Source organism: Tinamus guttatus, unplaced genomic scaffold (genome assembly GCF_059628265.1).
Source record: "Tinamus guttatus ecotype Peru unplaced genomic scaffold, ASM5962826v1 Tinamus_guttatus_pri_ptg000372l, whole genome shotgun sequence".
Taxonomy (NCBI): domain Eukaryota; kingdom Metazoa; phylum Chordata; class Aves; order Tinamiformes; family Tinamidae; genus Tinamus; species Tinamus guttatus.
Genome location: NW_028288906.1, coordinates 173,927 through 317,077, shown reverse-complemented (window position 1 = coordinate 317,077; position 143,151 = coordinate 173,927). Strand labels below are relative to the sequence as shown.

General features: G+C 45.0%; 2 protein-coding genes across 3 annotated transcripts in view; one reads left to right on the top strand and one right to left on the bottom strand.

The window, feature by feature from the left end:
• Nucleotides 1-68,757: 68,757 nt before the first annotated feature.
• ABCA1 (ATP binding cassette subfamily A member 1) lies at nt 68,758-136,601 on the top strand. 2 transcript variants are annotated; one of them, XM_088530414.1, is made up of 49 exons: nt 68,758-68,904; nt 73,427-73,520; nt 76,883-77,024; nt 77,976-78,094; nt 92,162-92,283; nt 94,984-95,175; nt 101,693-101,779; nt 105,886-106,123; nt 106,673-106,812; nt 107,508-107,624; nt 110,806-110,994; nt 112,083-112,288; nt 112,380-112,556; nt 113,137-113,359; nt 113,683-113,904; nt 114,649-114,853; nt 114,970-115,083; nt 115,425-115,596; nt 116,170-116,301; nt 116,811-116,950; nt 117,294-117,431; nt 117,960-118,180; nt 118,632-118,704; nt 119,227-119,429; nt 119,891-119,939; nt 120,825-120,938; nt 121,287-121,435; nt 121,945-122,069; nt 122,474-122,572; nt 123,096-123,285; nt 123,404-123,498; nt 123,737-123,769; nt 124,442-124,547; nt 125,177-125,251; nt 125,728-125,897; nt 127,150-127,327; nt 128,310-128,425; nt 128,511-128,655; nt 129,787-129,910; nt 130,508-130,637; nt 130,751-130,871; nt 131,043-131,105; nt 131,563-131,669; nt 132,064-132,205; nt 132,921-133,055; nt 133,730-133,833; nt 133,936-134,028; nt 134,212-134,455; nt 135,073-136,601. In XM_088530414.1, exons 1-49 carry the CDS (start codon nt 68,839-68,841, stop codon nt 135,211-135,213), a joined length of 6,780 nt encoding a protein of 2,259 aa, XP_088386540.1. In that variant the 5' UTR covers nt 68,758-68,838; the 3' UTR covers nt 135,214-136,601. The 2 variants fall into 2 exon arrangements, with proteins under 2 accessions (XP_088386540.1, XP_088386539.1); XM_088530413.1 differs by having other exon boundaries at nt 121,284-121,435.
• Nucleotides 136,602-140,275: 3,674 nt separating this feature from the next.
• LOC104572779 (protein NipSnap homolog 3A) overlaps nt 140,276-143,151 on the bottom strand; it is a 4,859-nt gene continuing 1,983 nt past the window's right edge. The window contains exons 3-6 of the mRNA XM_088530404.1: nt 142,717-142,878; nt 141,170-141,319; nt 140,672-140,758; nt 140,276-140,589 (exon numbers count right to left, since the gene is read on the bottom strand). Coding sequence (XP_088386530.1) covers nt 140,513-140,589; nt 140,672-140,758; nt 141,170-141,319; nt 142,717-142,878 — 476 coding nt within the window. The 3' untranslated portion in view covers nt 140,276-140,512. The remainder of the gene's footprint in view (nt 140,590-140,671; nt 140,759-141,169; nt 141,320-142,716; nt 142,879-143,151) is intronic.

Sequence of the window (143,151 nt, the reverse complement as noted above, 5' to 3'; positions counted from 1 at the left end):
TGGGCTGTGTAACACTTGAGTAACTCTTTCATAAGCTCCCTCTGTGACTTAGTGCACTCTTGTTGCTCATCTTGTGATGAGCAGGATGTGGAACTTGCTTGTGGAACTAGAGCTTTTCCACTGTAGTGAGAAGTACCCCATCCTCTATAAAACAGCTACTGTGCCTTTCAGATTGCATGCTTATCACTTACCGTTTTTTAGATGTGTTTTAAAAGAGCTCAGTATTTCTAAGGAAATGAAGACAAACAGCAGCTATTTGCTGAATTTGCTGGGTGGGATATTTGCTTCTGAAAGGGAGGCAGCTGCTGGTAAATGCAGATAGCTGCTAGTTAATCCTGGAGGATGTGATGGCTGCTCTGAGGAATCGAGTGTGGAATTTCCTCCGAGCACGGCCTGCAGCACACGGCTGCTCTCCACGCTGCGGCCCTGTGGAAGGCCCGTATCCTCACCCGGTCAGTGGCTTGTGCTGGGAAACCCTGGCACTTTATGCCAGCTAAACAGCCACTGAGTTGATTCACCCCCTTGTTATCAGCAGGACTTCTGGCCCATTAAAGTGGGTGTCCCAAAAAACAGGTTTGGTTCTGTGCAGGTGGGTCTCAATGCACAGAACTGCACTATGAAGTCACTCCCTGGCATGCCCTTTGTCTCCATTTATATATCTTCAAAAACAAGAAAGAAAACACACTGGAAACTTAGAAAAAGATGTCTTGCGAATGGGCAAGTTTGCTGTTCAGCTTTGGGGACCTGCTTTCTGGCCCTGATAATGGTCCTTCTTGGGGTAGTCACAAGCAAAGTAACAGAAACTACTTTAAACGAGCCAAGGCACAAAACTATTACCAGCTATTCCTACCTATTCACAGAGCTAGCAATGGGGCAATTTCTGCAGAATTAGAGGAGATCTCCGTTATGCTGAGGTGGGCTCTGCAGAGACTAATAGTGGCTAATGAGGAGGATGGTGCTGGTCTCTTTTCAGTGGTGGCCACCGACAGAACTAGAGGTAATGGCCACAAACTGAAGCATCAAAAGTTCCACAGGAACTTAAGGAAAAATTTTTTAACAGTGAGGGTGACAGAGCACTGGAACAGGCTGCCCAGAGAGGTTGTGGAGTGTCCTTCTCTGGAGATCTTCAAAACCCGCTTGGACGCAGTCCTGTGCCATGTGCTCTAGGTGACCCCGCATGTGCAGGGGGGTTGGACTAGATGATCTCTAGAGGTCCCTTCCAACCTTAAGCATTCTGTGATTCTCTGATTCTATGAACCTCACAAAGATCCTGCAGGAGACCAGATGAGGTAAGAAACGAGAATAGAGATATTCATGGACTGTCAGGGTCACAGAGGGGTCTGAGTGTGGGGCTGAAGCCTTTCAGCCTTTAGGAACTCTCAAACACCTACCCTGAGGCTGAAAGGGCAGTGCTCCTAACTACTTGGGCTCTCTTGGGATTCTGGTACCACAAGCAGAGCAGCTGGTACAGCATACATCACTCCTCATCCCGTGTCGTGACCTTGCATTGTTACTGATCTCTCAGAGCCATGGACAATAAAGTTTATCACCTCCAAAAGAACTCAAAAGCAAGGAATGGGAAAAAAAAATTAAAGAGGCTGCTTGATTTGTGTTGGTATTCACTGCAGTCACCACAGAAATAGATATTGCAAGATAAGTTGGAAATATGTAGGTCAGTCAAAATGTTTTCTACCCTGATACGGTTCTCTTTTTCTCTGCAGCATGGAGATACAGTAAAGACTGACACTGGGAGCGAGGGGAAGTGACAGGTGATGAAATACAAGGAGAATGGAAGTGACTATTGTAACAAAGCCTTTGAATTAACAGCAGATGAAAAGAAAATCGAGCTAATTCAAGACTAAAATATCCAGGTGATGTTTATCTTATGGTAAGGCAAAAGATGCAGCGCTATACAATTAAAGCTAAACATCAATTCTGCAAGCAACATTTTCATTCTAGAAAACAGCAGGATAATGAAAGACATGCAGAGAGTATTGCCAACCAGCCCCTGTATAAGCAGAGTGACTTTTCTGGTATTGCAAGCTTGAGCCCTGACAAAGTGAATTCCCTTCTCTTCACCAGTCCAGGCTGCAGCACAGTCGGTACTTCTTGGAGAACAGGCCCAAAAGTGCCCTCAGCTACCTACCAAGCCTGACAAGTATTAATGTAAGCTTAAAAGTGAGCCAAAATTTATTAGAATAATTTTTATGGCAATTTCATCCCAGAAAACTGCAGCTCGTTTACTCCTTGCTGCAGTCTGGCTTCCTGCTGTGGGGTCTCTGTTCCCAGCTCACCTTTTTGGCCCTCACTGTGCCCCGAAGGAAAAAAGACAAAAAGGTACAACAGACACATATACTCACATATGATTCAACAGGTCATTAACCTTTGTAGGCTGAGTTACAAAAAAACACATGTAAATGAGAATCTGGTTTGTTTTGCCCCTTCCTGCAAAAGAAAAACTCAAGTCAGATTTCCAGAGGGCATAAAACTTGATTGAGGCAGCCTAAGCTACCGCAATCATCACTGGTAAAGTGGAAAGAGAGCTAATGAGATCTGAAGAACTGCATCAACTTAGCATTTTGTGAGTAATACCTTTGCTGAGTAGGACACCGTGTGGTTTTCTACACTGGGGGAGGAGGGAAGAGAAGTGGTAAAGCTGTAATTTTTAATATAATTTATTCCTCACTTGTTTAGGTATTGCACAGTATTTTATGAGCTGTTGGTTATTACCATAATTTGTTGCCCTAGGACTTTAGGGACCATATGTAGGCTGTTTGGAAACAGACCATCCTTTCAGCATGGGGAAGCAACCCCAGGTTTGAGTTAGGTCTGTGGACTTTCTGACATTGGCTTAATGATGAAGAATTTAAAAAGTCGCTTGCAGGCTTAGGTCTGTAGATCTTACCACCAGCCACAAATTTTGAGTGCCACTCAAAACTCTGCAAAGGAACTAAAATATTTTAGGAGTGCTAAAATATTTTCAGAAAAAAAAAAGGAAATATTTTAACATTTTAACATTTAACATTTTAAGAATTAGAAACCCTTCAGGCAATGCATGCCCGGAGAAGGTTTTAATGATATTATTTGTATATTAGCAGAAAAAAGATTATTTTTTGCTGATCCGTAGATCTCATGTGGGCCACCTCACTGGAGAATCCTGTACTTGCAGTTTAACTTAGCTGGTTTAGCAAGTTACTTCAGCCAAAGTATTTTAGAGAGGCCTTTGATGATGGTATAAATGATAGTCGGGGGGGAGGACTGGACTTTGCCTGCGTGAGCACTTCACCTACTTGCCCCACCGGCACAGGGGTGGTCCTGATGTGGGTCAGATGGGGAACAGCCTGAATGAAAACAAAATTAATGACACAGGATGAAATGTGGTTTAATAAAGAATGACCGCATTGCTCCATCCTACTCTATCAGTAATACCTTAATCTATAAATCATTCACTTCTCTGGACACCGCATGCCAGGAAAACAAAATGAACAACCTGAATTATTGGTTTAGCCTGAAAATCCAGCTGGCAGCAGTGGGAGCAAAATCTCTGAACTTGTTTCAGATAACAAATTGTTACACCAGGTGTGGGGTATTTCTTCTGTTGTTGTAGAGAAGGGGCTTGCCGTTTTCGTATTATGTGTTTATCTGCGTGTGTTTCCACTTTATAAAAAATGACCACTTCTTTGCACAATTTAGCTTTTTATTCAGTGTTCAATCTGGGATGGATCCTGTGTCCTGAGACCCCTGTAGTCTCGGGGAAGGACGGGGAAGGGAGACAGACCACACTTAGCAGCAGTGGGGTGATGAGGAAATATAAAACAGTGCTTTATACATCTTACAGTCACTGCTGTTTATTTTTATTGCTCTAGGGACAAGAACTGAGTATTGAAAATGTAATATCTGTGTACCTGTCATGAGCTGATGAATCTTTAGCATGCTCCTTTTTTTTTTTAACTTCAGATAAACTGACTGCATTCATTTGTATTTCTCAACAGATAATAGTTTCAGATAGATCTGAAGCCTCCATAATTGTTCTGTTTTTTTTTTTTTTTTTTCTTAGTGCTGGAGAGACAGTGTAATAGGTGAAAGTACCCATTTGTCACACATAATAGCATCATAATGTTTTTCACTAAGAGATTTCACCAAACACTTCTTTTTCAGTGCAATATTGTCTTCATAAGAGAAACAGTTCTAAGCACAAATCTAAGCACAATGAAACTGAAGTACTTGAGATAAAGCCAATACTCTAATCATGAGATTAATTTGTAATTTACTGATTGAACAGCAATTATATATTCTTCTGATTAACTGTAAAATAATGAGAAAACAATTTATACCCCTTTATCAAATGCTTTTTAATGTTCCTGAAGTTCTTTAAGATTTATAGTGGTGAGCATTATAAATAATTATAGCTGAAGCCTGATGTGAGTTAAAATTCAGGCTAATTGTTTCTGATTTAAAGATACTTTTTTTTTTTAGATGACTACTTCATTTTTTTCAGAGTTCAACTTTTCTGAACCTGGACTTTGCTTCAAAGAGTTATTTTAGGAAGTTTGAGTTGAAACACTTCGGTTGAGTGGATGGATATTTCTTTCTAGCTTTTTTATTTGTGAAGAGAAAAAACAGTGTTTGCTTATTTGTTTATTTGTTTATCATGAATGTTTATCATGAATCTACGCAAGTGTCCGAACAGGTGATCATGCAAACTTATCCCATTGGTAACCATTATGCTCAATAACCTGGAAAAAAACAGTTTGGATCAGCTAGATAACAATGTTAAAATGCCTGCCTCCATGCTAGCTTGACTGTGCACACATGTATATTTTAATTGGGATATCTTTGGGAAATCTCTGTCTCACCTGGTGTCGAGAGGATGAATGAAGAACCTAAACTAATGAATGAAGAACTAAATTGATGAATGGAGAGGAGCTGAACCAGCAGCATTAAGGTAAAAATTAAAGACCGGTCATCAACTTCATCTGCTGGGCACAAATTGTTATTGAAGATTGCATTGCAATTTCAATGCATCAGCAGGAGAGGGCACAGCTAAGGCTTAAAGCACAGCCCTGGGCCGCAAATCCGTGAGCAAATCTTGGCTGCTGCATGTTGGCTCTGTTCAGTGGGTTTGTGATACTGATGAACAGCAGAGATGGGTCTAACAGCCTCACTAAGAGTAATCCCTTGAGACCTGTGTCGTGTTGTGCTTCAGTCCACCCTCCAACCTCACCTGCCCAGCACTTGCTGCTGAGCATGGTTTGAGGGGCTGATCTGACTTGCTTTTGGCCTGTAGCTTGGTTTGACTTAGAACTGGATCAAACTCAGCCACGATGAAGCAAAACACTTAGGTATGTGTGTCTTAACTTGGAAGCAAGTCAGTGATTCTCTTTAAGTGATAATTTAGCATATACTTTGGTACCTGCATGGACAGGGGACATAATTAAAGATGAAGAGCACCGACATGGAGTGTCATCAGTGACCGATACCAGAATTGCATCAGATCACAAATCTCCAGATTGCAAATTCAGCTTCAGGTAGGACATAAATACGCACCTTGTCCCTGAGATAAGTTTTATTTTAAACCTGAGGAAGATCCTTCTACGTTTTTCCTTCTATCCTGCAGAGGAGAAGGGAGAGATGTTTATTGTAGCTTTCCTTTAATTCGACTAAACAGATGGCCCTTGCTCCAGCTAGTATCCTACAGACTTTATGCCAGGACCCTTTGTCCTTGTAAAGACTATTCCACCTTTGACTTCGGAAGAAAGAAGAGTGAATAATAATGATTTGTCCAAACCAGGGCAGGAGTGTGGCAAAAGCTGCTTGAGCAGTGCCACGAGGACTGTGGATATGCCACTAGATCTAAAAGAATGCTGACTATAAACAATAAAAATTAATATTCGAAGTTCACCCTCTTTCAGAGCAGCAGAGGTACATCATTAAAAAAATTTCCAGCATGTCAGTGAGAAATGCATTATCATGCAGAGCAGCACAGAAAAGACATTACAGGTAACTATCTGCTGGTGTGTAATGTGCCAGCACTCGGAAGGTGATACTTAGAATGAGAAGAGGAATGGCTCCTTAGGGAACAAGGTGTTTCGGTCTAATCCTGAAGCAATGTAAATAGACACATATCTCCACTGAATGTGCTGCAGCTCAAGTGATTTACAGCAGGAATTGCTCCAGCTCTTTCTCATTAGTTACCTGAGGTGATATTCTCTTCCTGATAACTTTTTCTTTTCTCTTCAACTTAGAAAAATTAGTGTGGTTGCTGCATTAAGGTTTGTCCATGGGCATCCATCTGCTGTGTAGGATCATCTTTCTGCTTAGACTGGTGCCCTCACTTTCTGCCGTCATGGGTAACTTGGCAAGTCATCTTCCATGGCTGGGAACATATCCCGCTGGTGGCCCTCCAACTTGTAAGGGGACCAAAGATATCCGGGGCAGTGTGAACATGACCCAGAGTGAGGACCGGACAGAGATGCTCACCTCCGTTGACCTCATCACACCCAGCCATACATCGGCACCAGGGTGGGATCAACACAGGAGAGATATCCACAGCCCAGAGTAGGTCCAAGGAGGACTTGAGGTATCAGGGCTGGAGCCCTTGGGGCTGCACCCGCTCATCCTGGAGCAGGGACAGTTTCGAGGATGGCTGCTGCCTATGGAGAAGGAATCAAGGGGTCGGCATGTGTCATGGGAGGGTGACAGGCAGCAGGAATAAATTGAAAAGAGAGCTCCAGGCTACACATATGGAGAACCTTTTGCCCTGTGAGGACAGTCAGGCAGAGGAACAGGTTGCCCATAGTCTCCATCCTCGAGGTTTTCGAGACACAAATGGATGAACATTTGACCAACTGTGACTGACCTTTCTTGAAGGAGGCAGCTCCCAGAGACCTTCCAACATCTTGAATTGTTCTGTGATCCTGTGGCCTTCATGCGCAGTTTGGCAGCCAAAACTCTTCCTGGGCCTATTCAGAACTGCCAATCATGCGTGCTGATGGCCTTAATGGATCTTTTTTGCTTCTGTGGATATTTGATCAGGATCCATGAACGAAACTATGCCAGTAGATCAGAATATCAGGTAGACATTTTATGGCTTGTGATTCTGTAGTCATAATCTGCTTTTCTGGGCCATGAATGATGCTAGTGACAAAGGAATAAGCTTTAAGCTTTATTATTTTGGTGATACATATCTGCTTGGACTCACAGTAAAATATGCATATATATATAATACAAATACATTTTAATTATCAGGGTCACACTAGCACAAGCTAGCCTCTCAGCTGTTGAGTATTTCAGCTACTGCAGCCTCAGCAGCAGATCTAGCTGAATCTTTTCCTCTCTAAGCATGTTGATGGTATATTGTCTGACAGCTAGAGGCACTGCAGTTCCATCTGAGGTACTTTGGTGCTGCCTCGTACTGTGCCTAGTCTGCGTGCTTGACCGAGAAGGCTATAGATGGCGTTTCTTGTAGATTGTACTTGAAAAATTACAATTGAAAAGCATGAAGTGAAAACAGTGATTTAACATGTACCAACACCCCCTGCAAGATACAGTAATTAGCTGCCAGCAAGCACTAATTAAGTTAGTAGATACAATTTTCAACAGATGTTCTTTCTTTGACAGGGCTCCTTCATTGCTTGTGCTTGCATGTAGAGTTATTGCTTAGCTGATGCGTTTACTGCCAATGCGTGTTTGCAAAATCATAATTAAATGCAAACCATATGTTATTATTATGTATACGGCCTCTCTTGGAGGGCATCTTTCAATGGGTGTTTTTGTCTCAGTCCTGGGGTTACTTGCGTGCAATGGAGGACACTCAGATCAACAACTGTTTGCAAAATTGTGACTCTGAGAGGTGCCAGCCCACGAGGGAATTTCCAAACCTGCCTATAGGCTGCACAGCCAGCGAGTAGCGGCAGACACAAGGGTTACTAGAGTTCACTGAGGAGCTGCACAAAGCACGGATTACTCAATTCTCGCAGAGCTTTTGCTGCCAAAAGAGCAGGAGAACATTGCAGGATAAATGGCTGTTATCTGCCTTCAGAGGACGCCTTCCGAGTGAGATGGAAGGTGTTTTGCCGTGCTGGATTATCTGGCTTGGCATCCCTTCACATGAAACAGCCATCCCCTGGTTGTTCTCAACATGGGCTGCCAAACAAGGGGCCATAGCACAGTTCCATAGGGTCACAGGCATCAGCTACATGGCTCTGTAGCAGCAGGCAGAGGTCTCACCCCAAAGCTTTCTTTTAATCTATGTTTACTTATATAACAGCTGTTTAGAAAGAAACTGAATGCTTCTGCTTTCCAATTCAAACTAAACCAAGTTTGCACAGGATTTCTCTTCCTTTCTATTCCAAAACATTGTTTTTTATTTTGTGATAAAAATGGTGCTAATGCTATTGGTATGCTGTTTCAGCACAGAGACTGAAAGTCTGATGTGGTTTCTCTTCTTTTTCTGGGTCTACTCTAATACAAACACTGAATGAGGGATGCTTAGGGGAATAAACAATATTAAATCCAAGATGAGAGGAAGTAACGGCATCTAAGAAAGTTGATGTCAAATATTTGACCTTTGGCTCAGATTCTGAATTAGAGTAAACTTGGACAGATCCTTAAGGATCTGGTCCTTCACGGTTTCACTACTAATTTTCTGGGCGGAGCATGACAGATGTATCAGAGAAGATAATGATAACTCTGACATCCAAAAAATAGTCATCCTGACTCACTCATCTGTCTTTATCCTGTACTTATCCTATCAATTTGTTGCTTTAGATCAGACATCCTTTTGTCCTTTCATTCTCCTAGTCGCCCTGTCCCACTCCTACCTTCCTTATTTTTCCTAAGCCTGGAAATAGCTCGGGAGAAAAATAAAATGTAGAGCTTGCCTTGAATTTAGCTTATTCTGGGTTGGATGACATAAGATGTATCCCACAGGTATTTTTGAGCTGGAATAACTCATTATGGCAAAACTTTCTTCAGTTAACTGTTCTTACTGACTCAGCCTGAAATACCAATGGCACATAACATCTTTGCCCTTTTCCTCCCTCTCCAGAAATCAAAGCTCAGCAGTTTTCACTGCTTCCCGTTTTTTCCAGCCACATGTTCTTTCATCCACCACATCACGCAGCCCAGCAGACCTCCACAAGGGAAGGAGAATACTTCCTTATCCTTCCACTTCCCTTTCCTAATACCTTGCAAATATAACCTCCCACCGCAAAACTAGCATAACTCTTCTTTGCTGTTCCCTACAGAGAAAAGCCCTCTGCTTAATTATCCCTGATTACAGCACCATAATATCAGTGTTGCTCTATTGACTTCAAAGGGCAAATTTCTAATCAGCGTGTGTTGCTCATTCCTTATCTCAGGGAAGCAGTAATGAATTAGCATCTAACAGGTACATCTTTCCCTGTGAATCTTGTTGCTACCTCTGTGCTCTGGGAGTTGGTGTACTCCCAGAGTATATATCTGGGATGGATACCCGTGACCTGTCAGTAACACTGCAACCTTGGGCTTTTAGGAACTATCATTCTTCTTTGTTTTGTTTTGTTTTGTTTTGTTCCTAAAACAACAGGAGTCATAAAGCTGTGGTCTTTACTGTTAAACACTTAATATATATTAAATTATAACAATAATGATAAATTGTAATTATCAATTTTTCCTGGATCCATTTTTTTCATGTTCTTTTGCTGACCTTTTCAAACAACAGATGTCTCAATTTGCTGCGTTATTGCGCATCTTCAAAAAGGCCAAGAGGGTGATCCAGGGATTTACAGTCCAGTCATCCTCACTTTATTCCCTTCAACAACTGTGGAGCAAGTCATCTTGAAACATATTTCTAGGTATATGGTGGAGAAGATGATGATTAGGAACAGTCACCATGAATTTTCTAGGGACACTTGTTGTCTGACCAACCTGACTGTTTTTTTTTTTTTCATAATAAAGTGACTTAACACTTCAGTGAGGTATTTGGTGCTGCCTCACACAATACTCATGTATCCAAATTACGTTGTTATAGTCTAGATGGATGGCAGCTAGATGGTAAAAAATCACTGGACAGCAGAGGCCCAGAGGGCTTGGCTAACCAGCTGTACTCTCTCCAGAATAAGTGGTAAGAAGTGGAATAGCTGGTGCTCTATCCCAGGAGCTCTCCTGTTTAAAGTCTTTATCAGTGATCAGACACAGGCTATGAGGTACACTCTCATCGGATTGGCAGGTGACACCACACTGGGACCACACTCATGCTTATGAGAAGAGCCACTCACCGAAGGGTGGTAGATGCACAAGTGGAAGGGATAGACAGGATCCACACAACACCCAGCATGGATGAATGCCAACTATGCCCCAAGACAGCACATGCCTGGAATCTGCAGGAAAGCAGCATCTTTGTAGGGTCGAGCAGGAGCACGGTCCAGAGCAAGGACAGGATGGGGAAGGTCCTCTCTGCTGGACATTGCCTCTGTTGGGGATCCCATGCACAAGTAGATTTTCCCAACCCAAAGCAAAGAGGCCAGCGGTGCCTTGTAAGAGGAAGCGAGGTGGTGGATGTTGGTAAGGAAACACCTTTCCCCTTCTGAGGACAGGCGTTGGGAACATGTTGTGCTATCACTATCCCTGGAGGTTTTCAAGACCTGACTGCGTCTTAACTAAACCCAATCACCTGACCCCATAGTGAACCCTGCTTTCACTAGAGACCGCTGAGTCTCTGTCAACCTAAAATTATTCTGTGATTCTGCGGTTAAATGGTGCTGACTGAAAGATCTCATCACACTTCCACTAAAAATCCTCTTCTGGGTTCATCTTGCTCTTGAGCAGTGGAATGTAGTCACTAGGAAAAGTACAGGAAGAGGGAGATGGCAAGCATGGAATTCACTTTGCACTGTACTCCGCAATGGGGCTGTGTCTTTTTTAATGTGGAATATTCTATATTTTGAATATTATTATGCTTACTATGGAAAAACATTTCTTGTGGAAGCATTTAGCACTTCCTGACAGTTCCAATTCTGGTAGCACTCGAGATTAGCAGGTTGACAGATTCTCACCACCTTTGAAGTTCTGCATTTGCCTTGGGAGAATATGTCTTTTTTTCTGCACTCTTTGCTGGTGGTGTAATCACAGGTAGATGAAGTGTATTTTATCTCATGGCACCACTGGCTGTTATTTTTAGGTACTAACTCCTTTTTTTGCACTCCTTTTCCCCTCTTGATTACAGACATTCATGACACAACTACATTTTTACTTAAAGTGAGCGTAGGATCTAATGATTTATTAAGGGGGACTGGCCAGGCTTTTAAAAGCAGTGATTGATGTCTTGTACGAGTGCCTGGAGATCCAGGACTCATTGCTTACTGAGGGAAAAAAAAGAAATGCAGGATCAATTTTATGCAAATGCTTAACTACAAAATCAAAAAAAAACCACATTTCCCCAAAGCTATACTGCTTTTAATGATACTGAGTTGAGAACAAAATAATCCAGCCACCAAATCAATCTCATGTCAGCAAGCTAACACCAGCACTGATTTGGAATAAAAATTTTCTCCCACATAACACTGTTCTATGAGCACAACTAATCAGTCTATATAAATCCCTAGAACGATTTCAAAGAGTCCAATATCTCTAAAATCTTGACTACAGGATTTTACCAAATGTAGTTAGTTCAGAGAGTGAAATAAAGGAACCAAAACATATATATATATATATATAAGCTTCTGAACTGCAGCATTAGAGTAGGTGCAAAGCCTTCTTGTAAGCTGTCTGTCTCGTACAGTGGTTAAGATTTCCTTGCTAGTTATCTCTGTGGTTCAGGCCATCACTGACACTAATGCAAGAGACACTTCAACAGCTCTTGGCTGGCATTTAAAAAAAAAAAAAAGTCAATGCTTTCTTAGGCTGCTCAAACTGAGAATAGAGACCATTTTTTAATGAGCGCCTGCATGAGGCTCTTCAGAGCTGTTTAAGCTTGTAGAACTTCTTTTCTTCATGTATTTTTTTTTACTACTACTCATACATACAAATCACGAGTCATAGTTTTATATCCCCAGCCTGGGAAATGGAAAACCCGGGTTGGGTTTCCTCCACAACCTCTCTAGCTCTTGCTCAAGATGCTCCATGGCTGCAGCCTGGCACCGTTAACACGAGCTGTTTTCATTTAGCAGTCAGCACCAGTGTGCAGAATAAGCCCATGCACTCCTCTCCCTGCTCACTGGAATATAAGAAGCACGAAACAAAGGCCTGCTTTCTGAGAAAGTGCTCTCTCTCTCCTCCAGCTTCCCCGTGACTGACTGCATCCTGCCCGGCATGGGACAGGCTTGTGGGAACTCACCCACAAGCTGGCAAAAGACAGATAGAAAGAGAGGCAGAACAGATTGAAAACATCCTGCTGCTTGGCAGTGAGCTTTCGAAATGCAAAAGCAGTATAAACATCTTATGGGCAGAGAGCACAACTTTCTTACACAGGAAGAGCCGGCTCTGCGCTCAGGGGAACCAGTCAGGGCTGTTGCTCAGTCAGTACCTACAGTTTGCAAGCTCCCTTTGGGCTTTCTTTGGGTGTAGCAAGAGGCAAACTCTCGTGCTGGTGTTAAGGTTTCTGAGCTGGCCAGTCTGGAAGTGCCTCGGGCCATGCCCCAGACCTGCCCTGCAGCAGCAGGGTGGCCCCATCACCAGCTGGTTCCAGCTTGGCGGAGCCGGCACCTGCACACAGGATAAATCCACACCCTGCTCACAGCGGGTATCTAAGCGTCTTCCCTTCTGGTAAAGCACTGTGAGCATCTCATGGTCAGGTGGCACTGTTCTCTCTGCCAGCTAGGCCATTCTGCAGGCTTTTTTTTTCTCAAGGATGCAGAGCAAAAATCAATCGGCTCATATTAAAAGATTCATCTCTGCAGAAATGAACTACTTTAAAAGCTTTTTTTTTTTTTAATTATATTTGGAAATAATTAGTTGCTCTGTGACATGCACTGAGTGAATACAGCGAGTAAAACTTTAGGTGCTCGGTCGCCTGGCCCTCCCCTCCTCCTCGCCACACAAACCCAGCACATTGCCCTGAGTTGTGTGCGTGGTGATGGGCTGGCCAGTGCCGGTGACCAGGGCTCATCAGCCACAAGAGATGTAAGGGCTGGGTTCAGCATGCCGTTTCTGCTGGGAAATGCAGAGGTCTGTCCTTCTGCCCAGTCTCTGCTTTTTACATTATCCCTATAAGTCATTTTCAGGTGTAGTTGAAAGCAAAAAGTTATTAGATGGAGACTGACAGAAAATAAGATTGCATAAACAGTGCTACAGGATGGCTACATTTTCACAGGAAACCAGGCTTAAGTAGGGAAGTTTATCTAAGGCCTACATTTTCATCTATATTTTTTTCTCTTTTTTTAAGCTGAAGATCTGTAGGATGGCTAAAGCACTACAGAAAGAGCTGGATTGCAGTGCTCAGCATGTGTTGACTCCCATTTCCCAAACTAACTACCTTTTCTCCTGAATCGTCTCATGAAAATGAGAAAACTGGGCTGTACCATTTCTCCCCATCACTTTTGGCAGTGATGTGGGTAGTGCTACAGCCAGGTCCCCTGTCACTGGGTCACCTCTGTGGACTATGGTAAAGAAGGGTTCTTATTGACCGGCTATCTCATCGTCTTCATGGAGACAGGGAATGCAGAGCTGTGGAAAGGCAACTCCATCACAGTCTATTCTATGCCATGTAGAGAAACAATTTTCTTGAACAGTTCTGCCATGGGTCCTTTTGGGTGCATGGAGCATTTGAAACATTTGCTAAATATGTTTGAGGTTACATATACAATTTCAGTATTGCTTTGGAAAGAGAAAATGCTAATAAATCTCATTAAAAATCGGCTTTTGAGGCTGAGAATTCAAAGATGCTCCTTCTGTGTTTCTCTCCCGTTTGGGATTCAAATAAGAAGCAGGAGATCAAAAACAGACCTGGCACCTCCTGAGTATCCTTGCCAAGTGTAGAATGAAATCCAAGTAAGAAGACAAGGAGTTAGTGTGGCTTTTTGCATTTGTTAGGTATTAAAATGCTAATAAATTAGCGAATCCACAGCAAAAGTTGTATGCTGACTACCTGGATGCAGAAACCATACTTTAGATCAGGACATTTTCTAAAGTTTTTGGAAATAATTGGAATCCAGCACAGTTCTGGCAGAACCTATAGGTCACTGTACACTGAGAACTTCTGTTAGACGTGAACATGAACAGACTGTAATGGCAAGGCTGGATGTTACTGTCTTGTTTACTGTCCTCTCAAATGTATCTGAAAGGCCTTAGAGGTCACATCTGCTGTCTGGATAAAATTTTACCCTAGACCTTGCATTTCCAAGGTCCACAAACGGGGCACAACACAACTCATGTTATGTCCATATATATGTAAAACACCTGAAAAAATGTCAGGTAGCAAATGTCAGGTGAATTCAGGCAGTAAAACACTGAAAAGTGCTGAAATCCAGGGACATTTTGATGTGTTATGATGTGTTAGATACATAAGTCATAGGTCTTTTTAAAGACTTAATTCTTGTGAATAGAAAGGTGAGCAAGGATAGGTTAACTGCTTGTGCAAGCATATGTTAAATGGAGGTTGTTTTCTGAATGAATAAACTGATATTAAATAAGTGAGCATGTGACGCAGCCTCCTTTAGATGGTATTTCTTGAATCAAAAGAAGAGTTCCGGAAACTGCAGAAGTAATGAATCCTAATTCACTTTGGATATGTGTCTTATGGTTGCCTGATTTAACTGACACATCAAAGCTGTTTCTTGAACTCATCCTTTATTAGACAACGTTAAATTGACTATAGAGCGATTTCCTCTGTTCAGTGACGTGTGGGCCTGAGTGGAGCTTTCCAGCAGTTGGGAAATGGATGATATTTCTGTCCCACGTAGGTTCTTTGCTGTTAATCAGTGTTTACTGCATGCTGAAGCCTTTCCTTCAGTGTTCATGCTAATATGATCTCTCTGCCATACACTTATTTTCATAAAACTTGAAGGAATTCAGTATCAGGTAGCTCAAGTGGAAAGAGTGGTGCAGCTGTAGTGGGAAGATATAGGGGGAATCCTGAACAGACATATGCAAGGGGATTTGGCATATTCACACCACTGTCTCACTCCTCTACCCACTTCACTCACCCTTCCTGAATCCTCATCAACAGGTATCTCACTAGTATTCCTATGCCTAGCAATTATAACATTGAAAATGTAAATGGTTAATGTTGTTTGCAATCCATCTGGAAACAGGAAATGCCAGAAATTACATAAGCTTCCTAGGTATGAACAAGCTCCATATAAGCCTCTGCGCCTCTTCTTGGTTAATTGTGCCACTGTGTTGCATAATGAAGTCTGATTCTTAGTGGTGCTGGCAATTAAAAATAACATTAAGTCATAATCTGAGCTCTTGGAATTTGTTGTTTGTCCATAGCCAGGACTGCTGTTCCACCCCTCCTAATACTGTGCCTATAGTATGGAAATAGGGACAGGGACTTTTTCTGTGGATGTTACATTTGTTCTTTCCTTATTGTGTTACTTTATCTCTAAGGTAAAATGAATCTAATCCAGAAAAGGTGTGTGCGTTTTTTGTACAGGAAGAACATCAAAAGGTGGGAGAAAAATGAACGCTGTGCTTCAATCCTCACAATAAAGGAAAAGGCATGGTGATGCTAATGTACTGATGGAAAACTGTCACTTAAAAAAAAAGGTATGAAAACTGGAGAAATTAGTGAGTGTTTGCTGGGACTGGATGACATGTGCCTGGGAGTTCTTTAGAAACCAGGGCATAAAATAGCTAGGCTGGTGACAAAAATTATGCTCTTTATTTTTCAAAACTGCTGCTTGGCAGGAGTGTGGACTATTGTATTCTTCTTCTGAGAAAAAGTGTTAGAAGGAAATACTCTGAAGAAAATCATTAGAGATGGAATTATATAGCATTATGATGTGAATAATATAATAGGGGATGAAACAGCTCTGCCTTTATAAAGTGTGCTCCTGAAGTAAATTTCTTGGAAGAAGAGCAGAGCAGATTTTTGGCTGCTAGACTCTCAAAATGCACAAAGCAGCAGAGCACCCTTACTGCAGAGGTATAAGGCTGCAGGTGGATGAAATAAGCCATTCATGATACAGAACTGGAGTTTGCTAAACACCGTTTGTTGAAGTGCCTCGTTAGAGGCTACTAAGAGAGAGCAGAATCTATAGGCTCGAAAGGCCTGGACAGGTTTGGAAATTGGTTTTTAGTTAAAAAAAAAAGTCTCTTTCTCATGAAAGCTACAAAACCTGATGAGAACACAAAATTATTTGAGATAACCAAGCAGGAGAGCTCTAGGAGGATTAGGTAACAACACAGTATGATATGACTGCCCCTTCCCATCTCTCCTTTTCCTGCCTGCTGACTGTGCACTCCTGCGCTTCCCCTTGTGCCAGCACACACATCTCAGCCTACCACAAACTGATCTCACTTATTAGAAAAGCAGAAAAACAGAGGCGGAGTGGCTAGAGGCCAAGTGATCACAGCAAGCAGCAGAGGCAACTTTTGTGCTCCCTCTGGCTGCAAGCAGAAACGGAAGAGGTCTCAGAGCCACCTTCCGTAAGGATCTCTGCACTGGTGCAAGGTGAGAGCAAGGTGATGTGGAGACTTATTATTTGGAGTCATGTCTGCAAATTCAGATCACTCCCAAAGTTACCTGGCTGATATCTGCCAACCTGGAATATCAAGTTAAGCTTTGGAAGAACATTTGCAGTGAGATCCTGTCTTCACTGCCACCTGGAGCAAAGCACCTCTTCCCTTCTTTGCTTCAGAAGAGATGTGATTTGCCCCTTGGTTAGCATATGCTCATTCAAACTGCTTCAGAACTGCATTTTAATAAGTGCTCATGACTTGTAATATCAGCATTACTGAGAATACAGCCACAGAGACCAACCTTAGCCAGGATGGAAGCTCTGTTTCACCATTTGTGGGAAGAAACTATGGGAGATACATACCTCTGGCTGCAAACTCATGTGTAGGTGGAAAACGTCACAGCTTTTATTTCAAAAAAGCTCATATAAAAATATTTATCTCCTTCAAGTGCACATGGGGCCCTTTACACTGATTTCTGAGTGCAAACATTCGGAGGCAAACAGCTTATGTTCCAAGTCATGCTGACCCAAGTCATACAAAAATACCACTAGTGGTGTTTTCACAAGGAATTTTACAAGGGCTGAAGCAGTGATGGAGGCAGTGATAAATAATTCTCCAAAGAAAACCCTGGTGAAAACAGCAAGTGGCTCCAGAGGAAAGCTCAAGGCTTTCTGAGGTGCTGTAGGATTCGCCCCGCAGCCGGCCGGGAAGCAGAGCATCATTCTCTGTGCTCTGCCAGGCTGTGTTGTGACTCCAGCCCTGAGTCACCCCGTTGAGCACAAAGTAATTGACACGGAGCAGAGGTGCTTGGTCTGGAGCACAGTTCCACCCTTGCGGGCTGCCGAGCCCTTTCATTATATCCAACACATTGTTTAAAATACTCCTCTCTCTTACTTTAATTAAGCACTTCCTGACAATAGGAGGCAAACTGGTTAGGATATATTTCATTGTACACAGAATTGTTTGTATTTTCGTGGCTAATTAAGAGTCGACAAAGTTATTAAAGACAAATAAAAGAAAATGGCTTTTGTGATTCACTGAAACTTATTCACACAGCTCAGAAACGGCTTGACTTTTTCTGTGTTTTTTAACCCTTTCTTAGTTTCCTTCCTATGTTCGTCACACCCATGTTAGAGTGGGCAAAACTCCAGTGCCCACCGCCTGGAGCTGAGAAATCAGCAAAGGGACTTCCAAGCGCCCAAGGACTGTAGTGACTGCTATACATGCTCAGCAACTCCAGAAACCAGACCTATATTCACAGTTTTTAAAACGGACTCTATACTTGCACTATACTCAAACACACAGATCAGATACGTTCATGCAACCTTCGGCATCTTCGAATACAGTATTTTGGTCTATGGCATCCAAACTTAATGGTATATCTGGCTGAAATCCTTTCTCCTCCCTTCCAATTAAACCTTACCCCAAAATGCTGAGTTAGCGAATCAGAATTTCATCTAAAAATGCCTCTTTTTTGACATTTTTACATCTAAAATATAATAAAAAAATCAGGGTATGAAAATAATAAAAAAATCTATCTGTAACTTCATGCAATAGTTTATATATGAAAAGATGAGAAAGGGATGGCAGCTTGTGTTTGCTTGACCTTTGTTTCCTGAATTATATAAATTTGGATTGAATTATATCAGCCATGATCTGGATTAAGCAAGAGTCTTGTGTACACGAGGTTGGACTAAGCTTTTTTTCCAGCATTTGCATAGCACAGAGACAGGAGTGTCCCTGCATGTGGAGATAGTGTTTTCCATTGCAAGGCAGATTGTTGAAGGTATGAAAAGGAATTACTCATTTGAACAGCATTTTCTTTAATTCTTCTTTGTATTGATTGTCATTTTTTTCTTTTTCTTTCTTTTTTTTTTTTTTTGTAAACAGTTTCTTCATGCATGCAGGAATTCTCCTGAAGAGAATTCCTCAGTGTAAAATTCAACACCAGAAGTGACTTAGCCAGCACCCACATCAAAGTGCAGTGATAGATTAGGCCTCATCTTAGTTGAGGAAATCACAGACATCCTCTGTTGAGATAGGGCATTGGGAAAGGAAGTATTTGCAGCAAAAAGCTGTAGGTGTACGTCCATAGCATGCAACACCCTTTATGACAATATTCCTTCAAAACTCTATGCATTACTCAAAACATAGGTCACAAAGGTAGGTTGCTATGTTGGCGTGTGTTTTGAAAACAAAATGGCTGGCCGAAGGCCAGCTTTGGAACATTTTCAGCAAAATGCATGCTGCTTTTATATGCAAAGGAGTGTCTAGCACCAGGTTCAGACACGGGCTGCTGGAATGGTTAGTCCTTCTCCGTGTCGGTGCTGGCCAGCACAGCGTGTGCCCTTGCTTCATACATTATGGTCTTTCCTGAGAATTGGTGGTAACTTGATAAAATTTCATTACCTAAATTAAAAGAAGTCCATCATGCCCTATTAAATACAAAGGTATGGGTACAGTTTCTGCCTCAGGAAATTCTGGCAGAGAATATTGGAGAAGATATTTCTATACAAATGTCCTATTCTTGTGTCTTTAGGTTGAACACTTGTCTTTGGTCACTTTCAGACAGAATGCTAGATGATGAACCTTTGCTCTGAAATCTTCCGCCTGCGCCCAGAGGTTATTATAACAGAGTGCAACTACGGCTGGTGTCTGACATGGTGCAATTTTCATTTTGTTTTCTTCAGACAACATGTTTGACTGCTCTGTTCTCTGCTGTCAGCTGTCTCATCTTCATCCTATCAGGCTTTTCTCCTAATTCCTATCTCCATGTTGCTACACTTGTACTGTACAGGGGATACCTGTGGGCCAGGCTCTGAACTGGAGCTCCCACTTATTCATGGTAAAAATCATTAAAGTCGTCAAGTTAAAGATGGAAAATGTAGACTGAGTTTGGGGAAAATTTTGGCTAGAGAAGCAACTGGAAGCATTGTAATTTGTACTTCAATTTCAACACCGATTTTGACGACTTACCCTCATGGGTTTTTTTTGGTCTCCATTGAACCAGATAGCTTTTGGGCTGATCATCAAATAAAAAGTCACTTTTTCTTCCTGCCTTAAGAGACTTCCTAACTTTGTGTTTCCTAACTTGGGAACAGACTCAGTACCTGTCATTGCTTTTGACTATGACCTTAAACACTTCTATATCCAGGCTGCTTTTTGAAAAATGAAGATAATGCTTATGGACACTTTTATAAAATGTTTTTAGATTATCTGTATGAAAAACACCACAAGAAATCTAGATTATATGTTGCCATCAACAGGACAGCAGGATTTCTGTGACTGACAGTCCCAGTTTTCGCTCTTATCTTTTTGAGAGCATTTTCAGCTCTTTTGATGGAGAAGCTATGAGCCAAATATATTTCAAAATCTCAGAAACCAGAGTGCTCCCAAAATGCACCACCAGCAGCTAAAGTGCTGCCAGGTGCATCCATGCTGGGATTGTTATCACTCTTTTCTTAGAAAAGCAAAAAGAACCGCAGAAAGCTTGATGACAATTACAAATTTTCCTCGCGCTTTGATAGACATTGGTGCAAATTGGTTTGATCTAGAGAAAATAATGTGTTCTTCTCTCCTCAGGGAGCCCCATTGTGCCACTGACTTTTCTATGGACTTGAAAGAAATGAGGAGTGTCAAAAAAAAATGAAGTTGGAAGAAACCTCTGGAGGTTTTGTGTCCCAGTGCCTGCCCAAAGCAGGTCCACAAGACTAGGTTGCTCATGGCCTTGCTCTGTTGAGTTTTGAAGGACGGAGAGGGGCCACGTAGGGATCTCTGGGTCCCTCTTCCAGTGCCTCACCACTCTCCTGGTGCCATTTTTTCCCTAATATCACACTGGAATTTCTCATGTTGCGACTCATGCCTGCTGCCTCTTGCCCTGGCACCCTGCTCTTCAGAGAAGTGTGGGACTCTCTAACCTGTTGCTTTCATTCCAGCTTACTTCACACCCCGTGCTGTTGACCAAGCCATGAACCAGGGCCCTGGAGGGCACTCATACATAAGCCACCACCCTACTTTAAAAAGAGTCAGCAGAGAGATGAAGAAAAGACATGACACAGTCCAGGTCTTTAACTCAAAGCAGACCCAACATATTTTATTATCTTCATGTAAATATACACTCTCCAATGGCTAAACTCCACTCTGATGCTGTCCTTAATGCTACAGCTGTAGTCCACAAATTCCTGTAAAAAAAAAAAAAAAACACTCAGCTCCCCTTCTAGGAGATGAATATATTAATAGGAATTAATACCTATTACTGCAGAGTATGTCCTGGGTGGTTCAGGTTGGGCAGGGATGAAACTCTGCCACGAACCCAGGGAAGTTCTTCCACTTTCCAATCGTTAATCTCATTTTTTTTTTTTCCCTAAACTTAAAGAGACCTGGACATCTTTGAGTCATAAGTCACTAGAGTCTGAGGGAAGTACCACTATATGCTTGCCCTCTTTGTATTTCCTAGGTATCTGCCAGTGCCCTCTGGGCACTGTGGGAGGTGGAGGCCTGACCCGTACAGCCACCCTGTGAACACACAGGTTGGACACCTTCACAGTTCTCATCTGAATTTACAGCAGTATGTCAGTGTGAAACTTGCAGCTTACACCAAAGTGATGTAAATAGTTCAACTCCTCTCAAGACAGATACATGCCACCCTGTGCCCCGTGCTCTGGGTGTCCCTGCTGGAGCAGGGGGTTGGACTAGATGATCCCTAGAGGTCCCTGCCAACCTCAACCACTCTGTGATCCTGTGATCTCTGGGTCGAGTTTGAGACAGGCTCTCAAGCCTCTCTGCCAGGCAGTAAACACGGGCTGAAAATATTATGACTTTTGAGGGCAGTTTTGAGATATTTTAAATTTAGTAACAGTCATTTTGTGGATCATTTGTCTGTCATGAGCATACACAAACTGACTATTGAGATCATCTTATTGTTATTGATCTCAGTAAAATGGACAAATCAAGTGATTAAATCTAATTGCATGTTTCCGTAACTGCGTGATTGTCTCTTAATACTGTTGATGAAATAATGCAGTGGAAAACTCTGTGGTTTCAAGCAAAAAATCCTGTCAGAACAGGTCAACTCCTGCACTGTATTCATTATTAAAAACTTTCAGTTATTTGTGGATAAATTCTTTATTCTCTCTGCTAATATTCTTTATTACTTTTATAAGGCTGTGAATATATTACTTCCTATGACCGTATTCATGACCGGTCTTTAATATGGAGATACTAAAGCCAGTTGAATGCACAGCACTTTTAAAACTGAACAAGTGAGATAGTGTGATAAGCAGAATTAAATGTTAAGAAAGGATCAGGCAATGTTTTTATTGATCAGTGTTGAATAAAAGCCACCTATTAGTCTCCGGCAGCTGTTCAGACTATATATTTGATTTTTAAAAACAGAGGAACATCTACTTAGTACACTACAGAATTAAATTCATTATGGGAATGTTTATGAGTAATAGCTAAAAAAACAAAACTTAAAGAGAAAAAAATGTTCCTCACTAAACTCTGTCTCCATTTCTAAAATGTTTCCTTTATATGCCTCCATTTTCTAAATCAATTATCACTAAACCACCTCTGAGTTTTGTCATGCTCACCATTTTTCCCTAAGGAAGCTACAAAAATTGCATGAATGGCTTCTTGCTTTTGACATTCTTCAGATGAATATGCCAAAGTATCCACATATCAGATATTTACAAATCTTAAGTTTGGCACTGACTATATATCAATCCCTTTTCAGCTATGTACACTTAATCCTTGCTCGGAATTGATGTTGTCCTCCTTTAGCATTTATGGTGTCACCCTGGATCTCCAGCCACTTGCTTTAAAAGTATTCAGGCACTGTGTAGGGTCACTCCAGAGTCTCCCATTTTTGGGCAACCAATAGGAAATCTTTTAAAAGTCCCTGTTTTTTAGAGCCTGGAGCAGGTTTCACATCCCTCCGCAGAATTCTGCAACTGTCCCTTTCGCTTTGGGGACACATCTGAAACGCCTCTTGTAGGAAGGTCTCCAGACTCTCTCCCTTTTGAGGACTGCTCCCTCCTTGAAATACAACAAGAGTTTTCCAGGTCTCAGACTTGCTTTGTCTGAACTTCTTTTGACCTAACTGGAGTTTTGCGCTTAGCAAATCTAACTATAACAGCAACGTTTCTAATGACCAGGTGGCTATGCCTAATTTGTTTTGCTTTTGCTTATCTTTGTGTGGTACAGCCATATCTTTTTTATGGATATCAGTAACAAGTAACTACTCTGTAAACAGTAAGATATTTATGAATCTCACATAACAACAAGCTTAGTATGGTAACAAAGGCTTTGAGATGGGGGAACCCAGGATGGAGGTGTACAGGAACAGGATAACTCTTTTTAAAAGTAATAAAGAGGGGAAAATAAAAGAGCAAGAGCCTAACAGAGACAGGTTAAACATGAACACACTGTTATACAGTATATTCAGATGTAATGAGGAGTTGCAGACCAGTAAAGAAAAACCAAGGTACAAAAGAGTATTAGAAAATAGATGTATTAAAAAAAGAACAAGAACAGAAGCAGGGAAGGGAGTAGGAAGATGGAACCATCATCATCAACTTCATGTTCTTCCTGGAAAAGACAGTGGAATGCTGGTGATTTGCTACATGTCTTGCTGCCAACCACATGGAAGTCATCAACATTAGGATGTGGAGGAACAGGGAAAGGGTAAGAATAACGTGAGGAAAGGCGGTAAGACAGAAATTCTATGTATAGAGGCCTTTAACTGTACTATAATTGAAACTTTTTTCTCTATAGTAATATTATTCTCTTTTTTTTCTTCTTCTGTAATAATTAGATATAGACTAATAATATTTATTTGATTAAAATTTCACCTATAAAGTTAATAACACTTTATTTTTTACATACAGTGCATATTTCATTTTATCCTATAACAAGATTTAGGCATAGCTGCTCAGTAGAACTTACCACTTCCTTGGAGTTACCTGTTACTGACTTCAGCTTTACAGCAAGGAAAAGTGTTGTAGGATAGGGTAGCCTTCTATTTATATACAGACTTACCGGTAACATATAGAAGCTTTTAATACTTGTGGTCCATCTCTTTGGCATTTGCTTTCGTGGAGCATCTAAAAACATTGGTCTCCATGTTATTTCTAGTGTGATGCTGATGAAAAACAGTAATAAAGCCATTTCTGCAATCCCTTCGAAATAGCAGACTGGCACCCAAAGGCCAATTACATCAAGTCCTCACTGTGCTAGCTGCTACACAGAATAGTAAGATAGTCATGCTCCTGCTAACAGTAGATTAGTTGAATAAGAGAGATATACTGGGAAAGATAAAGTACTGAAGTGATATTGTCAGAGTTTTCTGGTTCCCTTGACCTATAGTTCTGCACTCTACGCATTGACTTACCTCAGAAAGCCCCTCACATTCATAATTTCTTTCTCCTGAAAAATTAAATAAAAAGCAAAGGAAAGGAGAAATCAGGGAGTGTACCTTTCAAAGGAAAATTAACTTCCAGCACATTCAGATCCTTTTCCATCACTCCCCAGAAATGTTCTCACAGTTGAATTTTCAGAGTGTGAATACTTGCAAAATAAATGATTTATTTATTTCCTACCAAGAGAAATTAAAAGCTTATCATACAGTTCAGACAGTTCTTACAGTAAATTAGCAGGCCTGCTCATTCCTCATAGGCATGAAAAAATCTCATTTTGATGCTCTCTATGCCTGACATAATGCTGTAGACTACAAATCTATGTTTGCTAAAATCATATTTTAGACTCAAATGTGAAAGTTAGGAATATGTTCTTGCTGCTTGGTAACAAAAAGTTCTCTAATAGAGAACAAAAATAATATACAACGCTTGTCACCACAAAAATATAAAATAAGAATATCTCACATGAATCCTTCACAGTTCTTGCCACTTGACCTCCAATATTCAGGAGACTCGTGGATAGAACTTTGAGGTACAAAGAGCACAAGGGGAGGGCCCCAGGGAGAAAATGTGCAGAAAATTAATTCACAGGCCTACCATCTGTTGCAAACAGGCCACTATTTGACTGCAAATAACCATCATGAGCTGTTCTCTGGTGCTCCGACTGGCTGATGCGTGGAACTGTGGCTCAAAGGGAAACACATTTCTTCCATAAAAGAGAGAGAATAACTGAAGGAAAAAAAAAAAGACAGTAAAATATAAGCCTTTGGTGCTACACTTCCTGAGAAATAAATCTTCTTAGATGACCCCAATGGAGGACGATGTTCAAACCCATTAGAGCAGCAACTGTGCCAAGACTATATTTGACCGCACCCACATGTCCTTAATGTATGATTAGTGAGTCATAATAAACGTACATCAGGTCAGTGAACCTGACTGCCAGATGGAGATTTTCTTTAACAGAACTCCCTGAATAATGGTATGTTTGTGGCAAGTGCAGCAAAAAGGACTGCATCTATCTAAATGCAACTGGACATGAAAAGTGACAGGAATTTGCTCCAGGGAATTGACTCGATATTTATTTAGGAGAAGGAAATGATGACACTCTTTTTTTTTCTTTTAGCATCTACAGTCTTTCCAAGGTTTACCTGTGTTTATGAGAAACCCATTTACATGCTATGGCACTTGCAAAATAAGCCAAGCATGATGGGGCAGAAGGAAAACACAAATTAATGGGAACTTTATCTCGTTACTCTTGAGAACTCTGCATTTTATGGTGCTACTGACTCTTTCCCACCCACCTTTTTATGCCTCCAGAGGCTCTGGCCGTGTCTTGGCATGTTTTTGTGCTGACAGCTGTGAAGGATTATGCTACAGAGGAGAAGGTTAGGGAGTGCACAGGTAACCCCGAAATGCCTATGCATGAAATAGGAAGGATGAAGAGACTTCAGCAAGGACCAACTCTGTCCCATTATCTTTTTTAGCAGCTTTGTGAGTTTTCCTTCTCACAAAAATAAGTAAATAATAAAAAAGACAGAGGCTGATTACTTAGCATTAGGGCAGCAGTAGTTGTGCCCACGCCATTCTCCCCGTTCCAAACTCCTGCTTCCTTACACTCATTCATTTTCTCTTTGAATTTTAAACACAAGCAGCAATGACATGATGATCAGTACAGCAGCACCCACAAGCTGAAGGACACAGGGGAATGTTTCCTCAACAGGTCGCGGCAATACCCCATCACCACATTCTCATCTTGGAGGTCTTGCCTTCACATGGACAGAATTAGGACTCTGTCACCTGCAAGCCACCTTTGTGAAGGCACTGGAGGAAGCAAGGCTGTAAGGACAATAACTACAATAACTGAAGGTGTTCTTTGTCTTCTTGAGGGAAAAAGCTGGAGGCCAGACAGAAATAATGCATGTGCTGGGCAGGTTTGATGATGCAGTTTTGATCATAAGTGATGGAGGTTTGGGTTCATGAAGAAGAGTCTGTTAGACTGAGCTGAAGGCAAGAATATAGGTGAAATCACTGTGGGATGCCATGCATTAATAAAACAGGTATAACCAATCTCATCCTTTCTTGGAGGCAGTGTGCCTCAGTGGTCTGGATTCATCTTGTCTTGAGTTCAGAATCTCTGAACTACAACTTAGTCCCAGCCTCAAAAATGTTTACAGGACAAAAGAGGCAAAATCAGGGCCAAAAGGTTGCCTTGCACCTGAACTTAGCAACAACAGTGCTATGAAAGTCCTTCAGCTTCTTTATGGCCTGGGACATTGCTACAAGCTGAGTGATAATGTTGCTCTGAAGGACATATTAATAGTTCTGTGCAACTCCTTTAGTTTTCATTCTTTACCAAGGAAAGCCTCTATGTTACTGATAACTTTCAGAGGCTGATGGCTGGAGCAGGACATGCTATCAATTGTATCAGCAAAGTCCTGCTGGTTCACCCACTCAGTGGTCCCACCACCCTGGGTTGAGAGCACTCACTCTGTTGGCATCAGAAGATGATACAGGTAACACCCTCAGGAGAACTACAGGAATACAATCTCCAGAATATCTCCATGCCCAGGCTAGACAGCCGCAGGTTTGTCCCAGGGCAAAAGCACAGAGGGTGCTTCAGGGACTGAAGAAGTCAGTAAGATCTTGATGAGATTTTCAGAAACACCAAAATAACTTTCAAATTTGTCCCTTCCTTCCTCGAAACATTTCTTATATTTGCATTTGATAATTATGTCCTAGCTCAGAAACAGGAACCCAACTGACTCTTGCCTGCTCTAGGATATATTACCTTGCAGACAAGCTACATTTTTTGATGTCTAAAGAGGAAAGAAGACCTTTGCATTTCCGTGTTGCTGTAACTCAAGATATGAAGATCTGGTTCTGCTATATGGTTTCATCCATCATTTGTAAAATGTCAGAGTTCTCCACCTGGGTCATTTCAAGTAAGAGTCCTTCCCCAGTATGCTGTGTGCTGCTTCATACCTGAGCAAAATTGTACAGTCAACGAAATGGAGGAAATCTCTTAACAGCAGAGTAAAGACTATACCAGAGAATAGAAAATTTCTAAGTGAAAAAAGAGAAATATTCTAGTGTGATGGTGGCTTACATCTTGTACAGCAATTTGCCAGCACTGGTGATGATCAGAACCATTAGTTCCTCAGTGGCAACTTCTTTGAAAGCACTGGGGGGCTTTGTCAAAGAAAGACCAGGAAGGACTAAGACAGTTCCATGAGTCAGAAAAGGCAAAGCAATGCAAGGAGCAGTTCTGGGAAAGCAGATATCCATGACTGAGACTCTGTATAACGACATATTTGAAGACAACAAAGATATGAACGGAAGTCAGGAGCTTTGCAGAAGTCTGGGGACTGATGAGCTCCCAGTTATGTGGTGATCCTTAATATTATATATTTTGTGACCATCTTAGATGGCTTAAAAGATGAAGACAATCTAACAAGGCAATGATAATTATGTACAAATACTCTAGGGAAGAAATAAAGACTTCCTTTATCTAGGACTCCTAACCTGAAGTGAACAATTATCTAAGAGGAGCAAAATTAGGTCAACAGAGACACTGTTCTTTCCATCCTCACTGCCATTAATGTAGTTTAGCCACTGGCACTGCCCACTATTGACAAGTATGAGAGATATCCACGCAATTGTCAGACTGGGAACACCGTATACTGAAAAAAAGCAGGTACCTCTGAGAGGTCTGTAACTCGCGGGCATCAGAAGCCGCTTCTGCACTGATCCTTCCTGAAACTGACTGTCTCAGCAAGTACTGCAGCATAGGCTTGGGGCAGACTATAGAAATTAAGTGCAAGGGCCCTCCGCACTCTAGTTATTCATAACACAACAAGACAGCAGTTTTGCAGCTCTACACAACAGTGCTGTCTTCTTCTTTCATTAGCAGTTCAGCAGGGATGTTGTTGAATCTGAAAAACAGTGATGGTGAGACCACCCTGCTGTACTGGATGGAGGTGGTTTGGGAATTTGGTTCACTTAAAAAACACTCTAAAAATTCCTGTAAGTTCAGGAATATAAAGAACTTAAAGAAAAGTACTGTCTTTCTCTGTAAGCTTTGTAAGCTCTGTCATGACTTTGGAGACATAGCTACTTAGACAAAAGGGATACCAAGGAGAAAGGAGCAATAGTGGGAGGGAAAGGTATAGTTTCTCAAGGTAAGAGTGATTAATCAGTTTCATCTTGTAGGCTAAGGAGGAGAAATTATTAAAAGAAGATGCCACTTTAGCAGCATTCTTGTCTGCATGTATGCCGTGAGATTAGTGCCCCTTCCTCATGGCTACTACATGTAAGAGATACTGATCTGTAAGAATTTATCCTAAGCCCATGTGGCAGATGCATGACTCACTGACTTTTTGCTACAGAATTAGTTCTGTGCCTGTCTTGTGTCAGCCTGTTCTGTAAAACCACTTCCTTAATTTACTTTGTCTAGATGTCATGGCTTAATCACTTGGTGTTGAAACCAATCCGGGGTTACATTAAGTCATTCACCTTATGTTTGAAAACAGGCTGTGTGAGCAGTGTAAATTACAGGCAAATTTCGAGCTTCGCATTCATATGACTTCATCAAGAATAATGTGCTGTGTTGGGGAATATATTTACATTATGTAGGACAGATTTGTTTAACAGCTCAGCACTATAAAGCTCCAGAGAAATGAAGATTTTCCCATGCAGCTCAATTCCCACTGAGCAGTAGGCAAGTGGAAGGCTGGAGGGATAAGAAAGAGCAACTCCTTCCCCTTGGCTTCCCTGCTCTTCTCACGGTGCCATGAGCAGACCTCAACAGGTTATGAAGACAGAGGCCTTCTTTCCTAAGCCTTGCACTTCTAAGCTGCTTGGAAAGAATTAAGACCTATTAAGACCTAATTTCACCTACAAGAGCTGCTCCCTCACACACTCACTTTTTCCCACTCTTCCAAAAGTGGTCTCATGACTACCTAGCCCACTTGTCATCATGAAGGATGCCTGTATGGGTGTAAGTCACCCTGACATTCCAAGGGCCTTCCAAGCACCAAAACATGGAAAGGTCCTCTGCGCAAGCAAGAACTTGTAGTGTAACAACCAAAGGGCAAGCCTGCAGGGGAAGGAAAGCACTAAGGGCTACTTGGGCAGTATTCTCCTAATCAGCAAAAGGCAGCTGGCAAATGGCAGGAAAGAGAGAGACTGTTGGGAGCAAAGAGGCAAGCAGGACTGTTTCCTGAGCAACGGTGACAGGTTTCTTGGATGTTGAAGCTCAGATGGACAGCTCTGGTTTGAATGCCAATGAAGAGGTAGGAGACAGGACAGAATCACAGAATGGTTAAGGTTGGAAGGGACCTCTAGAGATCATCTAGTCCAACCCCCTGCTCCAGCACGTAGAGCACGTGGCACAGGGTGGCATCCAGGCCACAGGGTTTGGAAGATCTCCAGAGAAGGAGACTCACAGCCTCTCTGGGCAGCCTGTTCCAGGGCTCTGTCACCCTCACAGGAAATAAGTTCTTCCTCATACAGAGATTAAACTTCCTGTGTTTCAATTTACACCCACTACCCCTTGTCCTGTCACTGGCCGCCACGGAAAAGAGCTTGGCCCCATCCTCTCTACAATCACCCCTCAGGTACTTGAACATGTTGATCAAATCTCTTCTCAGCCTTCTCTTCTCCACACTAAACAGGCCCAGCTCGCTTAGTCTTTCCTCATATGATAGATGCTCCCATCCCTTAATCATCTTCGTGGCTCTACGGTGGACCCTATCTAGCAGCTCCATGTCCCTCTTGTCCTGGGGAGCCCAGAACTACATCCAATACTCCAGATGTGGCTTCATCAGAGCTGAGCAGAGGGGCAGGATCACCTCCCTCGACCTGCTGGCAACACTCCTCCTCATGCAGGCCAGGGTCCCATTGGCCCTCTTGGCCATGAAGGCGTATTGCTGCCTCATGATTAGCTTGTTGCCCACCAGGACTTCCAAATCCCTCTCCGCAGAGCTACTTTCCAGCAGGTCATCCCCTAATCTGTACTGGTGCCTGGGGTTATTCCTTCCGAAGTGTCCTTGTTGAACCTCATGAGGTTCCTCTATGCCCAACTCTCCATCCCGTCTAGGTCCCTCTGAACAGCAGCACAGCCCTCGGGAGTGTTGGCCACTCCTCCCAGTTTGGTGTCATCTGTAAACTTGCTGAGGGTGCCCTCTGTGCCCTCGTCCAAGTTGTTGATGAACAAGTTGAACAGCACCAGGCCCAGTACAGACCCTTGTGGGACACCACTGGCCACAGGCCTCCAACGAGACTTGGCCCCATTTATCACCATCCTCTGCGCTCTGCCATTCAGCCAGTCTTCAATCTACCTCACTGTCCACTCATGCAGTCCACACTTCCTGAGCTTCCGTATGAGGATGTTATGGGAGACAGTGTCAAAAGCCTTGCTGAAGTCAAGGTAGACAAAATCCATGGCTCTCCCGTCATCCATCCAGCCGGTCACCTCATCGTAGAAGGCTATCAGGTTCATCAAACACGACTTTCCCTTGGCGAATCCATGCTGACTACTCCTGATCACCTTCTTTTCCTGGGCATACCTAGCGATGGTCTCTAGGATGAGCTGCTCCATCACCTTTCCAGGGATGGAGGTGAGGCTGACTGGCCTGTAGTTTCCCGGCTCCTCCCTCCTGCCTTTTTTGAAGGCTGGAAAATAGGAGCTAGCAGAGGATGGTTTTGATTCATTGACCTCTGGGCTATGGGCCCAGCACGCTTCTGCTGCGCCACTCTGCTACTAAACATGTTGCAGCATGACCCAGATGGGACATGGACCCACAATCCCCAGCTCAGGAGGTTGATGCCTTATCCATTAGGCCACTGGTTCAACTAGAACCTAGTAAGGAAAACTAATCTGCAGGACTGAAGTGTCAAAAAGCAATTATCTTTTGCCTGTGTGGCTAGAAAGCAGTAGAAGAGAGTGGCCTACAAGGCACATTGCCTTGAGGTAACTGTGGGCAGCTCAAGACAGCCCTAGGGAAAGTGCTTAAAATAATGCTCACTAAATTCAGTGTTTGTAGAGCTACCAAACAGAGCAATCTTGGACTCTAATTTATATAGCAAGATTTCTCATGAGAAGGAGGGAGCTGCTGAAGCTCAAGAAGTTTGCAAACTATCTTGTATCTGTCTCTCACTTGGAGTCCTCATCAAAAAGGCCCAATTGATGGGTCTAAAAACAACAGCCTTGTTCTTAAGGGTGCATTTGGGACTCGACAGGTCAGCCAGGGGTGTGTGCAAAAGACTGAAAACATGACATACCAGCTCTAGTCCTCAGGAAGCACTTGCCTTCCCTGAACACATGAAGCTTCTCTAAGCCTTGGAGACTTATGCCAGTTGACTTATGATAGCAGGACTATCCCACACTGGTTTTTTTATTATTATTATTATTCCCTCTGTTTGCTCAGAAATGTGCTAAAAGGAGGAGAGTTGAGGATAAGAGTGAACTTGAAAAGCAGTTTAATTCCTGTTCCATTTCTCCCTCATCTGGCCGATGTGAAATGAAGACAAACACACTTCAGCCACTTAGTTGTCAGTGGTGCTTTTTGGCCAGCAGCATACCAGAGTATACCTGGCCCATGCCCACCATAAACACCACTCAAAAGGAAAGGTATTTTTTAAAGGACTGAGTTGGTAGAGTGCAGATACTGTTCTGTTGCCTTGTTTCAACCAGAAAGAAGGTCAAGGCGTAACACCTAAAACTGAGGTCCTTTCTCCATGTGTGTTGCTTTTATCAGCCCAGCAGACACAGATGAGCTATAAACCCTTTAAGACATGGCACTGGGGAAGGGATGTCACTGCATCTTATCCCTTTCTCAACATTTGCAAAGCAAGTAGCCTGCAACACTGCGAGATGTCACAGCAGGAGGAAGTTTTTCTGAAGACAAGACCTTACATAAGTTCACCGCTTACATAAGTTTGGTAGTGGGACATGATCCATTGTCAGATCCTGGAAACATAGCTCCATTTGAAATAAACTGATTTTGGTGTGATGTCCCCTCAATGGGATAGGCCAGGCCAGGCCTTTGCTATGTAGCAGGCTAAACAACAAAAGTTGGGGTGCAAAAGTTAACTGTCCAGCTGACAAATAAAATAAAATAAGATCATAAAACCCAGGCTGAGTTCTAATAGTTGAGATTTTCAGTAGTAGCCAGGGGCAGATCAGCCTCTCCCATTGCTTTTGGCAACGGTTTAGCTGTTGGGACTTGGCCCTCTCTGTTCCCTGCACAGGCACCAGCAGCCCAAGCCCAGGATGGGCTCCTTGCCTGCCATCCACCATGAACCAAGCCTCAACCTCTGCACTGTTAGCAAACCAGGCTGTGAAACTTCTGAGCTGGAACTTATTTTGAAATCGTTCTGCAAGGCGCTCAACATTTCTGAAGGTGCTGTAAAACATTAAAAAAAAAAAAAAAAAGAAAGTATGTTTTCGGGAATGCTATTGTCTCACTGCCTGGAAAACATGAAGGATCTTGAAATAAGACATTCTTCCCTGCACACGCTGTATTAAGCACTTGGAAGGCTCATACCAAACTTATCTGTGAAAACAAGTGGCAACCTCAGTGCTGTGCTCTGGGGGGCAGTCATCTGTTCCAGCATGTCCAAACTGTGGGAGAGCGGCGTGTTCTCAAGTTAAATATATCCATCTTGCTTCGTGGTGAGACACTTTGGTCCATTTGTCTCCAGAGCAATCGTTCTGGGGGAAATGTGCCTGCATGGAGACTAGCAGTTGCAGGCACAGGAAAACGCACGTTTCCACTGAAGAAGAAACGTGGGGTGTCTGTTTAGACTGTAAGAGAAATGGGAAGTAGTTCGTGTGACAAACCTACTAAATAGTCACAGAACCACAGAGTGGTTGAGGATGGAAGGGACCTCTAGAGATCATCTAGTCCAACCCGCTGGCTCCAGCAGGGACACCTAGAATGCATCACGTTTTCCAAAAATAACAAGGGCTTCATATTGTCACTGCCATCCCATTGACCACAGTTCATAACAGATTAGTTACACCAAGCACTGGCCTGAGTCCAGTGAAATACTTTATTTTTTGAGGTGACATCTGCCTGGTGGTAGCTGGTGCTTGCATAAGGCAGAAGGGGTGGCACAGGTTAATCTCTACAAGTTTTCCCTAGCGCAGCTTTATGTACAACTACAAAGGTCTTGGCACTAGAACTGTGTTTGGTTATAATACTCACCCTACTTTATCCCTGGCTACACTCAGCGCTCAGGGAAATATTATTAAGCATGAGTGTTCTTTTGTGCTCTGTAAACTGTAGTACATTTCGAAGCTTGCGAGGGCTGCAATAAATTATTCACAGTTTATAGGAATGGGATTCCAGAGGAGAACACACACTTGGGGATGCTACAGACCTTCCTCTCTGAAGCAACTTTGCATGACGTGAAATCTGCACTTCCTGTTTCACAAAACAGGGCCCCCCACAAAGCTGCGCAAGAGGAAAAGCTGCAGATTTTTTGGCTGGATCTCCCAGGTTCCTTTAAAAAAGCTGCTTATGGCACAAGCAGCGACGCAACCAGACGTCTCCAAATGCCAAATCAGCCACCGCTGCCCATCTGCATGGCTCTCTTAAGAGCGCTCCTGAGTCCCTGGCCACTCTCCACTAGGAATTCTGTGCAGGAATTAAGACCACAAATGCCCGTCACCCAAGGTGCTCATTAAACAAGGCTTCTTCCTACGCTGGGGACTGTAATGTGAAGGTCAGAGCCTCTGAGACTTATTTACCAGGGAGAATGGCCCGGTCTCCTTAAATGAGATCATAAAAAATAAAAGGCAATTCAGTATAAGATAACCATTTCCCCTCTTGTCTCTGTCTCCTTTGAGACAACCTATCAGTTAACCACCGATGTATTTAAAGTCACTCCATGCGATTATGGTGCCCGTAGCAAAAATGCATGAAACAGAAGGGAAAAAAAAAAGTCATAAATAAACGTAGGAAAAAGCTTGTGCCAGCTCCAGTACTTGCTGACCTGGCATTTTTCTCTCTCTTTTTTTTTTTTTTTTTCCTGTGGGGAGTAACAAATGCAATTTAAGCATGATTTATGGCTGCAAAGTATGTGGCAATGCTTCTGCGGTGCGCACCAGCAGGAGAGCACCCAGGAGGTTCCTTTTATAAAAAATATATATATATATATATAAAATAAAATATGGGGTATTTTTTTTTAGCATTGTAGAAAGAAAACGTGTTCCTTGCCCCTCCCCCCCGGCTCCGCGGCCGCGGGCGGGGGAGGGGAGCGGAGGGGGGCGCGCCCGGCCGCGCATGCGCAGCGCGCCGCCGCGCTTCCTGAGGGCAACGACACCGAGTTACCCTTCACCCACTTCTCCGCGGCGCGGCGCGGCGGGGTTACTGGCGGTCAGGCGCGGGCGCGCACTGCGCCTGCGCGCCGCGCTCCCTCCTCCCCCTCCCGCGCGGGGTGAGGGGGGGAGCCCCAAGGAGCGCCTTTTTCCCCCCAAAACGGGCGCCCCCCTCGCGCCCCACAGCGCGTGGGCACGAGCGGGCCCTGGGGAAGCGGCTGCAGCCCCCCGTGGCCGCGGCCCGCGCCGCTGCGGCTATATTTGTCCCTTGGGGCGGCCTGTGCCGCGGCGCAAAGGTTATGTGCCCTGGCGCCCGCTCTTTAAGTGCTGGCATGGAAGGAGCGCGCTTGGTTGCCCTTTTTTTTTTTTCTCCTTTTTTTTTCCTATAATTTTTGCGTTTTCCTCCCCCCCTTTTTTTTTTGTATTTTTTTTTCTGTATTTTTGTGTGGGTTTTTTTTTTTTGCATTTTTTTCCCTGTGTTTTTTTTCGGCGGCGGCGCGGGGTTACCCGCGGTCGCGGCGGCAGGGCGTGCGCGCGGAGCCTCTCGCTTTCCGCCGCTGCGCGGGGGAAAAGGGGGGTTTCTGCTCCGCTCCGCGCTGCGCCGCCCTGACCTGCAGTTACCCCGCGGCGCCGCTGCTTTTCTCGCTCTTTTTTTTTTTTTTCCTTTTTTTATGTTATTTCCACACCCCGCCCCGCACTGGAGACCTGCTGCTGCTGCTTCACCCCGAGGTGACGGGATTTACCTCTAGTGAGGATTTCGGTCTGGGATCAAGCCAGGGGGCTTATGAAACCCACCTCGGCCAACGCCGAAACTTTTTTTTTTTTTCCCCCCCCAAGCTGGCAGACCCCAATAGAAAAAAGAGAAAAAAAAAAAAGAAAAAAGAGAGAGGAAAAAAAAAAGACAATGAAAACGAGCTCTCTGTTTGCAGCCTTTCCAACCAACGTTTTGTGCAGTTGCTTTGGAAGATCTGGGTCTCCGTGGCACTTAAAACGCAGTGGTGCTGCGGGTGTCCCGAGGAGCATATTCCGAATTCGGAGCTAACTGTGGCAGATGCAGCTGGGTGGAAATTTGGAGGGGTCCAAGGCGGTTGCTGTTTGTCCCATGGATTCACCCCGGGGCAGATCCCATGTCCAAGCAGTCCCTGTGTCCCCATCCCTCGCTCCATGGGATGCTACGGATGACCCGGCCTCTCCTTGCCTTTTCCAGCCTCATTTTGGGAATGTCTGCAGGTCCCCCAGACACCTTTTTATATTCTTCACTTAAGAGAAGGTGGGTCCTTAGAGCACAGCTCAGCTGCCCTCCTCTGCTCTCGGAGAGGCCGGATCTGAAGAGGACCTTGAACCTAACCCTGCACATATTTCTGATGTGACATGTGCTTCCCTTTTCTTTATGCCACACCATGAGAGCTACTTAAGTAGGGATCAGACCTGGTCTAGCTATCATTAAGTAGCTACACAAGAGCTGAAAGTAACTTTTTCTTCCTTTCAACAAGTCCACATGGTTTGGGTTCAGCTTTTTAAGCTGCACATACACTTAGGCCATGCTGCAAAGTAAAATCAAGCGTTCAGAAGTGAGTTTCTTTGCTCACTTCTGGGCTGCCTTCCTCCTCCCGCAATACATAGAGATTGGCTATAGAATTAAATGCATTCGCTGTTGTGTTTTCACCGGAATCCCACCCATTTCCCTATTGCAGACTTCCTTCTGATTCTGAAAAAGTGGTTGATTTCTTTCTTTTTTTCCAGGGGTACACTTGTTTACTAGCCATCACTATGCTGTATGAAGGCACAAATAAACCGAGGGGAAATGTTTAGATTTGCTATGGGAAGTGAGAGGATTAGGAAACAAACTGTTTGTCATCATTGCAACCTTTGAAGTTATTTTTCTGCGACAATCCCCGCACCTGTTGGTGTCGATTTTCCGCCTGGATTTGTTATCTTTCTCTTCAGGGATATTTAAGGGAAACCAAACAATTGCTGTTTACTAAGTACTGAACTACCTCGGGGCCCAGTGCACATAACTGAGTTTTCTGACTTTCTCATGAACGCTTACGAGCATGGGGAGGCCTGATATGAAGTATACTGAAAAATAACTGTGTTAAAGACCAAACATCAGAAAGTTTTACAAATGCATTTTATTATTTCCACTAGAAACGCTTGATGGAAGCCAAGTGCTTGTTGGATCGGGATGTGTTTACTGGCATAAACCAGGAGGAATCTATGGAAAATTAAATTCATGGCTAGAGTTAGGTTTTGTAAACTCGTTCTAAGTCCTGTCATTCACATCTAAACTCTATCTGTCTTAAAAGAAAACTTTACCAAAGCCACCATTTTCTGTTTCTCCTGAGAACATCTTATTTACACTGTGACTGCCTCTTGAATTCGGTAGTAGCTGTGGACTTCTGTACCTACCATTGAAGAGACACTTGTTAGGCTTGTGAGATCAAAGCAATGTCGGCATACCTGGGAGGACAGAATTATGAGCTAAAATAGACCTAAATAAGCTGCAAAAACCAGAGCTAACATCACAGTCGTCTTCCCAAAGCTTTGGCCTCCCAAGCAAGCTGCTGTGGCCCCTCCGGCGCTCATCGTGCTTCCTTTTCCCTCTTCCTTGTTGTCCATCCTTGCTCTGCTGGCCGTGATCGCTCCGTGTGAGACCTTCGTGGTGACCACGAGATCGAGCGGCTGCAGAAGCCTCAGGCTTCGGGCTGGAGGAGCAGCAGCATCGCTCCTCAGCTGTCCTGTGGAGATTGGGTCTGAAAGGCGAATTTATTCAAAAGCAGCATTTTCAGGCACTTCCAGGCAGAGATCCTGTCCTGCTGCAGAGCCTGATGACGGCCTTACATGCTGATATGAACAGCTTAAACTGTAAAAGCTCTTTTCTTAAAAAGGGTATTTTCTAACCCAGGTCAACAGCTGATGCTAATACAGTGATTCTGGCAAGACAGGGCTCCTGACCCACCTTGGAAACTAAGCTATTGAGGTAGAATTTCCTTGTAAACCTTAAAGATTGTCTTAAAAATAGTGCAGATTTTCATCTGAGTTTCCTTGGGGGTGTAATCGGAGCTTTGCTTTCAGGGAATATTCGTTATCTGGTCTACAAAGGAAAGAATTCAGATTGAACCTGGTATTGGACCCTCCTCAAAAGTGCTCTACGGAAAAAAAAAAGAAAAAAAAAGCAGTTAGGACCTAAGTGTTCATTTTCAACTTGCCTTTTAGATAAAATATACATATATATATATATGGATTAAGACTCTTTAATCTCAGAGGAAGGGGCTTTCTCGCCAGACTTTTTGTCTCATTAACAGCGTTAACAGTTTTCTACCTTAGGCCTCAATCAGAGTCAAAACTTCAGTCATGCAACTGGAATATCATATAAGGATTTCTGAAATGATCTAATGAAATCGTTTGTGTAATAAATGAGGCCATGTATGGAATGAAAGACAGTTAATTTTTAATAAGATGTTCACAGTCTGCAAATACAGTGCTCCAACTGTGTGAAAAGTGTTTATGTGTTGCAGGAGCTGTCTTTATATTTGCTGTTTGCACAGTTAGCACAGTGCCTAGCAGAATGTTTGTCTGGTTACTGACTGCAGGTCTTAAGGGCCACTGCAATGCAAACAATATAATGTATTGTGGAATTATCAAAAGTAATACATAATAATGATAATGTTTTTCCCATCGGGCTGGAAATAAAAACCAATTATGAAGAATGCAAAGTCAAAAAGTAGGACAAGCAAGACTTAACTGTGCGGTTTCTTCTCCCCCAAAACTTGTGTGAGTTCTCAGTTTCTGTGTTTTCAAATGTGCATTCAGCTTATGATTAAGGGGTGAATATTTCTCTCTCTTTCTGAGAAATCTGGCTATTTTGCTCGTCCGAACTAACTCCTGTTGAAGCTCTCGGAGTGTGTCCCTCCGTGCACATTCAAGTGCCGCCAGCTCAGAAACTCCCCATCCTGCTGTCCATGTGCGTTTGATTGCAGGAGCGAGGTTTTCAGGCAATCTCTTGTGGTTGTGCCCAGCTACTGTTTTTAACTTTGTCATCGCAGCACTAAACAGGTCTGAAATAGCAATGAACTGCAGAAGCTTGGCTACGAAAGCGCAATAACTAGTATTTTGGTGTTTTAGAATTTTTAGTATTTCGTGCTTTTTTGATGAACACCACAAAGGAGCTGAATTCGGTGGCGCTGGCGATTCCGTAGGGCTTGGGGAGCTGCGCACACCGCGTCCGCTCGCCCCTGTGCCACGAACAAAAACCCCCTGTTGCAGCAGTAGCTCCCTTTGACTCCAAGAGCTGCGCTGAGCTCCATAATCTCTTCCTGTTCTGTGGCTGAGGAATTGAGAGGTTTACAAGTGAAAGAAAGCAAACAAACAAAGACGTCCCTACAGCAGGGCGGCTTGAGAACACACAGTCAGTTCAGCAGTGAGACGAACGGGGAGCCCTGCCCTGCACCTGGGGAAATAAGCAAGTTAATTTTTTATTACAGTAAGAGGAGGGTTGTTGTTTTACATCACATGCTTCTTACTTCATTTTTCCCTCAGAGCTGGTAACAAGCTCTGGGCACTATGTAAATAACAATTCTCTCTGTTTAAAAAGGAGCACAGTTCTGTTTTTATATGTGCGTAATTACCTGTTAGTAATAACTTAAAGCTGCCTTGTTGGGCCTGAGACCCAGCTTTACAACCTCACCTATTGTGGCTAGCTGCTTGAGGAGACTAATTAGTTTACCAACAATAAATTCAGCCATCTAGGAGTTAGAAGCAGCTTGGAAATGACCGAGGGTTTTTTTTTTCCCTATAAAAGACAATTCTTCTGATTTCCATTGAAAATTGCAAATCTGATATTTTAGTGTAACATTGAAGACAACTATAAAGCCTATGGTTCGATGTTCATAAATGAGTAAGCAAGCAGGATAGAAACACAAATACTAAAAAAATGTTTTTTCCAGCAGCCTTCACTGGAGTTGTCCATCCAGCTCAGAGCAGCTTTTCCTTGAATTCACCCCAGAGCTGGCAGCGCAGTATGGGCACAATCAAGCACTCTCAAGCCATCCTTTTGCTGACCTGATTTCTGACTTTTTGGTGCTCCTGCAAACTTCCCACAACGTATCAACTGAACAGGAACAACGGGGGCATTCGCAGTCACCCAGGCCAGAGGGTCCATCTGTGGTTTTGCCTGCGATGGAGGAGCCTCTGCCGTGCTCTGGGGATGCTGCATCAGACCTGAGGGTCTGCAAGAAAGGACCAAGGACCAAGGACCAACCACAGCTCCCAATGTGCCTCTCTTCCACCTGCCAGAACAGGCCTTGCCCGAGGCTTCACAGGGAAATGGGGTGTTAAACGGAAGGGACGCGCTGCTTTCATGTCTTTGTTGCTTCCTATAAGATATCTAAAAGCCTCTTCTAATTTCCCTTTGTATAGCCCATCTGAAGGGGTGTTTTTTGGGTGTCTGTCTGTTTGTTTTTCCCTTTGCAGGAAGGAGCACATGAGGGTCTCACTGAGGGCTGTAAGCCTATACTTTTACACAGTATTAAGGGATCTTGTGCTGTGCATGGAGCTTAACAGGTGCATGGCTTTCCTGGCAGGAGAAATCAGATATTCTGTGCACAGCAGCTTGCACCAGACAGCAAGAGGCTTCAAACAGCCTCTTGCATCTCAACAAAAATGGAAATCCCAGGATTACAGTAGCTCAGGAACTGGAGCTCTAAGAATTTGTAGGAATCACAGCATAGGGCAGGGCTGGAAATTAAATCCAAGGCTGCGTCTTTCACTGCTTACTGATCACTTTGGAAGGGAGCTCCATGTGTAATCATATTGTAAAGTTTTGTTTTTTAAAATTGCACAACTCCCCATACTTTGAAGCTGCCAGGAAATTCTCCTCGTGATTCCAAATTTGTATTTTAAAAAAGTAATAACTGCGGCTTGTCCATACCTAGAAATAGTACTGGTGTAATTAGCAGTGTTTTTAATTATTTCAGGGCTGATGTAATTACAAGTGCTTTTTAGCAATTTCAAACTCTGTTTCAGCATTTTAGCTGAAGCTATTTCAGCAACAGGAGTGCATGCTAGACCTCTGACCTGCGATGGGAATGCGGTGACCAAATGAGAGAAACCAAAGCTTGTGCTAATTTAACATACTCATCTTCTAGTGCCTTGCATGTTTCTGTGTTTTCCCTACACCTGCACTTCACCGCAGCAAGAAGTGAGAGATCCGCAAGCCTCACCGTCGTGTCTCCAAACGCATGCCTTCCCACTGGGAATAGCCTTGCTCCATAGCCTCGTTTCAGGGAGGTTTGTCTTGCTTAGTCAGTCCCAAGTCTTTGAGGACACGATGACAAGTAAAAGGAGACAGGATGATATGTCAGGTTGGACAGGGGGGACCTTGCAGCTGAAAATAAAAGGAAAAGGATCAGTCCGGTAAGAAGAGATTGTTTGAGGCAGGCAAAGAATTCCAGAGATCAGGGATTTTTATGAAATAGGAGGGCAGAATAGCAGTGTACTTTGCAGCAGAGTGCAGAAAAGGAAAGAAAACAGGAAACATGATGAAAACTTAATTTTCCCTTTGAAGCTGTGATCATTCTGTTAACAGCTGCCTGAGTTATCGGAAATAAACAGTGGATCCCCAGCGGCTGAGAAGAACCTGCCTGGCAAAAATGCTTAATCTTTTTTTGATTATGGTTAGAAACAGTGTCTCTGCTGGTAATTGCAGCCAAGAGTCCAAAGACCTGATCTGCAGATGAAAATTTATCAATGCACCTAGAGGGGTAATAATTTCTGTGGCAGTTAAATTAAAGGCAGCATCTCGAATGGAATTAGGCCTGATGCTGTCTGTCTCAGCTCTCTTTCTAGGATGCTTTGGAAAGGAAATTAACATGTTTCTGTGAACTGTTTATGGTGATGTAGAAACCTTCCTGCTCAGAAAGAAAGGTTTAAATGCTCTTTTAACAGAGTTGGCTCAAGCTCAGACATAAGAAACTAAAAAGATGACTATCCAGGGAAAATATTGCCCTCCCCCTATGCACGTGGGAAAAATACATATATGAGACAAGCAGAAGGCCATCACAGCATAAATACATGAATGGAGATAGTTTCGATTCTGATGTTTTGAGTGCTTGAGTTTTCCCCCATCACAGTTTTCCTCTGTAGCTTTGTGTGTATGTTTGTATGCCTATGTCATATTATAGCCAGGAGAATTCATACTTCTGGCCACTAGGGTTATCCATTTGGCAAGCTACAAAGAAATATTCAGAAGGGATTATTATGGATAATACCCATAACTTTACAGGAATGTTGTGATTTTCTTCTAGCTGTTTTCATCAGCTGTGCTGTTGGCAAACAAAGATTTAACATCAGTGAAAAGGGAAAAAAGAAAAGATCGTGATGAAGCATATATCTCTTTACTAATTCTTGTAAGACTGATGTTCTTTGCATCAGTTATTTCATCTCTGACTGATTCCTGTGCAGATATTTGCTCAAAACTTGACTTAAGATGAGTTTATTTCATACACACTGCATATATCCACGTGAAAATTAGGGTGCTCTGCTTACATTCACTTTCTTCCTTACTAAGAACTAGCTTCCATGTGTAGACATGGAAGTCTAAGACATCTAAGTCACGTCGTGTTTAAGCTGATGGCATGATGCTCTATGGAGCTGGATGCCTTACAGTAATAAGGCATGTGTGCAGCATGCCCTAGCAATTCAGCAGTTCTGGCCGTTTTTCTGACTTGGAAGGGCAAAATCCTTTCCAAGCAGCAAGGTGCTCCTGCTGACCTGCACTGGTGAGGCTTATCCGAGAGCCTGCAGCCTGTCCTGGTTTCTCATACCCAAGGATCGGACTCCATAAGCAGTTTCTCAGAGCGAGGGATGATTGCATGTCCTATGATTTTTACCCTTGTAGAATTTGCATAGACGCATTCACACTATCAGATAAGAATTTGTCCATTTATTTAAGGTTTATTACTCTTGTGAGTAATTAATTAGTTGTGTGAGAGTCTGAAAACTTTTCTACAAGAGATTCTTTTTTAACTGTGGACTAGTTTAGTTAATTGTATGATGAAGACTTTTTCCTTTGGTTTCAGCCAATGATCCATCGAATTATGCCAAGAATTATGAAGAAAAAGAGAATTATTCTATTGCATCGCTAGTATTGACTAGCAGCTTAGCTGGAGGTGTGCACGATTAGGATATTATTTGTGTGTGGTGGAAAGAGGCTTCTCACATTGATTGGCTCAAAAAGAGTTTGAAGATTTTTTTTTCCCTTCAATTTGTGCATTTGGAGCCCTAGTTCTCTAATGTTCTTTCATATAAATCAGTAATGATATTAAAGCTAATCAAACTGGAATTTCCAGTAGCATAAAATGCTGTTATCCTGATCTGTGATTATACAAGAGGTTTGAAATCGAGCAACACCTTACTAACACCTATCTATTGAACTAATTTCTGGGAAAAGTAAGGACTAATTTAGCCCTGCCATTGACTGAGGACTCTGTTATTTTGTAATACAATGTATGTGTTTTTATATGTCCTACATAAACTATATACGTATGTAGTTTATATATATAATATGTGTGTTTATATGGAGGTTTTGACAGCAGCTGGTCTGCCCTGCAATAACATAATGACTCAAAAGCAGCAGGGAGGAACTTTAACCAAAGGTGAGTGACAGTGATTTGTGAAAATGCCAGAATTGGGGTCGCACGAGGTACCGCTTCCCGGTCCTGCTCTCCTATACCATTGTGTGGATGTGCTGTCGCGTGCAGCCTCCACTTCATCATGACACGCAGCTCTAAGTCAGTTCATACTGCTAAAAGAAAGGGAAAGGACCTGCCATCTGCCATGCGCTGCTGCTCCGCGGAATATTAACAGCCAGACAACACCGGGGAGCACGAGGGAAAGGATGCGGCACGGGAACGGACTGTCTGCACGTCAATCCCGGGAACAAAAAGCCAGAAGAAGCACGGAATGCGTGGGCAGTGCATGCAAGATTTACATGTACAATTATGGTGACTCTGTGTAAGGGAACATGTAGTTAAGTACAAAATACATTACTGTTGCTGCTTGAAGAAATAGACCCAAACGGGTGTCTTGCTGATGTTTTCCTTAAATTCAGCCTCGTTTTTTTGAAGCATTTTTTTTTGTCCATGGCAGGTAAGCTGTTGAACAGAAAGAGCATCAGATGTCAAACATCTCTGAGCAGCAGTGAGTCATCTAAACCTCCAGAGTCTGCTGCAGTTGTTCGGGGAGCCAATAATTCCTATATTGCTGGAAGGTTTTGCAGCCTGAAATGTCGAGGCTTTTATAAAACACTGGTAGAAGTGCTGACAGTAAATCTGCATTGTCAATTCCATGCTGGCTAGCACTATGCAAGAGGAGGAGGTAACTCAAAATGTTCACTGCTGATCTTCCTTTAACAAGTTTATAACAAAACGGGCATTTCCACCATATGTTATGCTGTAAGAATGGGGCTCCCCGTGGTTCTGTAGTTGACTTGAGCCCACCTAAATCTTGCCCCATGGCAGAACATTGTAGTGAGTAGGACTGTGGTGCAGCTCTGTGCAGGTGCCTTTCCTGGCTATTCCCCCTTCATCTGCAGGGGCAGCAATGTGGAAAATAATAATAACAATAATAAAAAGGTAGGAATATCTCTCAAAATGTCATTCATTTTACCACCCTATTATTTCAAAATCAGACCACTAGACTTGAGCTTCTCCTAAAGTAACAGTTCTTGAGATACTGACGCAGTGCTTTGTTAAAAACTGTGACGGGTTAAGTGAGGGAATGGAAGATAGATAGATGTGAAGATCGAGCCCAAGCCAAGGTGGGCTCCTATGTTTTGCTACTGTTATGGGTGGCAAGTTACAGTCATTTTTTTCACAGTGGATAGGAGGTTATGATTATATTCCAGCTGCAGCCCTCGGGGCACACCTGCACTGGGAAGAGCAACTAAGCTGCTTGATGCTTGGTGGATGCTGATTTATCCTTGAAGAGTGATTTTGCCACCCTACACCCTGAAAAAGGGCGAGGGGAAAGTATTTTTCTCTGAAAGGACTTTGTTTTGTGTAGGCAGGATCAGGATGGATCTACAAATCTTGTCTGTTTTTATTTGTCTGTATGCAGCAAGCTTTCAGTCAAATAAAACAGTGTTCCCTAAAAACTCAGATTTCTGCATGGTACAAAACTGAACGGACTACCAGAAGTATTTGTTCATTTGCTCTCTGACCCTTCCTTTCTAGATTTTCTTCTATCTTTTCTTCTGCTTCTCTCTCTCTCTCTTTTTTTTTTTATTTCCATTGAGAAGGTGGCAACAAGGACAAGGGAAAGAAAGACTAAAGAAGGTGCAACCTTTTAAATTTGAGTTTTATTTTGTAATTTTTAGGTACTTTGAATTTTATTTTGATAGGAAACCTGTCTCTCATTTCTAAAGGCCAATTCTGAAAAGAGAAAATCTGCAACGAGTTTCCCAGTAAGCTCTACACTCGTGGTTCCATCTATGCAGTGTGGGATTTTCCAGGTATAATAATCCAGCTACTTCGCCAACATGGCTGCAAAGATCTCAGGTGCAGGAATCCATCCAGGGCACCCTGCTCTTTCTTTATGCAATGTTGCTTGCATGTATCTGAGGATGCTTCTCAACGCTCACATGTCTAACCTGTAATTTCATAGGGAGGATTTTTGCATAAGCTTTCTGCTGTTGGAGGTGTTTGTCATGAACACTGGCATATGCATAAGCAGATCATAAATATTACTTCTGAACAGCACCCTAATCCTTGTGTGCAGCATTTAGAAGATGAGAACAGGTAAGACGTGGTGGCTCCGGAGCTGTTGCTCCATCGTGTTCCAAAGAAATCCAGGAGAGGTTGTTGGCAGCTCTGAAGTATTCATCTGTGAGAGTTTCACTTGATCATTCACTAACAGGGAAAACAGCTTAGGAAAATTAACCCTAAATGCTGAGCCCAAGTATCTCAGAAAGACTCCTGGAGACTAAGAGTGAAATTCTGCACCTATTGCTTTGAGTGGATTCTTTTTAAGTTTCTTCACAAACCGTGACAACCACTTCCCCTTCACTGTGCACTAAAATAGGCAGCTTTTAAAATCCAGCTTTCCTTTGCTGTCCAGATTCAGTGAACAGCATTATCCTGATGCAGTAAAGGGGTCGTAGAGCATGGAGGTGGATTGCACAGAGTCTCGGTGTCAGAGAGAAACACGCTGAGCATGGTCAGTAATAGGCTGAGTCAAGTTCTTCTGTTGCAGGGAAATTGTTAATGGTAAACACATGTGATATACATGAGCATTTCTATATGCTAACAGGCATCCACATTACTTCTCAGCCCGTCAAGACCAAAAATTGGTAACAGAATAGGGAAAGAAAATGAAGAATGATCAGGTGGACCTAATTCACCATGAAAAATACTGTGTGAGGAAACTGGATTTGAAGTCGAGCTCCTGACAATAAGGCATTAGTTAATTGGCCTGGTTTGTGCTATGGGGACTATAGTTCTGCTTGAATGGATGAGCCATGAAGCCCAACTCGTTGATTCTGAAAGTGACCAGAACTAGACGCCCTAGAAAATGGCATATGAACACTAAAGCAGCTCTATAAAGCTATATAAACTCCTAATTGTCTATACTTAGCACCATGTGCAGTGTCTGAACTATTTTAAGTGCTATTAGAAAATCATGTCTTTTTACGGAAATTAGATTAGACAGTTTTTCTATGTAGTTCTCCTGATCATAACATCATATGAGGTAACACTGTTTCTGGCACGCAAATCACAAACATATGGCAAGGTTACCTTTCAATGAATTTAATGAAGAAAATACAGCATACCAAAACTGAAAATGCCTGTTGATTTTGCCATTAGATTTGGGAAAGTTTTAAATGATAGCATATGAATTTAGCTTGTCTTACGTATTTACAAAGTTTACCCTTCTTCTTTCAGTTTTCATCACATCATTTTTCCTGTGCTTTCTAATATAGCTCTTTTGGCAGCTATTAGGAGTTTTATGCTGACTGCTAGGAATCAGTTTCATTACAGATTTCCTTCTAGTAGGCTGCAGTAATGCACTAGACCACAAGTCAATGAAAAGGAATCCTGGCAACTTTGGTCAAAAAACATTGCCCTGAATTATATCTTCCCTTGGAAACATACGAAAGACAGCATTCATGAGCAAGTTAGAGAAGAAGCTTTGACAGAGATCATCACATACAGGAATCCTCAATGCTCAGTAAGAAAGTGGCAAAGTTTTACAGCTATCAAGAAAAACACCACAATCAAATATCTTACTACTCCGTAATTCTGTTGGAGTAATGTTGAAAACATTGCTATTCGCAGGAAAATCCTAAATATGTGTTTTGTAATAGGAGTCTGTAAAACTAGCTAATTCCTGTACCATCATGTGCAATACTGCGAGGTCTGAGGAAAAAGCTAATGCAATAAGGAAGAAGCTCTGTCATTAATAGTTTTTATGGAAAGTCTAGCTAACACAACCAGAAGCCAGGCAAAGAAAGGTAGTTTTTCTCCTCAGACTGAGAAGGAAAATGCTTTCTGCAACCTTCACCATAAAATATATGACTTCATCAGAAGATTAATTGCTGTTAGTTGTTCTTCTCCCCTGGATGAATGAGTGCATAAAGACTCAGGGATGGAGAGGAGGTTGATGGTCTCATTCTCCAAGAGCAGGCTGCCACCCAAATGATGAATTCCTCTTGCTACCGGGGTAGGTGGGAATTTGCTGAAGCAGGAACACTGCAGTGGGAATGAGATCATGTCAGCTGAAGAGAGTCAAAAAAAGTACGTTTTGAAGGAGCGGAATGATCTGGATGGCCAGGAAAATGACTCTGGAGTTTAGGCAGTAAAGGAACAGCATTTCAGACTTGCCCATACCCCATGGGAATAAGAAAGAAAAGTGTCTAGCAAGGAAGGAAGGACATGGCTTATGGTGTTCCACCTCCTGTGGAAATGTCTACTGACTGTGAGTCCATTGGATCTCCAGGAAGACTGGTGGTGTCTTGACCAATTTCTTCACAACCTCAGGCCCCAGCATGAAAGGCATTTGCAGCAATAGCGTTAGTCTTGTAGGTGCTTTGCGAGATCACACCATAACATATGGGAGCTGTGGAGACACATGGCACACTATTAAATTGAACTATCTCTTCATAGTGCAGATGCAGAAGAGAAAGTCAACAGGCACATGGAGATAGCTGTTCTTCAGATCAGGAGAAACAGTAGAGCTTCAGGAGGGACTGGCCCATCTCAAAGCCAAGATGGGGGTTGTGTCTACAGAGCAAGTTGGCTCAATCCCAGGTCCAGCCCTGGGTGGGTGCAAGTAGCTGGTGAACACAGAGCTCTGACTGCTGCCCCTTGATAAAAGGCCTGGAAACTTTCAGAGTGTGAAGCCTTTTCAGAAGGGAATAATAATAGCAGTGGGGGGAGCTTTAAAGTTGTCATTTTTTATGTAGAAGCACAGTACAAAGCAACCCCTGGACTGAACATGCACACAACCTCCTGCAAGGAAGATGAGGCAGATTATTCAGACCAGACTCTATAAGAAAATGTGGAAGTGGGCTGGCAATTCCGAGCAAGTCTGAAAAGAATTTGAAATTGAAAAGAGATTCTTTGTTCTGCAGTGTGAGTTTGGATATTCAGGGAAGCCCAAGAGAAAGCTGTGAAGCTTGACTCTAGGTATGTTGGTTATTTTGGAGTTGGCAGAGTGATGAGACATCACCGATATATAGCATGTTCAGCTAGTGCTGCAGGGGTGCAAAAGAGAAATTGCCGAAATGACTGAAGGTGCAGGGGGTGTCTAGTCCTGTGTTTGCCCTGCCAACTGCATGGAACTACTTAAATTCACAGTTACAATGTAAAAAGCAGAAGCTTTCATGGTAACAGGTCCACAGGAGTCCTTACTCAGGCAAAAAATCACATGGACTTTGATGACCACTGGTTGAAAAATTTTACACAGTCACAGCTTGGTCTGTCTTAAAACTTGCTTGAGACACCAGAGTGCTGCAACCGATACAAATGGCCAATTTGCCTGGCTGCACAGAAATGCTGGGAACTGACCAGTATAACTAACATCTCAAGGGCTAGGTTGGTGGATTTTATATCCGATTTACTCTGTTTTGCACTGGAGAGGACTTGGCCATCAGTGCATTAATGGGTTTTAGATAAACCCACATTGCATCCTTTTATGTGCCTTTCTTTGATCAGGTTCTCTGTCTACTAAACCTCATTTCTGTTTTGTATTAAAGTTTTTCTCCCTTGTTCCACATGTTAGAGATGTTGGCAGTAGAAATACTTTTCATTAGAGATGAAGTCCAGAACTTCTCTTTAAAGAGTGGCCTTTGTTCACATTGAACTTTTACATTCTCCATAGCTACCCATTCAACCACATCAATTGCATAGAAATCCTGGCTCGTGCAGACCAGACTTTATCCCTATAAAAGTTGTCTGGCAATGTATATATAGTGCATGTTAAAATGTTTATGAAGAAGTCCTGGTCTAGGCTAACTTTTAAAACATAGACAATTGATTGCACAGAGGTAGGCTGAAATATTTGAACACAAAAATATATACGTGCTGCATTCCACTAGCAAATACACCTCTGGAGAGCAGAACTTTACTATAAAATTTAGAATTGCTACCTTATATAAGCTTCCAGTATTTTAGTTGGCATCTCTGCATATTTTCTTTACTTTCCAAACTATAGGTTGCATCAGTGGTGAGGAAAATAACCTTACTGCTGGCAAAGTCAAAGAATTTTTACCAGCTAAATGTTTCACTGTGTATATATTTTACTTCTGAAATGTAATAAATGTGGCAACAGTGAGCATCACACCACCTTACTGAATATAGATAATTGTAGCTAGAATTTTTATGTGGTTGTATTTAACGCTATTTGTATTGTAAAGTATTTGTGAGAAATGAAAAAGCTATGCTTGTGGCGATAGCATCACCTCTTACAGCAATGGTAACAGCAGTCATCTGTGAGCTACCCCTCACAGCGGTGGCTCTTAAATCACACTTCTCAAAACACGAGATAGGTTAAACTAAGAAACATTTGCTCATCCTGCTCAGCTTGTGGCTTGCTATTATCTCCCTGATACAAAACCCAGTTCTGCAGGTAATCACCAGCAAAGAGAGCCATGCACAACACCAGGGTCATGAAGGCACAGTCTGTACTTCTGTTCCTCTCCAAGTAGAAAACTGTCTCTTAAAGAGAACTAGCTGCATCTGTTTTTCTGTAAACAGAAAGATGGAAAAAAAAGAAAAAGAAAGAGCCTGGCATCCCAAAGTAAACAACATAATGCAGCGATTTGCGCTCACTGGGTTGTAAACCTGGTTGATGTGACTAACGCCCATGTTAGGAAGTACAAATTGAAGATAAAACGCTAAGTGAGAGTTTATGTTGCTATAAAGTAATAGCAATGCAATTATTTCTTATTAAAAGTTGGGAAGCGCCTTCCAGGAACACCTTATGAAAGCTGTCACCATCAGCTGACTCAGATATTGCAAATCGAGGGAGAGAGTGAAAAGAGAGCAGAGCAGATGCTTGCAGTGCTGGTTAACCTTCAGTGTATACCCAAAAGGAGCCTTGAAGCCGTGGCTGTGCTGCAGAACAGGCAAGAAATGGAAAAGAGGTGATCAACACTGTTTGCAAAGCGATTGCCTGAATAAGAGTTTTACTAATCTGGTATCTTCCTTGCTTCCTGAACTGAGTCCAAGCTAGGTCATCTAGGGTTAAAAAAGCTTGGATTTCAAGAAGAAATACTTCATCTCAGTAGATGACTGCAAAAGGTGTATTAAATTGCTGCTTTCTTTATTGCTGAAATCTAACTATCCTGTAGCCCCTGCTTTTATAGCAAGGGATTTCTTGGTGTTTCTGGATGGGGCCTTCTCTTGTGCTGTGACATTACGGGCCACTGGCCTTGCAGGCTCAGCCACGGCATCTTTTGCCTTCTTGAAGTTTCGGTACGAAGAAATCGCCTCCTCCTCACAAGAGCACAAGTCTGCTTTCCAGTTCTCAGTTTTCCCCCTTCAGGCCAGTAAATAGCATCTTTTCGGTGAGGAATTTGGAGTTTCTCTGACTTCACAGCATAGCCCCCTTGAGCAGCTTTACTCCCTTTGCAGCTTTGCTCCTTGCACGCCGTGAACCCAGTGTCTGTTGCATGTTCTGTACGTGCAAAAAGGAAGACCCAGTGAAGCCTTCAGGTGACAGAGTGGCCAATAAAAAAACCTCTCACCTCACCAGAGGGCCTGGGATGGACTGGGCCTAGAACACGTCCAAAGCAAGGGAATTTGAGACCCAGGCCTGGGGAAGAGCCGTGTTGGATGCAAGTTGGGTCTGGAAACAGAGGACGAAAGGTGTTTCCTTAAATGCTTAGCTTATTGTTTTTCTTTTCTTTTCTTTTCTTTTCTTTTTTTCTTCCTCAATACTGAAGCCAGTAATTAAAAATTTGTGTTACTCAGCAATAAATTTGTTAAAAAAAAAAGAAAAAAAGAAAAAGAATCCCCAAGTCAGGACTGTTTTCCCCATGGTAAATCTTCCTTGCTCCACAGTGAACAGAAGTAAGTCCAACATAATGCTTGCTGTGCATTAAAACTTGGGAAGCCAAAATTTCTCTGGGACATCTCTAGGAGCTGCTTGAAAAACTCAAGCACCCAAATATAAATACAGTGAGGGGGCAGGCCGTGATACTTGGTAGTCTATTCCTGTCTTGGCTATGTACTTGCTGTGTGTACACACTAGTCACCGGACCTTCCCATGCCCCCCTCTCTTGTTGTCCTTTCCATGCCGGGTCCCTTTGCCAGGGCTTTTCTGCCAGCAGCTTGATGGCACTCTGAAGCAACCAAAAAAATGGGGAAAAATGGGGAAATAAAGAAAAACACTGTGTAGTGATGTACCAGAGTGGGTCCCATCATCTTACAGGCATTTCAAAAGCACAAAATGAATTAAATACATGTTGCTTTGTTTTGTTTTGTTTTTTATGCGCAGGTGTATATTGGTTGTTTTATTGGAAGAAGGTAGGAAGAAGGTATTGAAATACTTTTAACAGTTGACACAGTTACTCATTTCCAGAGTTTAAAAGAAAATCCACCTGCCGATACTATTAAAAAACAAACAAATAAACAACTGCCCCCGCACACTTTCTTTAGAGGACTCTGGTTTAAGAAGACTCTGTTAGCAGCATCTGTTCCTCAGTATTAGCCATCGTTCTCATTAATGTCAGGCCACTGCATCCATGGTGAAATTATTTATTTTACTGTTTAGAATTATGATCCAGTAAACATTTGAATATGTGTGTAGATTGGAAGCTGTGGTGTATGGTGAAAACAAACACGGCTGCACTTACACATTACAGGCCCAACTTTTATTTCAAACTTAAAACCAGATGAAGTTATGAGCCAAATAAGCCCATTTAAGAGAATGGAGTGAAGCAGTGGCTGTAGTGGGGAATATGAGGACAGAACTTGGATTTTTGTGTTTTGTCCCAGCCCTGAAGCGCTCTTGGGAGATGCGATAGGGGAAGGAGCTGGCATCACAGCTGAAATCACAGGATCACAGAGTGGTTGGGGTTGGCAGGGACCTCTAGAGATCTTGTGCAACCCCCCTGCTCCAGCAGGGACACCCAGAGCGTGGGGCACAGGGTGGCATCCAGGCAGGTTTGGAAGATCTCCAGAGAAGGAGACTCCACAGCCTCTCTAGAAATGAATACTTTAGTGCAGAAGGGATCATCTGGATATTTGCTGCTGTCTCTGAGATGTCGGTGGATAATTTTATTCCCAGTTGCCATCACTCTGAGCTTTCTGGAGTTTGCTCTCAGGTTATCCGTATTTCCTTGCTTCTCAAGGAAACACAACGGTGACGGGCTGAGAACTGAGCCAGGAAACTTCCGTGGCAGTCCTATAGCATCCACACTGCTCGTGTTAAGGCACGGCACTAACAATGTGGGCACTGGCACCTCAGACTTCAGGGCAGGTGAGCAATGGTGATGCATTACACCTGTAGTGGGAAGTGTAACTTAAAGAGGTGCCTGTTTTTTGCACATCACAGGTGTTCGTTTGGGTGAAGGGGCTTTGCAACCGCACGGCTGCGCTTTCACAGACCGCACGTGTCGCGTGGACGCGCTCCCGCCAGGGGCCACGCGGAGATTTTCCAAGGGGATGCGCGAAGGGCCATGGAGAGCAGCTCATACGAGGTGTGGGGCCACTGCAGCGCCGTGACCCACCGCAGGCCACGCAGCAACGCTGAGCGGCGGCACCGGCGGCAGCGCGGGGGGCGAAAACCCCTTCCCAAAAAGACACGGGCGAAGAAAGGAGAGGGAAAACAGGGAAAACTTGGTGGCGCGGGGCAGGCGCGGCCGGGAAGGGGCGGGCGCCCCGCCACGCGCTATAAGAGGCGCTGCGGGCGCGGGCGGCGGCAGCGGGGCCGGCGGCGGAGCGCGGAGCAGCGCGGAGCGGCAGCGCGGGAGGGCGGGCGGCCCCGCGGAGCGGCGCGGAGCAGGAGGAGGGCAGCGACGGCGACGGCGGCGCCCGGCGCGGAGGTAGGAGGAGGACGAGGACGAGGAAGCGGCTGGGGGCGCCCGGCCGGCGCCGCTGCCCTCGCGCTCCGCTCATCCTCCGCCGGGGGAGAAGCGGGCGCAGCTGCGGCCGGGCGGGGATGCGGAACACAGAATAAAGTAGTAATAATAATAATAATAAAGGCAAAAAGAAAATACAAAAGGCAGCAAAAACAAGTTTCTGCGGCGCCGCTCGCTGCGCCCAGCGCGCTGCCGAAGCCATCGCCGCAGCAGCGGGGTGGTGCTGGCGAGCGCCTTTTCCCTTCGTTTTTAGCGCGCTCCCTCCCCCCCAGCTATTATTATTTATTCCTGTTGTGCTCCGCTCCGCGCGGAGCTGCCGGCCGGGAACGGGCGGCCCCGGCGGCGGCTCCGCTCCGGGATGCGGCTGGAGGCGCGCGCGGGAACAGCGTTTTCGTGCCCGGTTTGAAGCATCCCCCCCGTCCCCCGCCGCGCTGGGCTTGCCGCCGCCTTCGGGCTGCAAGGCTGCGTGCGTAAATAAAGTTTCTCGGGGGACGAGAGTTGTTCTTTGGCGAGCTGGATCAGAGCGCAGCGGTTCCAGCGCGTGTTGACGTCCGCAGCTAAGAGGGAGCCACCAGGGGGGGTGAACTCGAGTGCTGGCGTGGAGCGATAAACTACAATTCGGTGGAAAAGGAGCCTCTGGAAACGTGTCCGTGTTCGCACAGCAGAGCACAGCCCTGCCGTGCTGATGATCAGCAGCAGATGGTTCAAGCCCGCTGTCTTGAGGCGCTTGTAATTGAGCAATCGTACGTAATTTTGAAAGGAGGTTATGGTAACAAGCGTTCATTGCTAATGCCTTCTTGTGTTTAGCCCATGTGGCACCTCTTTGCTTTTGAACAAGTGGTGTTGGTGATAAGACCTTCCCAAAACACTCAGCTGCGTGATTCTGTGATGCCCCTGCAGGCTGTTGAGCTGAACTTGTGCTGCTTGTGCCTGTCTGTCACGCTACAGATGTAGCAGATGTGAATGCAATTGGTGGCTTATTACAAATCATTGCGTTAATTGCAACTTTAAGATATGTAAATGCTGTGTTATGCATCTGGTGCTCTCGGGAGAGCTAAGGGCAAGAATCTGATGCCTCCACTGCTGATGTGGGGCACCTCATTTGCCATATAACCCTGCTTCAGCAGGACTGAACACCGTGAAAATTAAAAAGCAGGTCTTTCCAAGTTGTGGGTTAAGTGTTGTAGCCTGGAAGAGATGTGTGATGGAATTTAAATTGAATTTCTGGAGAGACACAACTTTAAAAGTTAATAAATTAATAAATTGCTCCTTTTATGGTCACTGTGGGCATTTTGGGGAGGCATTTGCTGACCTCTAGATAGACGAGGTCATAATAGCAGTTTTTAGTATTGATGTGTAATAATCAGCCAAAGTACCTTAGCCCCAACATTCACAATAACTTTCCTTTAATAAATTTCTGCTGAAGTTCACTAATTCACATGTGTATGTGTGTGTCTGTGGAGGGGGAACTCACCTCAAGTGCATTTGTGTAAAAGACTTTTGCCTTTACAAAAGTTATAGCAGTCTTTTGTTTATCTGTTCCAAGTTTTGTCCAAGTACAGCTGTATGGTAACGCAAGCGGATCTGTTGAACGTTGCTTAATGGTCTTTCACTCGGGGGAATTGAGGCTCTCATAGAAGGTTTTGGCACACAGAACTGCTGGCAAACCTTGCTTGTAAGGCTTAATTTATTCTTCAGCAACTTTTGTCACTCATTGGTATTGACATAGGCAGAGATTTGGTCCAGCACCAAACGTGATAACGACTGGTGTAGGTAGATAGTAACGGCTCCTTGTGGACTGTCAAGCTACAAAATGAAATGTCATGAGTGGTAAAAGCACTTAAGTAAAACTGAAATTTGGACTTTGTTCTAGAAATAGTCTTTTCCCTGCTATTCCTATGATTGAACTTTGCCCCAGCTGTGCAGGGATAAAACAGCCACCGTAATTAAGGAATAAACCCCAGTGACATGAGGAAACCAGCCCTGGACATTCCACATGGATTCTGGGATGGAGCACGCAATTAAATCCATTACATGTAATGAAATCACGCGCTAATGAAATACACCACATGCGGTTCAAAAGGTGGTCCTCCCTCCTGCAAGGCCGTGGGCCTTGCGCACAACCCGAGCCCACCTGACGGACAGAGCTAGGCCCGCAGAACCCGGGCGGGGAGGATCGGCCCCGGCTCACCCCCTCCGTGGCCGAGCGCCATCAGCGCCGCCGCTGTTTATCACACGCGTGCCCCTGTGCAGGCTCCGCGTTTCTTGAGGTGTGGTTTCTCCGTAGCTGTAACCCGATGTAATCGCTGGAGTAACGGGCCGGCCTCGTTCCCCCTTCCAGCTGCCCTCTCCTCTTCCTCCAGCCACCCACGCTATCCCGGGTGCTGGCCTGGGAGCGCTCTGATCCAGAGCAAGCTGTTGAAAGTAGCTCTCTTCTTCCTGGGTATTTTGTTTATTTAGTGTCCTTTGGTCAGCATAGCTTTGTGCACACTGCTTCCAGTCACCATGAGCAGAAAAGGGGACAAGAATCCTGTTTTCTGTTGTAAGTAACCTCAGGGCAAACACCCCTGCTGTTGGCATAGGTCTCGTGAGCTGGGTAACACACTGAATCCTGAAATAAGTCCAGAGGGCACAACTGAGCCGGCACCAGTGCTTCTCTGCTCTTCCAGGGCGATGGTTCTTGATGACTTTTGCTGTGGGAGAGACCAGGGTCAGAACCCACCATTTTATTGTGTTTTTCCTAGTACATCAGAGACATCTAGGGACTCTGCATTCTTTCCTCTTCTAATGTCCTTAATAATAAATTCATTCTCTTGAAGAGTGTTGCCTGTTTTTGCCAGCTGAGGATTTGAAGCTTGAACTCTGCACAAAGTTCCTTTTTTGTACTTTCCCTAGACATTTGCAGTTAGTGATATTAAGAGTATTCGAAGTATCTTACCATGCTCTGCTTCCAGTGCTGCACAGGAAAAGATCACCTCAAAACACAAGGTATTAAAATATCATGAATGCTATAGCGATAGCAGTATATCCTAGATTTCTGTGTTGTTCAAGAAGTCATATAGAGTAACTCAAAACAATTGCCACGATTGCAGATGGTTCTGCAGGTTCTCCACCACCACCCCATGAAAATAATTTATCTGCAAAAGGTGAGGGTGAAGCTAAACCTGTGTTTTTGATCATTTGTTGCAAAAACATGTGAGCTTGCCCCAAGTGCTGAGTGCGAGATGGAGAGGGATGGAAAACTGCTGCTCCAGCTTTCTGATGTGACACTGTGGGGGAAAAATACAGGAATATTGAGAACTTTATTCTTGGGGTTATTAGAGTGAAAGGTTGATTGCAGATCACAACAAGAATGTTCATGCGTTTGAATAGTATAAATATCAATACGCAAACGGGCCTTTTTCCTCGGTTATTTTCTGTAGGAGTGTTGCTTAGCAGAGTTCTGCTTAATCCAATAAGGAATTGGCTTGTGCTGTGTTAACTTTATTAGGGAATGATTGGCATTACACAGGGGAAAAAAAAAAAAAAAAAAAAAAAAAAAAGGACGAGCAGGGGAGCATTTCCAAGATTGTTCTGGTTTGGGCTAGATAAGAAGGTTGTTCTTTGGGAAAGAACAAACAAAGCCGGAGCCTCTGACCACACAGTTCAGAGATCGCTCCAGAGGTCTGGCTTCCCTCTCTGCAGATAGCAGGCGAGCAGCACTGTGCAGAAAATGCAGAAGTGGCCAAAACCTGTTACTGCCTTGCTAGTGTGGCTCTTCCAGATAGCTTTACCAGCCCATTTCCTGCTGAAAGATCTCAAAACTCTGGAAACAAAACCATGCACTTAATAGCCGTTGATGTTCTTGATGCTTAGCTTAATAAAGGCCCAAATTCGGCCATTTGGAAAAACAAAGGTAGCAGTGGCCTGGGTGGCAAGCACAGGACTGAGGAAGAAGCAACAGAGCCCAGTTTGCAGCACTTGCACTCATCTGCCTTGGTGACATCATGCTCATGTAATCTTGATAATGGTGAGATCATGGAAGTTTGCACCCTGCAAGGTAAAAGTGAATGTGCATTTTTTTCAGCTGTGACATTAATGCATCCCTCTGAAGATGCTTGGCTCTGCTGCTAGAGCCAGCAACCTGCTTTTAGGGCCCAGATGTGGCTTCTGCTTTGGCAGGTCAAAAGAAACAAGTAATCAAACTCTCTATTCCAAGAGATACACCAGTAGAAAATACATTGGTGTTCTAGGGATATATTTTTGGCTTCTCTTTGTCTCTTCTCATTGTTCTAAATCTGCTCAAAGCAGGAGCTCTGCTATGACTGTTAGTGGAATGACAAGTTAGGGTCAGTCTGGATAGGATTTCCTTTCTTTTCCTGTCCTTTAAATAAAATAATAATAATAAAAGACCAGTACCAACCTATTCTGTGGGCAGAGTACAGACATTTATTTTTGGCAGCAATACTGAAGGTAAAGTTCAAAATCTAGTCCTTTGTTAACTGAAAGGGTATCCATTTCTTAAATTAAATTGATCTTGTGTCCTAGCTTTTATTCTACCAGAGAAAAAGCATCTAAATATCAAGGCAATGCTCTCTGCGATCTTTTCTTCATTTTGAAATATTTTAGCTGTTTTAACTCTTTGCTCTATTAAATCAATCTTCTTTTTTAGCTCTTGCAAACCTACACTGAAAGATTTATCCTGATGAAAACAATAGGAGTTTCTCTGCTGTCATTGGAGGAATCTGGATTTGCTTCCGTCTCTCAGACTGCCACCATCTCATGTACACTGATTGTTTTCAGATTGCTTCAGATCTTAGTATTTACCCAGCCTTATTTTTTTAACTCTTCATTGCCATGTCTTCCGACACCTTGATCCCAGTTCTTGTGATGGCCTCTTGGTCTCCCAGACTGCTACAGCTTTTTCTCCAGTTGTATTCTTGATTAACGCTGGACACAAATACAGTCACCTGCGATGTGGGAGCATATTTAGACTCCGGTCGAACTGTTCCAACAAGCACCATTGAGGGTAGCCTGAGCTCACCCATAAATACATGGTTTGGGTTCCATGTTACTTAACAACTGGCAGATGTCTTCTGCGTACATTTTTGTCTTGCAAGCTTATTGGCCTTCCTTTAGGCACTCCATGCCACTTTTGCACATAACCTGTCTTGTTTTCCCTTCTGAGTCATTTGGTGAAAAATTAAGTAGACCACAGCTCTTCACTTCTGTGTTTGATCCCGTGAAATTAATGGACCGAAGTAACAGAGCTCCGTCACAAATCCTTCCGCATCATGAGGTGTGACTTAGCATATGAGGAGGATTTTGTCATTCTTGTCCCTTTTAGGGTCAATCCATCTATGATATTAAGTGCAAAGTGTGCTTGCCTGCTTTGCATGGCTGTCATCTGCCTTGTTGACGCTAAGGGTTGACGCTTCAGCACAAGGTGTACGAGTTGTACAGCTGGGCCTGACGAACGTAGCGCGGAGCAACTGCTCTTCTGTGGATTTTGTCAGAAAGGGGAGGCTTTTCCATGCGCCCCGCGAGCTGCCCAGAGCCACACCTGCTGTGGCAGGTGTGCTGGCTTGCGTCTTGTTCAGCGTGCCAATTATTTTCATATTCATCCTTGAATAACCTTAAAGATACGGGGCTATTGAACTCTGTAACAAATGCCAGCGTTGATCAGAAATTCCTTCCTTTTCATAGCTGGCACTCTCTGCTTTCAAAAGTACTTGCACATCTGCCCGTAGCTTCAGAGGCTCTTTGGTTTTCTCATCCGTATAGTTAGAAAGGAGCAATATGGGAACAGAAGACTTCCAGGTCTGTCTGCTGCAGTCTTCCAGAGATCAAACCCTGCTTTTTGGCAGCCACTCCAAAATACTGCCACTGCTTATTATTTTTTTTTATTTCCGTGGTCATTTCCTTGCATTGTGTTAGATGCTATTTCTTGCCTTATGCTTTTCTGCATAGTTTAGGAATTTTTGTTTTCATCTGCTTTTATCTATACGTATGCCACAGCATTGATGTCAGTGCAGCTTTGTCTGTATCGACCTTAAACAGCTTACTCTGTATGCTGGTGTATCCCAAAAGCACCCTTGGGATGTTTCCTGTCATATAAAGCCGTATGGTGATTTGTTGCCCTTTTTTTTTTTTTTTTTTTGAATTGGACGCATGGGCTGGTTCATGACATGTTGGTCCCAGATGGCAAAAATCAAGAGGGAAAAAAAAAAAACAGTAAAGTTTCCCTAGATGTTACAGGGTAGCTGTATTAATCTTGAGCCAGGCACAGGTTGGATCACTGTCTTCTCTCAAAATCAAAAGCAAGCTACAAAAACTGAGATGATGCTGAGGGAGAAATTCCTTCCCCCCCCCCCCCGCCAAAAAAAAGGAAAAACATAAGAAAGGTGATTCTAAAGCTGCAAGCTTCGCTCAAGAGAAGAGACAAACAGCCCTGTGTCAAAAGTCCAAGGTATGAAAGTCTAATGTGCTGCCTGCCAGATAACTGTGCCTTCCCAGCAGGACACTCATATAAATGCGGAAGATAACCTCCACATCTGACTCGTCTTGAAACCTTCTCCCTGCCCTCAGCCACTTGTAATTGCAGTTGTCTCTGCGGCGATAACAGCATCTCCCGTGCTGGTGGTTTTGTTCAAAGTTCAGGGGAAGCTCTTCATCGCAGTCCACGGGTTTTCACCTGTAGGATCCTAGGGTCGGGCTGACTGATGCTCCAGGCGCTCTGCTGTTCAGAGCACTGGTCAGTGAACGTGGGTTAAGCCAGATCTACAGTCACTTTACAAAGATGTAGTGATCAAGTGACCAGGGTGTGCTGGGGAGATGTTCAAGAGTAGAGCTTCTCCAACTCCCTCTGAGCTCATGGCTTTCTTTTCCCTGAAGCTGATGACACTGATGACTTTCTTGGATATCCCTGTTGTCTTCTTGCCGGGGTTCGCTGCCAAGCAGGAAAGTAACTTTACTAATGTCAAATGCTTCGTGTCCTCGTCCACTAGCAAAGCTGTGGCCTTAAGCAAGATGCACCATCACCCGTGAAAAGTAGCTGAGGCTGCGTAGCACAGCTCTTTGCAAACTGCACACTGACTGTACTACCTTTACTCTCAGACCAAAGCCCGATGGCATGAACTGACCTCAAATCCTGCAATTTGATTATTTCTAAATTACACTGCAGAAAGGAGCTCACTCTTTTAAGCCAAAAAAAAAAAAAAAGGCTAATGTGCCCTCTGGATATTTGTACATTGGTTGTGATAAAGCAAATCAGTAAGTCAGTTTTCTGGGATATCTGGAACCTTGCTTTTTTTCTGTTTGCTTGCCCCAGAGAATGAACTGGGTTTTTCCCCCTTTTCCTCTGGGAAACAGTATAATAAGAGAGCTGAAGTGTTTCATCTATTTCACAATTCCCAGTGGAAGCACAGCCTTTTGTAAAATAGATAAATGCACTTCATTTTGGATATTACGCTTGATATTTAAGCAGCTTGCTTGGCTGAGGTGAATGCCTCTTGCATGTGCCGTTCTTGGGGCCAGTTCAGCAATGGTGTGGGCAAACCTAGCTTACTTTGTTGCAATGGAGCTGCACTTGTTTTCACTAATGATCCTTCTGAGGGTACCAGAAGTCATGAGAACCAGTTCTTGTGGTTGTTCTGGTAAGCAGACATTTCTCCCATGTGAGCTGGGGCAGGTTTTCAAACAGCTTGTCATGCTGTGTCACAAGGCAAGCTGTTGAACACCAACAACCCCTGAAAACGTGGCTTTGTGTTAATCCCTGAGTCGGCACTGAGCATGCTGGAAATCAGAGTGCCATTTAAATTATGGAGTACTCCCTAGGTCAGTGCTGAGGTCTTTGGGAAGCTATCCCTTATGGTTTATTCCTGACTGGTAAATACAGGCCTACTGCTAATGATGGGAGAGGCAAGCCAGAGTGTTTGTTGAAGGGCTTAGGGCAGGGATTCAAGCTCACAGTGCTAATCCTGCACCAGATCTTTCAGAACCATCACCCCCCTGCTCGGCACTTTCTGGCTGGACTTTCAGAAACACTCAATGCATTGTTTACTGTTTTTTAAAAAAATCCACCTGCTTTTTAAAATTCCCAGGTTAGACATCTTTAGAAACCTCTTACAATTTGGACCCAATAAACTGGGATGCTGGATTTCTGCCCCAACGTGACACTGGAGGAGCTCCAACCCTCAGGAGCCCGAACCTTGCTTGGGATTTACGTAGTACATAGTGTGGCAGGCAGAGCCTGATATTGGTTTCTGTTGAAAGACTAGCAATTTTATTAGCAGCCGTTAAAATAGGTGTTTTCCCTTGGCTGAAAGGCCCCTTTCCGCCAATTGTCTCTGCTCTTCAGCGAAGTGGTGCTGCCTCGGAGAACAAAGAAGTCACTGGCACAACGTGCTGTATGTGCCTGCATCCCGAAGGACCCTGTGGGTGAGCGATATGCCATGTGTCTTAGTCCTGTTCAGCTCGGAGGCTGCAGATCACCTCGTGGAATTGTAATCAATTTCCTGATATTTGCCACAACACGCTGAGAACTCTTAGAAAACTTGACGCCCTCCTCAAGGAGGGAAACTGTGAGTCAAAGCAGTTCTGTGTTAGCGTGGAGCTACGTCTTTCGTCTAGGATGTTCTGTAGACACTTAACAAGTGCTTCTGTCCTATGTTATTTAGTAGAGCGACACATGACCGTGTTGCTGTTTTATTAGTGAGCACTGGAAAGCGAGGCCAGTGCTTGCTTATTACCAAACCTAGGGCCAGGTAGTCAGTGTGTGTGTGTGTGTTGATGTGAAATAATAGAGGATATTGCCAAATATTATCAGCCAAGCACTAGTTGTCCTAATTAAATTCTTGCCTGCTAACCCAGCAGCTCTCCGTGAACAATAAGGAGTCAGCGTAAACCATGTGACTCGATCGGGGTGAATTTTGAAGGGAGAAGCACTTCTTGCTGACTGCATTTTTAAACATAATAGGAAACTTGGTGTCTGGTACATTTATGTGGCAAATCTGAGAAATGGAAGCCATGGCAGGGATTACAAAAGACTTCATTTTAGTGTCTGTGTCGCTCAGCTGATAATGACTGTGTGTCCCAGGTGTCCGGCTGTGGGTTCAAAGCTCATCTTTCCACTGCTGATCCTGCGTTGCTCTACCTGTGATTGCTACAGAGTCTAGCAGTGTCTAAACCAGGAGACAGACACATTTGGGATCTGTTGGTTTATATTCCCCATCTCCCCTTTTGCTTTTCTTGTGGCGTCAGGTGAGTTGCTTCAACTTCGTATTCTTCTAATGCTTTTACATAGCATCTTTTTGTAACTTGCTGCAGGCTCCTCAGGTTAAAAAGGTGATTTTTAAAGAAAAAAGTTAATTTTATTCCTGAAGTATCATATTTGAGTGGTGTTTTTCCCTCTTTTGTAGAGCTCAAGCAGATATGATGAGTTCTTTGACGTCCTGAAAGCTTGTTAGAGGTGTGAGTGTTCAAAGTTTGTTCCTGTTTGGCAGGCTTTGCATAAGTTGTTTTGACCACAGAATAGCCATATACTCTTGTTTCTTTATGCATTGGCTTTTCTGCTCTAGTTAGATCTCTTGCAAGCAGGATAAATAATGGTTTGTTTGTTCTCAGCTGCTCATTATCTAGCCTAATCTCAACGGAATGGGGTTTAAAGCTGTTTTTTCCACTTCTTTTAGTCTCACTGAATTTGTATAGATACACAGGACTTCTCCCTTTCAGGGGATAATGCTGGAGGAAGCCAGGAGGTAAGATTTGGGTGTCCTGCAGGGAAATGGCCAAGGCATCAGACCCTGATTTGGGGCGTCTGCAATTCTTGACTTAGTTGTCTGCACCGCTATTGCCCAAATGCCCATCCAAGCTAATGATTTTCTGATGGCTTGTTTTGTGCGAGTCAAATTGTCAATTTTTGGGGCAGGGGCCCCTTTCCCCACGGTTCACAGCTCTGAAGGGGGCTGGCTCTCAACTGATAGCATGCAGAGCATGTGGGGCTTCGTCCTTGGACCTGGGCTTTGCAGAGTTGACACGGCTGATGATACTCTTTGCTCCGTAAACTGCAGCCTGATCCTGTCCGAAGGAAATGAAATGATAAGATATTCCTCAGCGTTTCCGAAGAGGACTCTGTTTCCGCTCAAACCCAGTGTTCTTGCCTCAGTTGTTCCTTTTCTTTCAGGGAGAGGCTCTGGTTTGATTTGATATACGCTTATCCAGGGGCTATTGGAGACAGGCAGATGTACAGCTTTTCATCTGAGCCTGAATATTTACTGCTGTAGTCTGTGTCCGCTCTGAGGACAGGGACAGCTCGGGCTCTAGGATTGCAGACCTGTGCCGTGCCCTGAAAATAGCATTTCTATCCTCATAAGGACACCGTCTCTAGACTCATGCTCTCTGTGGCTGCTTGGGATGTGGATAGCTGCCAGAAATGGAGATTTTTTTGATGTGGAAATTTATCCAAGAGAACTGGACAGAGGCCACTACACAAACTTCATGGAGTCCACTGAAGCTCCACCAGCTACTAGCAGCTTTTAGCTCTGCTAACCAGGGCTGGATGAAGTTGGTGCTAGAGATGAAAGCTCTGCAACCTATTACTGGATACTGAGAGGTTCCAGTTTCATAGGTTTGATAAATTTACTTTGTTCTCTGTCCAAATAGTGATTTCTTCTCTAGGGGAAAGGTTTTTTTGCCCCCAAAAGAAAGCAAACAGCTGCATTGTTTGCAGAAAGCTGCTTTTGAAGGCTGTTATGTGTTTGCTTAGTACAGACACCAGAAATGGGGGTGGGGAATTGATCCTGTGCCACTCCAGCATTTTTCTCTTAAATGTCACAGCTGTAAAAATACGTACTTTTGTGTTTAAGATGGGTTGGGTCCGAACACTCCTGGCATATTGGCTAGGGGACTTTCAGCAACCATTTTACTTGCATGTAGTGGTGAAGCACTGATCTATTAAGAAAAGATTTGTCAGAGCGTGCGTTCCACTGTCAGCACTCGCGGGGCTTGTCCGTCTCTCTTAAGAACGACTTTCTGAATTGCTTTCAGATGGAACTGCAGCTGTGTAACTCTAGATGCCACGTGGGATTTTTGCAACAGGGAGAAATGTTAAATGCAGGGAAGCTGCTGCAAAGACAGTCTGTGTGATCCATGTGCACTCTCTTCCATGTGGACCCAGTGCTTTGATTGTGCCGAAGAACACTGTGGCTCCTGGTTTTATGCAGTGAGGAAGGTCTTGACCTGCTATTAAAAAACTCCTTTCAAAGAGGAGCAGGTGCCCTTGAGCCAGATCAGAAATCGTGTAACTTGCTATGTTCCTTCTGTGTATCCTCTGATGTGCGCTGATTCTTCAGGCTGCATCCTCCGTAATTGTAAGAGCAAGGGCCAGCCTGACCCCAGTAAGAGATGGAAGGAGGCTCTAAGTAAGATCTGAGCATCATCTTCTTCTTCTTTTTTTTTTTTTTCCGTTTTGTGCAGGGATTCAGAAAAATTGAAATAGTCTTAGGAATCAGCATGGTAAGGGTACACAAGTTTTAAGTGACATGTTGGGTAGAGCGTGGAGGGACCTTGGTGTACTGGATCTCCACCGTGTAATAGGCTGCTAAATGTGAAATCACCTCTTGATCCTTACTTTACCTGAGCTTTTTGGTCAGCTGAATGCCCATTGCTCTCAAATCCTGTGCAATATCTGCATGTTGCATGAGATGTACCTGGATTCACAACCCAACTCCAGCCACACATTACTTGCTTCAGTTGCCAGTCAACCTTTTCTGATGGCTCCTGTTTATTATCGGTGTTAAGGTGGCAGTTAGAGTTGGTGTGGTAGACAGGTGCCGGGTGTTATTCCTAAGCTATCAGCAATCTAAGTCTCCCCCAAGCATGTTCCTTGTGGTCTAAGTATGCAGCTGTGTTGCACATGTTGATAAAGAGGTGGAGACACGTTGAAGCAGAACTGGGCAGAATTAGATTTGTGGGTCACTAAGAGAAGTAGTTAAGTCTCCAGTTAAGTCTCACTAGAGACTTAAAATTGCTGTGTGTAGACCGTAAGAAAACTTACAGTGCTCACACAATGAAAAAGATGGTGTATAGCAAAGACCTCCCCACAACGAGCCTGCCCCATTTCCTACAGCAGAGGGAATTGTTTCTGTGGTTGTGGTTTATAATTCTTGCCTCCTGAGAGCCAAAAGAGCAACTGAAAGGGTGCTAATCCACTTGCACTGAGATTCTGTCATGGAATAAGAGTTCTGTAAAAGCAAGATGACACACTGTAAAAGGTCAGGTCTGGTATAAATCTCCAATTTCTTCTGCAGTATTTTACATAAGAAAAAAATTGTCCTACAGTGGCAAATTCATGCAGCTTATTTCACTCGAGGAATTGGCAGTGGTGCTTCTTTAGATAGTATTGGGTGAGTGTCAGGAGTGATCACTGATACGTACCATTGGCTCACAAAATTTTATTTAGGTGACATGCAGAAAGTTGCATTGGCAACTAGCTGATCTTTGTGGGTTTTGGCCCTGCAGTGCTAAGTGGCAGGTTCGATTTCAAACTGTGTTGAACTTGTCGGTCTGGGCTAAAATGGTAACAGAGATAGCCTTCAACACCGACCGAGCAAAGAGCACTGGGTCTATCACACCGTTTTCTGTGGTTGTGGTTTGTAATTCTTGCCTCCTGAGAGTCAAAAGAGCAACTGAAAGGGTGCTAATCCACTTGCACTGAGATTCTGCAGAGCCTTAGTAGAGATTCAAGCGAACTTACTAAACTTGTGCACTAACTAGAAAGACAGTGAGGCAGGATGCGTCTCTGAACCCAGCATGGTTGTGGAAATTGTGACAGAGGGCACATTTCGATTCAAGTTCGTGCTTCTTTTGCCCTGTCCATACTGCAATAGGTCCTGCTTAATGCAGGGACATATCCAATACTGTCAATTTCTGAACTCTCTGGGCCAAACTTTACGATCTTCAGGCACGCTCCGTGCAAATCAGTGCCTTTGCTTGGTTTGGAACTTGTGTCCAGACAAACTGATGCTATCTGAAGGCCAGCACGTTTGCTTTGTTCCTGAAGGTTTAGCTGAACTCCGGGAAGCTGGAATCCAGGCAAATAATCACAACCAAGTCTTCCTGGTTCCACAGGTTTCCACGCATCAGCTGAGGTGTGATAAATGATGAGATACGTGGCTTTATCTCACTACAAAGTGCTAGTGCAGTGTGAACCCTACAACCTCCGTAAAACAGCGTGCCTGTATTTTGGATCATGGCGACTGCCTACAACTGCGGGCCCAAAGTCTGGATTTTCACTGAAGTGAATTGAACCAGGGCACAAACATCCTACAGACTTTTCCAAATTTTATACTGCCTTTGCATCGCATGTTAAAGCAGCCGAGTTGGGTGAATTTCCCTTGAGAATACCTAAGGTCTCTTACTCTCCCCAGGATCCAGTCTGCTGTCTTCCCATGTCACTTTAGGTTTGCGGGTTTGGGTCTTTTTTGCTGTAAAGGTTGGAAAGGACTGAGAAGTATCTTGTTGCAGAGTTTTGGGCAGTACTGGTGTGGTGATGGGATGTAGAATGAGTGCTCTGAGCACCCTTCTGAAGTTCATATCCACTCCACAATTGCCTATGCTTGCAAAGGTCCCTTTCACTCCTATGTGCGTAACTTCTCCAGTGGCTGCAGGAGCAGACTCTCATAAGGAAGGCTTATGCTCTTCTTGGGGGTGTTCTGGTGAGCAGGGCATAGCAGACAAGCTGGTATCCTTGCAGTCAGTACTTGAAATGAGCAATTCACCTAGTGTTTTATGAAGGATTTTTCCATGAAGGTAGTGGTTACAGAGCATCAATGTCTCCTCAACTAAGGTGCCATGAGTAATGATCGAAGTTCCTTTTTGCGGCTTATAAAGGAGATGTTGTCAGGTGAACCAAACCAGGTATGAGTGGTTGGAGGAGACTGAAGAGAGGGTGGTAACATTCCCTACTTGACTGTAAGCTGATTACAACTTCAAAAATTTAATCCTGATAACCAGAGGAGGCATTGCAACCCCCTGTAACCCATCAGGAGTAAGTGCACGTCAGGTCCGTAAGCGCTTGTGCAGAGTCCTCAGAAGCGAAGTTTGTCCCTTGACTTTGCCAAGGAAGGGATGCGGACGTGCCCTGGACGTGGACGTGCTGCTGGTCTGTCAAGTGCCTCGCTTTCAGGATGTCTGGGGATTTGCTCTCTGCCAGATGTGCTCGCAGCTGGAATGTGTTAGGGTGCTCCAGCTTGCGAATTCCCATCAGAGCAGATGTCCACCTCTGAAGAGGAGCGTCTTCAGGCTGAGGTCACTCCACTGAAGTCTCGAAGTGCCTGTCAGGAGTAATGAGCCTGTGTGCTCAGCTGCCTCCGCACAGACGTGAGGCTTGTAGGTTTTCGTAGGCGTCTGCTATTGTCTTTGCTTCTCTGTACTGACATTAAGAAGCTGTTGTCCTGTTGTGATACTACAGTATAATTATCTGCGGAATTTGGTATAATGGCTTTAATTGTGCTTGTTAGTCACATTAGGGATTTTTTTTTTGTAAATGAGACCTTTATTGTAAGACATGAGTTTTTTTTAATCTGCAGGAACATTGTAATAATGGAATTTAGTTGTGGAAAAGATTTAGAGTTTGGGCTGTGAATAGTTGTTAACCCAAAGCTTACATCCAGAATTGCCTTTAAAAATCATTTAGTCTTACTGTATTGCAGGTCTAGTCAGAGCATTTCCTGAATAAATCCTACGTACCTTGCTCTTGAATTTTGGAAATGTTTTCAATGCAGTCTTCAATCAGGCATGCAATTCTGAATCTCAGGACTAGGATAGTGGTATGTGGGACACTAGGATCAAAAGCATGTGTGTTCCCAGTTCAACAGACGTTAAAGGGACTCTTCGTTTCTTTGGACCAGCTAGCTGTCCTGTTAACGCTGAGCCTGTCAACAGATGCTATTTGGGAGCATAAATCAGAATTAATTCAATGTGGATTAGTTAAATTCCTGGGTAGACACTGCTATTCAGAACAAAAATGCTCTTAATCTGAAGTGGCTTAAACTCAAAAGTGAATCAAGCTATACCAGATGTGTACCCAAGCTTATACCAGGGTATTAGTAGCCACCAGGGAGATAAGTATGTTGTTCAACCCCTTGTGCTTTCTCCTGCTCTTACAAGACGGACACCAAATGCAGCCTGGTCACAGCAACTTTGGAGGCCAAGTAGCTCCAAGACCTGACACTAACTCTACAGCGATTTGCTATTCAATTTATCCAAATATGAATGACTACAGGGCAATGCTTAGTCACCTGCCTTCAAGGAGATGTGCATTTCTCCCTCCCTTGTTAAGCGCATCATGTTTTCTCCTGCTGCAGTGGTGCTCACTGGACTTCAGAATTACGTCATTCCTAATTTGGCAGCAGGTTTTTCACTGTAGTAAAAGTAGGTATGGAAAAATACCTTAAAAAAAAGCTTGGGGTGAATCGTGTGATTCAGCTTCACTCAGAGGGCCTCTGTATCAGCTTTCAAAGTCCACGGCATCTTTTTGTTTGTTTGTGTGTTTTCTTCTGGGCTGTTTTTGCTCTTGGATTTTTGGGGTCAGAAAGGTGGGAATTTGTTGTGCTGCGGCTATTTTGTAGCTTTCTCCTCGGAGCTCTGAGGGAAGAGCTGCTGAGTGTGAACCAAGGCTCGCTCGGGCCCCAGGGACCCGGTTAGAGAACACGGTGTAGAGAAGCGGAGCTGGGGAGCACCATGGGAAGCTGCAGGGTTACGCGGGGGCACAGAGGGCAGGCTCTGCCCCTCACCTCTTCTTTGCTTTTTTTTCAGGCTTAATGCATTTTTTTTCCCCTCCAACTTTTTCCCCCTAGTTAATGCCCAGCCACAGTGTCCTTGCTGTGTGCTGCCACTGCTGCTGCACAGAGGGAGCTGCTCGGATCTGGTGAGGAAAGATGGCTTTCTGGACGCAGCTGGGGCTGCTGCTGTGGAAAAACTTCACCTACAGAAGAAGACAGACTGTAAGTATTGTCCAGTGGCGTTGTTTGTTTGTTTTGTCCAAGCTGTAACTTACTCTTCAAGAAAAACAGGGAAAAGACCCCATATCTTGATGTCTTGCATCCAGCGCGTGACGGCCTGTGCCTTGCGTGAACCCGTCCTGTGACCCGACGTGCTCCTCACGTGGGACATCTCGGGGCTGCAGGGACGTGAGCTTGGGGCCAAAAGACTCCAACTGCTGCATGCTGCATCAGCAGTAATGAAACTTGGCCGTTTCCTAATGGCTGCGGTGTTGGGACATCTGTTGGAGCAAGCATTCTCAGGCTCTTTAATCAGGGAGAGAAACCCAAGCCTGTTGTGTAACTTTACAAGAGGAGGTATAGCTGAAGTGACTGACATGAGACATGTTCTAGCATTAGCAGGGACACAGGTCCACATAACTGATGTTTTTGTACCACAGCATGATTTGATTAGATCCAGCTCTAGCCTCAACATCCATTACCAATGTAGGACATACCCAGCTGGGACGGGCAGTATGCAATGTGAACCTGTGAGCGTGAAGACAACACACTAAAATACTAGGGTTTCATTTCTTTTGGCAGTAAAGACACCTTTCAGAGTACTGTAACTCCAGCAGACAGCTAAAGCCGGGCAGAACGTGCCATTCCCCTCTGGTCTTCGGGGATGTCTGTGGTGGATGAGGGACACGGGCTCGTGCAGAGGAGCTGCCCTGTTAGATCTGACCTTGGGGAGGCACGAGGAGGGAATGCGAAGGCAACATGAGTTACTGAGGTGGTGAGTGGAAAGCCGTCTGTCCGATAAGCTTTCTGAACCCTGCAAATGTCAGGGCTCTTGCCAGCTGGCCGGGCCCGCGCTGCTTTAGACAGTCGGTCACAAGGTGGAGGTGGCTATCATGTTCACGGTGGAGAGGGAAGACGAGGCTCGAAAGTTTTTGCTCAAGTGTCTGGCGCGCGTGGGACTCATGTCCAGTGAATCCAGAGCTGAATTTCACCCAGTGGAGCTGGGCAATAGTCCCAAAACTAGCTATGACTTCTAAGAGCATAGACTTTTCTCAGCGAGGTAGGTTAAGTTCTTAAAGGGAAAGAAAGTCTCTTCTGCCCTAGGTTTTCTCAAGGCAATGCGCGAAGCCTGAAAGCTGGTTGAAGTGGGATGGCTCTAGCATGGTGTGTCTTGTAAAGGTAACTGTAGGCTAGTGGCTGGTAACAGAGGTGCATTCACATCATTTGGCAAAGCCTAAAGAAAAGCAATGGGCAGACTGCATCTGTCAGTGCAAAACACCCTCTGGCTTGTATTTTGTCATGTTCTTGGATCTGTTGATCTATTTCTTGGTTCCTTTTGGCAGCTTCAGTGTAAGTTTCCCATCAAGTACCCCATAAGGTATGAAAGAAAGTGCTAATAATCCATTCTGTACAAAAACTATCAGCCAGTTCACAATGGAGATCTCAAGACAGCCTCTCTTTGTTTTTACTTGTAGGTTTTATGTCTCCAGGATTTTTCTTACTAGGGGTTCCAATTTGGACTTTGTCTGGAATGTCAGGAAAGGATGGCAGTTTAAGAAAAAAAGTCATGGAAACAGCGGAATATCTCTTCTTGCCATGCTGCACAGTCCTTCATTAATTTGCCTTGCTCTTTGGAGACCAGCGTCCCTCAGCTAGGTGCAGTGGAGGTGTTTGTCTCCCATTTGTACCTATTAAATCATTACCCATATTACCCATTATATTTGTACCTGTCTAGTCTAGAAATTGCCTGATCCTTGTTCCTTTTCTCACGAAAACTGTGGGCTTTGCTTCCCACTGAACCCTCTCCTCAGCTGCTGTGAGTTTGAGCCACATTGCGAAAACCGGGTCCAAAGCTCAGCCTGACGTGTGCAATTTGAGCGTAACTTTGTACTGGATAACTTCCAACAGCACAAATGTCACTCTCTGGAGTGGGGGGAAGGAGAGAATGGGGGGAGAGTAGGGAAGGCAAATCATGCTCATGGGTGGGAGTTGTGTAGAAACGCTCTGTTCAGGTTTAGCTCCCCTCATTCGCTGCCTCTCCCTCTATCTCAACGTGGAGGCAAAGATCAGGCAAGGGCTGCTCGTAGCTGCGGGCACGGCACCTGGACAGTAAAGCTGGGGAGGGTGGTTGGCAGCGAGATGGGGGTGGTAGATAGGTTAGTTCTTGCTCAACAGATTTCCTGTTGACACAGCGAGGATCTCAACATCTAATGGTATCCTGCAGTGTCAGCCAGCTGGTATAAGTTGGGCATGCTTCTGGGACTAACCTCAGCAAAATTACGAGCAGTTTATTAGGAGCCAAGTGCCACCATATGCAAATGGCAGGTTCCTGCTTGAATTCCTGGTGGGCACAACAGAGGAGTCCACGTTCCGAAGGTTCGTGTTGCTGCCTACCAGGCTGGCCTGGTATTTGACAGGGTAAAGCAGCGGGTGAGGAGATCTGGTCTCTAGTATCTAGTTAATATGAACTAGGGTGATGCACATCTATCTGCTTGTGGTATCTCCATGTCCTCTGCAAAGGCGACAACGGTCCAAAAGCCCTGGTGTAATTGCTGTCAGACGAAGGTCAGGAAACAGTAGGGGAAGGAACTTACTGAACTTTAGGAAAGGAAGAGGATTCATTTCTCGTTGAACAGAACAAGGGGTTGCCTGGGGAGTCCAGGCTCAGAACTGCACTGACGCACTAGGTTTGACTCTGTGCAGGCCCCTGTTTCAGCAGCAGCCAGGCTGTGTCTCGACGAGTAGTGAATCAGTTGCAGCTGTAACGCACCAGCCGCAGGCTTGCAGCGTGGCCACCCCAAGTCCATGCTCGGCCTGTTGGTCTGGAAAAGACACTCGGTGCTTGTGCGTGGCTGTGCACCCAGCGACAGCACACACACCACCCGCTCGTCGTGCACTTGCTGTAGTTGGGCATGCAGCAGAGGAGCGATGCGTGCAGGTGGCCAGGGTCACCAGCAAGGCCGCTTAGGCATCACCGTGTACCTGCAGGAGTCCTGGGAAAGGAAGGTGGAGGCAACGTCCCGTGCTCGGGGATTGCTGGCCTTGGGAGCCAGGTCCCTGTTCAACACGGTGTTGAAGGGAGCAGGTCATCCTAGTTAGGGCCCCCACGTGCCGGCTGCTGGGGTGCTTGTTGTGCAAGCAGAGGTCAGGTATAACTGAGGCAACTTTATGGGTTCTTACCCAGTGGATGTTATCAGAAGTGCCTGTGAGACTGATGCTCAGATTCTGCCCCCTTTGGATCCTGTTCTGCTTGGATGTCAGCCTTCAAGGGTATCTAAGGGTGCATCCTAGATGTTTTCCTTTGCTGGATCAAGTGGCATTTGCTTCCATGTGCCATTTTTTACAGTGTGATCTTATGCTGGCTCACCTGAAGTTGCTACTGCAGGTTTGTATGGAGGACCCTATGCCGAATGTCAAGAACCTCATTTTAGCTGATACTAGTTTAGCACATGAATACATATTGGTAGGGGGGATTATGTCCTGCACCCTGCAGTAGGGTGCAGGTCCTATCCCACTGGCTTAGTGGAATGGCATAGGTATTTTACTAGAAAAGACAGGGTTTTGTAGGAAAAAAAAAGAGTTTAAAAGCTGCGTTAAGAGAAATCTCTTAACCAAGAAAACACTCAGGTTTCATTCCTGTTTTTTTTTTTTTTTTTAATCTCATTTTTAGACATTATGTGTGTTTAGGCAACCTTTCTGGAAGGAGAGAGGGGAGGGAATAGCTGGTGAAGCTCAAGGGCTCAGCCTGAGACCCAGGAGCTCAAGGCTGCAACGCTGTTCCCACCCTCTTCTGTGGGATTTAGGGCATCTCAGTGAATTCCCCTGTGCTTTAGCTGCCTGTATAAATAACACCCTGTACTTAATAATAGTCCTTTCTTGTATCTTTCTCTAGTCTCTCTAGGTAACAGGATTCTTTATATCATTAGCTGGCACTCACCATACAGTCTGTAAGAATCCAGACTGGTGGATACCAGCCTTTGGGAAAACATATACATTAGTACAAAGCAGTAATTACATTTAAGCTTAACTTCAATATAAGCTCGTCTCATGCCAAGATACTTCTGCTCCAGTGGGGGAAATAAAAAATAAAAAAAGCATAGCTGTGCCCTGGCACAATTTTCATCATCTTTGCTAGTGCAGAATTACAGTGGTTTAACATGAGGATGATGGGGTGCAAATACTTCACATCTATGTCCAAAATGAGGCCAAAAATTCACAAAATTGCTGGGAAGAGATATTAGAAAGGGTTTCCCTGCCATACAACAAGCTGAAGTGAACCTGCAAATAACTCTCCTCAAACACATCCAAAATAGTCCTAAATCTTGCACATATCAAGAAGAAGCACCTTGTAATTCTTGGTAGTGTATAAACTTGTCCAGACTTCTTGGTTGTGGTGCGTGGGCAATGGGATGTGGTACAATGCTTGCAAAATCCCTCCTGGCTTAAAAGTGGATTGTACTGGAATCTCGGTTTTGTCCCATGTTTTAGCTATGACATCTTAATACTTTGTCTTTATTGTTTCCAGTTTCAGCTGCTGATTGAAGTCGCTTGGCCTCTTTTTATCTTCTTCATCCTGATCTCTGTAAGACTTTCATATCCGCCCTACGAACAGCATGAATGTAAGTACCCAACACAGCAGCTGCACCCTGTATGGTCACTGTGTCATGGGGAAATGGGAATACTGCAACTGCCAGGAAACAAATAGCAGGGCTCAGAGTCCCGTATCTCTGTCAGAGAAATTCAGGGAAATTTTAGTGACTCTTTTCCTTCCATTTTGGAGACTGCAGCTTGTTCAAGTGATATGCCAGCAGTGCACATCACTTTCTGCTGCATTCAGTTTAAACTTCTAAAATACATTTACAGTGTACATCGATAATAATAATGCACATAAAATACATTTATAATGTATTAGCCAAGAATTTGCTGTGGAAGTGTGGCAAGGGTACAGAACCCACAACAGAACCAAAGCTTGCTTTCTTGTTCTTGGTCCACACGTGACTTAGCATAAAGAGAAAGCAGTGTTGAGATCGGAAGGAAGGAATCTCATTTCCAGACAGTCGGGATGTGGGCTAATGTATTGCACGCACTAGAGAATACAAGAGCAATTCAATTCTTTCTGACTGTAGACTGACTCTTGTGTTCAGTAGATTCAGCAGTCACTCACTTTGCTTTTTACATCATAAATGGACATACTGCTGTTTTTCTCCCAAAGGAAGGTTATTCCTTACGCTGCAAAGGACTATCTTCAGGCCTTTACATTGCTTGCCATTTGCTTAGGACAGCTGGCTTGTTGATTTCCAATATCCGATGTCTTGTGGTGATTGGTGGCAGCCTCACACTGCAATTAGCTGACTCTGGAAGAGCGCTTTGTTTGTCTTTCCTTTACCTGATTATTGCAAGGTAAGGGTGAAGGGTCAGCACAACATGATCCTGGAGGGCACCCTTGAGGTGTTTCACTCTTAAAACGGGTAAAGAATTAGCTCCACAGCACTGATCCTGCAGTACGTGGTAGTGGCTGAGGCAACTACGTGCTGCTTTCTAGACCTTCAAGCTGACGGGGATCTTTGCAGAGGTGGAGTGTTAATGTTTGCAGTTTTCTGTTAAGCTTTGCTGGTCCCATTTTGTGCTTAGCTTGTTTTCTATAGTGCTTGGCAGGCAATGGAAGCTTCCCCAAGTTAAGCCTGATACTTTGCTGCATGGCATCTGAATTGCCTGTCCTGAGTCGGCCTTACAGCAGTGTTGAGAGGAAGACCTGCAGTATGGACATGACGCTGGAGAGAAGCAAAAGGAGCATTGAGCCACATGCCCAGCTGGCACACGTGTGTGTAGAGCCTCAATGGTAGCTCTCCTGAGTCTTGGGAGTGCTCTTATAAACCCGAGTCCAGCAAGAGCTGCCTTGTCTCAGAGATGCTTAGATAAACCCCGTCCTCCATTAGCTTCCTCATAAATCCTTTGCTCTGGTGTTGGATGTTACAAGCAGGATTTTAATTGAGACTTCCTCCGCCTGCAGTGCTTCGTCCTTCCTATTTACATTCACTGATGTTTTGCCTGTCCTATCCCTATGTCAGCACCAAGAAATATACAGCAGCATCTGCTAACATTCTAACTTTTTTTTTTTAATGGTCATTTATTTTCAATTTATCTAAACTTCTCAGATTAGGTGATGAATTGGTATATTGAATACTCACTGACTTGATGGCAGATATAGATCAATGACATACATATATTTTAAAGCTGAATTTTGAGTGTGGATGCTGGAAAGGAACCTTGAGTTCATGGTGAACTGTGTGGCAATCTTATGGATGCCCTCAGGAAAATAGGATTGTTATCTCTAGTAGCAGTGCTGATGCTGTTATGAAATGTCTTGCAAGCGCTACCTGATTATAGGAATAACTGAGCAGCATGCAGGTGCTTTATAACCTCAATATTTTATTGGTATGTTTTTGAATTACGCCACTGTTATATCATTATTTCTCAGATAAAACTTCCGAGTTTCATTTTTCTGGGAATCAGACTTTCTACTCAGGATTCTCATTTGTAACAGTCTGGCATAATTTCAACCTTTTCCTGAAAACACTGGGGGAAAATAATGCTAACTGCCAGTTACATGGCTTTCACCAGACCCAGCCAGAGGAGGCATCTCGAAGCTGTTGAGCAAGATTGCTGCCTTGCATATGTAGAGCTTAACTTTTTCTGTTGTGGTGACCTTTAAGATACAAAAAAATGCAGTTTGTTTGGCGACGAGAACAATACAACGTGTTACTTCAAATTATGCTGGAGAGCTAGATGATCGCAGCAATGTTGCTGAAAAGGGTGTACAGAATTGCTGTTTTCTGTGTAACTGCTGTCCCAGATGATTCCTGTTTTCCTCTGTGAGAAACTACCACTAAACATTTTACTGTATGTGGAATGTTACCATGAATTTTGTTATGTCCTCTTCTTTTTGATCACATTTAATTGTTGTTTCTTTGCTGATTTCTTAGTTACGTAAAATAAAAGGTATGAAGGAGGAGAGGATGCGTCCTCTCTTTGAGGAATTTTAGGAGAGGAAACTGAATGTTGTGGACTGGATTTACTCTCTTCTTCCACCCGCATACGACAACAAAAAGCAAAAGTCTAACAAACAAACAAAAAGCAGAAAAAAAAAGAACTAGGAACCAATAGTCCCTTAGTCCCCTGGGTACTGCAAACAATGAAACTTCATTCGTTTCCTGCATCTTTTTCCTGGATAGAGTTCCTGTCTTTCTCCTGGGAGGAGAAAGCTCCATATTCTCTCCTCACCCACATATTCTAACAAGTATTGTGGGAATTTTGTAAACTCTTTTCCTCTGTTGGATTTGGTACCTCTGTCAGTACCATGGAGGTTGCCTCACAATCAATCATTGAGTAGGTGTTTTACAGAAGAGATACTGAAGAGAGGTGTTTTTCTCCTGAAGTAGAGCTGAGAAAGTGAATTTGTGCACAGCAAGTGGAGTGGCAGCTTATCTTTAAGCTATAGGGTGACATGAAGATAGGCATTATGTCCTTATCTTTGGAGAGCAGGGGATTCAAAAATATCTTGTAGAAACGTCGGTACAAAGCTGCCACGAGGAGTTGATGTTACCGCATTAGCACTTCAGCAAATTTTAGAAGACAGGGTATGAACGGTGGGCTGAAACTTAGGCAGGTCTTTAATAGTGAGGCTTGGATTGCAGTGAAAGGGCTTGAAGAGGGTAGGTGGCAGTTGTAGGAACTCTAGAAAGCTTCAGCATGGTCTGTGAACCACGTCATTATGGGAGAGCAATGCTGTCCCACCTTGGGTAGCCCTATGTAGGCACCCATCGATCTCTGTCTCTCTTAGCTGGTGGTAACACTGCTCACAACTGAGTTGAGATACTTGGAAGCCTGAAAGGACCGAGTGGAAATCTTATGTGTCTTCACAACCTGATTCCTGACTTCTATCTTTTCTCTTTGTTTTCTGTGTTCTGGTGTTTTGCTTCAGGTCACTTCCCAAACAAAGCCATGCCCTCAGCTGGAACACTGCCTTGGATACAGGGGATCATCTGCAATGCCAACAACCCCTGCTTCCGCTACCCGACCCCCGGAGAGTCCCCCGGCATCGTCGGAAACTTCAACGCCTCCATGTGAGCCTGCCTGCCTTTCCTTTGCCATCGCTCTTGGGGAAGCAGATGGGAGTGGGATGTAGAGCAGTTGCCTCTCAGTCGCTCAGCCCCACATCACTGAGGGTTCTGCTCTTTCCTTTGGCTCTCCTAGCAGGAGAGGTCCCACGTTCTACTGTTACCAAATTCAGAGGGGCACGCAGGGAGCCGTGGTGCACAGCAGATCTGTTGTTGAGCAAATGATTGAGCAAACCACATCCCTCAGTTCAAACAGGTGAAGCTCTTGGTGGGTGAAGAGCTTGGCCTGGGTGAGGGATATCTGTTCTCTTTCCAAGTGTTTAGCGTTTGGCCCACGGAAAGGGGAAGCTTCAGCTGTGTTCTCTAGGGAGAAAGTCAAGCCCTATTTCCCTAATAACTCACTGAGATGCACAGTACATAGTGAGAGATGGTCTAAGAGCTAGTCCGTGGAATTTTCGGTGACAATCCTTTGATCCATGTGTTCCAGGAAGCTCCATTTATAGTGGTTTTCCATATACCCCACCTTGCTTGCTGTGTTGAAGCAGTCTGGCCGCAGTTATGCAAAAAGCTAAATTAAAGGTTTGTGCAACCTGGAAAAGCATTTCAAAGGTGCAAGGGCATATTTAAATCACCTTGCTTCCAGGAGGAAGCTGTTTACAAGCGGCAAGAGGCAGTCTGCATCCCAAGTCCTAAACAACTGCTTTCAAACGCTTCGAGGTTCCCAGCACAACTTTGTTTGACCTCGCATTAGAATCCATCTGTTATTGGGCTCCTTAGATAGCCCCGGGGCGGTCCCTGAACAAGGGACCAACTGTACTGGAGAGGGCAGCGTCATTGCTGGAGGGAGCTGAGGTTTGGGATGAGGATGCAAATCTGTATCAGTGGATGTGGCTCACAGAGCTGATGACCGCTGGTTGTTTCTGTTGTTTTTTCCCTGTTTCCCATCTGCTCCCCCAGTGTTTCCCGCCTGTTCTCGGATGCCAAGAGGTTACTCTTGTACAGCCAGCAGGACACGAGCTTAAAGGACGTGCAGATGGTGCTGGGCAAACTGCGGAAGTTGAAGAGGTCTGGCTCAGGTAAAGCGATGGCGATAAGTGCACGTTTGGCAAGAGTCTCCTGCTCTACTTAACTGCCTGTGTGCCTGTAATTTTCCAAAATGTATTGCCGTGGGAAAGCTCAGCCCTGCAGAAATGGTGTAAACGTCTGCAGGGTCCGAGCTTTATGCTGTCTTGAGCTGCTTGGGTGTAAGAGAAAGGGGAGAGCCCATAATGCCAAGAATAGCAGCCGCTTTGGATGTGAAATTGCAGTCCTCAGCCTGCTGCCATGGATTACCGTGCTGACAGTTCCTCAAAGGAATCTGACTGTGTTGGTGGGAAACACTAGTTATTCTGCTAATTCACGGGGGATTTTTGTTTGTCTACAACTGTTTGGTTTTGGATATTTTCCTCTCTGCCCTTGCCCAGGAGGAGCTTGGCAGGTTAGGAAAGAAAATGATCTGTGCCTCGAGGGCTTGCACAGCCCTTCTTGCTGCAGGGGGTGACCTTGCTGCAGGGGATGACCACCTTCCTGCTTGTAGTTCATGTGGGGAAGGTCTGATGTGCTCTCCTGCCTCGTGCACATGGTGAGGTGCCGCCTCTTGCACAGGAAACTTGCAGCAGAGCAGGCCTTGAAACAGCTGGACCCGCCGTGGGGCAAAGTCTGCTTTTCTCATGGCCACTGCAAGTTTGGGGGGGTTCTCTCCTCTGAGAGGTTATTTCTCTTGGCAGCTGTGTGGTGCTGCCTGGTGCTAGGGTAGGAAGCTAATAATTTTAAAAGTAATGCTTGCAGAGCAGGGGTGCAGAGCCCTCAAATGTCTTCTCCTGTGGCCTTTATCCACTCTGCGTGAGTGGAGCCCTTGGGTGTGGGTTATATTTTAGCACTTTGTTAGGGTTAGAGTAAGCCCTTAATTTTACAGCAATAGTGCTCCAGTAAGCTTTCCATCCAATCATTACCCAAGTAGGCTCTGATAAAGGAAATACTTGACCTGGTGTGATGTGAGTAATTTCACACGCCTGATGTGGACTGTGCGCTCTTAAAAACAGAGGAACTGTCTTTTCTGCACTCACAGGGTTGCTCAGTGCATCGGAGGTCACTGAAATAAATATTGTTAGTGACAGGTTGGCAGGTGCCTGCTGGGTGCACATGTACAAAAGAACCATGCTACGGGCTCTTCTTGCATGTATAACCCTCCTCACCCGCTTCAGGGCTATGCAGACTCCAGGTGTGATTGGATCCGCAGGTATTAGCGCTGTCTAGTGCCTGTTTTCACTGCATCGAGTGCCACTTTATGTTACATCAAAGGACACCCTTCCTTGCTGGGTGGGCTTGACGTCCTTTTCACTGGGACTATGTATAGAGTCACCTCTCTCTCTACCCTGAGAACTGGTAAGTGGAGCTGTCATCATTTTGTCTAGGTCTGCAGTCTTTTTAAGGTGGAGAGATGTGGGCCTTTTGCACAGCGACGGATGATTAAAACGGTCAAAATGAGCCAAGATGACCTTATTGCTCAAGAAGAGATTTAAGGCACATTAAATAGAGCTCTTCAAACTCTTTCTTGGTGGTCTTGTTGAGGGCAAGTCCTCTGTGTGTGAACAGCAGGCTCTCTTGTTGCCCAAGTGCAACATTTCATGTTCTACCATCTGCAAAACGTCTGCTTGTGAAAAGTTGACTAACGGCGTTTATGGTGCGACTAATCGCTCTCCATCTGCCTACCACCAAAGATGGGGATATTTTCTCATGGTTCTGATAGGTCTTTTCAAGTGACTGGTGACAACTGTCACAGGATTTCTCAAGCCTGTCTTGAGGGTCCTTGGACATGGAAGAGAAGGAAAGGTGGTTGAACACGTCTCTGCATTTCTCTGAAGATGGTTCAAGTTATCTATTACAAACTGCTCACTTTTTCTAGAAAATCTTGGCCTTATTTTTCAGTCCTTGTATTCTCCCATGACAGCACACACAAAACTTTCTTCCTATTTGTGGATGCAGAATTGGTCTCTTGATAAATAGGAAAGTAGTACCTGCAAACTTACTGTAAGAAAGAGATGAGTGTTTGATATTGACACATGCAGTGAACACCAGACATGGACATTTACAGGAACTCGTGTCAAAGTCATAAGCTGAAGCTGTCATTGCTGGGAAGGTTTAAGGGGGAGGAGTGATTCCAAGAAGTTTTTCGCACAGTGTGCACTATAGTAGCCAGAAGTCAGCTGGCTCATGTTTCTCTATAGAATAAAGACTAGCAGATTGGTTGCAAAAATAAGCCCCAGACAAGCACATCAAAGATCATATTTCCATAATAAAGCGTTTCAAATGTGTAGAAGAAGAAATCAAGTCTCTGTGTCTAGAGAGCGACAGTCTGCCCATTGTTGGCATGACTTGCAGGGAACAAAGCCTGTTTGTCCTTCTCATGACATGCCCATTTAGAGTGTCCAACTTGGGTGTCCCTTCTGTCCGCTTACTGCCTGCCTGATTCACTCTCTTAACAGCACGCGTGAAACTGCATCCTCTAATCTCACAAGTATATTCTTAGGACTAAGAGGAAGATGAGATCTAGTGAGCTGTCCTATCTTCCAAAAACCTGTGCTTTTTTTTATTTTATTTTTTTAGTGGTAAACCACTCCTGTTTTGACTGCATTTTATTATTATTGTCAGATAAGATGTTCCTTAAGAAAATGATTGGGTAACACTGAGAGGAAGAGGGAACGGAGGCACCAGGGAATTAGGGACTTGTCTCTAGTAGCCTGTCCAGAGCACACTGGGTGCACTTGCCCTCCTGGGCACGGTTTTGCACCCATGGCCTGATCATAGGTAGCGTTTGCTTTACAGAATCTGAGCCATTCCCTGCCGTGAATCCCTGTCTGGCAGGGTGCTCGCATGCTTTATCCTTAGGCATTCACCACGCAATGTGCAGTGCTTGCCTGTGAGGCCATCCGTTTCCAACAAGGCTATGAGTGCTGGCCAAGAAAATGAAAAATCCAGAGGTGACACTCAGGGTGACTTCACATCCAGCTCCTGCAGTGTGCTGGAGTTACCTGGAAAATCCCCTGTGTCTGTGGACTTGGATGCTTTGCTTGTCTGTAGCAGTTGTAACTGCATTTTCAGCTGCAGCTCTTGCACTTGCCTTAAGCAAGGGATGGACACACTGGGGAGGGAGGCTTGGTTTCAAGCCATCAGAAGCTGATTGCATTAAGATGAATAACTAGGTCTTTGCTGGGAAAGCTGTGTGGAGGGTGCAGCTTGTCTGCTAACTCTGTCAAAACCTACATTCCTTTTTTCATAAGCATAACTATCAAAACCAATGGGGAAGAAAGCCACTACCAGGAGCTCCTAGCAGGTCTGGTAAATGCACAAACTCCCGTGCACTAATCGGCACCAAGATTTGTTTCCTTAGAAACACAGGAGTTGTATTTATCCTTAACGGTATTTACTTCCTCATGGGAACCAAAAAACCAGCCCTTCAGATGCTGCTAACAGTGAGGTGTGAGAAGTGCTTGAATCCCCTTCCCATGGCAGAGCTTCCCCTAGTCACCCTGGGGTATCCAAGCAGGCAGTAGGGATAAACGTCAGATATAAGCAGACATCCAAGCCTGAAAGGATGTCCATGAGAGCTCTTTGGCCTACCTTTGTGCAAGTTTGTCCCCATTTAGCAGCAGGTTTTGTAAAGCCTCCCCGGCCCCAGCTCTGGTCTAGACCTGGAGCTCTCTGCTCAGACCTGGCTTTGCATCTTGTGCTTCCCCTGTGGGAGCTATAAAATAGTGTGTGTGTTTTTATTTTTTATTCTTTTTTTCTTCCCCAGTGTTTGTTTTGCAGATCATGCATGTCCATACTTAGCTTCAGGCATTTTTACCAGTTTACAGAGCCTTTTTCAAAGTCTTCAGGCTTTGAAACTCATGACCAAGGTGGGTCTGTTGAAGCTGCCCCTGTCTTTGTGTCTTCCCTGGCAGAAGACGCAGCCTGCATAGGTGGCTTATCTCTCCCTTCCTCCCCTCCTTCCCCTCCTGCCCACAGCCCTTGCAGTCTGTATTGTCTGGCACCATGTCTGGTGCAGAACACTAAGAAATAACTGTGTGTTACAAAAACTTCTTGCTCTAGGAGGACAGGATGACAGTCTCACAGTCCTAACCAGTTTTTCATGGTATAATTAAATATACAGACAAGCTTGTGTGCTGAAAGAAAAGCACACGCTGAGCCATGAGAAAGGTAGAAATGCTTAAAAATAAACGAGTAGGTACTTCTTGGTGAGGTGGAAAGTAATCCCTCATAATTGGGGAAATCTTCCAGGAGTTAGAGAAGCTTGGGAGGGCTGGTAGGGGAGAGCCCACCTTTGCTCCTTACAGCACGTTTCTCCCTTATTTTCCGCTGGCCAGGCGAAGCACCAGCTGTGGTGAGAGGGAGCGGGCCCAGGCCGCGCTCACGCTGTGCGGGTGCCGCTGCTCGCAGCCGCGCGCAGGAGGCCTCGAGCGGCGCGACGCCCGCGCGCCCCAACGCGATCCGTTCTGCAGGCCCGTGCCCGCTGTCCTCCGCCGCGTGTTCCATCTCGGCACAGGCCTCTCCCCTCCGCCGCTTGTTGCGTCTCGGCCCGGGGGTGTTGCCAAGGCCTTCAGCGCTGGCGCCGTCATGCCCAGAACAGCGAGTCAAAGGCCTTGGGTGGTGATAGCGCTTCCAAAAACAGGACGTGGCCGCGGGGACTGTCGCCCACCCAGGTCTGGCTGGCTCCTTGCAGGTGCTGCTTTGCACCGGCCCCGGCGGTGTTTTAGTGGAGGAAAACGTGTTTACAAGCGGCGAGCTTTTGTTCTACCTTTGCTGGGTGGATATACACCTTGCTGTTGACTCTGAGGAGTGTTTTCCCTACCCCTTCCTCCTCCCAAATGCTCTGTTCTGCAGTACCGTAGGATAATAAAAATTCATGGGCAAAACTAAAGCTTCCTTTTGTGGCTGTTGCTCAGGTTTGCTCAGATAAGCCATATTTACTGGTTTATATTTGCTTCGTATCTCTTGATTTTCAGTAATCCCAAAGGCGTATTTCTGTTATTCTTGAAACCAGCCTTACCAAACAAATAAAATGGAGTAGTGAAGTAGGCAAAGGGAAAAAAACATCACTCAAGAAGTTGCATCAGGTCCCAGGCCCTTATTCTACATGCATGGCTGTCCTTTCCCACTAGTTTGCTGGATTAGTATTGCTGGTGGTGCAAGAGGAGCATCGGGTGAGTGGCATCCTCTGGGGTGTTGGTGCTGCAGAGACAGGAGTTTGCACCCAAACAGCCAAAACAAACTGCGCTACCCCTGCTTCAACTGGCTAAAAAAAGAAATGACACAGGGATGAACAAGAGCCCTGGGAGAGGCTGCCTGCTGGTATGTGTCCTGCTTGTGATTACCTTGTACAACAGGAAACAGGATGTTGTGCATCATCTGCTAGATGATGCTAGGGTGATGGCTAACTCCCTGCTTAAGCCCTTCTCCCTGGTACAACTTCACCTTCTTCGACTAAACGCTTGGATTAGCTCTTGTGCCTGCCTGCATCTTCCTGGTTAGGTTGGTGTCCTCCCTCTCTTCTCTTGGGAAAGATCCTAGCAAAGACTGACCGCCTGGAGCAGTTTGCCCAGGTAGCCTTCCCTTCCATCCAGAATACGAGCAGACACCAGCTGCTGCAAGGTGGCATTCCTGTCATTGCATGGAAGCATTGGCTTCCCTGGCATCAAGTATCAGGGTGATGCACGCACGGGTCCTTGTCCTTCCCTTGGAGCAAGGAAAATGCCAGCAAAAGCATGGCCCTATGATAGGGGTAGGGAGTTCTTAGCTCTTAAGGACAGTAGTGGGAGGACAGTTGTTGCATGTGTCTGGCCTTTAATGCATCTTCGAGGTGTTGCATTGCATTAGGCCCTAAGAGAATGGCCCTGGAGGGCCCTGACAATTAGGAGCCTACTGCTGCCTCCCAGATGCTTGATGTATTTGGACCCTGAGGGAAAACCAGGGTGGCATGGGTAATCTCCACCTTGGATATCTGTCAGGATGAAGGAAATGGAAAAAGAAACTGATAGTGGGTCCCCAGGCTACAGAAGGCATTTTGCTTTGGTGTGTGTGTGTCATGTTGATCAGACAGTCAGAGAACGCAGGATCATGAGCCAGGCTTGCCCAAACTTTCCTCAGTAGTTTTTTCTTGAAATCACCGGGATTCTGAGCAGGGTCAGACCTGGATGTCCCAACATATTTCACCCTTAAGTGAATGGGAGCTGTGTGGGCAACCACAGATACGCTAGAAAAACTTCCCATATTACGCTTGGATGGGGAGTCTTTTTAAGTCCCTTTCCATGGGCAGTAAACACAGTGGCCATGAACCCATAGGGGCCCATTATTTTTCTTTCCTAAATTGAAACAGGCAGGGTGGCAGCAGAGAGAGGTGCAAAGGTTGAGAAGACTTCTATGGCAGTGTTGGTCAAGTTTTAAGTGTTAGGCAGGTGACTCTGCAGTCTTTTATCAGCGAGGTGCCATGGTATTTGTTGAGTTACACGTTTGCATGATATCACTTTCAGTGGAATTTGCTCGTGTATTTCTTCTTCATATTCTGTATCAAAAGATGAGATTATAGTAATAAAACTATGTGGATAGACATTTAGATACAAAGATCTGGTGCAGTATAAAATCTCTTACAAGGATAATCATACTTCATTCCCATGTACTTTCAGAGCTTTTGTATTGCTCTAACAGCATTGCTGATTATCTGTCATTAATTTGTCTAGATGCTGATAAAAATGATAAAGAAAAACAGAACTTCGTCCTGCTGTGCTTGTTGCAATGCAAGTAGTACCAGCATGTTCTTCCAGATCAGGACTCACCTGGAAAGTCCTGAGTGCTTTTCTTTAATCTCCTAAAACTCTTTAGCCTGCTCTGTCAATACTGACTTTTATCCTAAACTATCAAATAAAATGGTGAGTGTTAAATAAACAATTACGCCTTTCACACTCTCCTGTTATCTCCTTCTTTGTATGCAGCTTTATCAGCAAAGCTTGCTAATACTGGGGTTATGCTCACAAAAACATATGCCTAGTGTTAACTTCAATTTGCATTTATTTTCTCCCACAATTTCCGAGCTTGTTCTCAGTGACTTCTAATCTCAGGATCTCAATAAACTGCCCTAAGAGTTGAAGATTGCATTTGGTTTATTTAAACTAAGCAGGCTGAGATTGGATGAAAGATGGGTTTAGAGACTGTTTTCACATTGGGATTGGTACTAATTACTCTACTGGGATATTTGCACTGCGGTCATCTGATGAAAAGTACATCTATTCTCAGGGGATTTCCAGTATCTGGGGCTCTGCTCTTGAGAGGGTGGCTCTTGAGCAATAGCCACAGTTAGGAAAAATAAAGCCCTTTCCACTTCTGCGTCTTACTTAGAGCACCTAATTCGGGTCCCATCTCCATGTCTCTACAGTTTATATTCAATCTGGAATAATTCTCTGCTAATAACACATTTTGACTGAATTTTTACTGTGTTTTTTTTTCTTCTCAGCATCCCTGTTAAATAAATCAATAGCTACCAAGAAACTCCAGTCCTTATTCTGAAATACAGTAGCATGCAACATTGTTTTTAATGCAGTCAGAATGCAGTAAAAATTCTGGCTTTGAATTATTGGTGATGTTTAATCAAAATTGAATTCTAGTGAGGCAAGAACATAGAGCAATGCTTAATCAATATTTGTTGGAAGTCCATGGGAGTTCAATTTTTGCAGGCTTTTTCACTGGAGGCAGATGCTGTTTAAATATTTTTCATAATAAAACAAATAAATGCTAATGTCAGATGCCTAGCTAAAATCAAATAACTATAATTACATTCTGCCTCCTGTTGCTAATTTCTTTGTCTTCAACAAGCTGCAGTATTCACTTCCAATTCTAATGTTTTTATTTTACTGTGTGTTATCGAGTATGTCTTGTTCTAGAGAGAGATGCATTTTTGGTCCAGATTACTTGTACTTTAGATTGTGTTTTCTGCTTGGACTGTACATTGCGTAGTGTTTGAGGAATGCTTTTGAGATTAAACCACAAAGCCACAGTATGCAATATACAGTATATGCAGAAATACTGCAAGTTAACAGGCTGCCTATTGCTTTTGTCTGAGTAAGATGAGCTCTTTAGCTTGTGAAAAAATAATGTAGCTCTGAAAAGTCAGTAGAACATAAACGAACTGTCAGCTGAAGATCTTGCCCTAACGTTTTCCTCCAGTGGATGGAGGAAACTGTAATTGTGGTGCTCTGAAGCTATATAAATACAAGGACTGTGAAGGTGCTTTAGTTCTAGGTAATTCTGTTGCCTTTTTTAAGGTTGAAGGTTTTAAGATTTGGTGCTCATTACTAACCGCACTTGTTTTGTTGGGGAAGCCTTTGGACATCTAGCTATATATTATTGCTGGTGTAGGTTTTTGCTTGAACCAGCAGTCTCCTACATGCTTACTTGGTATCCAGCTCATCAAAACCCTTCTGCTGTTAGTAATGGTCATTTGACTAAACCGTCCGATTCTCCTTTTTCCCATGACTTGAATTTCCACTGAATTTAAGGTCACTTGCCCAATTACAAGGAAGTCTTGATGAGGCCCTCTTTGGTCACAGCTTTCAGCTTCTGCTTAGGTCCATGCTCAATAGCACAGCGTCATCCCTTGTATTTTCATGTTAGTATTTGCTGTAGGAATTGTGGTATGTTTCTGAATGTGACCTCATCCTTTCTTTTACAGCTTGTGTTATTTTTTTTTTTTTTAGTATATTTTACTGTATTTCAGAGTTGTTGTTTTGGGACATCTAAAATCTGTGTATAATCTAGAGCATAATGATGTAAATCCTCACCTTCAGCAGCCTACCTTTACTTGCAAAAGAATTTCTCCAGTGTTGGAGATGCATCTTTGGTGCTGGAGCATTTGGGCTTTTGACTCCCCCTTGTCTCTCAAGAGCGTGGTTAGGACAGCAGTAGAAGGTGGCTGACCGTGTTACCCCTGGAAAGGCTTCAACAATAAAATCCCAGGCATCTCCTGCCCACCAGCATCCAAGAGGTTTGCGTCCCCTCTTCTCTGCCTTCTCGCTGACTCCTTGGCTGACCCCCTTGTAGGTACCACGGAAGAAGGACTGAGAAGCATAATCCAAACATTTCTTGTACCAAGATGTATGTCGCAAGCACAGTCTGTGATTGACACCTCTCAACAGATGTCCTTCTACCTCCCCTTTGCCTCTTCCATCCCCAGATAGTGATTTTCTTAGGAAAATCAACACATGCTGACAGGTATTCATGTTCTGTGCCTTTCACGGTAATTTTTGGCAGTGTAAGGACAGGATAAATTCATGTGGCATCTGAGAATCCCAGTGGCTAGAACTGGCATCACGACTCAGAGAGCTGCCCCTACAGTGAGGAACGACTCTCTGAGGTTCCTGGCTGCTACGGGGGCATTAGCACCTCAAGTGCCCCACAGCTACCTCTTAATTTACCATTCCCAGCACAAGCAACAGGAAAGATGAGAGAAATGCATTTTCCACAGCGTTGAAATATTTTCCCTTTCTCTCAGGAGATGTCCTAGCGGCTGGACATATGGCAGCAGAGAACACAGGAGGCTGCCTCCTCCCTATCGCTATTTTAAGGGAAGTCTGAAATGGCAAATAAGTGAGGGTTATAGGTATCGCTTACTTGGGTTTCATCTAAATACCTCCACGGACAACACAATTACATGGCTGATTGCCGGAGACCTGCAGCCTGCCATAAAAATAGATGAAGCGATGGCTGCAGAAGGGGCAGCACTTTGAAAATTAGCCTTGTGTTTTCACATGAGCAGCCTTGCACAACGGGCCTGCTGAGCTGCTTGACTTCTTGTCGGCCAACCAGGGTAGGGCTGTGCAACACGTAGGGAGGTAGCTCCTGTCAACGTCAAGGAGGCAAAAAAGTCAGCTCTGAGAGCTATTCCCACCACATAGGTGGAAGAATGGCTTATAGGAAAAAAAGAAATAGTAAGGCAAAGTAAGAACGTTACATGTCGCTCTGTCATGCTTTCTGGATGTGCTGCCAAGTTAGTTAGGGAAGTTGGTCAAGAGAATATAATGAAGGTAGATGAAAACTTGCCCCTGTGCCAAGCCTGGCCCTTGGCTGTTCAGAAAAGTTTGTTTTGCACAATGTGGGTCATTGGCTCAGTAGGGCATGACATTATAACGAATTTAACACTAGGAGACTGATGGTTCTTCTGTGTGAGCAGCAGTTGTGCAGAGTGCTTCAGTCCTCAGTTCTGCTGATATTTACTTGTTCCAGGCACTACCTGTGAACGGCAGCTGCTGGAGTCAAGACCGGCTCTGGGTCCTCCAATAGCTCCGTGGGACACTTGCATCTTGCAATAGGTCTTGGTTCTGGGAGTGTGCTTGAGGTTCCTCAAGATAAATAGGCACGATTATAGACTAGGCACATTGCCCCATTTTCCTTTCCTGAATTAATTTATGAAGTGAATCCCTCTTGCCTTCACCTGAGTTCTTGTAGGGACTTAAGCCCTGCAAGAGGCCGTGGACCTTCCCAGAGGACTGTGACGAGTGAACAGCCCTGTCAACGTCCTTTCTGTCACTGAAGTTAGCTTTAAACGAGCTGAGAAATCAGGTTTATTATAGATGATGGACAAACCTCTAAGCTAACTAACTCTATCAAGTGACTGTAGTTAGTTAAGAGTTTAATCTGCAGTGCATTAAGAAATGTTGAAACACAGCCTGCGTGCATTTTATTTTTAGAAGGCAGTGTTTGGGATGTGAAAACCCTAGCCATGCTTCTCATGAGCCTTTCTTATTTCTGCATTATTGCTCTTTTTTTAATTAGAATTCATTATTAAATTATGAAAGATGGTGTAAGCCCTTCTTTCTTTCATGTGAACCGAAAAAAAAAAGACGGGGGGAAAGAAATGTGTTCAGAGAAGAGCAGCCCTATTCTGTGTCTTGTCCGCAAGGGATTTTTTTAACCCACCTGTCTACGAAGCTTCTCAGAATTGCTGGAAATAATCATTTCTTGCTGTGGAACTGGTGGTGGTCATACTACTGATAGGAGCAGCAAATTAAAACTGTTTCCAGGGTGCGAGCTCTTCTGCTCCTTTGTGCATTTAACCACCTTAAGAGGTTGCTGGGAATGGACTTGCAGAAAAGAAGAGCATAAACTTTGAGTGACTGTGAGTCTGTATAGACCAAGGAGACTTTCTTCATCCTACAAGCATTGCTTCACTTCTGCATGGAAAGGAGAGTCAGTTTTATTCACGTTGCTTCTCATGACCTCAGATAGAGAGGTCTTGCTGTTTTTTATAGTCAATATTCACTGTTCTGCACCTCAGTTTAACGAGCAAATGTGTCAGTTGAAAAGCATCTGTTTTTCACTGCTAATTCACATAGACCGCTTCACCCCCTAATAGATGTTTCTGTTGTCACAACCACTGATTCTCAATCCAGAAGTGACCAGCCTAGCACTGTTCTTAGGGAAGAAGGTGCTGGAAAGGTTGGTCTGCCAGGAAATCGGGATCACTGCTGTGACTGACCGCACGAAAGCTGATGCCTCATGTGTGAGAGAAAATGGGGTTAAATCCTCGAGTTTGGGCTGACACCTTTGTAACCACATTTCTTTTTAAGTAACTTGATAGCGTGTCTGAACTTTTATGGCAGGAAAATACTGCAGTAGTTAGCCTCTGGTTCTGAAATGTGTTCTTCCACTCCAAATGTTTGCATTATTAGGTAAGTTTGGCGTTAGTTTTCAAAAGACTTGTCTGCTTCTTTTGTTTTCTATTTTTGGAGCAGTTATTTTAAAACGCTCTTGTGTTTCCTTGGGCCTAGCGGGCAAGCAATCTTGGAGAGAAGAATGGTTGTTTTCAGGAGGAAACCGCTGTTAACTCTCATTCTTCTCAAGTATTCAGGACAGGAATTTAGACTGATTGCAGCCCACGGTGCTTTTATGTGGCTTCACATGCAAGTCATTATGTGTGCAGCCATGGTTTTGGGGGGCTGCATGAGGATTTCTGGGCAAAAACGCTAGAGCAGGAGCAGGTGGATGGAGAAAACACACAGTAAGAAAGGCTCAATCATTGTCAGGGGCAGCACAGCAAGATCATGACACTGTTTTTTCAGGGCTTTCATGTGTGGTCCCAGGTAGACGAGGGTCATGCTCAGCAAGAACAGGTCCATATTAAGTCAACAGGCAGCTAAGCATCGTCCCACTGAGACTTTCGGTAATTTCATGTTTTGTTCCAAACTGTAGTGAAAAGCCCCATCAGAGGTCTGCAAAAGGAAGATTGTTTTGGTTTTCAGAAAGTCCTAAGGCCGAGAAAACCTGACAAATGATAAAAAGTGGAGGGAAGAAACCTTCTGTTAACACCTGGTAGTTACTCTTCTGGAAAAAGGCCGGGTCTCTGTTACTCCCCACTGTGATTACAGACAGGTCAGCATGAATCCAGGTGTAGTTCAAGCAGCTTTCCTGCAATTACGTGTAGAATATGTCCCCGGCCAAGAAAATCCTGCTTTCATGTGATAGAAAAAAAAAAAAAACACCCCAGAAACCCAAACAACAATGAGGAAACAGAGGGAAGTAGGAGACAAAGTAGGAGACTTATTGCACATTTTTTTTTTAAATATGAGGTGTGTGGCCCTTTAAGAAGAGTTTGAAATAATACCCTAAATAGAGACAAGCTAAGCGAAAAAGCCTGCAAACATCTGATCTTTGCATGCCAGTGTGCCTCCAGCCAGCTATCCCTTTGTCCATCCGAGTTCCCGATCCGACCCGTGGATGATCTCACTAAAAAACAAACAAGTGCTCAGGGAGTTCAGCGCCCTGAGGAAGGAGCCCTGGCACTGGGGTGGCAGGGGGATGCTGCCCCGCTTCCCACCAGGCTGGGTGCACACGGGGGGAAGGCTGATCTGTATCGTTGGAGTTGATCTCTCTTTTTTTATTTTTTAATTATTATTGTTATTATTTTTAATCTGGGCTGGGGGAGGGCACCCCGGGTTGCGTTTTTTGTGTCGGAGGAGGAGCGCTTGGGGCGTCGAAGCGAGCGCGCGGGAGAGCCGTTCATCCTGGAGTAACCTCGGCGCTGCCTCAGCCCGGGCAGGACCAGGCGGCGGAGGGGATCGGGTAACTGGATATGCGCACGGGAGAGCAACGACCGCCAGTAACCCCGCGCGCGCACACGCGGGCCTCTGCGTGCCGAGCGCGCCGCTTCCTGCCCTGCGGCCGCCGTCGGAAAAACCAGCGCGGTGCCCGGGCTTGGGAGCGCCTCGGGATGACCCGGGCCTTGGGAACGCTCTCCCCAGCATCGCGTCTTGACGCGTAGCGAAGATGGGATCGGTCTCTGAAAAACACGGAAAGCAAAACCTTCTTAACCAAAGAAACAGCGCAAGAGCCAGCTGCTTAACCCCCAGGCTTCCTGACTTCTGCACAAGGATTACAGTTTCCAGATGATTCCCCTCTGCCAACAGCTGAAATACTAAGGGCTTCAGGAGGTGCAGATTTCAGGAAAGAAATTTTGCATTTGCAAAATTGCAATCTTTTTGCCAGTGCAGGCAGGATTGCTTTCTAGGTCTGCCTGTGATTTCGGTATCGTCTGATAACTGTGTGTCTGCACACGTCAGGTTTTGAAATATGTTTTGGGTGGAGGACTCCTAGCAGCAATTTTTAGCATAATTAAAAAAAAAAAAACCACAATCTAGTAAATATCTCATCAGCCCAAGCACCGGTCCAGTCCTGGTTTCGCTAAGAACACAAGGACATCAGTGAAAGCCGGATCTCCATGTGAGCCTGGTGCTGGAGGAGGCTTCCCCTGCGGAGGGGGAGCATCTCGGTTGGCTTCGGCTTTTCCTGCCCGAGCCTAAGCAAAGGTGTTCAAGGGGAGCTGCATTTAGAGGTGCTGTTTTTGAGGTTAGGACGCCGTGGTTTGGCCGCACCTCTGAAAGCTGCTGCGTTTCAGAGGATTTTGCCCACAGCTCCTGTTTCTTCTTTCCCTTTGCGCTACGGTTTGTGCAATTCCCTTTCCCCCATTTGGCAGCCTTTGCCTTTTCCTGTTCGCGGCTCTCGAATGCGTTTCCTTTGGCTTCGGCCTAACCCGCACGCTGCCTTGTTTTGTCACCTTGCAGACTTGAAGCTCCGGGATTTCCTGGTGGACAACGAGACCTTCTCAGACTTCCTCCGCCGCAACGCGTCCTTGCCGCCCTCCGCAGCAGAGGAGCTGCTCGACGCGGGCATCAACCTGCAGCAGGTAAAGAGGCCCCGGCCGCTGGTGCAAGTGTTAGTCTGTTGTTCATTTCACCCTAGCGCCAAGGCCGCCGTGCAGGACCCTTCTGGGCTGGCTGTTGTACAAACACTGGTCAAAATGCAGTTGCTGCTTCTCTGCCTTGCCCTCGGATTTACTGCCTGCCTTGGAAACTGTAGACAGACCCACATGTAAATGTTTTGATGTGCATAAAAAATAACCTAGTGCTCTGCAAGCTGAAGAGAATTCCTTCTTTCCTGTGTTTTTTTGTTTTTGTTCCCTCCTCAAAGTAAAACACTGATTTGTCTGACAGTGCTGTTTGAAGTGTTCTGCATCAATTAGGGGAAAAAAAGATTGTTTTTGTTGGTAGGAGACTCAGTCTGGGCTCAGGGACAGGCAGCTGTGGGCTGAGCCCGTGGCTTTTGGTGCCCGTCCATCACTGTCAGGATGAGAACATTGTTTGTGTCGAGCTAGGTGAGTTCATCCACTTCTGCAGCTCCCTTTCTACTGCAGAAGTCAGGCCTGGTGGCCTTAGGCCCCAGAGGAGGAACTGCAGGGCAATGTGCAAGCGGAGAAGGAAATCCCTTCCACCTCCCAAGTCCAGGCTCACCGCTTTGCTCCGAAGCGCAGTGGGTAATGGTCCTTTCGAACTATGTCTCCATGCAGATACTGGTGTCTAATTCTTCCGTGAATTTTATGAAGCTGTATGTTACAATGTCCTTTGGTAATTACTTTTACAAGCTAAAGAGATGGTGTGCTTAAAAAAAAAAAAAAAGAAAAGAAAAAAGTCTTACCTCTTTTAAGGTGTGTGACTTGAAATTATTGCAGAGACCTGACTTGTTATGAGCGGGTGGCTTAATTTTGGTGAGGGTCCCAGGGCCTTTGTTTCAGGGTCATATACAACAGAACTCCTGTTTTTGGAAAAGTGGCTTCTTTCTGGAAGAGCTTAAAATCAGGGGGAAAGGGATGGACAGCCACAAGGGACAGTGGAAGAACTGCTCATTTTCCTTTTTGGATGAGGACCTGAGGCCCTAGGAGATCACAGAATCACAGAGTGGTTGAGGTTGGCAGGGACCTCTAGAGATCATCTAGTCCAACCCCTGCTCCAGCAGGGACACCCAGAGCACGTGGCACAAGGTGGCATCCAGGCGGGTTTGGAAGATCTCCAGAGAAGGAGACTCCACAGCCTCTCTGGGCAGCCTGTGCCAGGGCTCTGTCACCCTCACAGTAAAGAAGTTCTTCCTCACATGGAGGTGGAACTGCCTGTGATGCTGTTTTTCTATATGTCCTTGCAAAAGAAACTATTCCAGACTGAACCCAGGTCTCCTCAGTATTTCTGTAGTGCCTCCAGCCACAGGAATATCCTTTTTTTAAGTATTGATGTGGTGGCAGAATTTTTCTAAAAGGCCAGCCTTTCTTTCATGCAAGATCTGTTGCATTTGTTCAGTGTGTAGCCCAGCAACATCTTACTTTTGGTGTATAGATGCAGACTAAAGTTAAATGTTTGCTGAAGCTTTGCGTTACAAATCTCTTCCTTCTCATTTCATCTGCTTCTGTTCTGACTGCAGTGCATTTCTTTCTCCCTCTGGATTGCTGATGCCCTTTTGGTTTTGAAAGACAAGAAAATGTCCTCAGTGTGACTTATCGGCATGATGCAGGAAATGTTAATTCTTTGGGGGTTGTAAATTGATCTTTATATTGCTAGAGGTTGAGTAACGTATGCTACGTATTATAAGAGAACAGAAGGCAGAAATGAAACATATTTACTGTGTGTTTCGTTTACTGTGTATTATTTACTGTGTGTTTATATTCAGGCTCTTATATTGATGCCTCTGTCCAGCATCGGACATGTAAACCCCCTATCCCCAAATCCCAGATTTTCCTTGTGTTTACGACCTGTATGAAGTGTTTGCCATGCTGGGCTTAGCATACCCAAATCCGCTGCTGACCCTGTTGAAGAAATCTGGCTATCAAGTTTGCAAGGGACTTGTGATAATTCAGAGCTATTCTATGCATTTGCTTCACAAGTAATGTGGTTAACTGTGGATAAGTAAACCTTATTCACAAGCAAACCACCACCTCCAGTAAAACATGCCTGTGGAAGAAGACTGTAAGTTCTGCTGCCTTGTTTGTTGCAGTCTTAAATTAATGCTTTCCTTTGCTGGTAGGTCATCTACCCCAAAACACTGCAAAATGGTTCTCCCAGCTCTTACTGAAGAGACAGGCCAGAGCTCTTAAGGGAGAAGATGCTGATCCAGAGCAGCACAGAACACACGCCTGGCCCGTAATCTCTCTCAGGAGTTTGGGACATAGGTCTCTTGCCCTTCACATGCATTTGCCAGGCTCGAGTCCCATCACAAGACTTGCCTTGTCTCCATGGCTCAGTTCCCAGAAGACGGGACGTTGGGCAACGCGTGTACCCTTGGTTTGAGGAGGAGTTGCTGTGGAGGGCAGCGTTGCTCTGCTCGGGGTCTGCGTGTGGGGAAGCAGAGAGAGACCTGCCTCCCCTGCGACTTGTTTCCCAGTTCCTCAGCAGGGAAATAGGCTCTTCTCAGAATTCAGAGCTGCACAGGGGTCAGGGACATGCAAGCTATAGAGAAAAGTGCCCTCTTCCCTGTATCTTTAAAGGGTGGCTGGTTCTATCTAGGTGATAGCTGACTTTGTGCTGTGGATGTTTTACCAAGGGAGATTCATCTGCTTTTCTAGGTTGTTGTGTCTGGCTACCGCATGCGGCTGCGAGATCTCTGCAATGCCTCAACGCTGTCCGAATTTCTTACAATCCAAAACCAGACGGTGGCCATGGACTTTGAAACCTTCGTTTGCACCTTGCCAAAGGAGAAACTCCACGCAGCAGAACAGGTCTTCCATGCTAACCTGGACCCTTTGAAGCCTCTTCGGGTGAGTGCACAAGTCATACCTGTGGGATGCCACCAGTGAGAACAGTGGCAGTTTTTCAGGGTTTCAGGTGAGGGAGTCGGGGGAGTCAAGATGGTCTTGGTCAGTGAGGCTGGAACAACCTGGCTTCTTCCTGTCATCCTTTCTGCTACATGCAGAGCAGCCTGTAAATGTGTGCGGTCCGCAGTTTAGTTCGTCAAGGGGAAAATATTTATGCTGCGTGGTAACAAATGGACTATTCATTGTCCCTGTATTTTTGTCAGATGTTGTATCTTGGCTGGAGCGAGCCCAGGAGTTAGACAGACACATGCTGCGTGTTACAAGTATCACCACCTGTATTTGCTGTGGGGCCCGTTGAGTGCAGAAGCTTGTAGCCAGTGGTTGGCCATAACCTTTGACTAGGTTTGATACATGCAAAGAAGAGTCAAATTTTAAGGCTGTCTTTGAAAGGTTGTCCAACTGAATAGTCTCTGAAGCAAGAGCTTCATAACTGAACTTCATGCAAATACACTGTTTGGGGGGTGCTTGGAGACCGTGTCAGACTTGGCTGTTTATCTAGGAAACCCCAGAGATGCTTTCACAATTTCTGGATCAAATACAATAGTTTTGAAGAAGTTAGCACTGGAAGTATCAGTAGAGAGAAGACGGGACCACAGAACCCACTTTGTTATCCGCTAAAGCAAAACACACGGTGTGTGATGTGGAAGAAATGAACACTTGTGCTGTGTGAGTTTCCAGATTTAATGTGCCCTTCAGGACAGAAAGTCCTGTACCGCTTGCTTGGCGTGTCCACAGTCAAAGAGGATCAAACCCTGGGATCTCGTTACTCTTCACCTCAGTAGATAGTAGTCAGCTACTTTTCACCGTAGCTCATTTTTTGTTTTCTGCATGTCCTCCATCTGGATATTTTCCTTCCTGCTGGGAGAACAAGCTAGTCATAAACATAAAGAGGTGAGGTAATAGCACTAAAATCATAACAAAATGAGCCATTCTGAAAATGAATGGCCTTAAGCTGTTCCTTGTGCTTTGAATAAATATATATGCATGCATTTACTTTAAATGACTGGGAAATGTTGGAAATTTGTACTCCCTGGTGAAAGTGGCTGGCTAGTACAATTCAGCACTGATCTGCTGGGCTCGGCAGGGGGTCAGTACTGTTTTTCTCATTTATGAAAGGCTCCACCATTTAGCTGACAAGCAGATACCAAGTGTATCTACATCTGTGTTGTTACATTTGTGTTGTTTACTGCGGGAAGAAAGCGGTTCTAAGCCACTCCGACTTTGCCACTTGGCAACTGCAAGATAGATTAAGACATTATGTGCAATTTTGGGGACTTCTGAGAAGTTGGCGTATGATCTTGGCTTCAGAGAAAAAAGCTCTGGTGTCCTGAAGTCAACACTGCTAAACCTGCTGGGAAGGGTACACCATCTTGCAAAACCCCACAGTTTTCTGCAGAAAAATGACAAAGGATGTCCCCTTACTAAGACTTTGGCAATGCTTCGGTGATTGAACTGAAACCCACTGGCGTTCATGTGGCCATGCAAAATGAATAAATTGACCCTAGGATCCTGACCAACATGTTTGAAACTTGGTGGCTTTAAAGGCTAGGAAGTGCCTTGACCTGCAGTAACATCTTTGGACAAAGAGGGAACATTCAGTTCTTCAACAAAGAAAGCTTTTGACTAACAGCTTATCATTAAAGTCATTGTGGCTCAAACCTTAGACATGCACAGTGAAGCTGGCGTGCACTTTATCTCCTACAGAGTCTATCTTCTAAAGAGTGTCTGCCTGCAAGCTGATAGGCCCAGAAATTTATTTTTAATTTTTTACTTAATCTCCCTGATGAACTTCATAGCATGGCATGTCCATAAGTAGAAAATTGTGTTTCTAATCAAACAGAGGTATGCCACAGAGATTTGGAAGGAGGCTCTGATGTCATTTAAGTAGACCTGGACTCCAGTGATAGCAGTAATTCTTGGAGAGGCAGAGAAAAGATATTTGTATGATTTGATAAGTGCAATTAGGGTCAAAAGGCTTGTGGCAGTGTGCAAGAACTGTTCAAATTTAACATCCTGGTCGCTTACTTGGCTGGTTGAATGGCTGTAGCTTGGTGAGCTGTAAGATATATCCAGAAGACTCAGTCTAGCATCCAGCTGCTTGTTCCAGCCCTTGTGCTTTCCTGTTCGTTGTTCTCTATGCAAGGCCATGTATGAGTTGCATCAGGGAGCTGATCTGGATTAAAATTGACTGACCTGATTGTGTGATTGCACAACTGTTTTTGCTGAAAAAAGCAGGGGAGGGTGCAAGATTGAGAAGCCAGTAGTCGGGGTGTGGGTTGAGACCCCCACCTTTCATGTCAACACTTGCTTACACCACTCTTAAATTGTTTTTGCTTTTGCAGCCTAAGGAAAAGAAGAAATGTTTTAGGCAACTAACGACAAAATGGTGATTATTAGCGAATTATGGACAGAGCACAGTTTTAGAAAGATAATTGTTAAGAGTTCACACCAAAGCTTATTGGCTGTGAACATCGCAGTGCTTTTAAGGGAGATGAAATAAAGCAAAGAATAAACGCTTATTTTTGCACACCTACTCATTTGTTCTATCAAGATCAGCCCAAACAGAAATAGTACAATAAGGATAGAAGGTCTTCTACTTAATAAGATTTCTAGATGTGCCCCAGAATATTGTATGTTTCTTTCATTTAGCATCTCAGTTCTTGCTCTTCTGGAACAAAAGAACAGACAGAGCCATGTTGACAGGGGCATGGTATGGGGTTTGTGTATACTTTCATATTCTTTCTTGTGCAAGAGCCAGTTCAGGGAGAGACATTTATATGGAAGTCTAGAGGAGGATCTAGGAGTGATCACGAGGCGCTGAGGCAGATGATCAACCTCCCTTTTTGACTGGGCTTTTGTGCAACTAGAAGCAGGTAACCTTTCCAAAAGTCAAATCCCTCTTTCCAGGACCCACACATCTTAATCTCCATTCATTTCTAGAGCCTTTTTGGCCAACAATAAGGCCTGCCCTGTGTGGTCCAGGACACCCTGTGCAAGTTACCTGGGGGCACAGCTGCCCCCATGAGGCTTGTCTTGCACCTGGGGCATTTGGTGGTAGGTCAGGAGCTGGTATGAAAAAAAAAAACAAACAAACTGAGGAACAAAACTTTCCAAGCCCATATTATACTGATTTCTTTCTCATCTTTCTTCCAGTGCCAAGAGGGCTGTTGTCCCACAGAAGTTTGAGGAAGGCTATACGCACCCCTGGCTAGTGAGGGCAATGTCAGTAAGTCAGAGATGTCCTACTGGGCTGGTGGAACATATATCAGAAGTCATACATCATAAAATTGCCTGGCTTCTGGCTTTGGGATGACCTTTTTCCCCTGCATATCTCCCTAGTTTTGAAACTAAGTAGACAGGGTTAACTGGCAGAGGTAACTTAAATTGGTCATGTGGGATTGCATCTCTACAGTGCTGCTTGGGAAGGGCTTTCCATGGTCTGTTCCAGTGGATGTGGGTCTGTAATAAGCCTTAAGTATTTTGTGGCTTGTGCACTGTAGTACTCTTGAAGGAGTGTGGGTGAGCACGTGAAAATGTAATGGTTTTTATCCCTTCATTGCATGGGTGGTGTTTTGTCATATAGTTACGATCAGCAAAACACTGACTAATAAATGCATTCCAGTTGACAAATGGCTTTAGAAAAGGTCTTTTAATGTAAATACTAGCTGCAATTGAACTTGCGGCTTTCTATGCTCTTTGAGCGTTTTGGGTCAAGCACAATGGTATTTACAGCTGTGCTTTGGGATTTCCGCTCTTAGAAAAGGAAAAAAAAAAAGCACGCAGTTTTTCTGCTAAGTGAAATAATAATTCTGCTAAGTGTAAAGCGTCTACTGAGATCAATTTAAAGTTGTAGTTATTTCAAAGCAAGGTTGACTAAGTGGTCCTATTTAGCAGAAACAATTAGCTTTAATGTTGTAGTCGGTGACTGAATTATGGCCTCACAACACCTCAAACACAGATACATCCTACTGTGTTGGTCATCCTTTTTAGTGGGAGCTGACAGGTAGGCTTCCTGAGGGCTTGCCTTGGCTCTGGTTAGCTCTAGCATTTGTCTCCGTTTTGAGCCTTGTAGCATGCACACACAAGCACGCAGAATGCATGCAGTGAAACACATCACCCAGGAGTGTGCTGCCCTGGAGGATGAGTGTGGATGAGGGCATGATTAATCCACCACTAAGACTATAGTTGGGCAGGGCAGCTCTGTTTAGATACTGCAGGAACTTGAATGCCTTTCCCCTCTCTGCCAAAAGGGACAGGCAAAGTTTTGCAGCGTTTCACTGGGGAAAAAAGTCACTGCTTCCCTTATTCCAGTGCAGATACCTGCCACACACATTCTTCCAATGGGATCAGTCATACTTGAGGTATGCTGAATATAGAGGGTTCTTCTTAGTATTTGTCCTTCTTTTTTTCAAACCTACAGTTAACATTGACAGTTGGGATGTGTGTGAAGTAACTTCTTCGATTTATTTTAAACTGATCTCTTTTATTAGAAGCTCTCTAATTCTTGTCTTGCACAGTGAACTGCTCACATTTTCCATCCCCTTTGTAATTCTACAGACCTCTGTCATATCCTCTGTTCATCATTACAGGTCCTGTCGTAATAACCACGGTCTTTTGCTCTCCTTTCGGAGGTCATTTTGTCTTAAATCGTACTTTAGCCTTTTTCTGTACTTGCGCCCTATCTGAAATGGAAGATCCAAAATTGTACCTAGTACTTCAGAGAGGGGAATGCACTGTGGATTTATATTGATGTTGATCTGTCCTATCATTATAAAGCTAAGATCTCTCTTGAGTAGCTCGTTCAGAGCCATCAGAGGGTATTTAAAGGTGGAAGAACTGTCATCTTCCCATGTATGTTACTTTGCAGCACTTAATTTCACCTGGCACTCAACCACCCAGTGTCACCAAGATCTCCTTCACTAATCCTTTTGCAACTGGCTTTTGAGTTTCACTAATCTCAGCCAAGTAGTATCACTGGAAAACTTTGTTTTCTCGTCGCCCACCCTGTGCCTGAATGATTTCAAGTATGTTGAGCTGCAGGGATCCCTGTGGATCTTGAGGTGAATGTAGCTGAGCAAAGCATACCCACTGCATGCATGACCCAAGGGCGTTTTATCCCATCTTGTTGCTACAGTGGGAGTGCGGCAATGGGACTTTGGTATTTGTTAGCTCTTTCTCCAAAAATGTCTCCAGAAGGGCTTGGCCTGGGGGGAACTGGTTTGTTTTTCTTTTAGCCCAAACGGTGAGTTTTTACGGATACCCTCCATGACTTCACAGCTGGTTTCGGAGCAGGCACTAACAGAGCTCTCGGAAAAGTTATCTGGGTACAAACAGTCCGGCAGATCAGTGGAGCAGTGCCCACTTAGACCAGCTGACACTCTGACCAGCTGTAACCTCCCTCCAGCAAATCAGCTACAGCATGTGAAAATCTCCAGGCGTTCAGCAGGCTTCCAGAAATTGCCCTACATGAAAATGAGAAGTTTCAATCCAAAAAACACATGCTAAAAACAATGGTTTGACCATATTGTGTGTCACAATACTGTGACTTTAGTGTGTTCTCGCATGCTGTAGCATGTATCTACTAATATGAAATCTAAGGAAATGGTTGTAGTTCTGGTTCCTCTGAAAGAGATTTTATGTTGTAATTATTAGGTTAAAGAGTCTAGATGTTTCTCTGTTGCTAAATGTTTCCAGTACAAGATAAATCTTTGCTACCTCCCAGGAGTAAGAGTAGAAGGAAAACAAACAAACAGAAAAACCCACGAAAACCAGACCCACGAGTTACATGGAGACCAACTGAAAACAAAGAGTTGTCTCCAGTGCAGCTAAAGCCAACGCAGCTCCCCGAGAGCTGTGCTTTGGGAAAGTTGTCACCCTGCCCCGCTTGTGCAGTGTGTGCATCAGCTGTTTTGCAGAAACTGGCTGCTTTAAAATATGTGCTGGGTTTAATTTGAAAGCATCGCAGGCTGTTGGAAGACTCGGGTGATGAGGAAGGGACAGCAGAGTTAAAGGCTTTCTGGGTTGACCTCTGTGGAGTCCTGCTGAAATCTTATTTTCACCGTGTGGTCCTTTCCTCCCTTGAGGAGTTTGGCTTCTGCTGCCGAGCTGGCCGAGCCTGTGGGGTCTCAGGTCTGCCCATACGTTGCACTGTCCTTGTTTTGGGACGTGGAGTGAAAATCATGCTTTGCATTGCAGATTTAAGTGCTTGCATTTATCTGCTTTTATTAGGATGACTGTGTTTACTGTCAGATCGGTGTAGCTACCCCGTGAGGGGGGAAAGAAGCATCTCCTTTGCACTGTGGGTCCCTGAGGCTGTTCAGGCTTGAAGCCTGCACAGAAATCCAGCCCTTGGGCTCCCGCCTCGAGTACTCTGTCCTGTGGACACTCTTTCCTGCAAGAAGGACTTTACAAGAACAAAACTTTTCAAGTTTTTTATTTTGCTGCTTCTCTTTTCTTGCAGACACGGATCTCCTTCAATTCCTCCTTGTGGGACCTGTCGGAAACCGTGGAGGCTGTGACAGAGAGCTTTGGGAAGCTTCTTAATGAGGTAAGTCTTGAGCTGCTTGATGCAACTCAAAGTGGGGCCCAGGGCTGGCCTGGAATCTTCCCCCCATCCCAGAGCCAACCCTGTGCTGGCAGAGCCTGCACCCGCTTTGCAGGCACTTGGAGCCTTGAGTGCTGAACCACAAACACCAGAGGAGGTTTTGAGATGGGCCAGTGAGTTTTGGGTAGAGTTTAGGCCCTCGTGGATGGAGGGAAAATGAAGAGCGAAAATCAGGGTTCTCAGCATTGTCCCTTGCAATGTGTCTGCTCACTGTGCCCAGGGTGCACGTGGATGTGCTTGTTGCTTTGGTGCCAGGGCATGGTGAGGACTGGCATGTGGAGGAGACGTCGTAAATTCGTAGCTGCAGGCTGCTGCTTGCTCATTGTCTTCGGATAACCAGCTTTTTGGGGCAGAGATTGTTCTTCAGTCTCCAGGTGGTGCCCATGGCATTGCAACATCGGCTGTGAGAGGCTTTGGCATAACATAAACAGCAATTTGTGCAGGCCATGTGATATCATAAAGCCTGAGAATATCTGCTTCTGCAGGTGGAGCAGTGATTAAAAAAAGAAAGACGCCCCATGTGCCTTGCATGAGTCAGGAGCCCAGATCTACATTTTTTTTTTTCCCCTTTCTTCTTATTTAAGCCAGAAACTTATCTTCCTCATTTCTTGGCTGGCTCCGACTGCCAAGCACTGCTACTAGGCAAAAAAACACTCTCTCCCTCCAGCAGGAATCACAACCATCTAAGCTAAACAATGCCTCCTCCTCCTCCTCCTCCTCCTCCTCCTCCTCCTGCCGTGCCCGTGGCCGCCGTTCCCTTCCGTGCGCGCGGCCGTGAACGGCAGTAACCCCGAGCGCGGGCGGCGCGCGGGTCACTCGGGGTTAGCGGGCGCTCCGCTCCCGCAGCGCCTGCGCCGTCCCTCCATCCGTCCGTCCCTCCGTCCGTCCCTCCGTCCATCCATCCGTCCATCCCTCCGTCCGTCCCTGGCGCCCGGCCCGCGTCCCGGCCCGCCGCTCGCGGGGCAGTTCCGACGCGGTGCCGACCCGCTCCGCGTGCGACGCGGGCGCCGGGGCAGCCAAGCCGCCCCGAGGAGTTTGGTTACAGCTGTTTCCCCTTACGTCACTTAAGCTTGCCTTTTTTTTTTTTTCTCCCCTTTTTTTCTTTTTTTTTTGTCTGGGATAAAAATAATTGGAAGCATGTGATGTTCAGTTTGCTGATGTGGCCGAAAGCGTCCCCGGGTAACGTGCCTTTTGCTTGGCAACTGATTTTGAGTAGGAGTGCCTCTGCTGCTGCCCCATTGCCGTGCAAACAAAGGCAGCTTTTTTTTTTCCCCTCCGCGTGCAGCGCGAGCCGCTCCAGATGGCTTGACCGAAAGTTACTTCTTATTGTCTGGCAGGCTGATTTCTGCCTGGAAAAAAAAAAAAAAAAGGGACTCGCTGCCTTGTTTCGTGGGGTAGCAGCTGGAGGGGGTGGAGGGAGCTATTGTTTGTGCCACGTCTTGCGGCCTTTCTGGCAAGGAATTTTAATTAGAGAGGGGTCCGAATAAAGTATTTGCCTCTTGAGCACACGGATTGATCAGATCTGTGTCCTTGGGCCCTGTAAATCAGTCTCGAAGGGTAAATTAAACTGGGAGTGTGAGGGCAGCTGTTGAGAGACCCTCAGAGTGAGGTCTGACCTCGGGAAGAAGAAACGTTCCCGAAACCCTTGAGCGGTGCCAGAGCTGAGCAGCAGCTCTGCGCTTATGCTGCTTGCAAATGGGCTGGTGTCAAGGGTAAAGCAAAGCCACTTGCTCAAACCGTGTTTTAAAACTATACGTGAACCACGGATTTGTGCTCATGCAAGTGCTCCGCAAGAGAGGCAGCGCTCCCTCAGTTTGGGGGAATCAGCTGCCCTTTCTGCTGGTGTAACTTTGCCAGCTTAAGGAGTTTACGGTAGTCAGGTAACCTTCTGCTAAGGAGAAAACACAACCAGTGCCGTGTGGTTTAGGGAACATCAAGCCCAAATCCAAGTGAGCTGTGTTGTAACCAAGAAGAGCTGTTGCTGTACATTTTTTTCCCCTTCACGTCCCATGACATCAGTGCCCCGTCAGCCACGCTGAACATGTGGAACCAGATGGAGCGGCAACATGTTGCAGACAAAGGCAGCAGCGAGCGGTCAGGAAATGAAAATGTGCTTAAAGCAGTATCTCTGGCCACGTAAGTCCTGAATCCCTGGGTTTCAGCAGTTCTCACAACTGTCTTCGATCATATCAGTGTGTCATTTGTTTTCAGGCGGCTAAAAATAGAGGCTCCTTGTGTATGTGACACAGAGTAGCTCTTGTTCAGCATCACTGGAGGTTTTGTCCAGATGTTGGCAGGTCTTTACATGCATAGAGCTGCAAGTAAACACAAAGGGTCAGGATTGTCCATAGTGTGAGGCCAGTGACTCTGGGTGTGCTTACCTTGGGTTAATTTGGATCTGAAATGTTCCAGGACACTGTCGCCTCTGAGGCTGTCGCTAGCTGGCTTTGCCAACTCTCCTAGACTTTGATTACCCAAATTTATTTGAACAGAGGTGACAAAGCCAAGAACAAACTGGCAGCTGGGCTTCGGCTGACTCCGTATCGTTGTCTCTGAAAACAAGGCAGCGCGGCCATAGCATCTGAAGCTGCTTCAGAGGTTGTTTCCTTGCTGATGAGCAATTCCAACAAGGTATTTCAGCAGCTCAGCTTGTCCTTATTAGCGCACACTGTTGTTCTGAGCAGCACAGCAAGAGCATCCATGTCCGTGTTGCTTGACGTTTCAGTGATGGGCAGCAGTCAAGAAACCAGATCAAATGCTAGGAGACGTTAAGAAAGCACACGAGGACCAAATGGAAGATGTCATGACACTATATGAAGATGCTATGGCACTATGTGACACTATGAATCAATGGTTTGCCCTCCTGTTTGTTATGGATTACAGATCTGGTCCCTTTGTCTCCAAAAAGTGATAGTAGAATTGGAGTTTGTTCAGAGAAGGACAGTGAGGACATTCAGAAGTGCGGAAAAACTTGCATGCAGGGAGCAACTGAGCAAGCTGGGACTTGCCAGCTTGTAAAAGAGATGAGTTGGAGTTGAGAGAGAGAGCACAGTAGGTGAGTGGAGCAGAGAAGAGTGATAGAGACTGACTGTTTACTGTCTCTTCCAATGCAAAAATTATGACACCAAAGTTAGCTGTAGTTGGGTGAGAAGGAGAAGTTGTACTCCCTCTGTAGTTGTAGAGAGGCAGAAGGGGCCCTTTCCAGTGGTGGATGCTAAGTATTTGCAGTTGTTCTAAACACTGGTAGTTTACCATGTGAGAAATTGCTTGGGAGTTAGTAAATAGGCAAAAGTTCCCTGAGCTGAAAATATTTGGAAGCTGGTTGATTACTTGGGGAAGTATCCTACCTTTTTGCCTTTGTCTTATGGTATCCCTATATCCACTTACTGTTCCCGTCAGAGAGACTTTTGTTCTAATCTGGTATGGACACTCTGATATTCTTACATCTCCAACCAGGTAGCTCAAGAATAATGCCCGAGTGCAGAGTAAACCACAGCCCATTGAAATTTTATTCTTCTGTAAATCCATGGAGGTTTGCTGACCCCTGTGGAGCTCTGCTGGTTTACACCACCACAGCACTGGGGCCTGCAGGTCTGCAAGGCTGCCTCTCTCCAAGAGCTGCAAAGCTGCTTCTGGTTCACACATTCTTTATTATTTCCTGACCCTCCTCTGCCTTTCTCCGCTCCGGATGGAAGGGATTCTGCATGATGGAATGTGAACTGTTGGGCAACAAGGACAAGAAATGGTTTCCTTCCATGTGAGAGGGAATGGAGGGGAGGCAGGGAGGGCAGGAACTGCCCAGGATGTTGAAGGAGAGAAGTCAGAATAAAGAGTTTGAGAGGGGGATAGTCTTTGTGTGTGCACAACAGATTCATTCTTCTGTAGTTTCCCCCTGTTTGGGGGCAAATGTGCTTTACCTGTGCTCTTGAGTAAGTGTTGCATTGAGTAGGGTCCTTGGCTAGAACAAGATTCTCCCCTGTGATTCAGGGGGGAATGACAAGATACGTTTCCATTGCCAACTCTGTCTCCGTTGTGATCTTCCTCCCCAGTTGCAGAGCATGAGGAGCTGGAGCGACATGAGGCAAGAGGTGATGTTCCTGACCAACGTGAACGGCTCCAACTCCTCCACGCAGATTTACCAGGCGGTTTCACGCATTGTGTGCGGCCACCCCGAAGGTGGAGGGCTCAAAATCAAATCCCTCAACTGGTACGAGGACAACAATTACAAAGCACTGTTTGGAGGGAACAACACTGAAGAAGATGTTAACTTCTATGATAACTCCACAAGTAAGTGCAACCTTGCCATGGCATCAGGTCTCATCTACATCCTGGCTGTAATCTCTAGTGTTTCCCAAACTTTCCCTGATGAAAGCAAATGGTCCTCAGAGGCAGCGCACCCTGTGCTGTTTCAGGAGGGTGCACCAGTGCTGTCTCCACAGCTGCATGTGCCTTTAAGGCCAGGAGGGACATCAGCATGCAAGGAGCTCCCTTGCATGACTGCCATGGGCCATGCTGTGGTCCTCCTTCAAGGGTGAATGACCAAAGGCCTGCAGCCTTTGGAAGTGTGGCCTGGGCAGTGCAGCTTTTGCTTGTTCCATGCCCTGAGTTGTGCAGAGCAAGCAAGGTAGAGTCTGGGCAGCTGCTCCTGGCTCATGGAGCAGCCAGCTGACACAAGGCATGTTTTGGAAAGGGCTTGTGGTGGAGAGGGCTTTTCTTTTGCATTAAGCCCTGTGCTTTGAGCTGTGGCCATTCTCGGAGCACACACGAGTGCGGCAGTTGCCTTCAGCAGTTGGCACGGTGCCGTTCAGCTGCTCACCCCTGCCGTTCCCTCCTCAGCACCCTACTGCAACGAGCTGATGAAGAACCTGGAATCCAGCCCGCTCTCCAGAATTATCTGGAGGGCTCTGAAACCGCTGCTGATTGGGAAGGTCTTGTACACTCCAGACACACCAGCTGTAAGGAAGGTCATGTCTGAGGTAACTCCAGCCCTCCCTACTTTACGTAGACTGTGAGTTATACTGCTCTTTGTACATGCTCTAACTGTTGAGCTTAGCTGCTCCACATTGAATTGCACCTAAATACAGGCCTAGGAAGGGTTGCATGTAAAGCAGAGAGTTTTACTCCTCTCCCACTTCCCAACACATGTAGCTGAAGGTGAAAAGGCCAGGCCGAACTCCTACACTAAATCTCACTGGATACTTTCCTGGCACGTGGTTTTTGAGCTCCTGCACTCTTTGCACTTCTGATACGGGACTGGGAAGGACCTTTAGGTGTCCTTCCTCTCCTCTACACAGGTTGACCGGCTGATCCATAATCCAATCATTTTGGATTGTGGTTCACTTAATGTGCTCTCTGGTCCCCCCAACACCCTCAAGAGAGTCTTCCAGCAGTAGGGAAGAGCTGTGACTATGAGCCTTTCATTGCCAAGCCAGACTCATTTTCTTAAAAAGCCTCTGAGCAAACCCTGGGCAGCCACAGGCTTCCATTCCCTGCTATGTTTTCCCTTCTGTGTGGGTATTACTTGACCTGCTCCCTTCCTTCCAGAAGCTGAGGTGCTGTTTGAGTACAGGCAACACTCAGTACCGCACTTTACAGGTCAATGCACTCACTTGGCCTGTGGTGGATCTCTGCCAGCTTTTGGGAATAGCCTTCCCCTCTTCTCTGCCAACAGGTGAACAGGACGTTCCAGGAGCTGGGTGTGTTTCGTGACCTCGGCGGGATGTGGGAGGAGATAAGCCCAAAGATTTGGACATTCATGGAAAGCAGCCAGGAAATGGACCTGATTCGGGTCAGTATGCTCTCCTTGCCATCATCATCTCTTTCTGCAAAGAGTGAAAAAAACATTTGCTGTAGGCACTTCTTCAGTGCTGCGTTGGGTAGATGAAGGGTATGGATGTGACCCATCTCCCGAGCCCGGTTCTGACCCCACGTTCTTGCGTGTTGCTGGGCATTCCCTCAGCCCTGTCACGTCCTGCTGTGAGCTGGAGCAGAGCGTGTTACCTGCTGCTTTCCTCTGCCTGGGCGGGGAGACAGGCTGCTTGCTGCACGCGGCTGCCCTCCTGCAGCGTCAACATCTGCCTCGTAGTGTCCTTGTACAACAGGGAGCAGCAGCGTTGGTGTCACGTTCAGCTGCCTGTGCCGTGCCCTGCTCCCTCGAGCATCTGCTCTCTTGAAGGCAGCAAAGTCTGACATGAAATGACGAAATCAGATCCTGGAAGATGCCCTCGGGACGACTGAGTGTGGCAGGAATTGACTGTGTGTCATGCTAGTGCTCAGCCTGCACGCCGGGTGGTAACTGGGCTGCAAAAAGCTCGATTGGAATTGCATGGTACGCTAACGTTAATAATTCTTAGGTGCTCTCATGGGCCAAAGCAAATGTCACCCTGTGGCCTGGGCCTTCCTAATGTGCTGTGGACACTAGACCGTGAAGAAGGGGCAGGGAGCTTGTTCTATGGGACACGCTTCATGCCTGCCTGTGGCTTCCCTGGAGCACTGGGACGGATGTTAGACCAGGGCATCATCTGTGGATTAAAAAGACAAGTGGCTTGGCTTGCTGTTTCTTCCCCAGGTGTAACCCTCATGAGTGGGTCTCTGCGCTGATTTGGGTTCTTTCTTTTTTTTTTTTTGGAACCGCAACACTGTAAAATAGGATTAGCAAAACGAGGACTCAGGGAGGCAGTTCACGGCAGCTTTTATCACCATTTCTGCAAGGCAGCTGCGTGAATGCCATAACACAGCAGCTGTACAGGGGAGATCTCCCCCAGATCTGCTAAGCCCTGGGGTTTATTCCCTCTTTTCCCCCAGAGGAATGAGGTGCAGAATAGTTTGGGATTTGTCGTGCTGCACTTACCCCTGAGGGCAGCGTGTTACAGAGGACAGAGACATCTTTGTCATTGCTGCTGTGCCTGTGGCTTGATGGAAGCTGTTTGTGTAGGGGCAGATGAGAATCATGCCCAGCAACTGTAAATTGAACCATTAGCAGCAGAAAGGTCTGGCAGAAAGTCAGGGTTGGGATATTGGTTTGCAGTCATGTGTCCTCTGAAAAGTGAATTTTGCTGCATTTTTAATGAGTCCCAGGATACCCTGTGGTTGCATTTTATGCCTGTTGTTAACCCTGCTGGCTCTGGTGGATGCTTTGGGACCTTCCCAGTAGTCCAGGCTCCTTTCCTGGGATGTCATGGTTGTCACCTGCCGCAGTCCACGCGAGCAGGAGCACCTCATAGCAAGTGCCTGGGCAGCTCCCAGGCCACATCCTGCTGCACACCCAGAGCACAAACACGCATACGGCTCCTTGCTTGGGGCTGCTGGCAGGGGGCAGGCCAGCAGGAGGAGGTGAAAATGCTTTCCTCACGCATCTCTGGCATTTCCACTCCCATGCTAATGCACCTCCTAACGTGGAGGAGGATGAGAGCTGCCCTTCTGGGCTGGATGTGACGAGGCCAAGTCCCTTCCGCGCCACGTGCTGCCTCTCCCGCAAAGGCGAAGAGGGTGAACTGACCTCGGGGGACCACATGTGAATAGAGCACAGCGCAACTGCTGCCATTCCCTCCTGATTGCCCTTTCGTGTGCTCTCCTTCATCAGCTTGGCTTGTTTCTGCTCTGTTTTCCCAGTTTGTGATACTATTTGTGTAACCTTGTGACCCTGTGCTTTCTGGTTTGCTGGAAACAGCTGTGCGTGGAGAAGCTCCTCACCCCTGTCCAGTGTTTCATTTTTTTTTCTAGCAGAGATTCCATTTCCTGTTTTTATTGTTTTTTATTGGTTAGGATTTCTATCATTTCCTCCTGCTGACTTTTTTCTCTCCCCTCCTTGGCTTTAGCAGTATCCTTTACAATTAATGCTCCTTTCTTCCCTGTCGTCCTTATGTCATCTGCCTTGCAGGCCTGTGCTCTGCTGTGAAGCCAGGTGCTCCTGCGTGGAGCACAGCTGTGTTGCACGTAGATGTAGTGGGGGAACAATCCTTCATTAGGAAGTTAGCAGCTAAAGCTCATGCAGGAATGCGGTGTCCCACATGAGAGAACAGGCAAGACATGGTGACTTGCATGGCTACGTCTGTAGAAACAGATATCAGAAAACCATCGTCGTCCATGTTGTTGGCATTAATGTTTAGGTCCGTGTTGTTGGCATTAGTGTTCAGTGCTGTGGGAATTCAATCTCCAGCTGTGCTGGAGCCCCCCTCCTTCCTACCTGAGAGCAGGGATGTGTTTGGAGGAGATAGGTGATGCTCAGCAGCCACTGAGCAGCTGAAGGCGTTTCTTCCTCGCTTGGTGCTTTACACAGAGAAGGTCTGTCCATGTGTCTGTGTGCCCAGGTCTGCCCCTGGGCTGGGGTTGCTCCCTGCCCGCAGAGCAGCTCCCGCACGGCGCTGGGGCTGGGAGTTGCTTGCTGTGTTTTCCCAGAGCTCAGGGCTGTGCATGGCTCTCTGCTGCCCTCTCCTTGGGAAAGAGGTGGTGGGATGCCAAGGCAGCAAACCAGCCTGCAGAGCAGCTAGAGGAGAGAGGAGATCATTGCTAAGGGACCCTAAAGCGAGGCACCAGGAGATGCCAGGACACAGGTTCCCTGTGGTCAGTATGGAAGAAGCCCCCTCACTTGGGAAAGTAGAGCCAAAGTGGATCAAAGAGACTGGTGATGCTGGAGACAGCGTTGTAGGGAGACAGAGTAGAATCCTAGAATCATTGTGATTGCAAAAGACCTTCAAGACTCTAAGCCAGCATCCGTTCTGTGGCTACCCCCATGCATATGATTCTTGGTGTTTAATGAGAGCACCTTCTTGGTCTTGCCCGAAATGGTGCATCCTGCAGTTACCTTGTGGGCAGGTGCTTGTGAGTCCTCAGGGGAGTTCGTTTTAATATTCCTGTACCTTTTTTTAAGAAGGCATTTTCCACTGGTAATGCTGTTTTTTGTGAGGAGGAGGGAGGTCCAACATGAATTCTCAACAGAACTGTCTCCCCTTTTGGAAAAACACCCGCAGACGCTACTGAAGAGCAAAGATCTCTGGGACCTGCAGTTGCCTACTTCAAACTGGACCGTGGATGACATTGCCCGCTTCTTGTCCAAGAACCCGGGGGAGCTGGAGACGGCCAATGGCTCCGTGTACACCTGGATGGACGCCTTCAACGAGACCGACCGGGCTATTCAGACCATCTCGCGCTTCATGGAGGTGAGGCCACAGGAGCATGGGCAAGCACTTCATAGAATCATAGAATCATAGAATGCTTAGGGTTGGAAGGGACCTCTAGAGGCCATCTAGTCCAACCCCCTGCACACGCAGGGTCACCTAAAGCACGTGGCACAGGGTGGCATCCAAGCGGGTTTTGAAGATCTCCAGAGAAGGAGACTCCACAGCCTCTCTGGGCAGCCTGTTCCAGTGCTCTGTCACCCTCACCGTTAAAAAATTTTTCCTTAAGTTCCTGTGGAAATTGGCTCCACACTTGAAGTGGGGAGGCTCCAAGGGAGGGAAGTTGTGTGTTCCTCTGTTCATGAAATGGCCAGGCTTTAGTTGGGATGAGTGGAGAGTATTTTGGAAAATACCATTCATTTAGGTACTAAATATAGACGTGGGGAACCTAACTTTAGGGCTTGTTCTTGAAGCTCTCACTTTAGCTAGGGCATGTGGTTTCCCACCCAGTTGCAACTACCCACCTTGGCAGTTCACATTTCTGTATGGTGTTTTGGTTGGGGACTGCCAGTGAAGCTAGCAGCAACTTTAACCTGAGGAGGACACAGGTAATATTTATGCTGTTAATCATCTCAGCGGATGAGTGCACAAGGGCAGGCCTCAGCCTGCCAGAGGCCTGGTCCGTAGTCTTTGGGAGTCTCTGCACAGGTTTTTAGAGGCTTCAAAACAAGCCTTGTATAGTGGTAACACACACAAAAAAAGCCTCCATTTATGGAAACTGATGCTTGTGTGGAATCTTCTAGGCACTACCACAATGCTACCTACTATTTTATCCAGAAAATACTCTTGCTAAAGTCTTAGTTAGTGTTACCTATTTGACTAGCAGATGACCATCAAGCATGAAAGACTGATGACTCTAGCAATGTATCTGGCTACCATGAGCCTTTGCAGAAGAATCCAGCATTGCAGTATTTTCTTGGGCATGACATTAGCATTGCAGAGTTCTCCTTTTTCTCTCCCTCTCAAACTTAAACAAAATACACTCTGTTTTGGTAACCTGATTCCATAAGCACTGAGTCTGTCTGTAGTGTAACCAGAACACCCTGGACTTGCAATTTCTCCATGTTTAGTGTGTCAACCTGGACAAACTGGAGCCTGTGGCAACAGAAGTCCGGCTTATAAACAAGTCCTTGGAGCTGCTGGATGAAAGGAGGTTCTGGGCTGGCGTCGTCTTCCCTGAAATGGCTCCTAACAGCTTAGAGCTCCCTCATCACGTCAAATACAAGATTCGGATGGACATTGACAATGTGGAAAGGACCAACAAGATAAAGGATGGGTGAGTCCTGACAGGCTGCAGTAGGAGTTATCCTTCATGAGGGTTGATCTGGTTGAGGATTTCTCATTGAAGGGTCTTGTTTTCCTCTCAGGTACTGGGATCCTGGTCCCCGGGCTGACCCCTTTGAGGACATGCGCTACGTTTGGGGAGGCTTTGCCTACCTGCAGGACGTGGTGGAACAGGCCATCATCAGAGTGCAGACAGGCACGGAGAAGACCACCGGGGTTTATGTGCAGCAGATGCCCTATCCGTGCTACGTGGATGACATGTACGTATGTGGACTTTGTGGAAAGCTCCCAAAAGCAGGTTGGCTTTGGAGGCAAGGGATTCTTTTGCTTCTCAGAGGTTGACTTAGTGTGTCCCTATAATCAGTGTGGGAGCAGGTCTCCCTAATCTCTCAAATTAGTGCTTCTGCAGTGAGGAGTTATGGATATGTGCTGAGTAGTTGAGCTATTCCCCTGAAAGCTGTATGCAGGAGTGAGGTACAGTGTGGAGGGATAACAATTGCAGTGTGTTTCTAAGATGTTCCCATATCCCCAGACCTGATGCAGGCAAGGGTAACACATTGGGGAAAAGCAGAGAAAGATGAAAGAGGGCTGTTGAGAGCAGTTCCCAGGCAAGGCAGCTCTTTGCCCCTGCTGTTTCACTGAGCTGGAATTGCAGCTCCAGCTCCTGCTCAGGCCTGCTGGTGTGTCCTAGGCTCACCAGTGTCACCTCATGGTGAGACACTAATCCTGTGCCATATTCTGCTGCTTTATGCTTAGCTTAGCTTAGCTTTTTCCAAGCCTTGCTAGACCTTACTTGTCCTTTCTCACTGACTGCCCTCTTGGTCCCTTTTCCACTATCAGATTTTTGCGTGTCATGAGCCGCTCCATGCCCCTCTTCATGACTTTGGCTTGGATCTACTCAGTGGCTGTGATTATCAAGGGTATTGTGTACGAGAAGGAAGCCCGACTGAAGGAGACGATGAGGATTATGGGCTTGGACAACGGCATCCTGTGGCTGAGCTGGTTCATCAGCAGCCTCATCCCACTCCTGATGAGTGCTGGCCTGCTGGTTCTGATCCTCAAGGTGAGGGTACTGTTGGTCTCTCTCCTGCTCTCCAGTCCTTCACAGCAGCATCTGGAGTCTGCAGCCCACTAACCACAGCTCTGGGTGGGTTGGCCAGCAACCCTGGGGGAACAGATTTCTGGGACCAGAGATGAGTTGCTGAAAATGATAGGAAGGGTTATGACAGATTCTCTCTGTGTTCTTCAAAATATGCCTTTGTTCTGAGACCACTGCTGTGCCATGCAAACCTCAGCAACCCCAGCCTCCCCTGAGCTGCAGATCTGCCTGAGGCCTATATTGGAGAGTTCTTTCAAAGCCTGACATGCATCTTGTTCTCCTGCCAGATGGGGAATCTGCTGCCCTACAGCGACCCTAGCGTGGTGTTCGTTTTCCTCTCCATCTTCGCCGTTGTGACCATACTGCAGTGCTTCCTCATCAGCACCGTGTTCTCCAGGGCCAACCTGGCAGCTGCCTGTGGAGGCATTGTCTACTTCACGCTGTACCTGCCCTACGTGCTCTGTGTTGCCTGGCAGGACTACATCAGCTTCTCGCTCAAGATCTTTGCGGTGAGTCCTGAGGCTGTCCTGACCACTGGTACTCTGCCACCATGGCGCCCAGTGACATTTGAGGGGGCAATAGGAAGGTGATTTTCTTGTATAAGAACCTTAGTGAAGAAGCTGATGGAACCTGTTGAGTTGATGTTACCTGGGAGGGTTTTGTTGGCTTCAGTAGAAGGTCGGTCACGTTAGACTCCCTAAATCTCTGTGTACCTGGATGAAGGTAAACTACTAGATATGCAGAGCATTGTGGAAGAAGAAGGTTTTGGTATGGGCAGCAGAGATCAGCAGAGATTGCAGTCAGTGATGGGATTTTAGAGGCAGAGTGCTGCAGTTGTATCTTGTCCTTCTGAAGTTTATTTATAGCAAATATGTTTTCTTGGTTTCTGATGCAGCATGATTTGCTATCCTTTCCTCAAAGACTTCTGGCTTCTTTCTCTCCATACCTGTCTTACCTGTCTGGGGAGAGTGGCTGCTGCTGATGTATTCCTTCCCATAAAAACCCAAGGAGCAAGAGAAGGAATAGGGAAATGTACTAATGCTCTGAATTATGAGTGTTAGCTCAGCAGGTATTTCCCTACTTGCAAAGCGTGGAACGCAAACTTAATCAGTCACTCTGTCTCTGCAAACCTGGTCACACTCCTGAAACCTTGACTTTGCCTTGAGGCTCTGGGCCATGTCCCATAGTCCAAAGTAACTGATAGGTGAGAACCTATGGAAAGCATAATGCATGTTCATATTTCCCATTTGCAGAGCCTGCTGTCTCCAGTAGCCTTTGGCTTCGGTTGTGAGTACTTTGCACTGTTTGAGGAGCAGGGAGTTGGTGTACAGTGGGACAACTTCTTTGAGAGCCCATTGGAAGAAGATGGCTTTAGCATCACCACATCTGCTGCCATGATGTTGTTTGACACCTTCCTGTATGGGGTCATGACTTGGTACATTGAGTCTGTCTTCCCAGGTGAGGTTTGCTTCTGGGGGAGCACCATCCTATGCTATTTCTATATGGATCCTCAATTTCTACTCATTTGTCAGCAATGCTGTAACTGAACTCATGTAATGCTCTTCTCCATTTAGGCCAGTATGGGATCCCCAGACCCTGGTACTTTCCTTTCACAAAGTCCTATTGGTTTGGTGAGGAACCACAGGAGAGGCAACACCCTCATCCTGACCAGAAGGGGCCTTCAGAAGGTAAGTGCTGGTCACAAAGAGCCTTTTTTTTAGCGAAGTGGTGGGGTCTTGGGGTCTCTTTGTTTGAAAGCAAAGTCCAAGCCAGCAGAATCAGCGTGGTTAAGGTGAAATTGTTCATTCCTTTGTCTGTTTTCACTTTTGGTGCACTGGCTAAGTGTGTGGAAGCAGAGTTCCCCATCCCAGAGGAATAAATGTGAAGAGTTCTTCATTATTCATTGCTCATTTCTCATTACTCCATTGATCTGAGCAGACTGGGAGAAGTATAGGTTACAACTGTGGCACAGTTAAATGGCACTGGAAAAAAACATCTCTCACCCTGGTTTGCTGTGCTTTGCTTGCAGTGTGCAAGGAGGAAGAGCCCATGCATCTGAGCCTTGGAGTTTCCATCCAGAACCTGGTCAAGGTTTATCGTGATGGCAAGAAGGTTGCTGTAGATGGTCTCACACTGAACTTCTACGAAGGGCAAATCACCTCCTTTCTGGGACATAATGGAGCAGGGAAAACTACTACCATGTAAGAGCAATGCTATGCTTTATGGTGGTGGGAGAAGTGACTGTCAATCCCACTCTTTTCATCAATAAGGTGCAGGTAGCTATAGAGATGAGTGTGCAGAGCTGGTGTAAACTAGAGCACTCCGCTGATTTCAGTGGAGCTCTGCTGAGTTTATCCTCCTGCAAGGCTGTCGTGGAAGCTGCACAGACGCAGGGGGCTGAATGCTGTGAACTGGAGGTACCTCAGATTCAGACTGAAGTTGTGCCTGAATGCATCTGCTGGCAGCGTCTTTCATCAGTCCCATTTGTGATTCTGCTTTATCAGTGTAAAGAAATGAATAGGGCCTGGGAGCATGGGAAGCTGTTAAGGAGAGGGAAAGATACTTCCCTTGAGCAGAGCCATGCGGATGTGCTTTGATCACAGCATTAAAGCCATTAAAGCTGGATTTTGACCATTAGTGAGGTGTTTCTGAGGTTAGTTTCCTGCCATGGGTGTTTTTCAGGGCTTCCAGCCTCTCGTCATTCGTTCATGCTGATGTATACACAACAACCTTGTGGTGGAACTGCTTATCTATCTGCTGTGTTTGTCATTCAGGTCCATCTTGACTGGCTTGTTTCCTCCAACCTCGGGCACAGCCTTCATCCTGGGCAAAGATATCCGCTCTGAGCTCAGCGCCATCAGGCAGAACCTGGGTGTCTGTCCACAACACAACGTGCTGTTTGACTTGTGAGTAGCATCCTTGAGACGCAAGGCCAGTGATACTCAGCAGACCTTTGAATTCTCTGGGAGATGCTAATGTACTTTCAGTTAGAACAGTGATATTTTTAGCTGTGTATGTGATGGGAGGCAGTAGGTTGGTGTCAGATGGTACAGGGGCTTTCTGTTTACAAGTGGGGTCAGATGTGCCTGTGAATTAGCAACAAGATCCTACACTTTCATCATTCTTCTCTCTTTGAAGAAATATACTTTATGCAGCTTAGCAAGGGCAAAAGTTTTCACCTGCCCCTCACCTGACTGGTATTTTCTGTCGAGAACCTTTAAAGGAGTACCATTTATATTGAGCTACCACATAGAAATTGGGCCCCAGCTGAGCACTCCTGATCCTGTAGTTACTGCTTGAAACTTCAGGCTTGAAGGGTGTCTTTCCTAGCAGGTAAAGATACCTATTTTAATACAAGGGATGAATCCCAGCATGGTCATCTCAGCAGTGCTCTGAGTCTGCCCTTGTCCCCTAGGCTGACTGTGGAGGAGCACATCTGGTTCTATGCTCGTCTCAAAGGGCTGCCGGAAAACAAGGTGAAGGAGGAAATGGAGCAGATGGCAACGGACGTTGGTTTGCCTCACAAACTCAAAGCTAGAACAAGCAAACTCTCTGGTAGGTGCAGCTGCTTTTACATTTTTCAACTGTTCCTCAGGCCCCAGAGAAGCCCTCTCAGGTCCTGACAGGGGTTGGCTTTGGTGCTGAAAACCCTGACATAGCTCATCCCTGCTGCTTCTGTTGGAGGGGGATGTCTTTAGGACCTGCAGCTCTGCCTGTATGTACCCCTGCTCCAGATCCAAAAAAATGGTCAGGTCCCTGAGCCAGGGACTTGTTACTGCTGTTTTTAAGATGCAGTGTGGTGCATTTATGGAACAGTTTGCATTATGGGGTTTACTGCAGTGTAAGAAGTGCTTCCACTGTGTAGACCTGAGCACCTCTGTGTTGTTGTGTCTCTCAGGTGGCATGCAGAGGAAACTCTCAGTTGCCTTAGCCTTTGTTGGTGGCTCCAAGGTCGTCATTCTGGATGAACCCACAGCTGGGGTGGACCCTTACTCTCGCAGGGGGATATGGGAATTGCTGCTGAAATATCGCCAAGGTAGGTGCTCCTATTCCTGGTGAATTAGAATGGTACAGAAAGCAAAAGGAAATCAGTCTGTGGTTTATGACTGTTTGGAGAGCTAGTGTCTTCTCAAGATAGCAGTGTGTCTTTGCAAGCCTGGTTTTGCTTGTGTTGAAGGTAGGAAAGAAAGATCATGATGGATATGTGTGCTCTGATCCTCGCTTTCCCTCCCTCCTTTTTCATCCCATCCATGTTAGAGTGCTTATGAACTAGCCAGACAGTGAGAGTAGCTCAGAAATCCCCTGTCAGTGTGCTGCAGAATGTCCCTTGCTCTGTACTTGCTGACGTGGGACCAAGTTGCTTCAGCTGAGCATGGGAAGGTCCTGTGGAGAATCCAGCTGTGACATCCTCGTGGGCCTTTTCCATACTGCTCACCTCGTTCAAAGGAACCTGCACTTGTGGGATAGATTTCCCATGCAACTTTATGGCAAGAGTGGCCTTTTCTGGATTAGAGACAGGGTGCAGTCGACTCACTGAACAATGTTTCCCTTTGCCTGCTTCCAGGTCGGACGATCATTCTCTCCACACACCACATGGATGAAGCAGACATCTTGGGTGACCGCATTGCCATCATTTCTCACGGCAAGCTGTGCTGTGTTGGCTCTTCTCTGTTCCTGAAGAACCAACTGGGAACAGGCTATTATTTGACCCTGGTGAAGAAGGACGTGGATTCCTCTCTGAGCTCCTGCCGAAACAGCAGCAGCACGGTGTCTTATCTAAAAAAGGTACTGCTATCCATTTCCACTCAAGTTTGTCCTTCTCGTTTGAAGTATTAGGACTATGGGAAGCAGAAAAGTGTAATGTGTTGAAGAGAAATTATTCATTTTTTAAAACAAGTTTGCTTTTATATGTACTACCTCAAATCACATATGAATGGTTGCATGGGAAGAACACTTCTATTATAGTTTCTCTTAATGCCGCTGCTTCCAAGGTTGATTGGAAAGATCTAGAATAGGGTAAATACACCCTTTTGTAAAATGTATTTCTGTTACCATGACCTCATCATTGTATTTAAACTCTTTGAAGCAGTATGTCACCTTTATATTCTAAGTTCTTTATGGTGTATCCAGCCCTCTGCACCACCTGACTGGAGTTGCAAAGAGAGTGTAGTATCTAGGTGGGTCCCCTTTTTAACTAAACAGCAAAAACAATGATTGTCTTTTTTTTCTTGACCAGGATGATAGTGTCTCGCAGAGCAGCTCTGATGCTGGCCTTGGCAGTGACCATGAAAGCGACACTTTGACCATAGGTGAGTCCTGGAAAAAGAATATGTGAGATTCAGTCTCTATGCTAACATTCCTCTTTCTTTAACCTTAGACATTTGCTATAACCTTGCTGGGCCCCTGTTTAGCTGCAATCTTGGAAAGATTGTGAAGTTCATTGAGCTAGTGTTTTTAAATCCACAGATACTGATGTATTTTCTTAGGAGCCATTTTGGGTTCATGTTGACCTGAAATTTAATAGCCATCAAAGATGATGTGCTTGTTAAGCCTGATGGCAATGTGTAAAGTTTGCTGGTGAACTTTAAATGCATCATTTGCAGGGCTACCATTGCCCAACTTCTGCAATTCTCCCAAATTCTGCAAACCAAGAAAACAGCTAAGCTCAGGTCCAAGTTTGGAAGAGAAAACAGATACTTCCATGGAGATGTGCTGGTTTACAGAGTTGTTCCATTTTCTCTTCTTTCCCTCTGTGTGGGTTCTTCAGATTCTGAGCTCTTTTCTCCACATAATGCACAAGGAAGGTGAGTCTTTTCCTTTGATTCTTCTAGATGTCTCTGCAATCTCAAATCTGATTACAAAACACGTTCCTGAGGCTAGGCTGGTGGAGGACATTGGACACGAGTTAACTTATGTCTTGCCATACAAAGCTGCTAAAGAGGGAGCTTTTGTGGAGCTGTTCCATGAAATTGATGATCGTCTCTCAGATCTTGGCATTTCCAGCTATGGCATCTCTGAAACCACCCTGGAGGAGGTGAGTGATCTTAAACTTCTATTTGACATGGACTAGGTAAAATAAATTATTGCAGAAGTGGCAGCAAGACAGTCTTGTTTCTTATTCTTTTGCTTTATCATGGGACAGGCATCTCTGTGTTCCTTCATACTCCAACATGATAGGCACCTCAGTGCTTTTTGACTAGAAGGAAGGTGAAGATGCAGGAAGTTAATAGCAGTGTTTTTTTCCAAGGCATAGGAAATAGCTTTTGTTTCAGGTTTACTGAGAACTGACATAGGAAGGGGAGAATGGCTGATAAATGGTTATGCTCCTTAAGGTTGGAGACATGCCATCAAGTCCATCATGCAGGGGACAATCTGCTTTGCGCTGTTGTCGTGCTGCATCTGTCAGCCTTGGGTTCTGTCATGGCATTGCCTGGCACACTCCCCTCAATACTGCTCCGCTTCCCATTTTCACTGGCACTTATGATTGCCTTTCAGATCTTCCTCAAAGTGGCTGATGATAGTGGTGTGGACGCAGAGACCTCAGGTGAGCATGGTTGGCTCCTACAGCGTTGAAAGGGATTCCAGGGACCAGTTGCCTCCCACATGGGACTTGTGTAGGCACATAGCTGACAAGAACTAGGCATTTCTTTAGTAAAATCTTACTGCAGAGCACAGCTTCTTGGAGAAGAAATGGTTATATCAAATGAGTATTTTTTTCTGGTGGGTGATCTCATCTCTGTTTGTGGTAGTGTGACTAGCAGTGCAGTGACACATACCTAGAATGCTGTAGGTCATTTTTATGTTCAAGGACTCTAAATATTTGCTCTTAGCACACTCAAAATATGCTGGCGTTGCTGTTATCTTCTGTTGACTCAGTGGTAACATGTTAATTGTATATGAGTGGAGAGCTTTGAGTTTCTGATTGATCATGACACTACTGTGTGCTCTGAATAAAAGAAGAACCCTGACAGGGTCAGACCAGAGGAGGAATGCACTGACTTTTGCTCTTTGCTCTGAGAGTGGCTCACTGCTCTGGGTGCTCGTGCCAGCATTTCCTGATAAACTAATGCTTGCAACTTGCACTTGGTTTCACATGCATCTTAAGAGAGCATTTTCTTACTGTAAGAACAGCTAGCCTGCCCTGTCTAAATAGGAAAAAAAAAATCTGTTCAGGGTACTGGAAGAAGCTTCAAGGACAATAGCAAAAAATAGTTTATAAGACGTGATCCATTGCATAATGGCAGTGATGGTTTTAATTTTTCTTGTGCTGGAATCACTCCAGCCCAGCTCTTCTGTTTGCAAATGGGAGTCATGCAAAATGAAAATTATATTGCTTTGCTTTCTCTGGGGCTAATTGTAACCTGAAGAGGTTCATTATCCTGATTAACTGAAGCAGCTGAGCTCACTATAACTGCATTACCATCTTCAGATGGGACCTTGCCAGCCAGAAGGAACAGGCGTGTGTTTGGAGACAGACAGAGCTGCCTTCGTCCATTTACAGAGGATGATGCCTTTGACCCCAACGATTCAGACATAGATCCAGGTACTGCTGTGATTCAAACCTGCTTTCTTCTTGTGGACACTCCGTTACACATTGCAAATACTGCTGATCATGAGGCCAAGACCACAAAAGGAGCGGTGGCATTTTTGGGTTTAGAAATAGTGGGCAATGCAATATCCACAGCTTTTTCCTCCTCACTTGAAGGTTTGGAGAGAGAAGGGTGAAACACATACACGTGAGGGAGTCTCTGTTGCCCTCTCCCCTCGCTGTCATCTTGGACAAGTGAGCGTTGCTGGTTCAACCATTGCCCCATGCCTTCAGCAAACAGGTGGCCAGGAAACGTCCTTGTGAGCGTGTGAGTGAGGGTCTTTTGTTGCTCTTTGCCAGCAGAATCCAGAGAGACCGACCTTCTGAGCGGGATGGATGGCAAGGGCTCCTACCAGATGAAGGGCTGGAAGCTCACGCAGCAGCAGTTCGTGGCTCTGCTGTGGAAGAGGCTGCTCATCGCCAAGCGGAGCCGGAAGGGTTTCTTTGCTCAGGTGAGGGCATCCAGGGGGTGCCGGACCCCAGGGTTGGGTTGGCGTTGGGGCCTGCGTTGAGTTTGGAGTTGAAGGTGGGTAGGAAACATCATTCAAGACAATTCGAGGCCCTAAAGCTGTTCTCCATTGCCCATACCACAAAAGTTGTCCTGTGCAAGTTGTTTTATCTTTGTTGTTGTTGCTGTTATTGTGAACCAGTGAGGGAGAAAGGAGTTAGATGATAACTAGGTTGTTAGAGCAGTCATGGGAATAATGCATGTAAAGTTCAAGCTCTGCCTTTTGAGAGCAGCAATTGGAGGCTGAATTCTCTGCATCCCAAATGAGCGCCCTGACTGCATGCCAGGATAAATCTGCCTCACTGTCTAGAGATGCCTTGGTAAATAATAGAAGACTTTCTTGGGAAAATGTGATTGAAAAAGCTTTGACCCATTAAGTGACTCACCTGAAGCTGGTGATGCTTCTGGGAATGCTCATTTTAAAGAGTGTTTGCTCTTCCCTTGCAATTTCAGATTGTGCTGCCAGCTGTGTTTGTGTGTATTGCTCTCATGTTCAGCCTGATTGTTCCTCCCTTCGGGAAGTATCCCAGCTTGGAGCTGCAGCCCTGGATGTATGATGAGCAGTACACTTTTATCAGGTACATTTCTTGTAAGCAGGATATGGTGCTAAACCCTAAAATTCTGTTCCTTTCTGCTGACCTTTAGTAAAATCTTTACTAGATTATTTAAATTTGCTTTGTGCCTAGCTCCAAGGGACAATTGAACAGAATCCTTTTGCCCTTTTAATCTTTTAAATGCCAACTCTAACCACTAGCCATACCCATTTCTGGGTGGTGCTATGATTCCAGTAATACTTTGTGCAAAGATAAATGCTGGCCAGGAGTATCTCCTTGAGCCCAGACCAAGTGCTCTGCAGAGGAAAATGTCCGCCCATTTCCCTTTCCTGAACCTTTTTCCTGTGTTCTGAGCCTTGCTCTGCTGATGTTGTTGCCCTGTGCCCGTTACCCAGTGACCTGATAGTATTTCTCTGCTGTCCCCATAGCAATGACGCTCCGGACGATGCAGGCACTCAGAAGCTTTTGGATGCCCTTCTCAATAAGCCTGGCTTTGGGACACGCTGTATGCAGGGACACACCATCCCGTAAGTAGAACTGCAGCCTGGCAAGGATCAGCCCTGGCTTCTGATGACCCTCTAGACCTAGCCAGCCTCTGAGGATGCTACTCATGCATAGCCGGGCTAGGCTTTAAGCCGAAAGGGTGGGAAATTGTTCCTTTTTTCTGCCTAGAATCTCCTAGAAAGTTGCCAGCAGCCCGTAAGGTGAGAGAGCAGGGTCTGAGTGCAAACCTTGCTTGAGGGAGGTGAAAAGGAGACAGAAATCTCTTCCTCGAGCTACTGGTGTGCTCCAGAGCGTGGAGACAGAAGCTAGTCATGGTACTCTGTTTTTCTCTGTTAGCCGTTTGTGCTGCACAATCCTATGTTTCCATCTGCACTGGAAACCTTGGTTAGCACCCGTGCAAATCCCTGCTTTTTCCCCAGGAATTTTCTCCCAGCCAATTTCATATAGCTGCCTTGCTATATGCCAGAGGACATAGTTTCTGCTATTAAATGATTTACAAGCAAAGGCTGTCACAGTTGTTTTAAAAGCTTTCATTTTCCAACGCAGAGACACTCCTTGCACGGTTGGGCAGAAGGAATGGACCACGGCTTCGGTGCCAGACTCCGTCCGGGACATCTTCCTGAAGGGCAACTGGAGCATGCAGAACCCTTCCCCGTCGTGCGAGTGCAGCAACGAGAAGATCAAGAAGATGCTGCCTGTGTGTCCCCCCGGGGCGGGTGGGCTGCCTCCCCCACAGGTAGGAGAGGGCTCCGATGGTCCTGCCAGGAGGGACGTCACCGCGGGGCCGAGAGGCTGGTGGTGACGCGTGTGCCGGTCTGCGTTTCCTCACTGACGTTTTTCTCTGGTGACACCAGCGAGAGCAAGACACTGCTGACATCCTCCAGAACCTGACAGGACGCAATATATCGGACTATCTAGTGAAGACCTACGCGCAGATCATTGGGAAAAGGTACCTGCTGGGCGTACGAGCGTGGCAGCTCTCAAGCGACGTCTTGGGTCTTGTAGGCGGAGTGAGGGGGAAGCCTGGAAGCAAAGCCTGGGAATTGCATTGGGGATGGGTGGTGGGGTGTATGCCCTCTGTGAGGTGCTATCGCTTTTTTTCCCAGTAGGGTCCCTGTAGTGCTTGTGGGTCTGCCCATCCTCTTGCTCTGTGTTTAATATTTCTGCTTTCTTTTCTTTCTCCACAGCTTAAAGAATAAGATCTGGGTGAATGAGTTCAGGTGAGTTAATATATTTTCTTCAGCCTGTATGTATCCTCACTGTAGAGTTATCACAGAGTCATTAAGGTTGGAAGGGACCTTTAGAGTCCAATCCCACTGTACACGCAGGGTCACCTAGAGCATCCTGAGTGTTGCGTTCAGAAGGAGGCTTAGATCAAACACCACTGCCCCCGCCTCAACACCAGCATAGTTGGTTGTAAAGTTGAGGAGACTTGAAGCTGCACAGAAATTTCAAGATCATGATGAATTTAGTACAAAGTCTGGAGAAAATATGCACTGGAATGACTCCTAGTTGTTGAATGTTTGGAGAGCAGTTCTGAGAATGAACTGGGACAAAGCCTGCCTGCCTTGCAGAGGGGACCTGTGGGACCAGCTTGCAGATACTCTGTCATGTCAGGTGCTTTACACCAAGCAGGGAGATTTCCTAGGAACACAGGACAGCTACATTAAATCCAGAGCATTCTGCACTGTAGCAGGCATCACACTGTGCAATCTCTTGCCTAAGCTGGGTGTTTAACTGCAGAAATAAAGAATAGGAGACAACAGGACTTAAAAGGCAGCATGGGAAACCAAACTTAACCCTTTTTGGCTTGGACATAGTGCAGAAAGATGAGAGATCTGAGGAGAGAAGTGTGTTCATGTCTGTGTTTCATCTTCTGTCTCTACCATCAGGTATGGTGGCTTTTCCCTGGGAGCCAGCAGTTCCCTCATGCTTCCTCCAAGCCATGAAGTCACTGATGCAATTGAACATGTGAGGAACATCTTGGAACTAGCACAGGTGAGCAACTGCTCTTCAAAAGTCCAGATTGCACTAAGGTCCCATTACTTGGAAACTGCAGAACAAGAAGAGTGTGTGTTTGCATTTCTGAGGCTTCTCTTCAGCCTCTTTGAGCTCTTTGGGATCAGCAGAAGGCTGGGGGTCCTGCTCAGCTGAGCCCTGCACAGCCCACATTGATGATGTGCGTCTTGCCCAACATCATTTGCAAGCTGGTGCAGATGGCAATCCCTGGTCAGGGTTGCATGCTATCTCAGGGACATAACAACCTATTCCCAGCCCCACTGAAACCTCAGTTGGGTCCTTCTGCCCTGAAATTATCTGAGCTGAAAAGAAAATTTAGGACTTTCTCTGTATCTGCCTTGAAGCTGTAATGTCTCTGGAGGTTGCCCTCCTTAACAGTTGATGCTAGGGAATATAAAACAAACCTGTGTTACCATTGGGATTGTGGGGCAGACAGAGGCAGAGAGAGTCGGTGGCTTCTTAGCCATGTTGCTCCCTTCAGCTTGGTGAATCCAGGCTTCGTAATGGAAAGAAACCTGGGTCAGACCCATGTAAAACATGGTGCAACTCCAGGACCTGCAGCAAAGGTGCTCTCAGGGAGTGACTGTCTCTTTTGGTGCTGTTTGCAGGGAAGTTCTGGAGATCGTTTTCTCAACAGCTTGGGAAGTTTCATGAAAGGCCTGGATACAAAGAACAACGTAAAGGTAAATCACTACCCTACTGGGCAGCCTGTTCCAGGGCTCTGTCAACCTCACAGGAAAGAAGTTCTTCCTCATATGGAGGTGGAACTGCCTGTTTTTCAACTTGTACCCGTTACCCCAATTGTCTGAGCCCCCTCTCACTGCTGTGCCTGTTAGCAGAAACTCTGCTAGCTTGGAGTTAGTTTTAGTTAGTGGTGTCCCAGCAGTTTGCTTTGGGCCCAAGGTGTTTGCATTTGGAAGAGCGAACACAACTTGTCTGGAATTCCCCCACATTCATTTCTCCTTTGGAGCCCAGCCGTAAGTCCAGCAGCCAGGACTGGGTCAGGCTGTATGTCCTGATCCTGAGCAAGCTGCATCTAGAAGGAAGTGCAAGAAAACAGTGCATCAGCAATGGAGGAGGGATGTTCTGCAGGGCTTGGGAGCCTGTTGGATAGGTGCTGTGTGTGGTGCCTTTCTGATGCCCATGTGCTGTTCTGCAGGTGTGGTTCAACAACAAGGGCTGGCATGCCATCGCCTCCTTCCTGAACGTGATGAACAACGCGATCCTTCGGGCCAACCTGCAGCAGGGCAAGAACCCCAGTGCTTACGGGATCACTGCCTTCAACCACCCCCTCAACCTCACCAAGCAGCAGCTCTCCGAAGTGGCCCTGTAAGTCCCGGTGCAAGCATGAGTGGCCTGGGGCTCACCAGGTGACATGGGGAGTGTCACGGTCCTGTTACAAACCCACTCGTGGGTGGACAGTCAGCAGCATGTTTTATTTAGGCTCTGCCATCCCTGCCTTACTAGCTGTGGTTTGGGCAGGTTGCTGCTGTTGAGCTTTTGTTGTTGAACTGCTGTAGCACTGCTGCCACACTCTAAAATGTAGGCATTCCCGTCACTGGGAACTCTAGTTTATCCCTGATCTCTCAAAGGAGCTTACATACCAAAGCACACAGATGGCACTGGTTTTGCCAGGGCTCTAGTAGTCTAGAAATCTTTGAGGTTTCTCCTAGTTGGTGCAGATATGATCAGCTTTGCCCTAAAAATACGAACAGCCCATCAATACAAACATCCTGCCCTGCTGCTTTACCACCTCTGCATTTTCTAGGCTTCAGTAACATTCCTCCAGAGAGTCAGTTGCTTGTACCCACTCTCCTCCTCAGTGTCACAGAGCTAAAGGAAGCCTATTTGCTGCGTGGATATGGCCTCATGTTTCTTACTGCTGTGCAAATTTTCTGCTGTCCCTGAGCCCCTGTAAGCTCTCTGTAATTTTTAATAACCTCACAAGCTTCTGATGTTCTCCTTGAGGAACTTCACCTGCGTAATCACTCATTACTCTCTTAACCTTGTTCTAAAAGGCTGAGGAATGTAGGCCCACCTCTTGTCCTGAGGTATCTGCAGTTAACTAAAAGCCACTGATGGGTCCTGTTCAGTTTTATTCACTGTCATGCTGTAATGCACAGGGTTTACCCCATGCTACCAAGCCATTGACTGATTCAGTACTGTTGCAACCTGGCTCAGGGCTCATAAGCTGTGTAGGTGCCTCCTTCAGATCTTCTACCATGGCAGTGGTAGATGAGAGGCTAAAGAAAAGGAAAATACATGTATATGTATATGTAAATTAAGTGGGAAATAAAGTACCAAAGGCTGTCAATAGGAATGACAGGAAGTGGAGCGTGGTGCTCAAATCACTACTGAAGATCTCAAAATTGAGGTGCAGTCCTTGAGACACCAACAGGTCCGCACATTCCTGCTGTTACACAACTCTGCAGTCAGCATGCCCTGGTGCCATCATCCTTCACTATGAAAAACAGGGGTAGCAGAAGGGACCCAGTTTCTGCACTGCCCTGCGTGAGCTGCCTCACCTCCAGGGAGACAGCACCAGCATACAAGCACTTTCTTTCTCTTCTGTTTTGTGCAGGATGACCACGTCTGTGGATGTCCTCGTCTCCATCTGTGTGATCTTTGCCATGTCCTTTGTTCCTGCCAGCTTTGTGGTCTTCCTCATCCAGGAGCGCGTCAGCAAGGCCAAACACTTGCAGTTCATCAGCGGGGTGAAGCCAGTGATCTACTGGCTGGCCAACTTTGTCTGGGATATGGTAAGGGCAGGAATACGCTGTGTCACTAGACACAGGATCACAGAAATAAGGGTGCTTTCATGGAGGGCACTGTATTTTCCTCTGAGAGCATTTAGGTTTGAGAAGGAACATCTTTCCCTTTAGGATAGCTAAGGAGAGAGGAGGCAGTTCTTCCTCTGTGCAACAAATCAGCTTTGCTGTAAGCCCAGGCAGCCACCAGTGCTGTGCCCAGTGTTATGTGGGCGTTTGGACTTGCACGCTATTTATAGGGGTGCTGAAAAGCAAGAGTTTTGTCCTTCAGCATGCAAGTCGTTGTGAGGAATGCATGATGTGACAGTACAGTTGATGGAGGCTAGTGGAGGAGCTGAGATGTGAATCTGAGGAGCAGTTGTGCTTCTGATCTGCTGGGAATCCTTGAGGTTTTCCCTCTGTATCTGTCAGCTTTCTCTGAAACACTTATCTTTTTATTGCCAGTAAGGCTGTCAAGACAAGGACTGTCCTCCACTCTGTTTACAGGATGTCCTTTGCACTAAGGTGCAAGGTGCAGTTGGAGCTAATGGGCACTGCATTAGTATAAAGAGTAACAGCTGTGCTTATATTTTCTGCATGTGCTTTCTTAAGGCAGTGGTTGGGAAAAGGAACATGGGTCAGGGGATTGTGAGGTGAGCTCCATCATCAATATTTATTATATCACTTTAAAATGCTGGTCCTCCCAGATAATACTTCTGCAACCACTTGTTCTGCTCCATTCAAAGCAGGAGTTTGCAACCTGTGGTGTCCAAAACCTCTGTGAATCTATCAACTGCCTCTAGAGGGACCAAAAAATGTAAACACACATATAGGGCACTACATTTTACATGCATAACACTCATAAGCGAGAGTCCCATTGGAAGCAGCTCTGAAAACATTGAAGAATGTTGAAAAACAATGGTTTGGGGAAGAAAAATACTTTTGATATTGTCTTCTGGATACAAATGTGAAACTATTTTCGTTCACTTCCCAGTGCAACTACATTGTGCCAGCAACGCTGGTCATCATCATCTTCATATGCTTCCAGCAGAAGTCTTATGTGTCGTCCTCCAACCTGCCTGTGCTGGCCCTCCTTTTGTTTCTCTATGGGTAAGGGACTTCTCACAAGCTTGACTGGGGAGGCACTTAGGTTTGGGAAGTGCTTGTCTGATGTTGCTGCCTTTCCTTTTGGCAGGTGGTCGATCACCCCTCTCATGTACCCAGCCTCCTTCGTGTTCAAAATCCCCAGCACAGCATATGTGGTACTGACCAGTGTGAATCTCTTCATTGGCATCAACGGCAGCGTGGCCACCTTTGTCCTGGAGCTCTTCACTAATAATGTGAGTGTCACCAGTAGCTTGTCCCTGCCTGGGTCGCCAACAGTTTGTTCTGTGTTGCTGCCATGCTGCCCATAGCAGACAGTTCCCCAGAACAGAATGGTTGAAGGTTGGAGATTGTCTAGACTAACCTTGCAGCTCAAAGCAGTGTCAGCTAGAGATTGTTGCCCCGGACCTTGTTCAGTCGGGTTTTGGATATCTCCAAAGACAGAGACTCTGCAGCCTACACTCTGGGCAGCTTGTTCCAGTGTTCGTTCAATCTCTAAGACTTTTCAAGCCCTAAGCTTTCATTTTGAGCCCTAAGACTCAAAAACACTTTTTCCTCATGGTTAAGGGGGATTTTCTGTATGTTCCTCATGAGGGACAGTCTCTGCCAGCTATAGACCATTCTCAGTCGTGCCTTCAGAGATGGCTATCTCTCCCTTGATTGTGTTGAGAATGTGTGCACCTCACATCACCTTTTTCAAGGCCAAACACCTAATAAGGATGGTGCAAGTTCTCCTCATCCCTCTATGCAACATGGCCCAAATTGGTGGGGAATGCTCTGTGTGGAGGTGGGATGAGGAACCCTGTGGGACTAGGCTCTCTGCTATACCACTGAGTGTGAGGGTGAATAGGCACGACCTGGCAATGGTCCTTTCTGCACCAGAGCTCATCTTAGCTTGGTAGAAACACAAGCATGCTCGAAGACAAGTAACCTGTAGGAATAGGAACCCTTCTTCAGGCTGCTCACGGTCTAATCTGTGGGCTGGATAGTAAAGAAAGCCAACAGATGTTTACTTGGAAATCGGGGGCAAAAACTGAAATGAAACGGAGGAGGGTTAGGACATCATGTAGTGGCTTGACCTTATCTAGGGAAGGAACTACATGCAGCCACTGAGATGGCCAGTCTGTGCAAGCACAGCTTTCTTCTCTTCAGCGTTTTCAGTCCATGTTTTATCACTTGCCTTTTACACTGTCAGCCTTTGGAGGAAGCATTGACTGTCCAGAGGGGTCCTTACTGTGACTCTGGGAGGAGCATTTTTAATCCTTGTGCTTTTGCTGATTGCAGCATAGGGATAACAGATGACACTCGGCAGATGCTGGCTGCTGCTTGCTGAAATGGCTCACTGGCCCTTGGTTTTGTCTTAACAGAAGCTGAACAACATCAATGACATCCTGAAGTCGGTCTTCCTCATCTTCCCGCACTTCTGCCTGGGGCGAGGACTCATCGACATGGTGAAAAACCAGGCTATGGCTGATGCTCTGGAGAGGTTTGGTAAGTGAAGGACGGGCACAGTGGCCTGAACAGAGCAGAGAAAGCTCAAGCCTGCCCCAGATGAGCATCACTTGCTCCTCTGAACTATCACTGACTGATGGTGCTGTTTGCTGCAGAGATTTGGTCAAAGCTGGCAGATTTTCATACCCGTCCCATTAAGATTGTTATGGGGACTGAAGAGGGTTTGGCAGTTATGCGCTAGGATTTTTGAGTTGTATGGACATTAATTCAAAAATGTGTGAACTGCATGAATGAGATTATTAAGCTGAGCAGAAGTGACTGAAATTCTGGAGAACTGAATCATTTTTGGGGGCCTTATAGCCAGTGCCAGACACGAAACAGTCTTTGTCCTTCACTACCCCCTCCACAAGGTAGCCCAGCTTCCCTTTGGCAGACTACATGGTCTCATGGCTTGAGTCACCTCTTCCTAAGAACGTGCACCCAGTCCCAACTCGGCTACCATAAGAAATAAGCCCATGTGTGGTCCCACGCACCACTCTCCAGTTGCCTCCAAGCCCAATGGGGTGATCTCTTCAGTTAGAAGTGCCAGTTCTTTGCTCCCAAAAGCTGAATGTGATCTTCCTCTCGCCCTGCCAGGAGAGAACCGCTTTGTGTCTCCTCTCTCATGGGACCTGGTGGGGAGGAACCTCTTTGCCATGGCGGTGGAGGGCGTAGTCTTCTTCGTCATCACCGTGCTCATCCAGTACAGGTTCTTCATCAAACCCAGGTGGGTGGTTCTGCTCGCTTCGCCGCTGCAGGCAGAGGAAGACACCTTTGGTGTCTGCCATGAACTAGGTTCTGTCTTCTCCTGTTAATGCTTCATCATGTTGCCCTCTGCAGGCCTGTCTATGCCAAGCTCCCTCCTGTGAACGATGAAGATGAGGATGTAACCAGAGAGAGGCAGAGGATAATCAGTGGCGGAGGACAGAGTGACATCCTGGAAATCAAGGAGCTGACCAAGGTGACAGCAAGAGTCTTGCATTTGTCTCCAAGCATCATTGGCACAGGGCCCTGTAGTTTGCCATGGGCCTTATTCAAAGAGCAAAACGGGAGCATGTTTGGAGTGCTGAATGCATATGGTTCTGTAGTTCTATTTTCCATGTTTTTCTTGTTTTTTTCTTTCTGGTTTCAGATTTACAGAATGAAGCGAAAGCCGGCAGTTGATCGGATCTGTGTTGGAATCCCCCCTGGAGAGGTAAGCTTGTTTGTCAGACTTACTGCCTTGCTATTACGGTGGTTTGTAAGAGAAGCAAAACAAGATGGAAGCAGAGTGAGATCAGAAATCAGTTTAGAGTGAAGAGAATGTCCTGGTGGTTTAAACAGTTCTTGTGCCAGCCCCTCTCTTATTTTAAGGAGGATACTGAATTCATTGATGTCTGAGACCAGAGATGAAGTAATAGTACCCTCCAGCATTTGGCCCAGATACACTCTGGTGGCACTACAGAAGTCCATGGGTTCAATGAGAGATCAAAAGCTTATTTCGAAAATGCAGTGAATAGGAACTTTTGGAAGCTGCGGGAATTCAGGCTTCTCTGGATTCTCCATCCTGGGGGTTGAGCATGCTCCCTCCTATCTTGCACGTTCCAGTCAGTGGTGGAAACTCTGCAGCTGAGTCCTGTTCTCAGACACGCTGTGCTCTTCTGTATCCTCAGTGCTTCGGGCTCCTGGGAGTAAATGGTGCTGGCAAGTCATCCACGTTCAAGATGCTAACTGGTGACACAGATGTGACAGGAGGAGAAGCTTTCCTCAAAGGAAACAGGTGAAGGCCCATGCATCTTTCCTCTGCCCTGTATCAGATAAAATCCTTGGCTGTTTTCCCCTCCAGCTTTTGTTCCACCTCCACTAGGTATAAACCTGGCCACCTTTCTGCCTTTTTGAACTCCAGGCATCTGCTTCAACTCTTTACAGAGTAAAGTACTTCAGTTGCTTTGGAAAGTGGACTTAATCTAGTAATCACTTCTGAATATCTGTACCCATCATGTTTAAACATCACATTTTAAAACCATGCATTTGGCACAGGCAGACTTTGAGGATCCCATATATTTTTTGGTCCACGGATTCCAAAACCACTGGTTCATCTTCTTCCTTTTATTACCTAAAACAGCAGCCTGCACTTTGTTAAAATCCTAACAAAAGCATTTTTTCTCCGACAGTATCTTGTCCAACATCCAAGAAGTCCACCAGAACATGGGCTACTGCCCACAGTTTGACGCTGTTAATGAACTGCTGACGGGGCGAGAACATCTGGAGTTCTTCGCGCTCTTGAGAGGGGTCCCAGAGAAAGAAGTCTGCAAGGTAAAGGAAACACAGAGCATAAGGGAGCTGTGTGACCGGTCAGTCCTGCTAACATGCACCCTCCCTGGGCACACACACACTGCAGTGATGCTCTGGGTGGCTGGGGAAGGTCGTTTCTTCCTGGACAAACTAAAGCCATGGCTCTGATTTTATTTTTTTTTTTGTCAGTGCAGCCTGGCAGGGTATACTAGAGGGGAAGGCTGGTATTTTGGGCCATGAATTCTCTCACTGGATGCACTTTCCCACTGAACAGTTTGTTTTTTGCAGAAGTTTAAGCACTGGGGAGATGCAATTCATGCTCAACCTCACTTACTGTCAAGAGTTAATTCCCTAAAGCAGTAGAGGAAAAAACATGTAATAACAGAGTATAACAGAAGTTTCACAATGGCTGTTGTGTCTTTCCAAGTGATGCCACCCTAGCACTAAAATACCACTATTTCGATATCCAGCATGGGGTTCCTCTGCACTGTTCCCGCAGGCCCCATGTGGGAAGGGTCCTGGTGCCGAGCGTGATCCAAATGGCAACCGAATCTCCCGTTAGATCTTCCCAGTGCCTTGGGCCTGTTGGCAGGGTGACAAATACCGCTGAGCGCTGCACGAGGTCCTTGTGGCCTGCCCACGGGGCTCGGGGACATGGTGGTGCCCGGAGCTTCCAAGGACAACGGCGCTGCGGAGGTGCCGGGTTCCTGCAGGAACCGTGTGCTCTCTCTTGCAGGTTGGCGAATGGGCCATTCGGAAACTGGGCCTCGTGAAATACGGAGAAAAATACGCAGGGAACTACAGCGGGGGCAACAGGCGCAAGCTCTCCACAGCGATTGCCCTCATTGGGGGTCCTCCCGTGGTGTTCCTGGTGAGTCTGCAGGATGTCCCGCTGAAAAGCAGACAGCGGGGCAGAGTGAAGACTGCATACTTGATGGCCAGCTAGCATTTAAATACATCACTGGTCACTTAAATGTGAGCAAGAACATATGTAGCTGAAGATGCCCTGTTTAAATGTGGGATCAAACAATAGCAGGCTTCTATTCCTGCAAATTTGCTGGAGAAGTTGGGGGCTCAGACATATTGCCAGACTACCAACCATTACAGCATTTTCAGCACTGGGGCACTGCTGTTAGGATTTGTGCACTTACAAAAAAGTATGGCTTTTCTGCCCTCAAGAATCAGCCCAGTGTTTCTAATAATTCTGTGAAATTCAGAAATGGAAAAACATAAGGTTTACTAAAATTCTTACTGATAGGAGAAGAATGATCTGTGTAATCTTCATCTTACTGCATTTAATTTGTTCTAGAACTGGATATTTTGACATAATTGCAGAATAAGCAGTACTTCTGAAATCTTAAATAGATGTTACCTAATTTAAAATTTGGAGCATAAATTACTTTTCCATTTTGGAAAAACAATTACTCAAGATTGTTTCTTATGCGTAAGCTCTCCAGCATGCATAATGGGAATGGCCAGGTCGTTTCAGAGATGAGGCTATTTTTACCCATAGAGTGTAGCTGATTTTTCCTGCCCGTTTTGCAGGACGAGCCGACCACAGGGATGGATCCCAAGGCGCGCCGTTTCCTGTGGAACTGTGCTCTGAGCGTCATCAAGGAGGGGAGATCCGTGGTGCTCACGTCTCACAGGCACGTAGCGACCCGGCTGTGTCCCTCCCCGCTGCTCTACCTGCTGGGGTGGTGTCTAAATCCGGCTGCGCGAGGTGCTAACGAGGTCCCTTGTGCTTTCAGCATGGAAGAATGCGAAGCCCTGTGCACGCGGATGGCCATAATGGTCAACGGGCGGTTCCGGTGCCTGGGCAGCGTCCAGCACCTCAAGAACAGGTAACTCCTCTTCCCATTTGCACCACAGAGCTGTCTGCATTTTTAGGGAAATAAAACACATCAGTCCTGTTTTCACACACAGCATTCCTGTTGCTTTTTGGCTGCAGGGAAGCTGCAGGATTTTAAGTTGTGCTTCTTTTTCAAAGCCGCTTAGCTAAACGGTGCTGCCCCTCTTGTCTGCAGATTTGGAGATGGTTATACCATCGTGGTGAGAATTGCAGGGGCAAACCCAGACCTGAAGCCGGTTGAGGAATTCTTTGGGCTTGCCTTCCCTGGAAGTGTCCTGAAGGAAAAGCATCGGAATATGCTTCAGTACCAGCTTCCTTCTTCACCATCTTCCCTGGCCAGAATATTTAGCATCCTCTCCCAGAACAAAAAGAGACTCCACATAGAAGACTACTCCGTTTCTCAGACCACTCTTGACCAAGTAAGTTTCTAGGAGCCTGCCTGACAAAACACCTGCCAGTAGAAAAGGGATTAATCCACCAACTTTCTGACACTATCTTAAGAAAGCATTTCAGCAAACCAGAGCCTAACCTCCATGGCTAAGCCAAGGGGTGAGTTAGCTGTGAGCAGGTAAGTTGGAAGACTTGCATGCAGCAGCATCTTGGAGAATTCCTTATGTTCTCAGGGTTAGATTTTAAAAATATCTTTATTATTGTATACCTGTTCTAGGCCCATCCCTTACACCTGTGTTGATCATTTTTTCTGACAGTGAAGACAAAGCAATTTTTCAGAATGTGAGAGTTACCACAGAGAACAAATTCACGGTAACTCTGGCTCTTCCACACAAAATACGGAAGGCAACTTAGGAAACTTTATGCTGGAAAGAGAATTTTTTCCTCCTTTATCACGTGATTAGAAGATTTGTAGGCAGTTGCTTCAGAGAATTGGATAATATTGCATCTCGTTTATGGGATCAAAGCCCTGTTCTTTTCAGAGCCAGTACTGAACTCCAGGACTAATCCAGAAATGTTCAGGTATAAAATACCATGAATGAATCAAAACCTACAGTGATTTGTAACACAGTCCTTTTTCTTGTAGGTATTTGTAAATTTTGCTAAGGACCAAAGCGACGACGACCACACTAAGGACCTGTCATTGCACAAAAACCAGACTGTGGTAGATATTGCAATCCTTAATTCGTTCCTGCAAGATGAGAAGGTGAAAGAAAGTTGTGTGTAAGCCAATTTCAGCAAAGAAATGATGAGCAGAATGCAGACTGCCTTTGCCTGGGTATGACGCTACCAAGGAAGAAGCTAGCAGAAGAGAAACTGGACACTCTACTGATAACCATTCAATGCAACGCAATTCAATGCAAAGAAAACAAAATTCCTTTATGGAGGCCGTGCCTCGTGGAGTCGTTGTCTTGTACTGTTCTCAAGTGAAAGACTTGAAGTTAGCTCATTACAGTATAACTCTGTGAAGCTGTGGTAAAGCACCCACCAGATGCTGTGGGCTTTCAACCATACTGTATCTTGTCCCATACAGTGTATTTTTCCTAGGGTTGCAAAATTAGTTAATTGAGGAATCTTGGCCAGTGGTTATTTATTGATATTTTAAAGACATGCATGTTTGCTCTTGAAAACATTCATGTCAGGAATGGGGATTACCTGGTGCTATATCCATTGCTGGCAATGAATGCACCAAATCAGTCAGTGGCAAGAAAAGTCACCAAATAACACAGTCTTGTGGCCTTATTTTGTGAAAAGTGACCTGACCATCTGCTTTTCCTGGACTGGTGTAGGTCATATGGGGATAAATCTGAGGCCACAAAGCTGAACTGTGCAGATGGGTTGTATGGACACGATAGCCTGTCTCTTATCATCTACTTCAGTGAGTGGTGATATGCAGAACTGTGAACCCTGCAAATGCACAGGATTGTCCCACCAGCATCAAAACCAATAACCTACTCTGACTAGGTTTTTTTGTGTAGTCAAGTACTCTCCTGCTCCTCTGAGGTACTGCAGCAGCTGCAGGAATGCCTAGTGGAAAGAAGTGGGTGACAAGCAGATCTAGGGTTTGGACCACAGCAGCAAACTCACTGGTTGTACAAGCTGCTAATGCCAAGAGCAAATGCTAAATCATAAGACATCACTCAGATATGTAATGTCTGCTCTTTAACCCTTGCTTTGCACCAGAAAGGTACCCATCATCTGAAGTTATTGCTTAGCACAAGTAAGTTGCCATTTCTGGCTTTGCCAGATAAAACTAGAAACAAGATGTAGATTTTTTTTTAACAGTATTATTTATGTGAGTTTAATAGATAGGTAGCATAATTAGGGATTGAAAGTGCTTTCAGTTGATCTTTGTAGCCACAGTATTTCTTTACATTATGCCTGCGATGCTATGCTCTCATTCTCTCCATTCAGTGATAGCTACGTTTATGATCTGTGCAAGTTCCAGACTCCAGCAATCAACCACTATCTGGAATTACTGTAAGTTGTTCACCTAAAATTTTCCTACTTGGAAACTGGTATAACATTAGATTAATGTGCAGGTTTCTACTTCTGTAGCGCAGTGTAGTTTCAGTCATCAGGTGATCCCTAACTGGAGAATATACCCTTGTTTTTGTGAGAAACTGTTTCAGTAAATTTTCCTTTGAAGAACAAGATAGTTCAAAGTAGTAGTGAAATTACAAGTAATAGTAGTGTAATTATGTTGATCAATTTCTAGAGAAGAAAAAAAAATTTACGAAGCCAGAAGATGATTAGAGGGGAGACTGTGGTGAGGACAACCAATCCTTGTTGATCTTTTACAGTCATGGGGGAATATGCTTTCATTATTACACTTACAAACCCCTGTGTGTTGCTCCTGTATTCAGAAATACGTTCAGTAACGTGGCAGGAATCCAGCAGCAGTTCCTGCATTATCCCTGTGTGTTTTGCCTCTGCCTTAAGTACCTGTTCTAGCTCCACAATATGTTCTCAGCGCCGCTCCACCATAAATATGACCGTTTTCTTCTTTAAATGCCTGCAGCAGCCCAACGAACAGTGAAAGGGCTGGAGTGAGCCTGAAGAAGAGGAATTACGTATTTCTGGATATATTTGGTAACACTGACCAATTAAGCATTTTTAATATGTAAACAGTTAAATATTTTTGCACAAGTCCCCAGTCCCCACTGGATCCTGCCTTGGGATAAAGTATGAGCTTATTACAGCTCTACTAAAGTGCCTTTTTCATACCCTTCATACCCTTTTTTTTTTTTAAGATGTAGACTATATTGCTAAGGGGGAGAGAGACAGAGAAATGGGGATTGGTATACCACACAGTGAAAGGATTAAAATGGGGATTGGTATACCTTACAGTAAGAGAAATGGGGATCGGTATACCTCATAAAGAGAGAAATGGGGATTGGTATACCTCATTTAAAGCATACTCTCTTACTACCTTTATGGCATCCTCACACCTTGCTGATGAGTATAGGGTCATGAATGCACAAGACTTCCAGGTGCAGAACCATTACGGAACGGTTGGGCTAATCCTGCAGCTGTGACTTCTCCATCATAGGCTGCCTGCTGTGGAATCAGTGAAAGAAACGGCATGTGTCTGTTATGGGCATCAGCAAACCAATAGCATGTATTGAGGACATGGCTGCTAAAATGTGAGCACAAATCAGATGATTGAAGTCACAATTTCTGCACAGACTGGAACAAAAGGCTTCAGTTTTGCAGAGCGCAGAGCTGGCGTATGCAGAATGAGAGAGGGTTACAGGAGGATTCAGATTGGGGCCTAAAAGGACAGTAGGGTCTTCGTAACTGCTTGTGTGACTGAATTTGCAGGAAACAACAGTTACAATATCAGCATTTTTCTTTAGCCTGCCGAAAAGAGATTCTTAATTCCTCTTGCCCTGCGACTGTCAAACTCTGAGCTAGTTCCTGACTCTTTGGTCCTTCTTCTTTTTAGCCATACTAGACACAGACAGCATAATCCAGTTCTCACATGCTGATTAGTTACTGAAGTAATTTCTGACAACCATTCCCTTACCCCTACACTTGTGCATCAGGAAAAATGATTCGAGCCCCACTCAGTATGATTATGAACCACTCTCGATAATGAAACTGCACTGAGGTGTTAACTTATTTTAAACATTGTACCTGTTGAAATTTTGCATCCCTCTTTGTAGTACATTTGTATTTTGGTAAGGAATTGTATTTTCCCCCATGGTTAAACTATCACTTCATGCTTATCTTCCCCCTTTGAATTATAGTTGGTCCTTCATTCCAAGCACTTTATGCTATCTGTAATGGGATCTATTTTTGCACTGGAATATCTATTAACTTTGCAAAATCTAGAGAGATTTCACAACAGAAATATCTGAGTTAAATCCTTAAATGGACATTTTCATTAAAAGCAAAAAAATATATATTTGTATTTGCTAATAACTGTTTATGTGAAGTATTAAAAGGCACTCTTAATTGCCTTGTATTAAGTCAAAAAATAAAGCTATTGTAGCACCGTTGGTCTCTAAAGTGTCACTTATATACTTTACTAGAAGCTTTTGGTCTTCGCTTTGTTTTGATGTGAGCTTTCATATATAAAACAGGTGCCAGTTTTGGTATCTTCCTAAGTTAACATGGGCTACATGTTATTTTCAGGTAAGTGAGATGGTGCAAGATTTGAAAAAGAAACTTGAGTTTTACCTAGTGAAGTTATTAAATAACCTTCAACAAACCCTGAAAATATAAGTGATGGTTTAACTGCCACATCCAGCTGCAGAATTTATAAACACCACACACTTGATTGGATGTTTAAATCCAAAGTTAGGTAGTAACCTCTGAATAATTCCAACATAAGGCACAGCAAGCTGAAAGTTTACTAAAAATCACTGAAACTACCTGTTTTCATGATAAAGGAAAAATGTTTAAGTAAAAAGACTTTAAGTAAAAGGCCTAAGCCTTAGCCAGTAAGAAATTAAAGGAAAATCCCTCAAATTATTACTACACTGACTTTGAATAGCGGCTCAGATTCCCCCCAAAAGACCTGGTTCTAACATTCTGTCCTACTATTATAGTAGCTTATTATAGGACTATAGTCCTACTGTTAACCAGCCATGTTATCAACCAATTATTTTAAGTTACAGTTTTTCAACAAAACTAATCTTGAGATGGGAAGCTAATTAGAACTTAGATTTTTCAGCATTAGTCTACTCAATGTGGGCTGATTCAGTTGTGCTTGATTTGTCAACAACTTGTGCTAAAAACCATATTGGCTATGGTATAAAACACCCTGAGTATTCTTCCTGTTGAACAGCAGTGACAAGGAAAATAGTCGTTTTTACTAAAAACTTATATATTCTATGCTTTTAGAAAACTTCCAGTTAAAAACAACAAAAAAGAAGCAACTCCATTGCTGCCTTAGTGTGCAGAATCTTACTAGTACCCTATGCCATTTTGTCCATACTTGTTTTTTTTTTAAAGTCGACTACCTGCTGAAGCAACTGGCATATGGCTAGTTATAATACTGTATATAAAACAGCCCATGTGCTCTCTGCGCTGCTGTGCTCTCTAGCTTATCAAGGGGCAGCTCATTTTCCCTGGAGCAGCTATTTTTAACATTTTTAGTGACCAAAACACAAAACCTGCAGGATGCTGTACTTTAAGAATAGCTTTATCACTTTGAAGTTTCAAAGCACAATAACACAGAAGTAAACACTAAGCATTTACACTTTACACAAATTTATTTGGCTTTTAACAGTCTGGCAAAAATATTTAAAAACCTGTAAGCATCTGCGTATCAGCTGAGCTTGTGATATACATCTGAATGTGAAGGTCCAATCATTTTTGGCACATTAAACAAATATTGAGAGCTAAATTAAATTATTATGCTGTAATGACAGTTTTGAGAAAATCATTTACTGAATACAAAATGAGAGTTGAAATGACCTGAAATCAGTGAGTAGATAAACACCACCTGACCAGATTTGTTGCATGATCTCTTGCACATTAACTCCAATTGCATCAAAATTTTACACTATTAAGAATTAATACAAAACATCCCATTGAAATGGTCAAAACACAATACTTTGGACACAACAAGTAGGAGCATCCTTCTTAAGCCAGTACATAACAACAATTGATGTAACAATTACAAAAATAACCAAAATACAGTATGAAAATAGTATTGCACAGTTGTAACTTTGGAAAAGAGCCAGTTAGTTAGGTTATTGGTCTGATTAATGATCTTTCTATAAAGAAACATATTAAGAAGTCGGGGCTGAAATGAAGAATTTGCAGAGTAAATTTCATGCTATAACTGCTACGTCTTGAATTCCTATTGGGGGATCTAAGGCTATCACAATAAACTCTTCTATTTAGCTTTCTACTAATTTACAATGCCAGAGATGTGCTTTGTACCTGTATCTAGTAAACTGAAGAACAATTGGTTCTGTTCATAAGGGTATTAAGATCCATGTGATGGCACTTGCTGATAGCACTTGTGTCTTGTATCCTTCCTACCATTGGCTACATAATTTAGCAGAAGGCTACTTGAGTGGCGAACAAGGCACAGGAACCAGCAGCATATTTTGTTGGGTCTCCAGGAATCGGACACTTTCCCGCACTGCAATTAAATAATATGTAATTAAGACATAAGTCATAAAAGGAGTAGTATTTTTCATGGCACATGAGTCTCCTCCTCTTACCAGCTGCTACCACTCTGGCATCTTCATGGGCCTTGTGCCTTCCCGATGCCCGGTCGTCTGCATTCTCATTCCACCAGACCACATGGACTGAGAAAAGAGGAACAGAGTTATTGTTTGAATGCCATTACTGTTACGTTATAATACAGCAGGTCTAACTGCCTGCCTTCGAGTGTTAGCTGCCTTGCATCTAACAAAAACAGTTAAAGCAATTTTAAAAAAAAAGGAAAAAAAAAACAGACAAGCAGTTTGTGAGCCAGTCCTTTGATCCTTTGTTGGGATTTTGAAGTCTGACTGTTTAACCTTATCTGAGAATATTTTTCTCAAACAGTACCATCCTGCTTAAGCCTATAAACCGAAAACACAAAACTGAGTTCAAGGACTGTTTACAGAACTTGGGGGACCCACAGGGACATTTGATCAACCAGCCAGTCCTGAGGCAGGATGAGCATTTGCCCCTCTGTGCCAAAGTCTGCGAAAGAAATTTATCAGTAATTGTACCTGTATTAAGTAACCCATATTCTGTGTGGAAAACACCGATCAGCTTAGTGTAGCCTGTGTTGATGTGAGTGCTGATTGCAGCTCGAAATGCTTCACCCCACAGAGCTGGCCCACCAGGTTTCATCTGAAAAGTAACCCATTCATACACTCCTGGAGAAAGATGAAAAGAAAACTTCAAGTAAAAAGTACAAATTAGCAGCCAACTCTCTGTCTTTCACAGTTATGGAATTTATTGTTAAATTAGTACAGCAATTCCCTGTCATTTGGGGACAAACCAAGAAACTGCTGCTTGATCCCAGAGTCCACTGCATCCCACAGGTCCTATAGTCACAAGAAAACAGGTAAGCTGCTGTTTTAATTCAAGCTATTTCATTGTTAAGTAAAGGTACAGCTGTTGAGAGGAATAAAAAGCCTCACATGAAGCCCAACTTAAAGGCAAACAGTTGCTGAAAATTTGAGGAGAATTAGACTTCTTTGCAGAAACCACAAACATGTAAAACATCTTTGTCGGTTTTGGATGGCTGATCTAAGATAACCTGAGCTGGCTGAACTTAGACTTGTGATGGCTTCTGAAACTGAAGTTATTTATGACATTATAAAGCTCCTTTTATCAGTCACATCTGAAAAAACAAGCAACACACCAAGACTACCTTATCATAGTTAAGAAAAAAATAATTGCATGATTTGCTAAATGATTTTCCTGGTTGCAGTATAATATGTTATCCGTCTTATTTCCATGCAGATAGTTACTACAGACCTTAACCACTGACACTAGCAATCAAGGCAACTGACACAGGGCAATATTTCTTCTGTTTCCATTCTTCCATGCGGGACTAGAGGAAAAAAAATTGGATGAAATGTTTCAACAGTCAGCCATCCAATTTTAGCAGAAAATTGGATGCTAATGATTTCAGTTGTAACACAGGATAAAAATCAGCATTTCAGGGAAACAAAGATTCTTGTATGTATGCATAACCCGAGTGCTCAGACAGGACAATTCTGAAACAATTCCACTTAACAGCAACAACAGAGTCTGCCCATTTTCATAAACGGCTGAACAGTCAAAGTGCTATGTATCTGCCACTGAGAAATTAAAATACGTTAACAGCAGGAAAAAAAAAATCTATGATTTACAAAGTATGTTTCCCTTGCACATATCTTTAAGTAGTTTACCGCTTTTTGTTTTTTTTTTTTTTTCCTTAAAGCTACCATATGGAAGAAAGAGTAACAAAAAACTAACTAAATAAAATATGGATAGAAGTTAGGAATAACTGGTCAAAACACTACTACAAAACAGTCACTTTTAACTATTCAGTTAAGCAATTCATGATTTTTTTCACAATCTGAACAAGCAGGCCAACAACGTGTGTTACTGACACAAACTTTGTACCTCATCTCCATAGTATCACCTTTTTCCCATAGATGTATGTGCTCTTGTTATATAAAGGCTTATAAAAATATGTAATATTCAGTTTAAACATTAAGCCATTTTGTGTTAGTCGGTCAGCATCAATAACTCAAATCAATAAAACTGAAGATAAGCTCACCGCCTTCCTTTGGAGGCTTCCCAAGTTGACACCAGGGTACCAGATAAGCAACTTCATTATGTTGTTTCTCTATACAGGCAAGAGCTGGAGAAAGGAACTTTCCCTGCCAGTCTTTGTCATTGGCCAGTGCAGTTCGGACTGCTGTTCTGTGGGCAAAATTATCTGGAAGAAAGCAAAAAATATATATATGCCTACATACCGTATTGAGTTCTGAAAACTGTGATCTATTCCACAACAGACTCAAGCCAAATGTTCATTACAAAGAGGCAAGTTGCACACAAACAAGTCTGAAGCTTGGGTTTTCAAATAGACTATTAGTTTGAAATAAATATTTTAAATGCCTTTAAACTCTGAAAAAATCTTAGCTCTCAAATTTAAGTGGTTTCAAGCTAAATTTACAGGAAAGGTTTATAAAAGCATTAAAATATAGTAAGC

Coding starts and splice junctions, on each gene's coding strand:
- ABCA1 (XM_088530413.1), top strand. CDS start 68,839: ATGGCTTTCTGGACGCAGCTGGGGCTGCTGCTGTGGAAAAACTTCACC. Junction 106,124..106,672: donor CTTCTATGATAACTCCACAA/GTAAGTGCAACC, acceptor TTCCCTCCTCAG/CACCCTACTGCAACGAGCTG. Junction 123,286..123,403: donor GTGGGCTGCCTCCCCCACAG/GTAGGAGAGGGC, acceptor TGGTGACACCAG/CGAGAGCAAGACACTGCTGA.